The 144,179-nt window shown below is 41.7% G+C and overlaps 1 protein-coding gene, 1 long non-coding RNA gene and 2 pseudogenes across 2 annotated transcripts; 3 read left to right on the top strand and 1 right to left on the bottom strand.

Annotated features, from left to right (window-relative positions):
* Nucleotides 1-583: 583 nt before the first annotated feature.
* On the top strand, nucleotides 584-7,350 carry LOC115671374 (glutamate receptor 2.1-like). Its single transcript, XM_030592918.2, has 5 exons — nucleotides 584-946; nucleotides 4,095-5,431; nucleotides 5,541-5,853; nucleotides 5,948-6,351; nucleotides 6,471-7,350. The coding sequence occupies exons 1-5, from the start codon at nucleotides 634-636 to the stop codon at nucleotides 7,044-7,046; spliced, it is 2,943 nt and encodes a 980-aa protein (XP_030448778.1). The 5' UTR covers nucleotides 584-633; the 3' UTR covers nucleotides 7,047-7,350.
* Nucleotides 7,351-23,390: 16,040 nt separating this feature from the next.
* Nucleotides 23,391-28,219, top strand: LOC115671375 (glutamate receptor 2.1-like; annotated as a pseudogene).
* Nucleotides 28,220-42,453: 14,234 nt separating this feature from the next.
* Nucleotides 42,454-143,500, top strand: LOC115671564 (glutamate receptor 2.1-like; annotated as a pseudogene).
* Nucleotides 112,281-114,340, bottom strand: LOC130140177 (uncharacterized). Its single transcript, XR_008818195.1, has 2 exons — nucleotides 113,970-114,340; nucleotides 112,281-113,266 (listed from the first exon to the last, which is right to left on the bottom strand). It is a non-coding gene; the product is annotated as an uncharacterized LOC130140177 (long non-coding RNA).
* Nucleotides 143,501-144,179: the final 679 nt, after the last annotated feature.

The following is a 144,179-nucleotide window of genomic DNA, read 5'->3' as shown; positions in this document are numbered from 1 at the left end:
GCCAAAATTACATGCTCCCGTGGGCTCAATCCTATTTATCAATTAAGTTTAGAACCTTTCGGTTAAGTCCACCCACCACCGGTTTGAAAAATATGCAAATACTCCTAATATCTATATGCCATTTCAAATAATATTTTTGTTTATGGATAGGGATTGATCCCTAATTTTTTATGCAATACATGAATGATTGGGTCGCAGAAGGTTGTTGGACAATATTAAGAGAAGGGGAATGAGAAAATTAACAATATTGAGTAAACAACTTGTTCTAACTTTAGCATGACCGGAGCCAACTATGAATACCTTTCAAACATAGCTATTTTGATTCCTCTGCGTAGTCAATGAAGGAGATAGATGTTTGGGCTTACTGAAGAATAGACAAGGCTATATGAACTTTCTACGAAAGACAATAGGAGTATCGAAGAAATAAGAAAAAACCATGAACTATCGGTACCACTGGAAGTCATGCCCATGCCCAGCAATCCTTCAATATAAGCATTCCATGATTTGTCTTACTTTTTCAAAGCTCTTCTCCATTATAAATACATCGTCCTCATCATCAAATCCTCCAACTCTCTCTCTCTCTCTCTCTCTCTCTCTCTCTCTCTCACTAGCCTTTTTGCAAAACCCGTTTCAATGATTCCTCCAAGTATCTCGTTCCATGCTGAAAAGCTCCTCTTTTTGGCTCTCTTCTCTTTCGTGACCGTCGTGACCTCCAGTGACGGCACTCACCTAGCGGTGGCACAAAGCAGTAACAACAACAACGCCACAATGATTCCAGTGAACGTTGGGGTGGTTCTTGATCTGGAGACGTGGGTGGGTCAAATGGGATTGAGCTGCATTAACATGTCTCTCTCTGACTTATATAGTTCAAACCCTTCGTACAAGACCAGGCTCGTCCTCAACGTTAGAGACTCCAAAAGAGATGAGGTTACCGCTGCTGCTGCAGGTTCGCTCTCTCTCTCTCTCTCTCTCTCTCTCTCTCTCTCTAACATGCTGACTGGTCACGATGCTTGACCAGAAATGTATGATGACACCAGGCTTTGGGTTAACATTTTTGTACTTCTGTTGATCGTGTTGAAGATTATTTTGGTTAATCTTTTTTTTTTTTACTGAATTTTTTGGGAATAAATCTCTGCTTGAACTTTGAAGGGGTTTGGTTTTGGGTTAATACACATGTTGCGGAGTAGCATAAACTACTTTAAACTAGTTTATGCATCTGTTTGTGTGATGCAAAAAAAAAAAAAAAAAACTGTTGTTCGTAACGACGCAATTGGCAATCATATGAAAACTTCAGCTTCTATATATTTGATATGTGAAATGAATCCCCAGTTGAGTTTTCAACGACATAATGTGTGTTCCATTCAAAGCAATATGCATTCTCGCAGCAGAGATTGTCCAAGCACCATTTTCCAAAGCTCCATGAAGGAACGACCAAGGTTAAGTTTACCAAAAAAGAAAGAGATCATCCTCAAGAATTGTCTACTCAGTGTCTTAGCTGCCTTTAGAAAAATTGTCCAAAATGTCCTAAACTTATTGAACTTTTGTCAATTCAGTTCAAAACCTTTTAATTATGCCAATTGAGTCTTAAACCTTTACACGTTTTGCCAATTCAGTCCTCCGGCCAAAATCGCTGACGTGGACACCAACAGTCCTACTTGGCATGGCTGATGTTGACGTGAAAAATTATTAATAATATTTTAATAACTTTTTGGAATTTTTTTTTAAATTTTCTATTTTTCCCTTTTTTTTCTTTTTTCTCTTTTCCTTCTTTACTTTTTTCTCTCTTTTTTTCCCTTTATCTTCTTTTCTTCCTTTTCTTTTCTTTTTTCTTTTTTCCTTTTCTCACCCAAGGCCGGCAAGGGTTACTCTTGCCTAGGCTTGCGAGGGTAGCCCTTGCCGACCCCTGGCAAGGGCTGCCCTTACTAGATCCAGTGAGGGCGGCCCTCACCTAAGGCCGACGACCTCTGCCGGCCATCGATGAGGCCTGGCGATGGCTGGCGGAGGGAAAGAGAAAAAAAAAAAGAAGAGAAAAGGAAAAAAAATTTAAATTATCCACGTCAGCGCCGATCGTGCTATGTTGGATGACCGGCATCTATGTCAGCGATTTCTAGCCAATTTTGGCCAGATGGACTCAATTGGCAAAAGGTAAAAAGGTTTATGAATCAATTGGTACAATTAAAAAGTTTAGAATTGAATTGGTAAAAGTGCAATAAGTTTATGATATTTTGGACAATTTTCCCTAGCCACCTTCCTGTATATATACTTCATTTAAACAGGCGGAACTTTTTTTTCCCTTTTCAAAGTCATTGAGTGCACTACTTTCAAAGTGTCTTTTATCATTGCGACAATGATGTCCTTATCATCTTATAATAGAATCCAAGATAACATAAAGTTGATACTTAAAGATTCAACAGAGAAAAGTCCACCTTGTCTATCTTCTCATATTGCACCAAAATAAACATATGTACATAAATTTGTGGATGCAAAGTTTCATCTCGTAAAGACCTGTGAACGGGATTCTTGTTTATGATCTTGGATGTATAGGACCACTATTATTTGTTCTATTCTTGAAGAGTATAAAGCTCTCCTGTGACTTTTTCCCGCTGTAAATGTATTAAAAATTTATAAAATTATGTCTACATGTAGAGATCGTCTCGAAAAGGACACATGCTATATAGCTACAGTTTCGGAAAAAGTGCCTAATCTTATCGTGCTTTTCAGGTTAGAAAGATAGTCATGTCTGCGGAGATGGTTGATAAAGACAACTTCAAATTCTTCTATGGAAATATGTACATAAAACATATCTCTAACCCACCCATCGGTGGCCGCGTTAGTTTGCGCTCAGTTCCTTTCACGAAAGGTCCTGGGTTCAAAACTCGCCCATCGGTGATTTAAGTGGGGGGTCGTGGCGGTGGGATGCTGCGCTAGCCCCCCTCGAGGACTAGTCGGGCATCACCGCTGGTTTGAGCCCTAACTCGCCGGCCGCGCGGACACCTCGATTATAAAAAAAAAAAAAAACATATCTCTACATAATTATACTGATTTTTTTTTTCTAGTTGAGCCAAACTTCATGTATAACGATCTGTTGTCGAGTTGAGTAAGTGGTTAATTATTTCCAGGAAACTGTGTGCTATTAATGGTCAAATAAACAACTTAGGTTTGAAGTTCAACCAAATAATTGTCAATACATGAAAGGAGTTTAATATGGATGTTGAGAGGCTTGACATATAATATAACATCACAAATGTCTGACCTCATAAAATCCATAGAATTGGAATATGGGGCTTGGATTCTAGAGTGGAATATTCAAATGGCATGAGATAAAGAGGTCAACTTAACGATGAAGAAGAATCAACTTGATCGTGTCTCGGCCAATTTATCCTCTTTTGTTTTGTTCTTAATATTACTTTTGCCGAAAGAATTAGTTTCTGCTTGGTTTGCAATATCATATGCCAAACAACATCAAAGGCGACAACCAAATGCCTGCACTATGGTTACTAAAATTAAATCTTCGACATGGGTTGGTTTCAGTCGGTCAAAAATGGACGGGCATCGATTCCCTCCACATAGTACAAATAATTTCATGGATCTGCAGTTTACTTAATTAAAGTGCGCTTCCTCGACATTAATAAATATTTTATTCGAACACAATTGTGTATCGTGTCTGAAATTACGTTAAAATCCAAATGGGAGTGTTCGACTATGTTTCGTGAGTACAATTTCATATATACTTGAAAATAAGAGGTTTCACTTACCCATGTTGGAGTAATTTACATTTTATCATCGTAAGGACATATTGAATTAGGAGTCTAGTGATAACGAAAAAAACTTCAGTGGTACTTTCAAAACTTCATAAACGGAGAAAATGGAAAAGTTTTTATAATTAGTAGACACATATTGTTTAAATAATATCAAGTGCGAGTTCTTTCCCAACTTCAAACTCCTATGTTTCCTTTTTCTTAAACATTTCTATTTTTATAATATGCATCAAGTTTTAATTGACTTCTGATCAGTACTATGCCTTTTCCAATAAGAATTTATATTATTATATTGTTATTGTTTCACCGTCTTTTTTGGTTCACCCACCCGTGCAGCACTTGATCTGATAAAGAACAAACACGTCCAAGCCATAATAGGCCCTCAAAGTTCAGTGCAAACAGACTTCCTCATTCACCTTGGAAAGAAATCTCATGTGCCCATCATCTCTTTTTCTGCTACTAGTCCTTCCCTCAGTACTATTCGAAGACCATACTTCATTCGAGCTGTGCAAAATGACTCGTCCCAAGTGAAGGCCATAAGCGCAGTTGTGCAAGCTTTTTGCTGGAAAGAAGCAGTCCTCATATATGTGGACAACGAGTTCGGAGAAGGCGTCATACCTTTCCTTATCGATGCTTTGGAAGAGATCGACACGCGAGTGCCCTATAGGAGCCTTATTCCTCCTTCGGCCACGGACAATCAAATCCTACTGGAACTCTACAAGTTAATGACGATGCAAACTAGGGTCTTCATTGTGCATATGTCACCTACCCTTGGTTCTCGGCTATTTGCCAAAGCAAAAGAGGTAGGAATGATGAGCAAAGGTTATGTGTGGATCTTGACTAATGGAATAACCGACCAATTGAATTTGGTGGATTCATCTGTTGTCGCTAGTTCAATGCAAGGAGTACTGGGCATCAAGACTTATGTCCCAGACACGCAAAACTTGGACAACTTCACGGTCCGATGGAAGATAAAATTCCAACAAGACAACCCATCCGTCCTTAATCCTACGTTGAATATTTTTGGATATTGGGCTTATGACAATGCTTGGGCTCTGGCAATGGTTGTTGAGAAAATGGGTGCAGCAAATTTTACATTCCAGATGAATGCTTCAACAGATGCAACGGATCTCGACACTATTGGGATCTCTCAAAATGGTAAGGAACTTCTCCAAGAACTAGCCAATACGAATTTCACAGGCCTCGCTGGAAATTTTAGCCTCGTCGATGGGCAGTTAAAGTCATCAGCGTTCCAGATTGTTAATATCAATGGAAATGCAGCAAGAGGGATCGGGTTTTGGACTCTAGAAAATGGGCTGCTAAGAGATTTGAAGTCATTGCACGCAAGCAAATATTCCGCTTCTAACAGTAATCTCAAATCAGTATTGTGGCCAGGAGATTCGACCTCTGTTCCTAAGGGTTGGGAGATTCCCACGACTGGGAAGAGGTTGAAAATCTTAGTTCCCGTGAAGGACGGTTTCAATCAATTCGTGAAGGTGACTCGGGATCCAAGCACAAATACATCCCAAGTCACCGGATATTGTATCGACATCTTTCAAGCCGTGATAGAAAAATTGCCTTATGTTGTGGCTTACGACCTTATTCCATTTGCCTTGCCTAATGGAAGTAGCGCTGGCAGTTATAATGACATGATCGATCAAGTATTTTACCAGGTGAGATAACTCATTGCAAGTGTTTGATTTCGTTGGATTACATGTTGAAACTTGCTATGCTATTATGTGGTCGACAAAGAAAACATTTCCCTTCCTTTCTTTGGAACAGAATTATGATGCAGTGGTGGGTGATACAACGATCATTGCGAACAGATCATTGTATGTGGATTTCACCTTACCATACTCCGCAACGGGGGGTGTGATGGTCGTGCCATACAAGGACAACAAGAGCAAGAATGCTTGGGTTTTCTTGAAGCCACTCACTTGGGACCTTTGGTTAACAACAGGATGCTTCTTTGCGTTTATAGCATTGGTCGTGTGGATTCTTGAACATCAGATTAACGAAGATTTCAGGGGTCCGGCCGTGCATCAAGTTGGCACGAGCTTTTGGTTTTCCTTTTCAACCATGATCTTTGCACAAAGTACTTGCCCTTCACTTTAATAGATCAATTGAACATTACAACTTACATATCATTGTCCGAGAATTAATTTGCTTACTGTTAATTTGGATTGCAGGAGAGAGAGTACTTAGCAACCTAGCGAGATTTGTTGTGATCGTGTGGGTTTTCGTGGTACTTATACTTACACAAAGTTATACCGCAAGCTTGAGCTCTTTTTTGGTGGTGAAAAATCTTCAACCAACTGTGACTGATGTGGATCAGCTCCTAAAGAGTGGAGAAAAGGTGGGATACAAATATGGCTCTTTCGTTTATGGAATGCTAAAGCAAATGAAGTTCGATGATTCCAGACTTATATTGTATCACTCTCCTAGAGAATGCGATGCGCTTCTTTCCAATGGAAGCGCAAAGGGCGGGATCGCAGCGGCATTCGACCAAGTCCCCTACATGAAACTAGTTCTTTCTCAATATTGCAACAAATATACAATGATCCCGGCATTTAAAACTGCTGGATTTGGCTTCGTAAGTTCTCAATCCCTCCTTTCTAGCCAAAAGAGAAAACCCTCAAACTTTTCAATTACTAGGATTAGTAGTTATTTCTTTGATTAAAAATCAAATGTCATGCTTCTTTTTGTTTACAGGTTTTCCCCAAAGGGTCTCCACTAGTTACGGATATTTCGCGAGCAATCCTCAATGTAACTGAAGGGCCTACAATGACGGAAATTGAAAACGCGTGGTTTACACCAAAAACCAACTGCCTGAATTCTATTTCCTCGGTTTCTTCCAACAGCTTGGGTCTTGACAGTTTCTGGGCTTTATTCTTGATTGTTGGAGTTGTTGCAGTCTTAGCTCTCCTCATTTTCATGGTCACGTTCATCAAAAGAAATTGGCGTGAAGTAACAAGTTCTTCAGGTTCATTGTGGGGGAAAATTGTTTTATTGGGAAGAAGATTTTACCAAAGAGACCTCAATTCCCATACTTTAAGGAAAGGCAGATTTAAAGATAGAAGTATGGACGATGGTGGCAATGAGATTGTAGCAGTTGAAACTTTAGAAAACACTAACTTCCCCCCGAGCCCGTCAAGTGACTCCATCCAAATCAATGACGTTTTAACCAATGAGCAGGGCACACCATCTCAAGAACAAGGATTTCCTAATCGTGTGGACGAAGGGTGGCTTGAGATAGCGATAAACGTCGAGCCTTGCAATGTCAATTAAGAGAGGTACATGCCTCTAGAACCTTAGATTCTAAACTTTAATCCTTGAGTAGTTGAACTTTGTGTAGTAAGATGACAATATCTTCCCCCTCATTCCCTTCTCACGTAAGGTCTTCCATTGATACTGCCTATTGTCTAATCACACCCAGGGGAGATTATATGAAGGTATTAGCTTCACTTATCTATAATGTAATTGGCGATGAAAGTGCTTATTGTTATTTTGATTACGTTCCGCAAAGTATTCAAACTTAGAAACAGAACACGACTTCTTAAATTAATGTCTAATATCTTTATATTATGAGAAAGGCTGCAAGAATAGGTTTGAATGGTCATCCCGTGTCATAATCCTTTATGTTCTCAACTTTTACGTAAATGATCTATTGACTCATGTCACATGTAAAACGCTCGTAAGTATTTTGCTTTATCATCACAACTTTTTATTTAATAAATGGAAGCATGATGTAAAAGTAAAAGAGATTAATTAATTAATTATATTTAAAATTGCGAGAAATTAATTAATTTCCTAATAAGAAAAAGTCAAAAAAATTATTTCTTTCATTCCTTACTGAAGTTCTGTTCTAACAGATATGTAGAAATATGATTGATCCACATGACATCGGAAGATTTCACAATTAATAGTTAATTATATGGTGACTAACTAAAATTACAAACAATAGAGAAATTGCAAAGCCTAAAATATGAAAGATCATGTAACATGAATTCATGTTTCCAATATAACTGTTACCCTTAAAAAAAATTTTAAAAACAAAAATCAACATTCATCTAAACAAAACGGGAACGGTCGAATTTTAATGTGATGGTTTTATTGTAATAATAGCCATTTTTCCATTTTGTTAGTGCGCGAATAATAACCATTATGTTTCTCTGTTTTTCTATTTTTCTGTTCCTGTGAATAGGATTGGAACAGAAATCGGTTTGATAACGCAATTTTATTTTTCTATTTCTGGAACAAATTTCTACTTCAGAAATAGGTTTGGAACAGAAATCAGAAGTAAAAAAAATCTACTTTTCTATTGATGGAACAAAAATGAGAAATAAACTGTTATCATCGCTCGCCCTCACTACTAATCGGCCACCCACTCGTCGCTCGCTATTGCCGCCGGTCGCCTCCCGCCGTCAGCCACCTCTCGCCGTTAGCCACCGGTCGCCTCCTGCTGCCGTCCTTCGCCGACCACCTCCTCTCACTGCCATCCTCCGCCATTCGCCGTCGCCCAACGCCGGCTGCCACCCACCCGCTGTCGCCTCCCGCCTTCCTTCGTCACCATCTATTGGTTGCCGTCCACTGCCGGCCACCGTCCTCCGCTGCCCAACGGTGGTGGCAACCCAACGCCGCCGGCCACCCACCGCCAGCCACCGTCCTCTACCGCCACCGGCCGCCGTGCTCCACTGCTGGCCGCCTCTTGCCGCCGGATGCCGGGGGCCACTCTACGCCGGCGGCCACCCACAGCCGGCCATTGTGCCCATTGCCTGATGCCGGCCGCCGCCGTCCACCGTCAGGCCGGCCACCGCCGTCCACCGCCCAACGCTGGCCACCGACAACCGTCATCCACTGCCGTCCTCCGCCATCAGCTGCCGTGCTCCACCATCGGCCGCCTCTTACCGCCGGCCACTGTCCTCCACTGCTTGATGCCGATGGCCACCTGCCGCCGGCTGCCGTGCTCCACCGCCCGGCGCCGACCGTCGCCGTCCATTGTTGGCCATCGTCCTTCGCTGCCGTCCTCCACTAGCGGCGGCCGTGCTCCACCGCCGGCTACCTCTTATTGCCGACCACAGTCCTCTGCCGCTCGATGCTGCCGGCCACTTGCCGCCGGCCACCACTGGCCGCCTCTTGTCACCGACCACCGTCCTCCGCCACTCGCCGTCCTCCACCGGTCGCCCGGAAGGAAGAAATTTTGTGTCGTTGTCGAACGAATTTTTATTTCGAAAATAGAAATTTTATGTCGTTATCAAACACTCATTTTTGCTGAGAAACTCGTCCAGAGAATAGAAATAGAAAAATCTATTTCTAGCCAGAAATTGATTTATGGAATATAATGATTGTCAGTCGCACCCTTAGCAATTTTGATTTGGTAAAGAATTGGACCAATCTCATTCAATTGATGGAAAATACTCAACGTTTGGGACATAGGCTAAAAATTTTCATGGTCTGCTTAACATATATGTTTCATTTATGTTCTTTTTAGTGATAGTGAAAGTGCTACTTATCTTGCAAAGAATTAAGTATTTCACTCAATAACAAAGTACATTGAGTTGAAGTATCATCATATTTATTAGCTAATAGATGATGGAACATTGTCACTAACGAAGATTCTTGGTGTGAAGAATTCAGTAGATATGTTAACCATGGTTGTTACCACTAAGTAGACCTGTCCAAACTAGTGGGTTGGGTTGGGTCATAAATGGTCCGACCCAAATTGATCCACATAACCTGTTTATGACCTTTTAATTGCAATGCAAATTTCTTGACCCATATCCAACCCACACTTGACCCAACCCATATTGCCAAAATACTTTCATATTTAATCCAATTTTTAAAAAAAATTGTTTCTTATAAATTTTTTATTTTTTTGTGTTTCCCTTTTTTTTTCTAGAAATCCAGTGAGATTTCCTTCTTCCTTTGGTGACCGACTGACCTAAAACCAGCGGTGTCCAGCGATGATCGATGACCGATGACTGATAACTGGCAATCAAAGATTGATGACTGGCAGAGACCGGCGGTGGCTGGTGTCTGGTGACAACCGACGACTGGCAACTTGTGACCAACAACTGACCGACAACCCGCGATTAGCAACGACCAACGTTCGTCAATCGGGGCAACGATCGACAACCGCTGGTGACCGATATCTAGCCAATGACTGGCAACCGGCGACGACCGACAACCCGATGACTGGCACCTAGTGACTGACAACAACGGCAACTGGCTGACGACCGATGGCCCGGCAACTGGCTAGATCCCGAAGAGCTCGAGGCTTGCTTAAGGTCGGTGAGGCTTGGTCTCGCCTGTGGCTGTTGCCGACCGGTCTTGCCTGTGGCCGTTGCTGGAGGAATGAGGAAAAAGAAAAGAAACAAAAGAAAAAAAAGAAAAAATATTAAAAAATTTGTGGCCTTCGTCTTGTGGCCAGCAAGGGTTGTTGGCCTTTGCCTAGTGTTGGTGAGGGTGGGTCGCCGGCCCTAGCATAATTTCGTAGAAGAAAAAAGTAAATAAAAGAAAATAAAAAATCATATTTTTTTTAAATCAAAAAATTTGTATACGACTCACTTAAGATAGTTAGGTAACCTATTTGTGACCCATTTAAAATCCATTTAAGACCCATTATGTTGTTAAGCAACCCATTTAGGACCCACACTATTAAATATGGATTTATATATGGGTTTTAGACCCATTTTGCCACCTCTACCACTAAGAAATTGAGTCTATATATTGTCTCAGTTGGCGTCCATGGTTAGTGATGAGGATGGTCCATGCACTAGGACAATTAGGTTATTAAGACGAGTGAAGACTATAAGAAACTATTATCGTTTTGAAAATCAGCCTCTAGGTTGGAGATTGATGGAGTTGTGGAGGTTGATACAGAAAAATACTATTAATATAGAGAGGAAATACTGCTGCTAAGGGCATATATGTAATTTTCACCGTAACTTTATATGCCCTAGAGTCTTGCTATATATTGGGGCAATTTCTCTTGTAATTTATACTTGAAACTTGTACTAATATTGATAGTGAAGAGATTTCCTAGTGCAGCACCAAGGTTTTCCTATCCTGATTCTGAAAGGGTTTTCCACGTAAAAACTCTCTTGTCTTCTTTGATTTTTCTCTTCTACGTTTCGCCCTCCTAACAACATTCGCTTCATATGATCCATCAGGCATACTGCCTAGGAGTTAGGTAGGTACAAACCCATAATACTAATTGTAATAATTCGATAGAAATGGTTTGGTTCAATGTATCATTTACCAAAATCGTAGTGATATACATTTCTTTCTTTGTAAGCTTGGAATGCTTGCCGATTATTGGGACCTCAAAGTAGTTCAATGTCCCAGACTTGCAAGTTGGCGAGTCCACAAGCACAATTTTGACTTGGCTGAAATGTCTGATTGTCTCGTCAGTCTTTTTAATGTTGAAGAGTGTCGCGACCTCCCCGCGATACGGGCCGACAAGGGTGTTTAAGAGGCTAATAGATTGCTGAGTCTAAATTTAGGACTTGACTCGGGCTCTTTCAAGCCCATACCAACTTGCAACTTAAGGTTCAAATTATTAACATACAAATCAATTTTTATCTAGAAATAACCACTAATCAGTTTAAGGTGGGTCGATTAGAAACCCAAGTAAGGCGACGGGAGAATTGCCTTACTCCTATGAACTATTACGAATAAGGAATTCAAATGAGTTCGGAGACTTGATTACACTAGTTATCTAACTAGTGTCATTTCGGTACTTAACCTTGTTCAAACAACTTCTAAAAGTATTCGTGCGGTTTTCCTATTGATTGTGAATCCTAAGGTTCTAATCCTAACTAGGCTAGGGAAACGACAATCAATCTATTAGAAGTGCGCAAACAAAGGCCTAACTTGCCTTTAATCGGGCACATGCAAGGTTGAATTAAATACGCAATTCAAACATGCGAATCCACCAATCGTACAATCAAGCATGGCATTTGTCATATAAGAAAGTGAGAAAAGATAATTCCACAGCCCAACTTCAATTTTTTTTATTTTTATAATTTTTTTAAATATTATAATATTATAATAATATAAACAAACCCGGGTCGGATCTCTACATCCGACCCGACCCAGGCGCCCCTGCCCCGGTCCACAACTGTACTGGGCTCATTACTGGGCCCAGTCCGACTAACCCCAAAAAAGAACTAAAATGGAAGGCCCAGCCCACTTTTTATATATTTATTTTTAAAAGAACAAAACTGGCCCAAACCTATTTCTATTATCTAAGCCCAGCCCAAAAGGACAAAACTGGCTCCTCGCCCGACCCAGCTCCGACCTGACTGACCCAACATCTCCCTGTCGGCCCTAGCTCCTTGCGGCCGCGCTACCTCGCCGTGACATAGAAGCGTCTCGGCCTGGCTATGCCTCCTCCGGCGTCGCCTCAGCCTACCTGTGCCGAGGGCTCGCCTGTCACCTGACCGGCCACAGTCTGGCTAGCCACCGCCAACGCCACCGCCACCGCCATCGCCACCGTCGGCCGAGGGTGTCCTCCTCGGTTGAACCCCGAACAAAACAATGGTGGCGGGGACGCGTTGAAAAGGCCAAATGGCCGACACCCAAGAATGATAAACACTACCAGGACACCTCGACTGGACGAGATGGTGGCCGGACGACTCAACGCCGGCCAAAACAAACAAGCCGAAACCGGATCTCGTTCAGGTATTTTGTTGAACACATAATAGGCGCTGGCCGGGAGAGCAAAACAGGGCCGATTGGGGCTCGGGGCGGCACCAACGATTGACGAACATCAACATAAAGTAGTCACGGACGCATGAATGGGGGCCGGGGCTCGCACGAACCGGACGTCGACAAAGTCTGGTCCGGCGAGCCCAAAACAGGGCATGTAACAAGGGTTTACCGATTCAGAGCTCGAAGGCGTCGGCCGGGAGTGGCCGGACGGAGTTCGCGTCCAGCTGAGGCGCTAGTCGAGGCACGTTCTCTCTTCCTATTTTCTCTCTCACGCTCTCTGTCTCTCGGCCCGCTCTCCCTCTCGTTTTTTTCCAGTTTCTCACTAAACCGAACCCCCCCTCAAACTCTCTTTCGTCTGCTCCGCTTGACTTCTCCCTGGTCGTGCAAATCGCTTGGCTGAGGCGCGGCGGCCATCCCTTGGCTGTGGAGCGTCCAGCGCATAGGGAGGAAGGAGCAGGGAAAGAGAGGAGAGAGAGAGAGAAAGAGAGCGAGCTGGGCCGGGGGGAAAATAAAAAGAAAAGGGTCGGGCCCTGGGTAGGAAAGGAGAGGGCTGGGTCGCCCGGTCCGATCCGAAATTATTTTTTTTTGTAAAAAAAGGAAAATATATTCTAATAATGCAAAATGCACTTAATGTCTATATGCCATGCAATTAAATAGAAAATATTTTTTTTAGGAGTTAAAAAATTTAATTCCTAAATTTGTGTAAATAATTTAATTGGGCAATTAAAATTTAGGTGTCAACAAAGAAAAACAAAAAAAAATTATGTAACGTTATACTCTATATTGGACTTATGAATTCCACATACGCAGTAATGGGTCTAAATTACGTAATTCCAGTATGCGAAATTCACTTCGATAACTTAATGGTGTTAGATATAAGTGTTCATTTTATGGTAGTTGACCTTCATTGGTCCTAATTCTGTATGCGTTAAATGGGGAAATCTGGGTTTTGGAACTACAATTTTTAGTGTTGCTGGAGATAAAAAGACCAATAATTTAGATTATTAGTTTACAAAGTGATGTGTCGAATCATAAATTGGCATTTAAAAATGGATCATATTCAATACTTAACAAAATTGTTGCTATCATTTTTTTAAGTTAAAATTAAACTCTAGGATTAATACCTCTAGCATTATATATTGCAACAATTTATATGTGCATGGTATATACTTCTATTTTAGAACTTTCTCCTTAGAATGAGGAAATGTCCCTCAATTTGAATGTCACGCTAGATTTTTCTTGTGGGCCACGTCTAACCCATTTTTCCTATCTTGAGCAGACCTAGAGTCCTGGACTAGACATGTCATTTCCTTTATATTATGATCTTCTCATCTCTCTCTTGTTCTATAGTATGAATTATATCTTGTCCATACTCATAACTTCCTCGATTAACTCAATCAGATTACTACAGGGAAATCTAAACATAACCCCACAACTAGACATTTGTATTCCAATGGTTTTTACCAGAGTAATCATCTGTATATATCGTATTATAACTATATTTGCTTGACCAAATGATAACTCTTAAGTTATTATGGAATCTGCCTTTTAGGTGGCCTCGTAACATTTACACCAATTATATAGGCCTTCCATTTAAGTATAGATTGTACATAACGAAAATCCTAGAAGTTCAATTCACTTCACTATTTCTCTGACGAATTTCAGGCAATAGTAAATTTGAGCCCTCCTTTGATCAAACATTTCCCTGAGCAATCTCTGATGTCAAACTTCCGCTTCAGCTGCACCAATCGCAATCTCAAAACTCCTTCAATCGATGTGTTGGTAGCATGGTAAGTATCGCAAGCCCTATAGGAGAGAGAAAATAAGGAAAAAAGTTCACATAGGCCTAGTCCGCTACTGAATATTGCACATTGTTCACTAATTTTAGGACGGAAGTGTATGATCTAAAACTAAAGAGAGAGACCGTTTCTATATGTTGATTTCATAATTGTGTAAAAACTCGATATGCAATCAAACAAATTTTTTTTTTTTATATTTTCTTTGTGAAATTAAGCAAGCTGTTTCCTGGAATTTCCATACTTGAAGGAGTCAATGGAAGCAATGACCTCATTACACCAAACTGATACCTACGTGAAAGAGATGACAAGCCATCAAGACTTCTCTCAAGAAATTTATGCTTCCATGACGAGAAATTCAGATTCTGAACTGGACTTAGACAGTGATGAATTTAGTTAGCAATTCCGGTACATTTTCTTCTACAGATTATGGAACTTGCATGATGTCAAGTTTAGGAGGTTTTATAATTTCAGGAAGCCTCATTGAATGAAATCATCCGAGGGGGATGGAAGGTGGGTATGGAAGGGGGCAAAGATTTTTTTTTCGTAGTAGATTAGTTCAGAAGGAATCTAATAAAATTGACGCGGACGGTGGCTGCTAATGGCTAGCACTCGGACAAACATAAGTCCAATAGGTGGGTCCAGGACCACAATCTGCGTAGTGCACGAAAAAATGACAATAACTTTTGATATAGGAAGAGTTTTGTAGCCCATAATACTAATTAAGAAAGCTAATTCCGAACTAGTCCGGTAAAATGGATGCCAAAGTGCCATATCTTTGAAACGAATCCCATTTTGGTACCAGAACTTTCTACTCCATCACTTGAGCATTACAAATTATTAATAGATCACTTGAGTTTCACAATTTTTATAAAACATCAAGCAGTGCCATATTTTAATGCAATGTCAGGTTTTATGCCAAGGAATTCGTCAATGGCACTCAATAAATGTTTTTTAAAACTTATACCACTTAAGTGATTGATTGAAAAATTATAATACCAAAGTGAGCACTGTACAAAAATTATGACACTTTTGAATATCCTTTTTCCCAAATTTGCTATACCGTTTGCAAGTGTTTTGCAGCTCAAAATCTATTGTTTAGGCATCTTAAGGGCACGTTTCTTTTTTATGTATTTTCTCCGTGTTATTTTAGATTTTTCTTTATCTTTTTCTGAATAATTTGCTGTTTAAGTTTATTTTCGAATATGCTAGTGTCACCTAAGGTTAGCATGATATTTATTTGATATTTTTAATGTCTCATATTGCTTTCATCATATTTTCTAGAATACAAGAAAAGAAATTGCTCTTTATAGTTGGGCCCATGAGAGTGTGCACCTAAGTGTGTGTTTGTGGATCTCTTCGTGTTTTTCTATCACTTTATTATAGGGGAAAGTACCAAAAAAGTCATAAATCTATTGTATTTATATTATTTCAGTTTTAAATCTTTCAATTGGGCCAATTTAGTCCTAAACTTTTTGCATTTGTACCAATTAAGTCTATCGGACCAATTTTGTTGAAAATCACTAACATGAATACTGACCGTCCCACGTGGTACGACCGACACTGATATGAATAATTTTTAATAATTTTTAAAAAATTGAAATTTTAATTATTTTTACCTTTTTTTCTTTCTTTTTGTTCCTTTCATTTTGGCTAGCGAGGGCCTGCAAGCCCTCGTCGGCCACTTGCGAGGATCGTGGCCCTTGCCAGATTTGGGCGAGGGTGTCCTCACTAGTCTTGGGTGAGGGCGTGAAGGCCCTCCCCTAGGGCCTTCGTGACCTTGCAGGCCGCGATGACCTTGCTAACCACGAAGGCCCTGCTTAGATCTAGCAAGGGATTGAATGAGGGCTGCGACCCTCACCGGCCAAAATGAAAGGAAAAAAAGAAAGACAAAAACAAAAAAATATAAAAAATTCAAAAATTATGAAAATATTATTTAAAATGTCAACGTCAGCGTTGCCACGCCACGTAGGACAGGCAACATCTAGGTTAGTGATTTCTGATGAAAATAGTCCGGACATACTAAATTGACAGAAATACAACATGTTTAAGACTAAATTGGTCAAATCAAAATGTTTATGACTGAATTGATTTCAATGCAATATACTTAGAAATTTTTTGGTATTTTCCCCGATTATTGCATCTATTGGTCTAAGAGTTGGCAAGATCGCTGGAGAGCAGAGTAATGTCTGGTATTGATGACATTGGAAGCAACTATCCTACTGATGAAGATGGGACACAGGCATTATGCACGACCGCAGTGTTTGTGATCGCTATGGAGATTGTAAAAATTATGACAGACATAATGGTTGGTGTGGCAGAGATCATCATGAAAATTCAATTTATGACCGCTGCGTAAATGATTTGATGAAGCTAGTAAAGCCTTGTTGTGACCTCCCCATGACGCGGTCCCTCGATAGGTCGACAAGGATCTGACGAGAGGCTAATGGATTACTAAGTCTAAACTTGAGGACTTAACTCGAGCTCTCTCAAGCCCATACCAATTTGCGACTTAAGGTTTAAGTTATTAACATACAAATTGATTTTATTTAAGAGTCGCTACTAATTAGTTTAAGGTGATTCGATTAGAAACCCAAGTAAGGCAACGGGAGAATCACCTTACTCTTACAAACCAGAGATTCAATGAGTCTGGGGATTTGATTACACCAGTTAAACAACTAATGCCCTTTCGATACCTAATCATGTTCAAACATCATTTGAAGGTGTTTGTGCAGTCTTCATATCGATTGTGGATCCTACGGTTCTAATCTTAACCATGCTAAGGAAACAACAATTAATACAAAGGCCTAACATGCCTCTAATTGAGCATATGCAAAGTCGAATTAAATACGCAATTCAAACATGCGAATCAACCAACGTGCAATTAAGCGTGACATTAATCACACAAGAAAGCAAGAAAAGGCAATTTCAAAGCTCAATTTCCATTTTTTTTATTTTCGAAGTTGATCATTTTTTTAATATTTTTAATTTAAAAAAATTATTTTTTCATATTAAAATAAAAATAATATATTATATTATTATAATAATACAGACGGATCCCGGTCGGATCTCCGGATCTGGACCGGGTCAGGACTGACCCAGAGCACCGGCCCGGGTCCACGACTGGACTGGGCTCAGTAGCCAGTCCTAAAAAATAAAACAAGAAAGGTCCAGCCCGCTTTTCTTTTTTGTTTAAAAAAAAGCCCAGCCCAAACGTATTCTCTAATTATCTAGCCTAGCCCAGAGAAACAACTGGAAATTGGCCTGGTCCCTTCGCCCGATCCGGGCTCCAACCCTCCCACTCGACAGACCCGACTAGGTCAACCTCAACGCCATCGTGACGGTCTCCTGCGTAGCCATCACGGGATTGGCCAAGACGAGCGGCGTCGCTCGTCTCGGCCCGTTCACGCGCGAGCTCCGGCGACCGTGAGCTCCTCAAGACGGCTAACGACAAGCCCGACTTTTACTTCAAACCACGGCAAAATCGACCCTTCCTCTGGTGGAGCACTCCGCTGCAATGGCGTCGGCCAACGCGGCTGCGGACAAGTGGCAGAGTCACGTCCGGCCAAGCTGGCCTCGAGCCTTCACGAGCGTCGCCCCTCCACGAAGCCTGACGAGGTACGAGCAAAGAACAAGCAAAACAAACGAACAAAAATCCAGCAACAACCCAAACTCAGAGAACTTGCTTACGGATCTCACTCAGGCATTTCAACAAACGGGTGGAGGGCGCTTCAAGAACGGAGCATTCTCGGCTCCACGGGGGTGCGGCTCCCAACCGGGACTCTCGACACGCTACGTATGAGGTCATGGGGACTCGGTGTGGAAGCGGCGTGAGTTGGAGTTCGTGCGAATGGAACGGCTGCGAGCTCCGAACCCCCAAAAACAGAGCCCAAGGGACTCTCGGCCAAAATAGGGGCTTACCGGTTCATGCCTATCGATGTCAACCGGAGTTCGGATCAACGGATGGGGCTTGCGAGCGGCCGAGGCATCGACCGAGGCTCCCTCTCGCTCTCACTTTGCCTCTTTGCTTATGGACTCCTCTAGCTTCTCACTTGGGCAATTTTTCGAACACCTAAAGAGCGTGGCTTCGAAGGTGGAAAAAGGGCGTAGCGGCGGCTTGCCGGTCACGGTTCCGGCACGGTGGGCACTGGGGAGCTTCACACTAGGGTAGCGAATGATAACCATTCTGTTCCGGAATGAGTTCCTGAACCAGAAATAGATTTTTCTATTTCTGGTTCATGGTTGAGTTTCTGAGAAAAAAAACCCATTTGATAATGACAAAAAATTTCTATTTCTAGAACAGAAACCCGTTTGATAACAGCAAAAAATTTCTATTTCCTGAAATAAAAACCCGTTTGATAAACAACAGAAAATTCTATTTTCAGGAACCAAAATCCATTTTTTTAGAAATGGAATAAAAATAATGAAAAATCCGAAAAATTCATAAAAATCTTTAAAAAAATTCAGAAAATCCCAAAAAATTGAAAAATTCCAGAAAAAATCATCAAAATGTCGAGAAAATAAAAAAAATTTAGATTTCGGGAAAATAGGAAATTTGTTGAATTTTTTCAAAAAAAATCAAGAAATCAAAAATTTCAAAATTTCACAGAATTGCTTAGAATACCTGTGGCCACCCACTTTTAGTGAAATTTAAATTTTTTAGGAGCCCAAAAAAAATCAAAAAATCAAAAATTTCAAAACTTCACAGAATAGTTTAGAATACATGTGGCTACCCACTTTGAGTGAAATTTAAATTTTTTAAGGTGCTCAAAAAAATTCAAAAACTCAAAAATTTCAAAACTTTACAGAATGGCTTAGAATACCTGTGGCCACCCACTTTGAGTGAAATTTTAATTTTTGGAGGTGAAAAAAAAAGCAAAAAATCAAAAATTTCAAAACTTCACAGAATGACTTAGAATACATGTGGCCATCCACTTTGAGTGAAATTTAAATTTTTTTAGGTGAAAAAAAACATAAAAAATCAAAAATTTCAAAACTTCACAGAATGACTTACAATACCTCTAGCCACCCACTTTGAGTAAAATTTAATTTTTTTTAGATGCCCAAATGGTATTTTTTATTTTTTTTTTATTTTTTTTGGTTCCTAAAGAAAATTAAATTTCACTCAAAGTGGATGGCCACATGTATTCTAAGCTACTCTGTGAAGTTTTGAAAATTTTTCTCTTTTGCTTATTTTTATTTTTTTTTGACACCTAAAAAAAATTAAATTTCACTCAAAGTGGGTGGCCACAGGTATTCTAAGCAATTATGTGAAGTTTTTTATTTTTTATTTTTTTCGGCACCTAAAAAAATTTAAATTTCGCTTAAAGTGGATGGCCACAGGTATTCTAAGCCATTTTGTGATGTTTTGAAATTTTTTCTTTTTTTCTTTTTTTAATTTTTTTCGGCACCTAAAAAAATAAAATTTCACTTAAAGTGGGTGGCCACAGGTATTTTTATTTTTAAAATTTTTTTTTTTTTTTTTTTTTCGGCACCTAAAAAAATTTAAATTTTACTCAAAGTGGATGGCCACAAGTATTCTAAGCCATTCTGTGAAGTTTTGAAATTTTTGAGTTTTTGCTTTTTTTATTTTTTTTATTTTTTTCAGCACCTAAAAAAATAAAATTTCGCTCAAATTGGGTGGCCACATGTATTCTAAGATATTCTGTGAAGTTTTTAAATTTTAGAATTTTTTATTTTTTTTTGGCAACTAAAAAAATTAAATTTTGCTCAAAGTGGGTGGCCATAGGTTTTCTAAGCCATTTTGTGAAATTTTGAAATTTTTTATTTTTACTTATTTTTTTTTTATTTTTTTCGGTACTTAAAAAAATTTAAATTTCACTGAAAGTGGGTAGCCACAGATTCTAAACCATTCTGTTAAGTTTTGAAATTTTTGATTTTTTGCTTTTTTTTCTCACCTCAAAGATCGTGACTTCCATATGAATATGTGTGTCGAAGAAAATGAATTCCTCAGAAATGGTTCTCACTTTTGTTCCAGAAATGAAAAACCAACTTTTTTTTTTGTTCTCATTTCTGGTTTCAGAATCAGTTTTGGAAGCAAACTTGTCCTGGAAATAGAAAAATGAAATTGCGTTACCAAACGAGTTTCTGGTCCAAAACTGATTCTGGGAACAAAAAACCGGTTCTGGACAGAACCAGAATGGTTTTCATTCAGCACCTAGGCTGCACATGACAACTTGCCAAACAGTGTTTGATTCTGTTCTTTTGTTCCCAGAATCAGTTTGGGAACAGAAATGCGTTTGTTTAATTTTTTGATTAGGCACAATTTTGTCAAAAATTGTTCCCAGAATCGATTTGAAGAGAATCAGAATAAAAAAAGTAGCTTCTTGATTAGGGAACAATTTTGAGAATCAATTTTTTTTTCTTCTTCATTTTCTTGGTTTTTAATTTAGCTTCTAATGTCCGGCCCGAGGACCGCCCTCGCCGGATCAGATGAGAATAAAATATTTTAATAAAAAATATTATTAATAAAAAATATTTTACCGGCCATGGCCGGCGACCAGGCCATGACCATAAAAAAGAAAAAAATATATTTTTAATAAAAAAAATTATTAATAAAAAAATATTTTACCTGCCATGGCCGGTGACCAGGCCATGGCAAAAAAAGAAAAAAAATATATTTTTAATAAAAATATTTTAATAAAAAATATTATTAATAAAAAAAATATTTTACCGGCCTTGGCCAAAAAAAATAAAAATGTATACTTTTAATAAAAAAAATATTTTACAGGCCATGGCAAAAAAAAAGAAAAATATATATTTTTAATAAAAATATATATATTTTTATAAAAAATATATATTTTTAATAAAAATATATATATTTTTATAAAAAATATTATTAATAAAATAAATATTTTACCGGCCATGGCCGGCGACCAGGCCATAGCCCAAAAAAATAAAAATGTATATTTTTAATAAAAATATTATTAATAAAAAAAATATTTTACCGGCCATGGCCGGCAACCAGGCCATGGCCAAAAAAAATAAAAAATATATTTTTAATAAAAATATTTAAAAATATTTAATAATATTTTTATTAAAAGTATTTTTTTCTTTTTTTTGACCATGGCCTGGTCGCCGGCCATGGTCAAAAAAAAGAAAAAATACTTTTAATAAAAATATTATTAATAAAAAAATATTTTACCGGTCATGGCCGGCGAGCAGGCTATGGCCAAGAAGGAGGAAAAGAAAAAAAAAGAAAAAAAAGAAAAAAATATTAAAATATTTAAAAATATTATTAATAAAAAGAAATTTTGTGGCGTTATCAAACGTATTTCTGTTCTTTTTCTATTCCAGGGATGGAATTTTGGGCCGTTAACAAACGCCTTAAAATGCTCAGAATCAATTCCGGGCACAGAATAAAAAAGAATCATTTCTGAGCAGAATCTGTTCCCGGGCACAGAATCGTTGTCATGCGCAGCCCTAGACATCTCTCCCCTTGGCTCGCCCAAAAAATCTCTCTCCGGATCCCTCTCTTACTTTATGTCTTCTTTTTTTCCGAAAACCCCTCAAAATTCCCCCCTTTCTCTCTCTATCTCTCTCAGCTTTTATGGCGGCCGGCCACCTGCTCCGCCTGCTCTCCTTTTGCTCTACGTCTCTTCTGCTTGGCTGTGGAGGAAAGGGAAGGAAGAGAGAGGGAAGGAGGCCGGGCCAGGGAGAGAGAGAAAGCGGGTTGGGCCAGGCCCAGCGAGGGAGAGATGAAGGGGCAAGGGAGGCTGGGCCGGGCCTTCCTCAGCCCGATTTTTTATTTCTTCTTCTTTCTTTTTTTTTCTTTTTTTTTGAACAATTATTAGTTTTTTTGTCCTATTAATGTAAAATGCACCTAATGTCTCCATGCCATGTAATTATATGAAAACATTTTTTCTTTAGGCGTTAAAAATTTAACTCATAATTTTTGTGCAATTAATCTGATTGGACAATTAAAAATAGGTGTCAACAAGCCTAAATTGAAGGATAGAGCATTATCGTGGTAGGAAGAGTTGAGGGAGGATTGACGGAGGTTGAGAAGGCAAAGCACCGATGGAGACGTGGTCGGAAGTGCGATTATTAAAGCATAGAAACAAAATAGCGTGTGTGACAAGCCATCTCAAAATATTCTTCATGTCAATCTTCAATAAATTACAATATATATACAGGGAAAGAAAACATAACAATAAAATTTTTTTAGTATACCACTATCTCCTTGACTTATCTCACTAAAATGAAAACCAGAAAGACATTTAGTTTTATTGGTCCTATCTGATCAAATAATTTGCGAGTTTGAGTGAATTTTGCATTCATTGATTAATAATGTCATTTTCGGATCCGTCATTAACGATAGATATCCACTTTGTTCTATGATCGTGCTATTTCCGAGAAGTTGCATGAAAAAGATAGTGAACAAGCTCAATTCCTACTTGATATGACCGTCCAGTTACAATTACAAGCCCATGGCGTTTCGATGTATACTAAAGATAGTTCCTTGTCGATTAATAATATTTTCATTCCTTGTAATTAGCAGATTAAACAAATCTTGGAAATTTCACGATAATCTCTAGTAGACATGGACTGCCAATATGACATTGGAACGTATGCTTGCGTGACTCATATGCTTCTAAAATTGTTTATAACCGTGTTCATTTTGAAATTAGTTGAATTGCACAAAGTTTGTGCACGATCATGTTGCATCTTCCACGAGCTTTTGCATAATAGTTAACTCCATCCTAAGCAGTCACTAATCGAAGGCAGATTCTCCATATTGGAATTAGAAATTTGATAAATAATCAGTAGATGATGCATGCATAAACATTAGATCAGAGGACCCTAAGTTTCTTAGCTTAAATTCGAGCCATATCAGCTCTCGAACGAAGTTTTGTCGTCCGTTCTCTAAAAGAGAAGGCAATAGGAGGAAACAAAAATGGATGGAAAAAACAATTCTAGGGTTAAAGAACTTTTCGGTTATTCCAAAACAAGAAAAAACCATGAACTATCAGTACTACCGAAGGTCAATTTGTCTTACTATTGGAAGCCCCTATAAATACATTGTCGTCGGCATCATATCCTCCAAGTCTCTCTCTCTCGAGCGCACACATACACTTGCCATTTCCCAAAACTCTTTTCAATGATTCCTCCAAGAATTTCGTTAGATGTTGATTAGCTCCTCTTTGGGGCTCTCTCTCCATTTTCACGATAGTTGCAACCTTCATGGGTGACCCTCACGTCTCGATGGCCCTCACAACGATCCCAGTGAACATTGGGGTGGTTCTTGATCTGAAGACTTGGGGGGGTCAGATGGGATTGAGTTGCATTATCATGTCTCTCTCTGAATTTCATAGTTCAAACCCTTCCTAGAGGACCAAGCTCGTCCTCCACGTAAGAGACTCGGAACAAGACAAGGTTGCTGCTGCTGCTGCAGGTTCTCTCTCTCTCTCTAACGTACTGGCAAATCATGATGTTTGTCCAGAATTATGTGATGACACCTGTTTTTGGGTTAAACTTCGGTACGTCTGTTGATCGTGTTGAAGTTTGTCTTAGTTAATATCTGCTTGAACATGGATATGATTTGGTTTTGGGTTAATACACATATTGCCGAAGAGCATGAACTATTTTATGCAGCTGTTTGTGTCATGCAAGATGAAACCAATTATTTTTCAACAACACGATGGCATAACGTGTGTTCCATCCAAAGTAATATGCATTCTCGTCCCAGAACTGTCTTAGCTATCTTAGATGCCTGGCATATATACTTGATTTAGACAGACAAAAAAAATTTAAATTCTTTTCTTTGGAAAAACATGTGCACAGTACGTATCTCTATATAAAAATATTGATGTTTTTCTAATTGAGCCAAACATCATGGTTCACAAGCTGCCTCAAGTTGAATCGGTGATTAACTATTTCGTGGAAGTTGTATATTATTGACGGTTAATTTAAACAACTTAGGTTTCCAGTTCAACCAAATAATGGGCAATGCATGAAAGCAGTTTTATACGGATGCTGAGAGGCTCGGTAATATAATATAACATCATAAAGATCTGCCCTCACAAAATCCATAAAAGTGAAATATGGGGCTTGGATGGGAAAAATATCAAAAAGTCCTATACCTATTGCAAATGTGCCAACTCAGTCATAAACCTTTAATTATGCCAATTGAGTCCTAAACCTTTTTTACGTTTTGCTAGTTGAGTCTATCCGGCTAATCTAGGGCCGAAAATTGTTGACATGGGCGCCGGCGGTCCTACGTGTCACGGCCAGTATTGACGTGGAAAATTTTTTTTATAAATTTTTAACGATTTTTTGATTTTTTTAAATAATATTTTGGTTTTTTTTTTCTTTTTCTTTTTTTTTTTGGACTGAGGTCGGCAAGGGTTGTTGCTTGACTCTCGCCAGCCACAGGCGAGGATCGGGACGCCCTCACTAAAACTGGGCAAGGACGTCAAGGTCTCGCCCGGTCTAAGCAAGGGCCACATACACTCCCTAGATCTCAGCGAGGGTGGCAATGCCCTCGTTGTGGCCGATGAGGGTCGTTGACCCTCTATCAACCAAAAAAAAAAAGAGTAAAAAAAAAGGAAAAACCAAAAAAATTATTAAAAATTCAAAAAAATTATTAAAAAATGTTCATGACAGCGCCGACCGTGCCTTGGAGAACTAAAGATGTCCACGTCAATGCTTTCCGGCCTAAATTGGCCGAATGGACTCAATTGCCAAAATGTGAAAATGTTTAAGACTAAATTGTCGTAATTGAAAAGTTTAAGACGAAGTTGGTACAAGTGGTTTAGGAATTTTTTGGTTTCCATGATATATTGCATCAAGTTTGCTATCCCTTTTCCAATAAGAATTTCCACTATCTGCCGTATTGTTATTGTTTCACCGTCTTTACTGGCTCTCCCTTGCTGCACTTGATCTGATAAAGAATGAGCAAGTACAAGCCATAATTGGCCCTCAAGGGTCAGTGCAAGTAAACTTCATCATTCACCTTGGAAACAAATCTCATGTGCCCATCATCTCTTTTTCGGCTACTAGTTCCTCCCTCAGTTCAATTCGGAGTCCGTACTTCATTCGAGCAGTGCAAAATGACTTGTCCCAAGTGAATGCCATTAGCATAGTCATCCAAGAATTTCGGTGGAAAGCCGCAGTCCTCATATATGTGGACAACGAGTTACGAGAAGGCATCATAATTTCTCTTACCAATGCTTTGGAAGAAGTCGGCACGCGAGTGCCCTATAGGAGCCTCATTTCTCGATTGGCCACGGACGATCAAATCCTCCAGTAACTCTACAAGTTAATAACAATGCAAACAAGGGTCTTCATTGTGCACATGTTACAAAACCCTCGGTTTTCGGCTATTTGCCAAAGCAATTGAGGTGGGAATGATGAACGAAGGTTATGTGTGGATCTTGACTAATGGAATCGCTGACCTATTGAGTTATGTGGATTCATCTGTTGTTGCTAGTTCGATGCAAGGAGCACTGGGCATCAAGACTTCTATCCCGGACACATCAAACCTTGACAACTTCATGGTCCGATGGAAGATGAAATTCCAAAAAGATAATCCATTCGTCCTTAATCCTAGGTTGAACATTTTCGGACACTAGGCTTATGACGCTGCTCGGGCTTTGGCAATAGCTGTCAAGGGAATGGATCCAACAAATTTTACCTTCCAGATGTTGAATGCTTCGATAGATGCAACAAATCTCGATAATATTGGGGTCTCTCCAAATGGTCAGAAAGTTCTCCAAGAACTAGCCAATATGACATTCACGGACCTCACTGGAAATTTTAGATTTGTCGATGGGCAGCTAGGGTCATCAGTGTTCCATATCGTTAATATCAATGGAAATGCAACAAGTGCGATCGGGTTTTGGATGCCAGAAAATGGGCTACTAAGAGATTTGTATTCATTCAATACAAGCAAATATTCTGGTTCGAAGAGTAATCTTGTATCCATAATATGGCCAGGAGATTCGACCTCTGTTCCAAAGGGATGGGAGATTCCCACAAATGGGAAGAGGTTGAAAATTTTAGTCCCCGTGAAGGACAATTTCAATCAATTTGTGACAGTGACTCAAGATCCTAGCACAGATACATACCAAGTCACTGGATAATGTATCGTCATCTTTCAAGCCTACACAGAAAAATTGCTTTATGCTTTGGCTTATGACCTTATTCCGTTTCTTGTGCCTAATGGAAGTAGCGCTGGTAGTTACAATGACACGATCGATCAAGTATTTTACCAGGTGAGCACGTGCTTGATTTCGTTGGATCACATGTTGAAACTTACTATGCTATCATGTGGTTGACAAAGAAAACATTCCCCTTCTTTTTGTTGGAACAAAATTACTATGCAATGGTAGGTGATACAACGATCATTGCAAACAGATCATTATACGTGGACTTCACCTTACCATACACCGAATCGGGGGTTACAATGCTCATGCCATACAAGAATAGCAAGAGCAAGAATGCTTGGGTTTTCTTGAAGCCACTCACTTGGGACCTTTGGTTAACAACCGTATGCTTCTTTGTGTTTATAGCATCGGTCGTGTGGAATCTCGAAAACCGGGTTAATGAAGATTTCAGGGGTCCAGCTGCTCATCAAGTTGGCACGAGCTTCTGGTTCTCGTTTTCAACCATGGTCTTTGCACAAAGTAATCACCCTTCACTTTAATTAATCAATCGAACATTACAATTTATCTATCGCTCTTCGATAATTTAGGTGCTTTATCTTAATTTGGATTGCAATGGAGAGAGTATTTAGCAACCTAGCTAGATTTGTTGTGATTGTGTGGGTTTTCGTGGTACTCATACTAACGCAAAGTTATACTGCAAGCTTGAGCTCTCTTTTGGTGGTGCAAAATCTTCAACCAACTGTGACTAATGTGGATCAGCTCCTAAAGAGTGGAGAAAAAGTGGGATACAAACATGGCTCTTTTATTTATGCAATGCTAAAGCAAATGAAGTTCGATGATTCCAAAGTTATATCTTATCATTCTCCTGAAGAATGCGATGCGCTTCTTTCCAAGGGAAGTGCAAGAGGCGGGATTGTAGTAGCATTCGACGAAATCCCCTGCACTAAACTTATTCTTTCTCAATATTGCAACAAATATACCATGATCCTGACATTTAAAACTGCTGGATTTGGCTTCGTATGTCCTCAAATTCTCAAGTTTAGCACATAAAAGAAGACCCTCAAAATTTCCAATTACTAGGATTATTCGCTATTTCTTTGATTAAAAAATCTCATGTCCTGCTTTTGGTTTACAGGTTTTCCCCAAAGGGTCTCCGCTAGTACAAGATATTTCGCGAACAATCCTTAACGTAACTGAAGGGCCTAAAATGACAGAAATTGAAAATGCATTGCTTCCATCGAAATCCAACTGCCCAGATTTGACTAACTCGGTCTCTTCCAACGGCTTGGGTCTTGACAGTTTTAGGGGCCTATTCTTGATTGCTGGAGCTACTGCAGTTTTAGCTCTCTTCATTTTCATGGTCATGTTCGTCAAAAGAAATTGGCATGACATAACAAGTTCTTCAAATTCATTGCGGGAGAAAGTTGATGCATTGGGAAAACTGTTTTACCAAAGAGACCTTAATTCCCATACTTTTAGGAAGGGCAGATTTAGAGATAGAAATATGGGTGATGGTGCCAATGTGATTGCAGCTGTTGAAACTTTAGAAAATGCTAACTTTCCTTTGAGTCCGACGATAGACTTCAGCCAAAACAACAGATTTAGAGACAGAAATACGAATGATAGTGGCAATGAGATTGTAGCAATTGAAACTTCAGAAAACACAAACTCCCCTCCGAGTCTGTCAAGAGACTTCAGCCAAAACAATGACGATATAAACAATGAGCAAGGCACGCCATCTGCAGTTGAAGGACTTCCTAATCATGTAGATGAAGGGTGCCCTGACATAGCGACAAACATCGAGCTTACAAATGTAAATTAAGAGAGGTACATGCCTCAACACCTTTAGACACTAAACTTAAATTTTTGACTAGTTGAATTTTGTACTTTTAGATGACAATAATGTCCCCCTCATTCTCTTCTCATGTAAGGACTAATATTGATACTGCTTATTGTCTGATCACAGACAATTTACGAAAGATAGATGCTTCCAAAGCATTTTCCAGTGGACATTACATGCGCATATTAGCTTCTCTTATCCTATTATGTAGTGGCAATGAAAGTGTTTATTGTTATTTCAATAACTTGCCTTAAGTGTCTTAATTTTGTAACAAAAGTAGATGACTTCTTAAACTAATATCTAGTATTCCGACCAAAAAAAAAAACTAATATCTAGTATGTATAATGAGAAAGTCCAGTAGAATATGCTTCAATGGTTGAACCACCTGTCAAAATCCTATGTTCACATCTTTTATATAAACGGACATGATCAATTGACCCAGTGACATGAAGCTGCTCCTAAGCATTCGCTTTATTATCAAACCATTCTATTTAACTAATGGAATCCGTTAACACCAGAATTTTTGTCAACAAATAATAATAATAATAAAAGAAGAGAACAGAAGAGAAGGAAGAAAAAAAGGATATTAAAAAAATATAAATAACAAATAAAGCAACGAACACCATTAAACCACAAGTGCAGCCCATTAAAATCACCCTAAGCCCATCAGTCATTTTGTTGAATTAGAGCCAACTCAATTCGGCCCATCACTATCCAGCCTGCCCAGCAGCCCACGGCCCATGAATGGATGGGAAGGCTGAACACACGCGGGTGACGACGTTGCTAACGGAAATCCTCAATTTGGTATGACCAGTAGTCATTTATTTTAAAGTTCGTTACCGAAGATCTCGGTTTGGTATTTACTCCCAGCGTTTATATGTAACGGATATGATTTTGTGTGTTTCTGGATGTGACCGAGAACCACTTGTATGAAACTGAAATGATCCTAATGTGTTTTTGCCAAGTGCTAGTGAAACCGAGTTGATTTCGATGTTCGTATGAATATTTCTGAGTTGATCAAGTTTCGATGTATTTGGAATATGTTCATGATGTTCTGATTAGTTTCGCTTGATTCATGTTGAGTTCTCAATGCGAGAATACATGATGCCATTCACTGTGACCAAACGTGAGTGTGTGTTTTGGATTCACAATTATCATGCATCTCCTTAATTCACATTGAATGTCTGGAAAAATCGAATATTAGCCGGTACACAATTGGGCGAAAAGATCGCATCATCTTGTGAACTAGATAACCAAAATTGTGTGTTATCATGTATCTTGAAATATACTATGGATGATGTGTGATGTTATGTGTAATTGAATATGACAAGTGTGAATGACATGTGCAAATGACGAGTGGGACGATTGGGTATGGCATGTGCTATGATATGGAACCTTAATGGCATGACGAATAACGTAGTGGTTGGATAATAAATATATGAATGATATGTGAAATGTCGTGAGATTCAAATATGATATGAGTGAATGCCAATATGGCATGTGTAATGACATATAGTTTGCATAGCACACGAGCTAACTACATTTGTAAATGACTTAGAAATTGAAAACGGCATGGGCGAATGGCATGCATTATGACATGGAAATCCAATTATGACATGTGCGAACCACATGCATGGTCACGAGGAATTCAAATGCGACATGAGTGAATGATTTGTGTAATGACGTGGAATTCAAATAGGATATGTGCAAATTACATGCGTTATGAAATGGAAATTTGAATATGGCATGACGGAGTGACGTGTGATCACGGTGGAATCGAATTATGACATGTGCTAATGGCATACATCATAACATTAAAATTGAATAGTTACATGTGCGAATGACAAGCATAGTGGCATAAAATTCAAAAAAAATATGAGCGAATGACTTGCGTAATGATATGGGATTTGAATAGAACATGTGCGAATGACATACATTGTGAAATAGAAATTTGAATATGGCATGAGCAAATGATATTTTGAAAGTAGATTATGATGATTAACATGCACTGGGCCTCAGTTCATGGGTTTTAATCGTAATAGCTAGCGGTGCTTGACCTCCAATAGTGTCACCGTAGACTATTCTACTCCAATAGAGTCCCATCGTTGTCAAGACTTACTTAAAATTTGGTTCAAACCGGGGTCTATGAAGTGGGTGTCGGTTCGGCTCGTAGTGTTACAAAACATCATTCTTGCTTTCGGTATGACCAGTGGAACTCGGTTGATAATCATATGTCTTGGTAATTATGTCAATGAAGAAAACATCGTTACTAGAAAACACTTGGTGCTGAAGTTCTTATACAAAACTTATCTTAATTAACACTATATTTATATAAGTACTAGAGTATTTTTATATTTATTTGATAGATTAATCAATCTAGGTTAGTCAGTAATTCACGAGATTTTATATGAATAATCCACGCCAACTTTTCTTCTTATTAAAATTAGTAAAAGATAGTGCTAATCGAGAATTAATAAAATTACTTTTACAAAGGCAACAGTTCCTTCGAGGAAAAGATCGATTTAGATATAATGAATAATTCTAGTGACTTCTCTATAATTTTTTTTACGACAACTCAATAAAAAAAATATATGCTGTAAACTTTTTTGTCCTGAATGACTTTCAAATTTCCGATAAATATTGAACCCTACATAAAATTTCATAATGCGTTAGCATAGAAAGGTTAGCCAATCAATACATGGTTTCAAGTTTATATTATTTCGTACATATGGTTTCAAGTTTATATTATTTTGTACATAGAAGCCTTTGAGGTTTAGTCATAATTTTAACACTTATATATTGGAATTGGTACAAATTAGCATCAACAGAACAATATAGATACTCAACAAATATCAAGCATAAGATTTTATTCGTCGTTTTAATATCCATGACACATATAGTGTTCAATTATCCCTAATCTTAAGAGAAAGAGGGTTTATATAGGGTGAGGAACTAGGGCACACTTGCAAGAATAAGAAACATGTTAATTTCGTAATTTGGATTTAGAGAATATGTGATATGTCCAAAATAGGAAATTAAAGCATTTCTTATGTAATTAATGACTAAATGGGGTTGCCAAAATTTAGGTATCAATAAGATATAGATTTGTACTCTTAGACCCGCACACGAACATTTCACTAGTATATGCTATAATACTGAACTCGACAGACACATAATATAAGTGCTTATGAATTAGTTTAAACTTTGTTGTGAATCAGGCCCATATTTCAGAGAAATGCTATGTTTTCATTTGTTTATTTATTGAAAGATAGTCTCACTATATAAGTTCAGTGGGCTCCCTCTATTTGGTGTTCTACTACTCCATAGTGAAAAATCGTAATACTCAAGTAGATGGATAGTGAAATGAAAAATATTCCGTGTGGACTCGACTATTTCCTCGTCATGCTTGGTAAAAGATAAAATTTTTCTGAGAAATTGTTCCCATTTATCGTTAGTTTTGGCTGCTACATGACTCACATAATCGGCCCTATCAAGGACTTTTCACCCTAATTAGTTGGTAGTCGTTGGAATTCAATGGATGAGAATACTTTAGTTTTCCATTGCTCCTTCGGGAAAAATTGTACTCAAGTACATGGATGGTGAAATGAAAAGGACTCTAAGTGGACCGGAGTAACCGCGTGAACAAGTCTAGACTCAAATTTCGTCGATGAGCCGAGAAGTCGTTCGCAATTAATATTAGGTTTTGTTTGTGACGCGACTCGTATAATCGGTCCATTTGATGAATTTCGGCCCCAAGTGGTTGGTAACTCGGGTTAGAATTCCATGGACGAGCTTGGACGGTAGGATGAGAATCATTTAATGCCTCCACGCTGCATGGAGAGAGATTTTGAGTAGAGCGAATTGACGAGAGCGAATTGACCTTAAAGTCATTCTAGGTCACATAAAATCAACACTTAATAGAAACTTAACATTAAAATATACATAATATAACCCCTTGCAAGAAGCTATGATGTGATGCTTTTTGTACGCAGCGAATGAGTCACTAGATAGAGAGAATCCAAACTCCTCAATCACATCTAACGACGACCATGTCCCCCCTTATAAACATATTGAGAATCTTATTGTTAGGTTTCCTAGTTCCTATTTTAATTTCTCGGATGATCTCATCGAGGGTTGATATATTGACTTGTATCTAAATTCAAGAGTTCAGGTACTTAGTTTCTCCTAAATTAAGTTTTCCCTCTTTACTTATTTTTTTTATGATAACTTGTAAATGAATTGCCGGGTCAGTTTGGCAGAATGTGTGCAATTTGATTTCTTTGTTGGACAAGTGGTGCCTCTCAATGTGGCCTTGACCAGATGAGCCTCTTGGTTGGATTTTGTTTTATATTTCCCTTGGCAGTTTAGTTCTGCGTAGCACGTTGGTTCCCACCCCATTGGACCGTTTTGATGGATTTCCTCTTTGCAAGTTCTTCTGGCCATTAAATTTGAGAAAATCTGGCTTGGGTGCATTTAATTAAACTTAAGGGCCATATGATTTTATAGGTATGCTGGGAACTTTGATTCGATGTCAATTTGAGTTTGATTGAAAATTCTAATGCTCAACCATTACATTCTATATGAGACCCACTGCATGTAAGCGGGGGATTGGATCAAGACATTGTTACTCGTGCCATGTCTATGATAGAATCTCCATCATAGTATTTTCCAAGTTTCTTGCGTCACATTTTCATTCATACGTTCATCATATAGAGAAAGTAGGCCTTATTTTGCATGTCTAATTCCTCTTAGCATGTAATGTTACATTAAATAGTCGCCATGACTTAGGATAATCTTGACTTCTCTAGGTTAACCATGCATCACGCATTGCACGAGAAATCGGATCTTTGAGCTAGAAGGACGGGCCCTCGATCATATTATTCATACATTACACGTAGTATTTTCAAAAATAGATTCTAATAATTTTGGCTGCTCTTGATCATTCTTGGTACTTATCGTTACATGCCTTCAAGCATTCTTAGATATTCATGATAGTATTTTGCACGATAGAAATCATTTAAATAATTTCGATTGTGTCTAGGTTAGCAATAAAATGTACCCTGCATTTTGCTTGGGTATCTAATCAATCAGTAATCGACAAGTGGCGGCTTCAAGGTAAGTTTTTTTTTTTTGGTTGTGCTTCAAGGTAACTTTCATTGCATGTAGAAATTGAAATCCCAAGTTGCGATTGATATGAGTTTGGGAGAGTTCGCATTAGGTAATGACATCATCTCTTTAATGAGTAACCATTCGTGCCCGCCTAGTAATCCATTAGCTTCCCCTTATTGGTTCACTTCGAGAAAGGTTGTGACAGTGAGAGGGCGCATATGATAGGTAAGTTAAAGGGGACAATTACCAAAAAAGTCTTAAACCTACTATACTTTTGCCAATTCAGTCATAAATCTTTTAATTATTCCAATTGACTTCTAAGTCTTTTCAAGTTTTGCCAATTGAGTCTATCGGGCCAAATTTAGCTGGAAATTGCTAATGTGGATAATTTTTTAAAATTTTTTCAAAATGTTTTGAATTTTTTCTTTTCTTTTTCCTTTTTTTCTTTTCTTCTCCTTTCCTTCTTTTCTTTTTTCTTTTTACTTTGGCCAGCAAGGGCTTCGCCCATCGTCGAGTCTCTCCGTGAGAGGAAGGTCATTGGAGACACAGACGACCATTGTGAGCTTCACCATTTTTTTTTTGCGCCCTCAAAATCGATAACCAGTAAATGCCGGCAAAATGAAACAAAATACCCCCCGATCCAATCACGCATACCTCATGTCAAATCCCGATTTCGGTTGCGAGGTCTTGGATTCGTAATCTATCAATCGATCTGTGCAAGCTTTGCCCAAATCAATCAATAATCGCGACTCAAATCGGAGATGAGTGACTCTCATTGATGAATTCCTATTGTCTTTGTCTCTCTCTTCTCTTTCACTCTCTAGGTTTTGCAATGACCCAAATACGGGAGAGGTCAGACAAAAGCCGCGACCCTCATTTGCGGCTGGCTAGGGCATCATGGCCCTCACCGACGGCTAGCAAGGGCACAACAACCCTCGCTGGCCACAATATAAAAAAAGAAAAGAAGGAAAAGAGAAGAAAAAAAAAGGAAAAAGAAAATAAAAATAAAAAAATTAAATAATTAAAAAAGATATTTAAGAATTAAACCACGTCAACGCCTACTGTGCCATGTAGGACGGCTAGCTTTTATGTTAGCGATTTCTGGTCAAAATTGACCGGTGAACTCAATTGGCGAAAATCAATTGGCACAATTAAAATGTTTAAGACCGAATTGACAAAAGTGCAATAGTTTCAAGACTCTTTTGGTAATTTTCTCTAAGTTCAAGTAAGTACTCCAACAACTTTCTTTGGCTGACGGTGTGGGTGATTTTAACCGGGAAGACTCCCTTCCAGTCTTATTCCCAATTTCATGGAAAAACTATTTAAGCACTCTAAAAATATTCGTCAATCTTCTTTTATTTTTTTTTGGTATGTTCTATCTCTAGCTCTCTCTAATTTTTACTTTGCCTCTTGTAGAGCACGGGATCGAATCCCGTACCTGTGATACTAACGTCCCCACCCCCTCCCCCAATCCCTTTACCAGTAGGACCGCATGCCTATTGGCAATATTTGTCACTCTTCACATCTAAACTGCATCACCTTCCCAAATTGTGGTGATATTTTTTTTCTTCCTTTCTTTGTAAACTCGGAGCAGGTTGGCTGGTCCACAAGCAAAATGTTGACTTGACTGAAATTTCTGAATGTCTAGCGAGTCTTCTAAATGTCGAAGAAGAAAAAGAAGATAACGTACTAATACTTTTGTACTTTATGTTGGACTCGTGAGTTCTACGTACAAAGTAATGGATCTGAGTTATGTGATTTCAATAGGCAAACTTAACAAGAAGAAGGTCTACCACAAATTGTTTTACTTTTTTACTTTAAGATCTTCTTATCTCTCTTTCTTATCCCATAGTATGAATGATATCTTGTCCATACTCATAATTTACTAGATCAAATCAATCAAATTGCTGTAGGGAAATCTCTACATATCCCTACAACTAGACATTTTTTGATTTCAATTGTTTTTTACAGGCGTAATTATCTGCATATATCATGTTTACTTGACTGATTGATAAGTCCACGTTATTTCAAAATTTGCCTTACTTTAGGTAGAAGTGCGTAATATTTGGGAAAAAAATATGGTAGGCCTGAACTTATTCAACATTACATAGGTCTACCATTTAAGTATAGATTGTACCAAAAATCCTAAATACCCACATCACTTCACTATTTCACTGACGAATATTACAAACAATAGTAGGTATGAGCTCTCCTTCGATTAAATAATTCTCTGAACAATCTATGATGTCAGACAATCACTTCTATCGTGCCTTCTATAATCTCAAAACGCCTCCATTAAGATGTGTTGGTAACACTGCAAGTATAGCAAGCCACTTAGGAAAGAGAAAATAATAAAAGAAAGGGTTAATACCATAAAAAATCCCAAACTGGTACACTTATGACAATTTTACCCTAAATTAATATTTTGACCACAAAAAACCCCAAACTGGTTCTCCTGTGACAAATTTACTCTCAGTTTGTTTCCGTTAATTTTACTGTCAAATTTCTTTGTTAAATGACACACGACAGTTAACTGATGTGCCAGTTTTATGTTTTACCCTCCGTTTGTTACAGATGTAACAGTTTATGATTTTTTTTTTGTATTAATTCAATTTAACGGAAACTAACGAAGGGTAAATTTGTTACAAATGTATCAGTTTGGGATTTTTAGTGGTCAAAATATTAGTTTGGGGTAAATTTGTTACATGTGTGACATCCCGAATTTCGGCCCATTTTTGGGATTTATAAAACGTGTAATTCGTCAGTGCGCTTATAATAGAATCTCGCCCGGGAACTGATCACTCTCGGGTTCTTGTTTTTAAAATAGAGATTTTGCTAGAATCGCACTCGATCGAATTTGGCCGTTATTTAGACCCCGAACTTGGCAGTCGATTTTCGGGAGTTTCGGGAAGAAATAAATTGGACGGTGTCGATATTGTTGTGGCCAACGTCGAGATTATCAGAAATAGTGAGAAAGTGGATTTTTGACCGTGTGCGAATTTGGACTAGTAGACCTCCCTCGTAGTGTGTTTTGAGTTATTTTATTTGGCCATTTGTCCTATAATATTAATTTGGATTTTTGCGGATCGTTAGATCGTTTTTCGATTTTGAACCGTGTCCGTTGGATCGCGCTCGAGTGCGCATTGACTTTTTGGCTCTCTTCTCTCTCCTCTGCCGCGCACGTTTCTTTTTCCCCCAACGCGTCCGTCCTCTCCTTCTCTCTCCTCATTGCGTCTGCCCCTCCTTTCTCTCTCTCTCTCTCTCTCTCTCTCTCTCTCTCTCTCCCCTCCTGGCCGCGCACGTTTCTCTCCATGCAGACGTCCCTTCATGCACGTTTCTTCCCCTCCTTCTGTCAGACTCTCTCTCCTCTTTCCTTTCTTTTTTTTTCTTTTCTTCCTTCTCTTCCTCTTCTTCTTCCTTTCTTCTCTTTCCGCCCGACTGGTTCTGCTCTTGCTCGACCAGTCCTCAGCCCGGCCGTCCAGCCAGCCCGGCCGCCGCGCAGTGCCGTCCGTCCGCCGTCGTGCCACCCCGGCTCCGCCCTAGTCGAGCCGCGCCACCACCCGTCGCCGCTCGACCTCCATTTCCGGCTCACCCGAACTGCACGCGGGCGTCGCCTTCGCCCGAACCAGCGGACGCCGCCTTACGCCCAGCCGCTTCTTGCCGCCCGCCGCTGCGCATCGTCCACCCCGGCTCGCCCATCGCCGCCCCCGACCGCCGCCGGTTCGACCCCCCTCAGCCCCTAGCTCGCCCCCTCTCGCCACCTGCCCCTGCTTTCTTCCTCTCCCCTACAGTCTCCGTTGCCGCCGTCGTGTCGCCTCGCCGGCCAGCCAGCCAGCCAGCCGGCCGGTCAGCTCGCCGGCCAGCTAGCCAGCTCGCCGGCCAGCTAGCCAGCTGCCCGAGCTCGCCCAGCCCGCCGACCAGCTGCTGCCCGCCGCCGTAGCTCGCCTCCGTCGCCGTCCGACCGTCGTCCCGGCCAGCCCGGCTTGCCGGGCCAGCCACCCGGCCAGGCCCGGCTCGCCGGCCGAGCGTGCCCGGCCGTGCTCGAGCTCGCCGGTCGAGCGTCCCCGGGTCGTGGCCGAGCCGTTGCCCACGAGCACCAGCCGTGCGCCTGCTCGCCCAATCGTGGCCTATCGCCGTGCCCGTCGCCCGGGCGCGTCGCCCGTCCAGGCCCGGCTGTCGCCCGGGCGTGTTGCCCATTCCGCCCGACCGTGCGCCCGGCACGCCGTTCGGCCACCGCGCCCGCGCGCCAGGCACGCCGATCGGCCATTGTGCCCGCATTGGTCGGCCACCGCGCCCGCGCCTAGTCCGCACTGTTCACCCGGGCCATTTTGGGCCCGAGCCGACTTTTCCCGGGCCAAAACCTAGTAAGTGACTTCCTAAACCCTATCTAGTACTTTGGGTATTTTTAGACTTGTTTAGGGTGAAATTTAGTACTGGCTTAGGACTTTAATTAGGCGTGGGCTAATTAGACTGATTGTGCTTAATTGGTGAATTATTGTGGCGATAATTGTGCGGCTGATTTAGTGATTGACTGAGATAAATATGCCTGACTGAATTGTCGTGGCGCTTGTGTGTGAATTGGATTAATTGAATGTGCCGACTTGAATGTCGGGTTGGTGGGCCGATGTCGGGAGCATGAATTGAGTTTACTGATGTGGCGTGCTAGATTGACATTGGTGAATGGGTGGTGATTGAAATCGATTTATATGACTAAGAGCATGGTGAATTTTGTGTTGTGGTGCATGTGCATGAGAAAAGCCCGGATCGATCGGAGGGCTGAGCCTGAGGCGTGTTTACGCGGGCTATGAAAGGTGAGTTAGACCTGAGGCGTAGGTTACGCGGGTCATTGGAAAGGGAAAAATGTCCTGAGGCGTGGTTACGCGGGACGAAGCCCGGCTTGATCTAAGGGCTGACTTGAGGCGCAGTAGCGCGAGTCGTGGGAAAGTGTGAAATGTCCAGCGAGGGACGGAGCCCGGCTTGATCTGAGGGCTGACCTGAGGCGCAGTAGCACGGGTCGTGAGAAAGTGTGAAATGTCCAGTGAGGGACAGAGCCCGGCTTGATCTGAGGGCTGACCTGAGGCGCAGTAGCGCGGGTCGTGAGAATGGGCCTGAGGCGCAGTGGCGCGGGCAGTGTGAAAGGACCTGGGAGGTCGTGAGAAAGTTGGCTGGACCACGCATGTTGCATAGTGTTTGATTATGAGGTGAATACTGCTAGGCATGCTATGGGACGTGCCCAAGTGGTTTTACCTTATAATCGAGACAACGCGCGAGTGTTATTGTATGATGCATGGGAAATTTCCTTGTGTGATCTGAATATGAGCTCTGCTGGATGCACTAATGTGATTTGACTAATGTACAGTGTGGGCATGTGATTGGATGGCGAGGTAAGTCCATTGATGTGAATTATATATAAATTATCGGTTAGATTGCATGTTACAACTTGTCTGGGTACGCATTGGCCTATGTGGGGTATAGGGGGTTGCTTATTGAGACTCGTTCTCACGGTTATTATATAACCATTTGCAGATCTGCGACCGTGATTGATTGGAGACGCCACAAGGGTATCTCGGGGATGGAGGACGGGTCAAGTTACCCCATATTTTGTGTGCCCCTCTTTTGTATAGCGAAGTAGGATACCCCACCACTATTCCCTTTTGATGTTGTGTATTTGGAATTATTGTTTTGTGCTATCCCTTTGTCATATTTTATTGTCTGGGTTGTTTTAAATTCGCTTCCGCTTGCCTTTATCGTTGGGTGTTTCGTTTGGGTCGGCGACGCGTCCTGGGACGTCGCGTTCAATACGACCGTTGAAGGGGTGTTGCGAGCCCGTTGGGGTCCGGGGCGTGACAACATGTGTACCAATTTGGAGTTTTTTGTGATAAAAAAATTAGTTTGGGATAAAATTATCACAGGTGTACCAGTTTGGGGTTTTTTATGGTATTAACCCTAAAAGAAAATCCACATCAGCCTTTTCCGCACTGACGAATATTACTGCACAATGTTCACTAGTTTTAGGACGTAAATGTATGATCTAAAACTTTTATCACGCAACTATACTCAACATATAAATTTTAGGATTTCTTGTGCGATTATTCCTAGAGTTTAGATGAAATCAGTAGGCTACAAGGACAAGGTTGCTAATTTCGAAACCTCAAAATTCTCGATGAGGCGAGTGGAAGAAACTAAGCAAGGAGAATATATGTCCAAGAAATTTATACTTCTATTTTTCTTTGTTCACCAAGTCTAGAAATACACATCATCCCTTAAGCTCCTCCTTTTCTTCCACAATTTTCTTTATTCAAGTGAACTAAGCCCCACGCACACTGCATAACCTACAATGCGAGACCGTTTCAATACGTCGATTTCTTAATGCTATCAAAATCCAATATGCAATCAGACAAATTGTGTGATATTTTCTTTCTGAAATTAATCACGATGTTTCCTAGAATTTTCTTATTTGAAAGAGACAATGCAAGCAATGAACTCATCTTTTTACTTCTTCCCTAACTTTCCATATACTTCGAAAAGAAATTCAAAATCGAAACTGGATTTAGACCGATAAATTTAATTAGCAATGCCAGTGCATTTTCGTCTATGGATCATGGAACTTGCATGGTGTTAAGTTTAGGTGGTTTTATAATGGGCGACAAAACTTTGGGTTAGTTTTTCCCTTTTTCTTTTCTTTTTTTAAAATCTAATTTTTAATTTTTTTTAATTTTTATTTTCTTTATTTTTCTTTTTCCTTCTTTTTCAACCGGTCACTGGCCATAGGTGAGGGATGAACTCGCCTAAGGCCAGCAAGGTTTGAGCTCGAGCTTGTCGACCTCTAGGGAGGCTCAAGCCTCGCCGACCTGCCGAAGAAGAAGGAAAAAGAAAAAGAAAGAAAAGATAAAAATAAAAATTTTAAAAAATAAAAATTAATTTTAAAAAACGAAATGAAAAAATAAAAAAATTTATCAAAAGGAGTGCAAGGAGGAAAATCAAATCGGATTTTCTATACCAAATGGCGGAAAATATTTTCTAGTTTATTTTTAGATTTTAGTCAATCACCGGAAAATATTATCATTTCTCTGGAAAATGACTTCCTGCAAAATACATTTCAGAAATCTCACGTTTCCGTAAAACACACGATGACTTAATCAACAGTGTGATTTTCTAGTATTGTGACTAACAACACATATTGACTTTTGTCTTTGATCGTGCTCTTTCCTATAATTTGCATATGAAAAAGTCGGAGAACAAGCTCTTATACCTACTTGATGTGACCCTTACAAGCCCACGGCATTCGGATGTATAGTAAAAATAATTCCTACTGAACTAATAATGTTTTCATTGCTTGTAATTAGCATATTCAACTAATCTTGGAAATTTCCCGGTGATCTCTAGCAGACATGCCTTGACAATATGACATTGCATGACTCATATGCTTCTAGACTTGGAAAAATTCAACTCGACTTAGATATCAGGAGCTGATCAAGACCACGACCACCATTATGTAGAATTCCAATGCTCTTAATAGGACATTGCCTTTCAATTCCACCATTATGTAGAACTGAGAACATTCATCTTGTATATATTCCAAAGAACATAAGTCAAACCATAACAGCTTTCTTTAAGCCGGTATTTTGTCTTCTTGTCCTGGAAACATCTTTCCTAATTGTAATATTCATCATTTTGCCGAAAATATATCGAGGTCGATTCAAACTTCTTCTTTTTTTTTGGTCTAAGAGGTCGATTCAATTTACTAGCATGAAAAGCTAGGCAAAAGGTCGAGTGTAAATTGGTAAAACCATTCTTTCATAGAAAAAAACGATTTAGAGTTTCAAAAGCATCTAATTTGCCTATAAGCATATTCATTTTGATTTTAGGAGAATTTCACAAAGTTTGGAAGTCAAGTTGAGAGCATAATTTGTTGAAAGATGCATATTTTCCTTTATCCTTAATAAAAACTTTAGAGATGATCATAATATAATATTGACATAGAAGATACCTAGTATATAGTCCAAAGAAGTATATAAATCAACCCCTATTGTCTTTCTTTAATTCTCTTTTTTGTCTGTTTGTCCTGGAAACATCTCTCGTAATTGTAATGTACATCAATTTTAAAAATGCTACGCATGATGTGTGGTGTTTGAATGATACATATGCTCATCATATGTAGTAATTGAATATGACAAGTGTATGACATGCTTAAATGACATGTGGGACAATCGAATACAACATGTACTATGATGTGGAACCCAACTAGCATCTAGGGTAACATGGGGATCGAACGAAAAAGTTTGAATGGAAAATTTCAAAGAAGGGTCCGAAGTGCTCTCATTTTCTTAAATAAAACCCTAAAGTGGACTTTGTGTCAAATAAGTACATGAAGTACCCCCATTTTCTTAAATAAGAGCCTGAAGTGTACCTTATTTCAAATAAAGGTCTAAAGTGACCATGATAGTCTCAAAAAAAGGCCTGACCTCACCAGAGTCAAGGGCATTTTCATCTTTTAATTTTTTGGATTTTTTTCCTTTTTTATTTTGTTTTTCTTTCCATAAAAAAATTCAAAAATAAAAGCTAAATAATAAAAAAACGAAAAAACAAGCGGGAGGGTTGGGCCAGTCCTCCCCACTTGTGGCCGCCACCCCATCGCCGGTGGGGCAGCGGCGACGGCCAGCGGGGTCGCTGGCGAACCTCGGCCCAAATTTGGGAGAAGGAGATGAAAATATTAGTAATATTGTTGAAACAACTTATCCTAATTTTAGCATGACCGGAACCAACAATGAATACCTTTCGGACAGAGCTGTTTTGCCTCCTCTGCATGTTAGGTAATTGAGATAGATGCATACGTGTTTGGGCATATTGAAAAGTAGACGAGGCTATATATAGACTGTCTGTGAAAGACAATAGGAGTATCAAAGAAATAAGAAAAAAAATCATGTACTATCGGTACTACTGGAGATCACATTAGCTCTTTGCATGGTTTGTAAGTCCAATAGGTCACGCCATGTGCAGCAATCCTTGAATGGTAGCTTTCGATGCTTTGTCTTACTTTTCAAAGCTCTTCCACATTATAAATACATTGTAGTCATTATATCCTCCAAGTCTCTCTCTCTCTCTCACCCACACACTTGCCTTTTCGCAAAACCCTTTTCAATGGTTCGTCCAAGAATTTCGTATGCTGAAAAGCTCCTCTCTTTGGCTCTCTCCTTTTTCGTGATCCTTGCAACCTTCATCAACGGCCCTCACGTCGTGGTGGCGCAAATCAGTAACAACAGCAATCCGACAACGATCCCGGTGAACATTGGGGTGGTTCTTGATCTAGAGACGTGGGTGGGTCAGATGGGATTGAGCTGCATTAACATTTCTCTCTCTGACTTTTATAGTTCAAACCCTTGGTACAAGACCAGGCTCGTCCTCAACGTAAGAGACTCCAAACGAAATGAGGTTTCTGCTGCTGCTGCAGGTTCTCTCTCTCTCTCTCTAGTGTACTGACTAGTCATAGAGGGTAAAGTACATTATGCAGTTGTTTGTGTGATGTAAGATAAAAATAATGCTGGTTCCATCCAGAGCAATATGCATTCTCGTGGCAGAAATTATCAGGAAAAGGACACTACAAGTACCATAACTTTCATGTGGCACTCACTTGAGTGCCATAACTTTTTTTTCCGATCATTTGAGTACTATATAACTTTTCAATCGATCATTTAAGTACCATAACTTTTTTAAAATGTTCACCACAATTGTTATGTCACGTCGGATTTCCGGCACTAGTGTGAACATTTGAATTTTTTTTTGGCACTTTAGTGATCGATTAAAAGTGATGGCACTCAAGTGAACGTTTTTTTAGAAGATACAACACTTATGTGGTAAAAAAAAAAAGTTATGGCACTCAAGTGAGCACCGTGCAAAAGTTATAGCACTTGTGGTATCCTTATCCCGAAATTGTCTCTCCAAGAAGAAACAACAAAGGTTAATTTTGCACTAAACAGCTGTTAAGTGCATTATTTTCAAAGGGGGTTTTAATCATTGTGAACAAGAAGTTAATCATCTTCTAATAAAATCAAAGATAACAAAAATTTGGTACTTAAGATTCAATTTGATCTCTTTCACACTGGGAATGAGGATGGTCTCAACGTCGAAATACTTCAATATATCCCTTCAGTCTTGCGGTTGTATGAAACTGACAACTTGACGCGTAGCTTGAGAGGATTCATGGGGTTTGGTCAATCCGCGCCATGCGGTGCATCTTGACAGGATTTGTCTTTGGGCGTAACATTCGACCGTGGAATCGTCAAAGTTATTTATTCCTTCCAATTCTTGGAGTTTATTTTTCATAAAGCTATAATAAGAAATGATATTGCAAGATACAATCCAATTGTAATAGCTTGATGGAGATAGTTATTTCTTAGGGTCTTGTTTTATGGCACTCTAATGATCGATAAAAAAGTTATGACACTTCTGGTGGTCTTTTCTGCTTCATAGAATATAAACATGGGGCTTGGATTCTAGAGTAAAATTTCTTATGCCATGAGATAAAGAAGGTCAACTTGATCATTTTTGGGCCAATTTTTCCCCTTTTATTTTGTTCTTAATTTACTGTTATTGAAAGAATTAGTTTCTGCTTGGTTTGCAATATATATGGCAAACAATATCGAAGGCGACAAAAAATGCCCGCAATCAGTTGAATAAATTATATCTTTAGATAGTATCAGGTACAAGTTCTTTTCCAACTTCATACTCCTATTCTCCTTTTTCTTAAACATTTCTATTTCTATAATATGGCATCAAGTTTCGCTGCCTTCTGATCAATACTATGCCTTTTCCAATAAGAATTTCCATTATCTGACGTGTTGTTATTGTTTCACCGTCTTTTCTGGTTCATCCTTGTAGCACTTGATCTGATAAAGAATAAGCAAGTCCAAGCCATAATAGGCCCTCTAGGTTCAGTGCAAGCAGACTTTATCGTTCATCTTGGAATCAAATCCCATGTGCCCATCATCTCTTTTTCGGCTACTAGTCCTTCCCTCAGTTCGATTCGGAGTCCGTACTTCATTCGAGTTGTGCAAAATGACTCATCCCAAGTGAATGCTTTAAGCGCAGTGGTACAAGCTTTTGGCTGGAAAGAAGTAGTCCTCATATATGTGGACAATGAGTTCGGAGAAGGGGTCATACATTCTCTTACCGATGCTTTGGAAGAGGTCAACACACGAGTGCCCTATAGGAGCCTCATTCCTCCTTCAGCCACGGACAATCAAATCCTGCAGGAACTCTACAAGTTAATGATGATGCAAACGAGGGTCTTCATCGTGCATATGTTACCTACTCTTGGTTCTCAGCTATTTGCCAAAGCAAAAGAGGTGGGAATGATGAGGGAAGGTTATGTGTGGATCTTGACTAATGGAATCACTAATCTATTGAGTTCGGTGGATTCATCAATTATTGTTAGTTCGATGCAAGGAGTACTGGGCGTCAAGACTCATGTCCCAGACACGCGAAACCTGGCCAACTTCAAGATCCAATGGAAAATGAAATTCCAACAAGACAATCCATCCATCCTCAATCCTAAGCTGAACATTTTCGGATACTGGGCTTATGATGCTACTCAGGCTCTGGCAATGGCTGTTGAGGAAATGGGTACGACGAATTTTACCTTCCAAATGTTGAATGCTTCGACAGATGCAACAGATCTCGACACTATTGAGGTCTCTCAAAATGGTCAGAAACTTCTCCAAGAACTAGCCAATACGAAATTTACGGGCCTCACTGGAAATTTTAGCCTCATCGATGGGCAGCTAGAGTCGTCAGAGTTCCAGATTGTTAATATTGATGGAAATGCTGCAAGAGGGATCGGGTTTTGGACACTAGAAAATGGGCTGAAAAGAGATTTGAATTCATCCAACACAAGCAAATTAAAATTCCACTTCTAAGAGTAATCTCAAATCGATAATATGGCCAGGAGATTCGACCTTAGTTCCTAAGGGTTGGGAGATTCCCATGAGTGGGAAGAGGTTGCAAATCTTAGTTCCCGTGAAGGATGGTTTCAAACAATTCGTGAAGGTGACTCAAGATTCTAGCACGAACACATCCCAAGTCACCGGATACTGTATTGACATCTTCAAAGCCGTGATAGAAAGATTACCTTATGCTGTGGCTTACGACCTTATTCCGTTTGCCTTGCCTAATGGAAGTAAGGCTGGCAGTTACAATGACATGATTGATCAAGTATATTACCAGGTGAGATAACTCATTGCAAGTGCTTGATTTCGTTGGATTGCATGTTGAAAATTACTATGCTATCATGTGGTTGACAAAGAAAACATTTACATTCCTTTGGTTGGAACAATATTATGATGCAGTGGTGGGTGATACAACGATCATTGCAAATAGATCATTGTACGTGGATTTCACCTTACCATACACCGAAACAGGGGGTGCGATGGTCGTGCCCTACAAGGATAACAAGGGCAAGAATGCCTGGATTTTCTTGAAGCCACTCACTTGGGATCTTTGGCTAACCACTGGATGCTTCTTTGTGTTTATAGCATTGGTCGTGTGGATTCTTGAACATCGGATTAATGAAGATTTCATGGGTCCGGCCGCACATCAAGTTGGCACAAGCTTCTGGTTTTCCTTTTCAACCCTGGTCTTCGCACAAAGTAACGGCCCATCACTTTAATATATCAATCGACCATTACAATTTACATAACATTGTTGCAGAATTTATGTGGTTACCCTTAATTTGGATTGCAGGGGAGAGAGTATTTAGCAACCTAGCAAGATTTGTTGTGATCGTATGGGTTTTCGTGGTACTTATACTAATGCAAAGTTATACGGCAAGCTTGAGCTCTCTTCTGGTGGTGCAAAATCTTCAACCAACTGTGGCTAATGTGGATCAGCTCCTAAAGAGTGGAGAAAAAGTGGGTTATCAACATGGCTCTTTTGTTTATGGAATGGTAAGGCAAATGAAGTTCGACGATTCCAGACTTTTATCTTATCGGTCTCCTGAAGAATGTGATGCGCTCCTTTCCAGTGGAAGCGCAAAGGGCGGGATTGCAGCAGCATTCCATGAAGTCCCCTACATTAAACTTATTCTTTCTCAATATTGCAACAAATATACCATGATCAATGTAACTGAAGGGCCTAAGATGACAGATATCGAAAACATGTGGCTTAAATCGAAATCCAACTGTCTAGATTCGACCTCCTCAGTTTCTTCCAACAGCTTGGGTCTTGATAGTTTCTGGGGCCTATTCTTGATTGCTGGAGCTGCTGCTGTTTCAACTATCCTCATTTTCATGGTCATGTTTGTCAAAAGATATTGGCATGAAGTAACAACTTCTTCAGATTCATTGTGGGACAAAATTATTGCATTGGGAAGAAGATTTCAGCAAAAAGACCTCAATTCCCATACTTTTAAGAAAGGCAAATTTAGAGATAGTAGTATGGATGATGGTGGCAATGAGATTGTAGCTATTGAAACTTTAGAAAACACTAACTTTCCCCCGAGTCTGTCAAGCAACTCCAGCGAAATCGACAACGTTTTGACCAATGAGCAAGGCACACCATCTACTGAACAAGGACTTCTTAATCATGTAGACGAAGGGTGGCCCGGGATAGCAATAAACGTGGAGCTTACCAATGTAAATTAAGAGAGGGACATGCCTCAACGGTACTGAGAGAATCTCCAATGTGCGTTGGTAATCTCAAATGTCTCGATCCTCTGGAAGAGCATGTTTGTTGTCATAGTAGTTGTAATCTGAGATGAAGTGTAGCAATAGCTAGCAAGCATTATCGATGCAACACTGAGTATACTGTTAATGTTGAATAGGCGTATGGTTAATCATGATGCTGGATTGTACACGTTTCATTTGAACTTTGTAGATATAAATTGGGAAAGCCTGGCAGAATGGGCTTCGATGGTTGCACCACGTGTCTTTTACAATGTATTCACATATTTCATATAAATGGACATGATCAATTGACTCATGTAAAGCGCTCATAAGTGTTGGCCTTAATCTTAGAAGATGCCATGCCTACCATATTTACGCCAAACTTATCTTTTCTGAAGAATGTTTGTAGAACTTTCGACACGCGAAGCCACTGAACCCACTGTGCTTACGGGACCCCTCTTCACACCTCCCATGAACGTCACTACAGTGGTGAAGGTGGCTATTCAAGCCGCTACCGATCCCATCTTCTCTTTAGGCATTGTCGCGATCTTACCTAGGATGCACCACCTAAAGGTTCGGCTAATGGGTTACTATGACTAAACCTAGCTCAGGCTATCCCAAGTCCATACCAATTCGCGACTTAAGGTCAAGTTATCTAACAAGCAAAATCATTTTCATTTTGAAGTCGCCACTAATATATTTTTTGTGTTCGATTAGAAATCCAAGTAAAGTAGAGGGAGTTATACTTTACTACTACGAACTAGAGATTATGGATTCGGGGACTTGATTACACTAAATTACTCTAACACCCTTTCGGTACCTTTTCTCTTTTATGAAAAAACATTTATGCAAGTAGTTTGCATTAATTTTAATTTACTCCTAACATATGAAGTGATCAAGCGGGTGTGCAACCATTAATGAAATACCCAATAAAACAAAGCAATAAATAAATTGCAAGGAAATGAGATACACTTACCTTGAAGAAATGAAAGCATCTGCAATATTAGCTAGAAAATCACATCGTCATCCTAAATATGATTTCTAATTAACACGCAATTTCACTCAAATCTTTTTTAGGGTTTTCTCTTATTTAAATGAGAACTAACATATATCAAATGCATGTAATGCAATTACTCTAATGTGATGACGTACAAAGCATGTCTATTCTAACATGACACGTAGCAATTAAATGACCTAACATGCAATTTCTAATGACGGTTAAAATTGATATGCAACTATTTCAGATTGGCCAATTTTCCGTGCAATTGCGAATTACATCTCGAGCATGAGATCGGATTAATGATTTTCCGTGCGATCGCGAATTGTATCTCAGGCGAGAGATCGGATTGACGATCATAGCACGTTATGAAATTAGGAAATAATTCCTAATTTAAAAGCTATTCGGGAATTTCATGGATATGATGATATCAATCAAAGGTTCAAACAAGATTGCAATTTCACACATTAGGCTACAAAATATATAAAAACCGATTTAATGAAAATTCTTACCTAATTTGCGATATCGCTCAGATAGCGTTTCCGAACTCGAATGAACAGAAATCATGGGAATCATGGACTGATGACCAGCGAAGTCTCACATGACTCTTGACTCACGGCTGTTCCGTGGTGCACAGCTCGCGGATGGGTGGTCGATAAACAGAAGCAACATCGTTGTGGGGGCTCGGGTTACGACTGATTGGCTCGTGGTGTGGCCGAGCAGAGGCGTGGCTAGACTCCGCAGTTGCCGTTCATGGCCAGAGTGTAGGTTCTCAGAAATCCGGGATGTGCGGCTGGTGTCGAGTATTGATGAACAATGGTACGATGGTGGCACAGTGAACAAACCAGCGTCAACAAACAAGGTGAAGCGATGACAAAGAACTACAAGCAATAGCACTCAAATATGTGAGAAATAACTCAAAGAAAAAGTTCACTTTTTCTCTTTTCCTCTCCCTGCTTCGTGAAAGTGGTGTCCTTGCAGAGGAGATAGACCAATTTGCCCAAGTTTTCTTTGAATGCCAGAATTGCTGTAGTGGAGGCCTTCTCCGGGGGCACGTTTTCCTTGAAAAATGTTACGAGTCTTCCCATGAGGGCCTTCTTCGTGTAGTCTGTGTATTATGGCCGAATCCTACGATTTCTCCTCTCTCAATGTGGCCGCCCCACTCTCTCTATTCTCTCTCAGTGTCGTGTTTTCTATCAATTGCGAATGAAGCCCCCCGATTTCACTTGTGTGTGTCAGCTTTTATAGGCGAGAAGACTGGGTTGTCCAAAGATGTCTCAAATATTGCTTTCCTTCTGTGTCCGAAGAAGATATCCTCCTCAAGCGGTGCATAATTTGCTCCTCGGAATGTAATCCCACCGCTCAAATCTTTTCGCATGTTAACAACTCAGCCAAATATTTTTTTTCCTTTTTTGGCTTTATTCACCCCGCGTACCCATGAATCAAAGATACATATGAAGATGATATGTATCCTATGTACGATGCTTCCTTTCTATAGAGAATACAGCCAGATACAATTAATTTCCTTCCCTCTCGGCCCACTCCGGAAATGCAATATCCCCTGGATGACATGGGAACTTCGGCCATCAACTTGATTCGAGTCTATTTGCTTAAGTCTATCCGCCACTGGTCCAATATAAATGCAAACTATATGGATTTAATTTTCTATTAATGCAAATGCTCTTAAACTATATGCGATTTAATTAACTTATTTTTGTCAGGGGCCAGGGCCGGTCCCTAATTTTCTATGCAATAAATTATTAAATAATTAGCCAAAATTTTGATGTCAATAGGCATTATAGACGTCCAATGCTCTCATACAGCCAATCGAATTTGAAGTAGAAATGGTTCGACCCCTTTCCTCTTTATTGGTTCAATCATATAGAGTTGTTAATAGCATGACCATTCGGATGTCGTTTTCAAATCAAAAGCTTTTTTGTCTGTGCGGACCAAGAGATTAATTGTTAGTTCGAACCTTAAAGGTAATAAAGGCACTTGGAAGAGCTAAATCCTTTGTATATTGTAATTTTTCTTTCTTTTTTTTTGTGGTAGAAAATTTTTCTTCTTTGAGTCATTGGTAATTATATCTTATATTCAGTGAAATAATTTCTTCAAGGATAATTACATTGGGCAAAGAGTGAAATGGCTCTGTGTTGTTCTCATCCTCAAAGTGATAGACGGACTCCAGAATCATCTACTTTCGACGCACGACCAAAATGACATATTAAACCGAAAAGTTGAGGGGATTGCAAAGATCAATAGGGCATGCAAGACGTTTCAATTATATCATCAGTTAGTTAGGGGTATGGAGTTTCCAATCAGCCATAGTTTCTTCTTTTACCTTTTCAATTGATCAGGCATTGCAGTTGATTAGTGGGTCAATTTCTTCTTCCTCTCATTTTCCTCTATGAAAATGACACAAATGGTCTCTATATTTTGGTCCAATGTGTAATGTCATCCCTGAACTTTTAATTTATTCAATATGGTCCTTGAATTTTGGCCCAATGTGTAATGTCATTTTTGAACTTTTAATTTATTCAATGTAGGTTTTGAACTTTTGGTACATGTTCGATATAGTCCCGAGACTATATGAAAATGTTCAATATTGTGCTCCCATTAGTTTAACTTCAAGGACAACATTGAACATTTTTCATATAGTTTAGGGACTAGATTGAATATGTACCAAAAGATTAGGGAACACATTGAACAAACTAAAAGTTTAGGACTACATTGCACATTGGGCCAAAGTTTAGAAACCATTTATGTCATTATCCCTTTTCACTGGCTTGAACTTTAATATATGTTCATTGATATCAGCAACTACATATTTGATTCAGATAAAGCTAAATATCGTTCATAAATGAAATAAGAGAAATCAGAGACCCATTTCAGTATATCAGATCAAGGCAAAACTTACATTGGATTTAAGAAAAACACATTCTTCAAAGTACAGAATCCGCTACAAATGGACTACCAGGCAAACTGCCTAGTAATTAGGAAGGTACGAACGCAAGATACTAATTGCAATAAGTCGATGTGGTGGTATATTTCCTTGGGATGCTTGCCGATTTACATATAACTTAAGTATAGATTGTAAAATACCAAGAATTCTAAAAGTCCATTTTTTTTTGGTCGAAATAGAGATATCATTTCATTAAACCCGGGCTCACCTACAAGAGTAAGGGGCATCAAAACACAGGATTTCCCAAAGAGGGGAAGGGGGGTTACAAACCCAGTTTCGGGGGAGGGTCTTACACCTTGACGCCTTTACAACCCAGTCTGCTAATCTATTTGAGTCACGGGTGCAAAGGACCAATTCTAAACTCTCAAAAAAAGCCAAGAGGCCAATACAATCAGTGATAATTGGCTCAACATCCCAAGGACAGAGGGAAGAATCTCTCAAACAGCTTATCAACGTTGAACAGTCAGACTCTAGCATTAGTTTTAAATGAGGCCGATCAGCAAAGTGTTTGAGGGCATAGAGACAGGCAAGGGCTTCGGTTTGAAGGGCGGAAGATGCTCGAACTGGTCGCGCAAGGCCTTCCATCAATCTTCCTTCTGAATCGCGACATACTCATGCAATTGCCCTTTCCATGGTCCCTGAGAGGTGAGATCCATCGATGTTTATCTTCAGCAAACCAGGGTCTGGTGGTCTCCATCTCGGTTTTAAGTTCAGTGGTATTGCTTCACGCTTTAAGTTGCTTCTATTCCACTTCGCGTAATTACAATGCATGTCTAGAGCCGATTCAATTATGTTAATTGGGTCTGTCAGCTCATGATGGAATACTAGGGTATTACAGGCTAACCAGATTTTCCAGAGGGTGACTGTAATGATCTCGAAAGGTATGTTTTTCTGGGTCATATCATTGTAGTTTTGCAATCACTCCTCAAATCTAGTGACTTGTTGGTGAGAAAAGTGGATGTTGAAATAGGGATTTGACCAAACCTGCTTTGTCTTGTCGCAGAGAAGGAATAGATGCTCGACTGTCTCGGGCATTTTTCGACACAATGGGCAAAAAGGTTCAGCTAATACTTTTCTCTTGAACAAGTTTACCCTTGTAGGTAATGCATCTTGGCAGACGCTCCACATGAAAAGTCTGACTTTTGGGAGTGTTTTTAGCCTCCAAATTTTGCTCCATAGATCATTGGGTATTTGGTAGGAAGAAGAGGGCTGCCCAGAGCCATGTGTGTTCTCATTCTTTTGTAGCTCATTGTATCCGCTTTTGACAGAATAACAACCGGACCTATTTGATGACCACACTAGCAAGTCTTCTTTCGAGGTAGATAGTAGTGGAATAGCTAGGATTTCATTCACAACTTCTTCATCGAATAAGTTGTGTAAAAGTTTCTCATTCCATATATGTTCCGTTGGGGCGATCAAATCTGCTACTATGTTGGGTTCATGTTGGTTTTTTGGTCCTCCTAATTCGCCCCTTTCTAGCCATCTATCTTCCCTGATTCTAATATGTTGCCCGTTACCCACTTTTCATCTCACCTCCTTCGAAATGGCATCTCTTCCCATAAGATGGCTTTGCTAGCCCCACGATGGATGAGAACCCTTAACTGCATGCCAGAAATCGATGTTTGGAAAGTAACATCCTTTTAGAACTTTGCACCATAATGTATCTGAAGTTTGAGAGACTCTCCAAGCTTGTTTTCCTAGCATTGCTTTGTTAAACGTGATGAGGTCTTTGAAGTCCAAACCTCCTTTATCTTTCCTTTGCTTCAGTATCTCCCATCTTCTCCAATGAAGGCTGGCTTTTGATGCATGTGTTTTCCACCAGAATAAAGCTATCTTCCTCTCTATGGCCTTGCAAATGGACACTGGGATTTTGAAAATGGACATCGCATATTGTGGTAAAGCCTGTACGACCGCTTTTATCAAGATTTCTTTACCCGCTTTGGAGATAAAACTTTCTTTCCACCCTTCCAACTTCATGTTTACTCTCGCCAAAATCCATGCGAACATCTGTTTTTTTGTTTAACCCCAACCGGAGGGGATTCCTAGGTACTTCCCCATTTTGTCAATCTCCGGAACTCGCAATTCTTGGGCCATATTCCTTCTCAATTGATGTGGACATCCTGAACTGAAAAAAACTCCTGATTTGTTGAGGTTAATTGCCTGACCTGTTGCGAAGCAGTATTGATGTAGAATAGAGGATAAGTTCTGGCATTCACTAACCTTTCCATCCACAAAGAAAATAGAATCGTCTGCAAAAAGTAGATGGGAAAGTGTCGGACAAAACCTGTTGAGCCTAATTCCTCTGACACTCTCATCATCCACAGCTTTCTTCATGAGTGAGGAGAGTACATTTGCAACAATTATGAATAAGTAAGGGGATAGAGGGTCTCCTTGCCGAAGACCTCTCGATGGCGCAAAGAAAGGAAGTGGTTCTCCGTTAAACTTGACACTAAGGGAGGTTGTAGTGACACATTGCATAATCCATGAAACCCATCTCGCACTGAAACCCATCTTAATCATGCATGCCTCAAGGAAGTCCCACTCAACCCGATCATAGGCTTTTTTCATGTCCAACTTGAGGATGGCTTGAAATTTCCTTTTCCTCTTCCTGATTCTTAGTTGATGTAGGACTTTTTGAACAACTAGGATATTATCTTGTATTTGTCTGCCACTAACAAAAGCGCTTTGCTCCTCCGCTATCATATTAGGAAGCCAAGGTTTTAGGCGATTTGCCAAGACCTTGGATATAATTTTGTAGCCGAAATTGCATAAGCTAATGGGCCTGAACTGGTCTAGTGTTTCTGGGCTAGGCTTCTTAGGAATCAGAACAATATGGGTTCTGTTCAGGTTCGGGTCAAGATGGCCAGATTCAAAGAAAGTTCTCACCATAGTGAATACATCGTGTTGGATGATGTCCCAATGTTGTTGATAGAATAGCCCATTTAAACCATCTGGTCCCGGTGCTTTCTTTGCTCCCAACTGGAAAGTTGCTTCCTTTACCTCCTCCATTGATACACTTCTCAGTAGACTGCAATTCATTTGATCCTCCACTAAGCTAGGACACTGTTCTAGTACTGGGTGAAAGTTTCTTGGGCCTTCGATGGTGTATAAAGACTTAAAGAACTGCTCCGTCATATCCTATAGTTGCTTTGGATCTCAACACCATTCCTCATCCGTTAATTTTAGCATGGAGATCTTGTTTCTTTGTCTTCTTTGTACTGTGGTTGCGTGGAAAAACTTGGTGTTTTTGTCTCCCCATTGCAACCAACTTATCCTTGATCTCATTCCCCAAAATATTTCCTCTTGTTTCCCGAGTTCATCTATTTGCTGGTTCAAGAACTTCACCCTCTCTCTATTGTGGTGCACAATTGGAGCATTCGTGATCTCCTGTAGCTCCCTTTTCAGAGATTCAATTTGGCATTTCGCATTTGAGAACTTCTCTTTGCTCCATTTCGTTAAAGCTTCTGATACTCTTTGTAATTTCCTCAGGAGTTTCTCATTTTCCAATCCTGGTATGCTCCACATTGACTGAACAACTCTTCTACATTCTTCATCTTCTAGCCAATATGCTTCAAACTTGAATTCCCTCTTCCTTTTTATGGTTGTTGCTGATAATGAAAGCAATAGGGGACTATGATCCGAGCTGGGTACATTACTCTCCACTCCACATTGCATAAAACTCTATCAAGTCGCTCTTTGATGTGTGCCTCCCCATCCCTATTGTTTGCCCATGTAAATGCGCAACCCTTGCTCTCTACATCCATAAAGGAACATCCACTAAGAAAGTCTCAAAATGCAGCTAACCTGTAATAATCCGCCCTACATCCTCCAACCTTTTCCCACGGGTGCAAGATCTCATTGAAATCTCCCATACAAATCCACGGGAGATGGTTGGCTTGGCTGACTAGCTGTAATTTCCCCCAGAGTTGGAGCCTTTCTTGGTATACTATTGTAGCGTGAACAAAAGTGACTCTCATATGGTGTTGGCTTCCTATTTCCAAGCAAATTAGGTCAATCAGCTCCGACGAGGCACTTACCACCTTTAACGATACCAGATCAGTCCATAATACCGCTAACCCCCCTGCGATACCCGTTGGGTTTACCACTACACTAAACTGGAAACAAAGCTGTCTCTTCAGCCTCAAGATAATTTCTTCTTTGTTTTTTGTTTCCATCAAAAAAATGATGTTGGGCCTCTCACGTGCCACTAAGACATGCAGTTCCCGGTTTGTCAGGGGATTGCCCAACCCCTGACAATTCCAACTTAAGATATCCATGGGACACCCGGTGGCTTATTAGGGCTAGCCACCAAAGCCCATACTTGAGGATCAACCAGAACTTGGATAGGGTTATTTAAAAGTTGGGTTTCGTCCAAGACGGGAGCGATTACCTTCTGGGGAGAGTAAGGGCTATACCTTCTTTGGGTCTTGCTGCTTACTGATCTCTTTCCCTTACTCCTTGTCTTTTGATAACCAAGAGAGCTCCCTTCTGTCCCTAGGGTAGAGACTGGAGCTTTGATCAGCAATAACTGTTGCTGGAGACCTTCTCTGGAGCCGCTAACACTTGCTCTTCTTGATTCTGGATTAAAAATAGAGGACATCCCTGGCTTCTCTGTCAGCTTCTCACCACTTGGAATTAGTGATCTCTTGCCTCTCGATTCAAAAGCCACCATCTGAGGTGAAGGGGATGGAGTTTCAGGGACGATGTCATCATCCATATCTACATTCCTAGGCCTAGCCTGAAAAGATTTCCAAAGGGGGCTCCACTCTCTCGATTCAGCACGAAGCCAAAGTCCAAAGCATCCGGGTTCGTCAGTTTCAAGCCTGTTCTCGTCGTAATGCTTGACTTCACAGAACTTAGCATAGTGCCCTATACGACCACAAGCATAGCAGAAATGTGGTAACCTCTCGTATTGTAAGTCCACCCACAATTTCCTCCCTCCTTGGCTAGCTATCGTTCCGAGCTTCAAAGGGGCTGCTAAGTCGATTTTTACTTTGGCCTTACCATTTGAGAAGTTTGGTGAAGCCTTTGGGTCGGTCCTGACATCAGAAACACATCCAGTAACTGCTGTGATTCTCCTGATGGATTCCTCCGAGATCCAATTCAAAGGCAAACCGTGCACTTGGACCCAAAAATCACAGTGTGTGAATTCATAGTTTGGGAGTGGGACATCCGGTATATACGTTTTGAGCACCACTAGGTTGTTAGAGAAAGACCAGGGTCCAGCCTCTAAGACCCTTTTCAACTTAAGCTCCGTTTTGAAAGCGAAAGCAAAAGTCCTTTGGTCTTCCTGAGTAATATTCACCGAGTCAACTCTCCACGCTTTCTTCATAGTGCTTTGGAAAGCTTGGAAGTTAATGATCGGATTTGCGAACAGTTGCCCGAGCAAAGTCAACCGGCATTCTTGTAGTCTCTCATTTGAAACCGCTCCATCGATTACTGCTAAGTCGCTTTCTGACCATAAAGTACCCAGTTTACTACATAGTGCAGCTAAGCGAGCCTCTGAAACTTCATCCTCCTCCATTGTAGTTCCAAATAAAGGATAGCTCTGAGCCGCGCGGGCCAAAGGCAAAATAGAGCTCCTACACTGAAGCACACCCCGATGCCAAGTCAAGAGGGAGCTTCAGAAATATGTTACCAAGAAAAAAACTCACATACCCAATCAAGACTACTAGGCGTATTCGTAGCAGACATCTCCCCGTTTAGTAGTTAAAAACCATCGCAGAATAGGTGAAGTCATCCATAAGCTTTTTCTCTCATTCAGTAATTTTATCGAGCAGTTACTAGGCATACTTCCTCCTGGGTTATCTCTAGCACCTTAGACAACTACCAACTCCTTTTTTCAGTAAGAAAAAACAGCATTGAGACACCCAAAGTACTATCCCGTCTCAGAATCCAACATGCTAAACGACGACCTTTCCATCGTGAGAGCAGAGGAAAGCATACCCAGAGCGAGGAGGCAAAGTCCAAAGCATAGACCAATCCATTGCAGCCAAGAGGACAGGAGTGAGCAGCACTTGGGGGTGGATGGGAACCTCTTCAAGCGAGAGAAAAAGAGACCGGACAGAATAACATAGCCGGATTAACGGATCTTATGGTGCGATGAAGCCATGACCCACCAGGCGATCTTCCCAGATGACGGTCCAGATGAATCATAACTCAGCCATTGCCGAGGTTGGGGAGCTTTTGAGCTTCCTGATGAAAGCGAAATCTTTGGAGACAGATCAAAAATTCCAATCCATTGCAGCCAAGAGGAGAGGAATGATCAGCGAAGGTGGTGCGGTAACAGAAATTAGGGTTTGGTGATGGGTAAAGGGAAAGGTATAACTACCCCTTGGGGTAGAGGGGAGCTCTTCAAGTGAGAGAGAAAAAGAGGAGACTCAGAGAGCTCCTCAGCGATCGATTTATTCTAAAAGTCCATTTAACTTCACTATTTCTCTGACGAATTTCACGGCAAAAGTAAATTTGAGCTCTCTTTTTGCGATTAAACATTTTGCAAAACAATCTCTGATGTCAAACCACCTCTTCCGGGCATGAATGTATGATCTAGAATTTTTAGTACTCAATGACACTCGATACATAAGTTTTAAGTCTACGAGAACACTTATTCCTAGGACTTAGATAAAACAGTACAAGGCTGCTAAGAGAAATTATGTTCTCAACCTATTGTGTACAGGCCGATTTAGTTATAAACTTTTCACTTTTACCAATTTAGTCATAAATCTTTGTGCGAAATTTTAGTGTAATTCTTCCAACTAGTTTTCGCCAGAAATTGCTAACGTGGCGGTGTGTCATGAAAGATGGCCAGCGATGACTACATTGTCACAACGATGATTTCTAGCAAAAATTGATTGGAATGACTACATTAGAATTTCGCGCAAAGGTTTAAGACTAAACTGACAAAATTGAAGAGTTTAGGATTAAATTGACATCCGTACAATCAATTTAAGACTAATTAGGTAATCCTCTCAAGATAGTTAAGTTTGAAGCCTCGAATTCTTCCAATTAATGTAATTTGTTCTATTTCTCTTTCTTTACCAAGTATTGACATTGTCATTCTTGTATAATAGAGAAAATGACACTAAAAGTACCATAACTTTCATACGATGCTCACTTTAGTGTCAAAACTTTTCAACAAATCACTTTAGTACCACTTTGGTTAAAAAAAAATAATCACTTAAGTGCCAACTTCAATTTGGATGCCGAAAATCCAACATGGTAATATTTTAACATGTTTTTGATTGACGTAGCTTGTCGGAAATTCGACGTGACAAAGTTTAGTGAAAAGTGATCACTTGAGTGCCAATTTTTGTTAAAAGTGAAAGCTTATGATTTTTTACTTTTTAAAAAGTGATTTGTTGGTTTCACTTTCTTAAACATTATTGGACCACTTGTTTTGCAACAGACATTCTGTACAAACTTGGAAACACATACAAAAAAAGTTACTCCATCAACAATGGCTTAGATTCAAATCAAACGGCATTGCATTAAGAAGAATAAAGATGTTCTTACATCAACATAAAGTTCCCAAAGAGTCAAAAACCTCCCAGAGAAAAACCTCCCCTACTAAATGCAGCAACACCAGCTGTTGATACTTGCTTTTAGCCGACAAGTCATAAATTGTAAAAACCTGAGATTAGAGATCTCTAATTGCAACATGGCCCATCTCTCAGCCAAAAAGGGTCATTTCGATGTTTTCCAAAGTTTTTTAAGCTCCATTACATTCTGTGTAAACTTAGGCATTGATTTCCTCAATAATCCAAGGTTGACTTTAGAGTTGCTTTTTGGTCAACCCCTAAGTCAACACTCAGTCAACATTTTTTCGAAAATCTAAAAAATCATCAATTTAATTCCTTGCAAGCTGAATTAGACTTCCAATTCTTGATTTTTACAAAAAATGATCGAGAACCGACTTTTAAGTTAAATAGAGAATTTTGACCCTCAATTTGTAAATTTCAAAATTCATTGATTTCTAATCATTTTTCGGAATAATTTCCTTCTCGACATTTGATCTAAGGATCATATCGCATCAGAATTTTAAGTCAATTTTTGAGAGTTCAAGATTGAGACGGGTTGACCAATTCTTGGGCGCAAGTTTAAGGTCCAAATGGCATCTCACAAATGATGCCAATTAACCCAATTTGACCAATTCTTGGGCGCAAGTTTAAGGTCCAAATGGCATCTCACAAATGATGCCAATTAACCCAATTTGAACCCGATTAAGCCAAATTAACTCAATTTCAATATCAATTTTGGCAAAATCATGGTAATTTGGCATAATTTAGCTTTACGCGAAAAATTAGGACCAATCAGACCTAGGCCTGATTTAGCCAGTTGGACCGAGGAAGGTAAAATTGGCCAAGCCCATAGTGCAATTCAAAGAAAATCAAACCAATTGAGATGCCATGAGTCGATTAGATTGAACCGAGTCATCTCGGTTTGAACCGAGCCAACCAGGTTTGATCGAATTGAACCCGACTCATTGGGCCGAAGCCCAACACAATTCCACTTCACCCAATTAGCTAAACAAATCATCCCATAGAATGAAATAGACAAAATTTAAACAATTGAGCATCCCCGGGCTGACCCGATTGGGTTCGGTCTGAACCCACAGCCCACTTAGCCAAGGCTGGTCCCCTCCCTTACATCTCAAAAATTACCAAAATGATCAAAATTTCCGAATCATGGACATTGATTCCAATTCAATTTTAGCCATCATGATTGCCAAGTCATCTATTAATGTTACAAAAATTCAGCCAATAAGGAGCAACCATAACACTTAAGGACGCAATATCAATCATTGGATTAATCAAAGGCAAGAATTGAGAGGGGATTCAAATTTTCCCTCCAAAGAACAAAACTCATTCTCTCTCTCTTCCCTCTCACATTTGATCGAAGCTCTCTCTCTGACACTTTCTCAATAGAAATTCTCACAAAAACTCTCTCTCCCTCGCTTTCGGTGAGTCCCACGCCATCCATCTCATAGGTATCTTCTCGGCTTGTCTCGCTAGCCGACTCTTGCGATCACCATCCCCAAGGAGTCCTTGAGCCTATATTGGTGGTTGCTAGCTTAGATTGCCGCTAGGCCTCCTCCGTTCTGGCCAATTCCTTTAATTGCTCATTCGATGGCTTATTGAGGTAGGAGTTCCTAATTTTAATTGATCATTCCACATGATCATACAAGGATGCTCAATTTGCTCATGGTCTAAAATTCAGGTATAACTTCAATCTATGATTAATAGAAGCTGGTATGTGATTTAATCGAGTGAAATCGGAATGGGAATTAGGTTAGAATTTAGGATTGCTTGATGAAGTTTAGAAATAATTGCATGTTTAGATCAACTTTAGACTCCAAGAGGTGACCGAATCTATCTAGAAGGATATTAGATGTTACTTTTGATGTCATGTTGTTAATTAAGTCTAGTTTGCATGTTTAGGATAATTGATTCCTAGAACTAGATCAAGTGATAGTTGATTTGCATGTTCAATTTCCTTTAGAATCCAAGCCTAGCTGATTTCCTTAGGTAGAATTTTCATGTTCATTTGATGTTAACTATTCCTAGGATTGGTATAGGTTAGACGGATGATGCTTAGGAGTGATTGGATTGCATTTTGATGATGTTTCTTTGAGTTTTCCATAATAGATGAGTGAGATATGTGTTGTTTGATGTTGAATGTAGGAAGAAGTTGATGAATGTTCATAAAAAAGGCTTGAAGATGTTCATAAGTTCTGGAATATAGCTTGAATGTTCTTGAATAGGCTTGAATGATGTTAAATATGAGTTTGAAGTGTAATCCGACCTCTGTGTGCTCCCCGATTTTTTCAAAAATTTTAAAATGAATTTGAGAAAAATGTTTGAAATATGATTTGTCATGCTTCGAACCTACGAACGCGATAACATCCCACCTTGGTCATTATAATGCGACATCCCAGGACTCGTCGTCGACCCAATCGAACCGACTTACGATTAAACGCATGCGGAAGCAATCATAGACCACCCAATCACAATAACAGGGATAGTCAATAAAACACACCTTAATAAAAATAACTTTATAAACAAAACATCGGGTTAACATATTACAAGTCCGCCACGCGGATCTTCCTGATTACAACCACAAAGGTAGGGGGTTAACCTATCTCCTCTACGTACGAGGTGACCTCAAAAGAAGTTTAACCCCTCGAACGGGTACCTAGTCACCTCCTGGTCCCGATCAACAGGGACCCCAAAATCGCACGTGGTAATTTTCCATCACTCAGGGTCTGAAAATGGTTAAACAACAACAATGAGATAAACTCAGCGAGTTAACGACCAAAGCCTCGATTAGGAGGTCAACTCATCTCGAATGCACCTAAAACATGCAACTCAGCCCGACGTATACAAGATGCCATCACACAATTGTAGGTAACATTACCTTGCCCTAGCACATGCCCTGCACGTTATCAATCTCCATATATAATCATCATACAATAAGCATATAATGTAATCAGAATACGTAGCAACTTTCCCATACACAATGCATCCACACGTGTCCCGATTATAAGGTAAAACCGCTTCGGGCCGTCCCATACCGTGCCTCACAATTTCATCCTATAATCAAGCGCAATGCCACCACAATCTTTCATGCGTATTCCGATTACTACGGCCACACAGGGCATGGCACAACCCGCGTTGGCGGTCTTCCGGTATAACCGGGCATTGTCCCGCCCCGTCGGGCATGGCATCGTCTCACCCTACCTCAATGATGGCATCCCATAAATGGGTTCGTTCTGAATCCAATTCGCAAATGACTTCGTCTCCCCTGCCCCTGCGACGGCATCCAATTACCAAATTGGGAACACCTGTTAAGGCAACGGCCAAACCCTAGGTTGGTGATCATCCGGTATAACCGGGCACGAAAGGAACCTTTAGGTGATCATGCACACATAGCAATCACTCAAGTCCCATTGTTATCTTTCTCAATTAGCCAATGCAGACAGAATCCGTGCTAATACGTCAAAATATTGCAACTTTCACATGTAAAAATGCACTAGAATAATCACACGTGATAACGTACATATAATTAAATCATCAAACTTTGCATACTTCCCAATTCAAACATCCACGTCCTATTTAGCTCATAAAAATTGACATACAAACCCGACACCTCGAATTTACTGTTCATATGCCCACAATTCCATCCTTAAAAATACAAATACAATTCATTTATTTATACAAGCTAATTTATACGGCAATTTCCAACATAAGCATCACAATTTATTATTAAACTCTACACAAAAATATTAATAAAATAATAATATTTAAATTCCGAAAATTAATTTATTTAATAATAAAATATTAATTATAAAATAATCTGATAGCTTATCATCAAATCCTTGATAGCTTATCGTCAAATCCTTGATAGCTTATCACAATATCGGCGATAGCTTATCACTAAAAATTCGATAGCTTATCGCATTTTCTCGATAACTTATCAAGTCCACTTATTACTTATCGCGATAACTTATCGACTAATCCCTAATTAATTAGTGCTAAACATAATTAACCTAAACTAACTCATCCTAATCAAGTTTAACCTACTAATCAAGGGATTAGGGCGATAACTCACCTGTTAGCGATTCCGATTACACGGACGCGATGGCGGCGGCGAGGGCTACGCGTGGCATGGTCCGAAAATGACACGGAACGATGATGGTGGATGGGTCTCAGCTGGATAGCAGCTGTGGGCGGCTGGTTTGGTTCACGGTGAGGCGATCCGGCGGTGGAAACGACTAGGACGGGCGGCGTACAGCTCCGGGCGGTCACGACGAGCTGCTAGCTATTCTATGGTGGTGCATGGCAGCAAGAACAGCAGTCCAAAGGTGTTCTGCTGGCTTGGCCGTGAGGGAGGAAGAGGGAGAGAATGTGGCCGGTTGGTGAAGAGAGAGAGCGGAGAGAGAAAGACTGAGAGAAATGAGATATTTTCATGCAAGGCTTGTTCTTCAAGCCCAATTCAAGTCCAAGCTCATCATGAAAATTGTCCCCAAAGTCTTCACTCATTAAACCCTTTTGTTCCATGATCATAAATGCTAGAAGGGCATTTTGGTAATTTTACAAAGTATAAAATACTATACGCGTATATGAGCTAGAATTTTGTACGGGCTCGTATAAATCAAGTTTGGGCTCAAACGGATAAAGAATGGGCTTGAAAATGCCATCGGGGTCAACTTGGGCTTGAAAATAGAAAATGGGCTTATTGGCTTAGTGGGCCTCATTGGGCCCACTTGAAATAGCTTGGGCCCAAGTGACCGAAGCCCACCTTGGGCGTGAGGCCCAATGTGCCTTCGCTCGGCCCACTTCCTCGTGGGCTTCAAATCTTGGTCCGTTAACTCTTTTTCTGAGCATTTCGAGCAAATCGATAAATTGGTGGATTAACAAGGCGATGTCCAATAGCTTTGTCTTAAAATCCTTGAAAGATCGACACCTGAATTCGGATTCTAATTCATGGTCAAAATCGATCGATTACGACTTTAGTATATCTCAAACTAATGGGCGGCTTTTGAAAGTTACGCGTATTCGACCTGTGGTTGACTTGATATCAATCCATGTTTAAGTTGTCTCGAGCCACGGATGATCTCGGTTGTCATGTAATTGCGAGGGGTCAATCACTAGTTCCGAAGTACACAATCGTTAGGAATTGGTTTAGGGTCGTTCGCAATCCATACAATGGTCAGGCGGAATCACCCGCGATCCGATTGTATGCTATTGGCGAAACATTCTATAACCGTTCCTTGATCGTCTATAATGGCTCAAAATTGTCCCTCGTCAATCCTTATGGTCGAGCTCTCAGGTCGTGCGTACTTAATTCCTTAATAGCCTTTCCCTAATTATTAGTCTCTCATGAATGATCAATTCAGAGCGAGATTTACTAACAGTGCATCGATGAATAATCACTTCATTATATCCTGAATAGGGACGAAATTTAAGGATGTCACACGATTTGTAGTTAAGATCATAAGCTTTCCAGCGATATAAAGATGTCAAAATCGGAGTTCATTTGATCCAATAACTGTGCAAGCGAAGATAATTGAGTTTGATATGAAAAAAACTGTTTTCGTATTGATCATATTTGTTTTGCAAATTTCGTAGAGTTCAAGGACTTTTTTGCAAAATGTTATTCAACATGTCCTGAAATGTAAATCTGGAATTTTCAGTTGGGCGTTCGATTTCAATTAATTTGGACAAGGTCAGAAATAGCCTCCAAAATTGTTTCAATTTGAGTTTTTGGGTAAAATAGCCTCCAAGATAGATGGCTCTTTCCAAAAAGTTAAAGGACGAAAGTTGAAGAAAATTTTCAGGACTAGATATCTGTCAAATTTGGCAAATTTTTGAGCTAGTTTACTATTTTTTCTGCATTTTTCAAAAACTAGGTCGGATCTTGAGCGAATGGGTAAATTTGAGAATTCCAGGTGATTTGACTCATAATTGAGGAAAATAGTATGAATGAACATTAAAGTACACTTCTTAAGCTTTCATTTGACTCTATAATCATTTAATTCGACTTTATTAGGTTAGGAAATTGAATTAAAACATAATCAGCCAGAATTAGGACAAAAACTGATAAGTGCCCCGCTTTGGGTCACTAATTGTTTGACTGATTCCCAGGGCTAATTAGCCTAATTGCATGACTTAGTTAGCCTTACATGTGGATGATTAGATGTATGTTAGGCCTTTGATGCATGTCGTTCGATGGGAAAGGTGATTAGATTTTAAATAAGAGTTAATGATTTTAGCTACCGCTTTGTTAAGTACAAGTGGGGTTAATAATCAATAACTTTAATCAATTAATTCCTAGTTTGATTTGGAGGTGGTTGGGCAAATCGAATTGCATAAGCAAAATCAAATTACCTGAGCCGAATTTGAGAATTTCGATTAGTGATTAGTGAGCTGACTAATTGATTGCTTTGAATGAGTGCGTGATGTGAATGATGAATTGAATGATTGAATGGATGATGGAAGTTGACATTCACAAGGAGGCGGCTGTAGAGCCGAGGTGGTCCATGGGCGGTCCAATGTGTTTTAGTTTATATTAGCCTTGAATATGTTAGTTTAGTTAATAAATTTAGGCTTCAATAAACAAGTCAGTTTATGATCTAGTTAATAAAATCATATTAAACTTAGAATCACCCTTTAACAAATGGTTAGAATAGCTTAGAATAACATTACCATTATAATAAGTAGAACTTAGGCTCATCTTACATAGGATTGGTTTCTAATCTCAAGCTTATTGGGGCTCATGTCCCAAGGCTTTTAATGAGGCCATGCCTAATTTTTGCTCGACTTAGTATCTGGTTCTTATTTGGTGGAGTAATATTCTTTGCCCAACTTGTATCGGGTTCTTTTAGGCTTCAATACTTGATTGTTGACTTAAAAGCGCTTTCAATAGATTGTTTGTTGATTTCCTTTCAAGAACGGTTTGGATTAGATTAGGATCATAATAAACTCCCATCAAGAACATTTGCATGATCACTTAGTGATATCAATGTCTTTAAGTACATAAATGGTAAATAGATTGTGTGATTACTTAGATGGACAACTTTTTGAGTTGGTGGTACTGAAAGGGTGTCAATAGACTATTAGCGTAATTAAGTCCCCAAAGCTAGAATCTTCTAGTTCCGTAGGAAACAAGATGAAGCTCTCGCATCTCGTTTGGTTTCTAGCCGATCCCAAAATGGCTAGTGGCGACTTTAGAAATATTGTTAGGCTAAAAGAACTTAAAACGAAATCCAACATGGCGCGAGATATGAGCTTGCGCCTAATAGAAGGGCCATCGGCCCGCCTTTTGGCACTATCCCTAAACCTCTTTCTTTTCTCCCTGACGGAAAAGTTAAGGTCCTGACACCAGCAAAAAAAAAGTCAAAAACCTACCCCCTAACAATTTCCGCAACTATATGCTACTGTTTCGCCGGTTTTATCCCGTCGAAAATCTTTCATTGAATGCTGCGTTTCGGATTTTATTAGAGGAGACTAGGGTCTTGAATCAAGCTCGGAAAGAGAATATCAAATGCGTTTATTAAGCCCAACTTATATCTTACAACTTGACTCGATAATACACCAAACTCAACAATACTAACAATGGGATGACAACTTGCAAATTACGAGACCAAGCTATGTTGGAATCTAATCAACGACACAACTAATATGCGACATTACCATTCAATGTACACCAGAATCTAATCAATGACGTAACTTGAGAGAATATGGCTGGAATCTAATCAACAGCTATATTCCAAGCACAACGCCGGAATTTAATCGACGACACTGAACTGGTGGCACAACATTGGAATTTAATCAACAATGCTGAACCTGATAAAAACTCTCGCCGGAATTGAATCTACGACGTGGAATCTGAAAGTTGCAACTACGACTACTCCTAATGTGCTAAAAGTAAGGCTAGATAAAAGATGTGTTGTGTTGTTCGCGAAGGTCCCCTCTACGTTGGAAATCCTTGAGTATTTATAGAGCAGCTTGATAACTATTGACCGATCACTTCTCCTTGAAAGTCGTTTTCCACTTCCTTACGTTTCGTGCTTTAACCTCTTCCTGACTTATCGATGTTGCTTACGCTCCTTGGGCATCACGTAATAGCTGATTTTCTTCCATGTGTCTCTTTATTCTTTGCTATTTCCCAAGTGTCATTCTCTAACTTCCTTGATCTTCACGCCCACGGTCATGTCTTTACCTTTTGACACGTGGAAATGAATTTCTTTACCACGTGTTACCATGTATTTAATCCATGATTTCAAACTTATCGACATCATGTGCAAAGCTCGTGATGTTGGACTTGTTGACGTCACGTGCAAAGCTCGTGATCATGGATTTGTCGACGTCATGTGCAAAGCTCGTGATCTTGGACTTGTTGATATCACGTGCAAAGCTCGTGATCTTGGATTTGTCGACACTTCTATGACGTGTTCTGTCGATAACTACCTTAAGTCTTCCCAATGCCTCTGGGCCTGACTCACGGCCTTTTTCCGGATTCATGCCATGTGGGCCGTACTTTATGTTCTTTGTGACTTATAACCGGCCCACTCCCACCAGGGATAATTTTGAGTGTCAACATATGCCCCCTTTTAAAAGGAATAAATTTGAATTTATTTCTTTTAAAGATGTACCTTGTCTGTGTACGAATCCCTAGGCGATGATCATGCTTTTCTGCCCCTTGACGTCCTTTCGAGCAGTCCATACGAATTCTTCATCCAATATTCTTTGGACACATCACCTTGTATCTCCTTCGAACAGCCATGACTTTTCAAATCGTCTTCTTCATCTTGCATTCTTGTAAAAGCTTCGTTTCACCGCCGCGTCTTCTTCTTTAAACCCTAAAAATCCTTTCTTGAACCCTTTTCCGATCTTGATCCATCATTTCTTATGGCGTCCAAAAAGTCTGAATATTCTGCCATCGACTACATCGCGGTTTTTGACAAGTTTAAAGAAGATCCGCGCGCTAGTAATTGCTTTTTTCGTTTACTGAAAGCTGTCGAGAATGAATACAACTGTTTCTCTCTGGCCCCAGCTTCATGGACCATCTCAATATTCCTGTGAATCTCCAATTCCATTTCCTGTATAAGCACAGTGAGACTTTGGCACTGCAACATTCTTCTATTACGGATGTGTGGTCCACCGGGTTTTCTCGATTTCGAAGTTTCCCCTCTTACGAAGAGGATTTTCACAAATGGTTTATTCGCTTGAAGGCTGACCAAGAAACTCAACTTTTATGGACAGCTGCCGGGATCGACATCGCTCTCGAGGTCAGTATGTCATCTTATGACCTGAAACGTGGGCTATTGGGCTCCGTCATCACTTTCTGGTCCTCTTCCAGTAACTGTTTCTTTTTTCCTTGGGGACACATGTCCATCACTATGCTCGATGTATTTTGCCATAGCGGGTTTTGAATTGGTTGGTCATGCTGTCGAGGATTTGCTTGTGTTGTCCACTCCTTTTATCTCTAAAGATGCTCTGGCATACAGCAATTTTTTGTCTCGATTTCACCGAACTTCGGGTCCCGTTACCCAGGACGAGCGTCTCTTTTTCTTGCTCTTTTGGCTATCAAAATACGTGTTTTTTAGTCATGCCCTTAAAGTTTGCAAAGACTATCTGCAAATTGCCGCAGCCTTAGCCACGGGACAACGCCTCGCATTGGCCCCTCTTGTTCTTGCAGTTTTGTATAGAGGCTTTACTCACGCCTCTTGGGCAATGAAGTTCGGGGATTCTGGAACCATCTCGGGCGCTTTTTGGATACTTCAAGCATGGATGGCTTTGTATTTCCCTTCCCTTTTTAGTAAAGGTGATCGTCATCTTCCCCATCTGTCTCTGCAAGGGTATAGAAGACCTTTACCTTTACCTTTGGGCTGTCGATTGCTGAACCGTGCCCCTCAACATATTGCTTCTCAAGCGCCTCCTTTTAACTTCTATCTTCGAGCCTTTCTTAAACTGAATCATGATCAAGTCATTTTCTTTAAATATGGCTATGGAGCATTTGATTATTTATTCGATCTGGCTCGATTCAACCTCTATAGGCCTTTCTGAACTTGTGCTTTATCTGCATTAGATCTTCCCATATGGACTTCATTAAAAGGGTTGATTCTATCCTGGGTTTGAGGTATATTCTCCACAATATTATGTCAGGCAATTTGGACTCTGGCAAGCAATTCCCATGCCAATTCCTTATTCAATGGGCTTCTCGGAAGGAACTAAGAAGAAAGAATACTCCCTCAAGAATCGAAGCCCACTTCTCTGTTATATTGAAATTGCTAACACAATGCGCACCCATTACAGTGCAAACCTCCCTAATGGTTTCAAGCCCGTCCAGGACACCTTGCTGAATGGCAAACTTGGTGGTATTCCTTTGCATTTGAAAGTGTATACGAAGAGGCCCTCCAATTCGCGATTGATTGTGTGAAGCGGAATGGTTCTAAGAAACCGATTACCCAAGATATAGACACCACCACTCTACGTTCCTATTCTGTTTCAATCCGGTGCATCTCCTAACTTTCCATTTCTTAACTCAGAAATAGAAGAAGACTCTGACGCAGAGGGTGTCGATGCTGCCGAAAATCCTACTCATGGTAAATCTCTGTCTTTCTTCCTCTGTGTCAGCCCACTTTATTCTCTCCTTTATATTAGTTTGTTACTTATATGGTCTTTCTCCCCTTTGGATCGTCTCTGGACTAAACGAAGAAGAAATGTTGGAAGAAATTGTATCATTGCTGAAAAAGAAAAGGAAGAGATCTTCTCCTCCTTCTCCAAGAAAGAAGTCCAGCACTTTATCTGTCGAGCCATCTGCTGAGCCGGTTGCACGCAATGTGGCTTCTTCAAAACCCGTTACTTCTTTTGATAAGAGTCAAAGAGATAGTATCTCTGTTCCCACGATCCAGAATCCTGTTACCGCCTTGGCATCTACTGGTCTTCATTCTGTCAAGCGAGTCAGCAACATTTCAATTCCATCGACCAGCATTTCTAGCACAACACCGACCGCAACCGCCTTGGTGTCTTTCGGCCCTTCTATTACCAAATCAATGGCATCCCGAGCACAGCTCTTCATTCAGCCTAGTTCATCTACTATTGTGACCCCTGGTTAACTTTTGTTTTGGCTGGCGAATTCTGCTTGTCTAGTTTATTGGATTTATTTATTCTCCTTTTCTTTCCAGTTAAACCAGCAATCGTTCCTACTCCTCCACTTGTCCGAACTGCTCCAATTCTTGACTCCACTATAGGAACTACTGTCGCTCTTAATCTGGTTGGACGCGAGACAGCTATGCCTGAGACAGGTACGTGTCTTTCAAACATTACATTGTCTTCAATTCTTATCTAACCCTGATACCGAGATATCATTCCGGTATTATAGCATGTGGTCCATCGACAAGTGTCATGGTTCAACGGACCACTATTGAGCCATTGTGGTCAATCCTTCCATTGTCTCACCGTCGACGTCCACTCCAATGCTCGTAGCCTCGGCTCCCACGACTAATTCTGCTGAAGCCTTATTGTCGACACCTGTCTCATCAACTCCTTTGCCTGACCATCAGTCGGCTGCCGCATATATGGGCAAGGCAATGCACGCTATAAACGAAGCTGAATTTATTTTGGCATTTAATCCATATGACTTGTCGCCTCATTCTGGTCAATCAAAACTGGCCATTATCAAGAAGAAGATGGAATTGACGCGCTTTTTAGACTTCTCTATAGGAGGATTTGCGAGGATGTCATATGATGCTATAGCCTTAGAGCAATTCAAACTCCTCATTGAACGTCTTGGGAATGACAATGCTGAAGTTGGATCTATACTTCCTTCGGCACTCAGGGAACGACTCAAGGTTTTCTCTCAAGAATTTCAGACTATGTTCAATAAGTACCAACAACTCCTGGGCCACGTACAAGAGGTGGCCATTCCTGCAAAATACATGAAGAGCCAGCTGACATTGTGAAGGAGGCTAGTGAGACAGTAAACACTCGTCGCGAGTCTCTTCGGGTTATTACGGACGAAATAGGTGTTCTTGTCGAGAAGGAAAGGCGTCTTATGGCGGTCCTCGAAGAGACTCGTCGACGGCGAGAGATGAAGCTTCGTCAACAGGCAGAAGTCGAGCAAGAACTGCATCATCATGTCGGCGTTCTGAAGGGCTTGAAACAACAGGAGTACATGCGAGTATTGAACTCCGCAATGGAACAACGTCATAATAGAAACGCATGTATTTCAGAGATGAGTAGACTAGAATCTCAATTGTCTTTGCTCCAACGAGGGGTTCACGACTTTTTGTCGGACATACCTTCTTCTCCTCAACAAAATACTCTTATTTTCATTGAGTGTCCACGTGTGCCACGATTATTCATAACCAATTTTGATAATGGATCCCGAGCCTTGCGCCTTCGTTCATGTGCACATTACCAGTTAGTGGGCCTAACTCATCAGCCAAATAGACTAGTATAAATACCTAATAGCCGTAGCCAAGCTTCATCACTCGGCCCATCATAATGGCTAGCTTTTTTTTTTCCCCAACCAATGCTCAAGCTGTCCTTTGCCTGAATTGTTTTGAGAACCTTCGGAGTTTTGAACGACAAGGGCGCCTCTCCCTATCCTTTATGGATTACGATGCGAAAGCTCGTCATGTGACCCTAGGCCCGTATCTCAAATCAACACCTCCACCATCCATCTTCACCGAGCATTTTCCACGTCATTATAAGGAGGTTCTTCCTATAAGTTAAATCCGACTTAGCATCTCCACTTGGGCATCACCAAATTCTCGTTTCAACTCGTATCCGTACTATGACGAACAATTCTCTCGGTGGTACTAGAGGATGAAACCAGAGATGTCTAGCATCTGGAAAGCGGCAAAGATAGAAGAGGCTTTGTCACTAAGCTGTCTTTCCATAGATCCCGTGGAATATGGGCTTATCGGAGCTCTTTGCTGTCTCTGGTCGCCATCGACTAATTGCTTTTTCTTGCCCCTTGGTCCGGTAACCATCACTTTGCTCGATATATGGTCACTGATTGGCCTATCACTTTTTGTGAAATTTTATAATCAGAAGTCGTGGTCATGTCCAGATTTTTATGGTATCTCTTTCATTGATCTCTCATTTCATGACTTCATCAAGGAGTTTAGCAAGCCAGACGGACCAATAACTCCTCAAGAACATGTTGCATTCCTGCTTTGTTGGCTCTGTCGATATATCTTTTGTACTACTTCCATATCATATGGGTTTGTGGACATCGCATACGCCCTTACTCAGGGTGTTGATGTGGGGTTAGGTCGAATGGCTTTGTCTGCTTTGTATAAAGGCCTGACCGATGCACAATCTTCATTGTTTTGTGCGATCCTGACCCTTTTATCGGTTCGCTGTGGATATTGCATGGTTGGGTTCGATCATATTTCCCTCATCTGTTCACGTCTTACGGTTCTACACCCGTCGACTGGTATGATGCACATAAGCAACCTATAGAAACTGCTTTTGGCCCTTGGAAGTTTTGTAGCATTTTCCTCCAGCCAATTGAAGGGCTTCCGGTCTTAGAGTATTTCCTGGGTGTTCTGCTTACTCTAAAGGACTTCATTTTTCATAGGTTTGGCGTAAACTTCGTGTGTGACCCATCGACTGTTCATCATGATACCTTAATATTTTGGGTAAGCATCCTTATTCCCACCGATCTTCCACTGTAATTTACTTTTGGAGGAAGGTTTTCTATTGGCTTCGAGGCATACAACCCTCATTACTGTGCCCGTCAATTTGGATTGGTGCAAGGTATTCCCATGCCAATTATTTACTCGGTGAACTTCCCTTATCCTTTGTCTCCAAGAAATGATGCTCTGTCATGCTACAATGAAATTGCCAAATATATCCTAGGACGGTTCAAGCTTGTCGATAATTTCAGCACTCCATATGGTTCAATGTCATTTAATCAATGGTGGGATGAATATAAGGTCTTAATTTTTCCTGAAGACTTGGATTCAGCCTTGTCGAGGATAACCCTGCTTCCCATGGGATTGTTACATCCTTTCAGAAGGTTTCCTATGTCCGATATGCCCTTATCCCCAAGCACACCATCATTGTCTTTCTCCGATATGGATGAATTTTTAAACGAATCAATGGACGAAGTGAGTTCTACCATGGATCATCCTTCCCTTAAAACTCCTCAGGTTGACAACATTCGAGTCATTGGGGGTAAATGTCCTTCGGTAGGCAACTTTTTCCCTTTTGCTAATCATGATGAAATTCGCTCGAAGGGAGCTCAACTTTGTGAGCTCTTAAAGGAAGGGTATGACGTTATTTATGATGTCCCAGAGTTCGAAAGCAAAGTCAGGTCCTTGCTTGACTATCTGACCAATTTACCTTACCCTTTACCTTGTCAAGCTCTAGACTTTGCTCTTTATGAATTCTCTGATTCATTCGATGTAACTATGAAGGCTTTCAAGGCAGGGCTTGAATATGTTAATGACGTCGAGGACAAAGAGAAGACCTTGAGCCTCAAAGAAGAAGAGCTGGATGGGGCCCGTAAGGTCTTTGAGGCATTCCGCATCAATGAAAGCATTTCTCTGTCGACGCTCTTTGATCAAAGTAAGGTCATATTAGACCTCGAAGCAATCGTGAAACAACTGAGCACTGAAGTGGAGGACAACTAAGCCAAAAAGGACGAAATTTTGGAATTAAACTGTGATCGAGAAGTCCAACTTCATAGCTTCATCCTGGGCCTTGAACAACATTTCATTTAATTTACAGCTAGCACAATCTTTTCCTTTCTTTTCCATGTCATTAATGCTGATAATAACACTGCTGTAAATATCTTTATTGCTCGGCTTTTCCTTTTCTTTGAATATTATCTGAATAATCATAGTCTGCGCCTGCTTTGATGACCTGTATGGTATTATTGACCAAACTACCCTTTCTTTATGCTCTCGAAAAGACGTCTATGTACAACCTTTTGCACTTGTATTTAATGAATCAGTACGATACGTAATCAATTTATATCGGTGTAATTCACTTCTGCCGTTGTATGGACATACACCTGATTAGTAGTTAAATCCCATCGGTACACGTGTAAACCATCGAACGGCTAGGAGTAATCATCGGCACGTTTTTCCCCGAATCTTGCTTCGTGACCTTCAAGGAATAAATACCCATTACTTGCAACGTTCCAATCCCTGAATCTTGGGCTGATCAAACGGATGCGAACGTGCCAATCGAGATATTCATCACGTCATTTGATCTTCTCGTACCAATTCGTGAAGATTTGAGACTCCAGTCGCGTGCTATAAATAGTGGGCCTATTGCGATCAAGACTTCACCACTCGACTTTGAATTTTAACTCCTCCTTTTCTAAAGAAATTTCCTTTCTTTTACCCTGCTCATCGACGATGGAATCCAGTGCCTCGTCACTAACCTTGAGTGCTCGCCAGTTCAAGGCCTTGTGGAAAGAGATTATCTCCTACCTGAGCCTGACCTACGCCGTCCTAGTCATCAAGCCCCAGGCAGTGGCCAAGATCGAGAAGCTGATTCGCAAAGGGAGGCCTGAGGACCTGCCTTCCGATCACCCTTTCCTTGCTGATTATGAGGAATTTATGACCGTTTTCGAGCACGGGGTGTCCCAGTTCCAAGCCAATGGGAGGACCATCACTGCCTACTTCATTACGGAACGCTTGTCCGAGAGCCTCAAAGAGGAGATTGAGCATGCTGATGTAGTATACAACACCCTCTGTGATGTGCAGGGCCAACTCCATTCTTCCCAAGAGCATCTTAACAAGTATCGGGAGCCGATTGTTGAGTGAATCCGGGAGGCGGAGAAAAGACTGAGGCGAGGAGTTCCTTGCCCCGAAAAGGATGAAATCGAGATTGAACTCTCGATGGATTCCCGTTGTGAAATTTTTGTCAACTCCGCTTCCATATCCTTGAGCACAATGGCCAAGAAGTCGGATGAACTGGTGGAGTCCCACCTTGAGCTTATCCGAGGGCTTAATAAACTGCTGTCGAACCTGGAGGAGATGCTCCTCAAACTCGAGGAGGCCAAGGAGCTGGCTGAAGTGGCGAATCAGCGCCTAGAGGACCGGATGCAGCACTTCGTGGCCCGTTTTAGAGAACACGTCGGTCTCGGCCTGGGGGAGTGAAAGCGGCTGGTGGGTCTGGATTCAGAAGGAAGGAAGGAAGGAGAAGAAGAAGAAGAAAGAAGGAGAAGAAGAAAGGAAGGGAGAGAAAGAAGGAAGGAAAAAGAGAACGAAAAAATGTTTCTTTCTTTTTTTTAGTTAATCTGTCTTTTGTTTGTGAATGAAGCTGAACTTATTCGGAATCTTCAGTCTCTTTTTCTTCCATGTCTCGCATCTCCCATATAGTAAGATAATACTTCTTCAAATATTTGCCATTGATAGCACGGAGAAATTCCTTTCCGTCAATATCCATTAATCGATAAGCATTTCCGACAAATGCCTTGGTTACCATGAATGATCCTTCCCAAGTTGGTGACCATTTACCAAAATTTTCACTGTCCAGACTCATTGGCAAAATGGTCTTCCAGACTAGGTCGCCAATTTCAAACTGTTTATGCTTTACATGTTTATTATATGCTTTGGCAACTCTATCTTTCTGGAGGATCAACTTTTCTAAGGCAATTGCCCTGTTTTCTCCCAGTTCGTCAACATTGACATACATTAACTCGTCATATTCCTCCTTGGCCAAGTTGTTTTGGAGTCTGACTCGTAGGGATTGAACCGTAACTTCAATAGGGAGAACTGCCTCTTGTCCGTAAGTGAGCATATATGGGCTAGTCCCTATAGCAGTCTTCTTAGATGTTCTATAAGCCCATAATAAAGTCGACAACAACACATTCCACTCTCTGGAATTATCCTCCAGGTGTCGTTTGATTAGTTCGATGATGGCTTTATTGGAGGTTTCAGCCTGACCATTGGCTTGGGCATAATAAGGAGTTGAATGAATGATCTTGATGCCTCTAGCCTTGGTGAAACTAATCACCTCTTATCCAGTAAAAACCGTATCTTGGTTCGTAGTTATAGATTCTGGAATGCCAAATCGATGGATAATACGCTCCTTGATGAACTCTTTCACTGTCTTTTGTGTTATACTCTTATACGAGGCCGCTTCAACCCACTTGGTAAAATAGTCGGTGGCAACCAAAATGAAGCTATGTTTCCTTGACGAAGGGGGGTGAATTTTTCCTATTATATCCATCGCCCAGTCTCTAAATGGCCAAGGTTTGATGATAGGTTTTATTACGGCCGCAGGAACATGCTGAATGGGACCGTGCCTTTGACAAGCTTCGCATCCCTTAGCATAACTTATGCAGTCTTGAGTAATAGTTGGCCAAAAGTAACCATGTCGACATAGCAACCACTTCATTTTTATCCCTGATTGATGGGCTCCGCGTATGCCTTCATGAACCTCGGTCATTACTATCACAGATTCTTGCTGTTCCAAACATTTGAGCAATAACCCATCCATAGTCTTACGATATAACTCGTCACCAATCATCAAATAGTTAAAGGCTTTTCTTTTGAAATTTTTATCACTAGAGACTGGGTTGTTGAGATACTCTATAAATGGAGTCCTCCAATCTTGGGTTGCTACTTCGTCAACAGTCGTGTTGTTGACAAAATTTTATGTTGATTGTGTAAACATAATTCTATTGTTCATCGACGGTAAAACCTTGGTCTGGGTAATAATATGGTCAGCAAGTTCTTTTGATATTTTGTAATCGGAAGCTATTGTGCTAAGTCATTGGCCTCCGCGTTATGCTTTCTTTTAATATGGACCAACTCAAAGTCGTCAAAGTAATCTAGGAGCTCTTTGGCCAGTGAATAATAAGATATAATATTCTCATTAAGACACTGATACTCCCCAGATAATTGCTTTATCACCAATTGAGAGTCCCCTATAACTCTGACGAAACGTATTTTCATGTTGGCCATGATGTTCAAACCAACAATTAAGGCTTCATATTTGGCTTGATTATTGGAACATTCGAAATTCATTTTAAACATAAGTTTCGTTTTCTGTCCATGAGGAGATATTATCATGATCCCAGCTCCAGCGGACCCAGGGGTACTGGATCCATCGAAGTAAAGCTGCCATGGGACTACGTGAACGTATCCCTCATTACTTTCATCTCGTGCTCCAGGATATTTCGTAATGAAATCTGCTATAGCTTGTCCTTTTATTGCTTTGACTGGAACATAGACCAAATTTATTTCTGTCAAAGCAAATGCCCACTTGGCAATTCGGCCTTTAACAATAGAGCGAGTCAACATGTACTTAATCACGTCTGTTTTACATATCACATGTACCGTAGTCGGTAGCATATAATGACGTAATTTTGTGCATGCATAAAATAATGACAAACATAGCTTCTCAATTGCAGTGTATCTTGTTTCAGGGTCATTCAACATCCGACTCAAATAATACACTGCTTGTTCTTTGCCTTCATTATTCTCCTGCGTCAGCATACATCCGATGGTAGTATCGGTAGCGGCCAGGTACAATTTCAATGGTTGACCCGCTCTCGGCGGCATCAATACTGGTGGATTAACCAGGTACCGCTTGACTTGATCAAAAGCATGTTGTGTTTGTCTTCCCATACGAACTCTTCTTGACTCTTCAACTTCAACAATGGGGAAAACACCTCAATTTTTCCTGACAGGTTAGTGATGAATCGACGAAAAAAATTTATCTTTCCTAAAATCATCTGAAGTTGCTTTTTGGTTGTGGGGGATGGCAATTCTAAAATGGCCTTAGCTTTATTCTTATCAATTTCAATTCCTCTTTGATTAACCATGAATCATAAGAAGTTACCAGCCCTTACTCCAAAAGCACATTTCAATGGATTCATTTTCAGGTCAAATTTCTACATCCTAATAAAAGCTTGTTCTAAATAATTTAAATGACATACCTGGTTTGATTTGACAATAATGTCATCGATGTAGACTTCCATAAAGTCCCCAATCATGTCATGAAAGACGAAGTTCATGGCTCTTTGATAAGTTGCCCCTGCATTTTTTAATCCAAATGGCATGACGAGCCATTCAAATGTGCCAATAGCCCCGGGGCACCTGAATGTAGTTTTATGGACATCCTCTTTAGCGATAAATATTTGATTGTAGCTTGAATGACCATCCATTAATGACATAATTTCATTTCCAGAAGCCGAATCCACTAACATATCCGCCATTGGCATTTGGTACTCCATCCTTGGATGTGGCTGCATTTAAGTCTCAGAAATCGATGCAGACACGTAACCTCCCGTTCTTTTTCTTTACCGGGACTATGTTAGATAACCACTCGACATACCACCCTGTCCTAATAAATCCAGCTGCTAGTAATCGCTCTACTTCTTCTTTTACTTTAAGGATAACCTCTGGGACAAACCATCTGGGTAGCTGTTTATGAGGCCTGAACCCCTTTTTTATGGGCAGTCGATGTTTGACGACGTCTCTGCTTAGTCCTGGCATTTCTCTATAGTCCCAGGCAAAATAATCCCTGTACTTCTTCAAGAGTCTCACTAACTGGGCTTTGAAGTTATCATCGATCAACGAACTTACGTAAATAGGTCGATGTTCATTGCCTAGCCCAAGGTTGACCTCTTGTAACGGGTCTTGAGCTTCAATTGACTTTTTAATTTCTTTTATGGGTGACTCTTCGAATTCAAGGATTCCATCGACAGCTTCTGTGGATTGTTCTGCGAGCTCGGCCGATAGGCGGAATACCTCTCAATGAGGTCTTTTGACAATATAAGGTTTTCCATGGACAACCTTATTTAATTGTGCTGCCAGTTGACTCTTCGGGACCCACTCAACGATCCCTTTGTCGAAACGGCAAAATGCAATACTATTGGAGTCAACGAGAGGTGGCTTACTGATGGATATACTGTCTTCCAGTGCCAATTGGCGAGTTGGAGATGTATGTGCGTAGGTTGTCTGTGACTTGGTGTTTGCTTTGACGTATTCTACCTTATCCCTATTCCAAAATGCTAGCATCTGATGGAGAGTTGATGGTACGTATTGATTACCATGGATCCAATCTCGGCCCAATAGTAAATTGTAAGACCCATTTGCATCGACCATACAAAAGGACGTCCTTGAAGTTTTGGTGCCAACGGTTAAGTCAGCAATGAAAATTCCTTTAACTTCGGAGACTTCTCCAGTAAAGTCGGACAATTGAATGTTCGATGGAATAATCTCCTCGTTGCGCCTTCCCAGTTTCTTGTAGAAACGATATGGGATGAGATTCAATGTAGATCCCCCGTCCACTAACACTCGAGACACAGGTCGGCCATTAACTTTTGCGTTGATATTCAGAGCCCTTAAATGTTTTGAACCCTTAGGTGGAGGTTTCTCGAATTCAACCACTTCCTCTATATCAAAGTGAAATTCTGCTTTTTCTTTCTCTTCCATTGTAACTTCTGCCGGATGATCTGGCTCCACCGTCATAACCCGAAGGTTCAATGGAAGGCATACTCAAACCATGCAAGAACTCAACGACGAGATTGATCTTGACAATTGTTGTGGTTCATATCGCGCAGGCTCAATGTCTTGCTTTGGTGAAGATTGCTGAGGTCGACCAAGATGTCGACGCTTGAATTCCTGGTTTTCTTTTCCAGACTAAGTTCCCACGCTTAGGGTACTTTGGCTTGACCTCTTGTTCTGCGATCAAGGTTGGTTTAACCTGCTTGATGTGAACTTGACTTACTTGTTGTTGGAGCTGATACTCTTTTCTTTTCCTCTGCATTCTCCTTTTTTGAGTCTGCGTTAGGTTTGAGCTGCGATTTTGAGTTCTGCGGGCCTCATACCATTGACCTACAAGTAGGTCTCTTGGCACTTTTAGAGTTTGTCGACGTGGTGGATGAGGGTCTATGTAAAGATCCTCTCGATCAGAGAAGTTAGAACCCCATCCACTTGGCTCAATCTTTCCATTGTATGAAGGTGGTGGAGCATAACTAACATAATAATCAAATTTACCACTAGGCTCTCCCAAAGTACCAATAGTCGGATCACCTTCTTCGTACCTTTGTTTGAATGATTTAATAGCCTTATTACGGCTTCGACAGCCTCTATGACGATTAACACCCCTAGAAGGAGTTTGTTCATCATATGAATCAGTGAGGACCAAGTCGCGGAATTCGTCAACAACTTCACTGGGCCGACGTCTTCAACTGTTGGAGTAATGTTTCTCTTGTTCCAACAATCGTTTACACTTTTCGCAAAAACGATACGGCTGATGCCCCCCGGTCTTTGTCCTTAATGACACCATCCCTGTCATTACAGGAAAAGGATCGACATCAACTTCCATCGGGGACTTACCTTTGTCCTCAGAGAATTTTATCTTTCCTTGCTTAATAGCTTCCTGGATGTTTCTTTTAAATACAAGGCAGTCATTGGTGGCATGGCTCTATGAATGATGCCATTTACAATACTTCTTTCCCGCTAATTCTTCTTTGGTGGGTAAAACTTGACCCTCTGTCAGTCTGATTTGTCCATCCGCTAATAATAAGTTAAATATTTCCTCTGTCTTATTGATATCGAAAGAATAAAAAATGGGTTCCTTAGCCTTGGACATGAGGTTGTATTTTTCTTTAACTCTTGCTGGCTTTAGAGCTTGGCAGACGTATGGCTTATCAATCACCATTTTAGCGAGAGCCACATCTACTATATCTGCTGATTCAGTTTCATCCTCGCTCTCGACAGCATCAGCCCAACGAACTTCACCCCGTCGACCATACCTTTGTCTTTTTCCTGAAGGAGACTTTCATGCTTAGTAGCTATGGTTGACAACTGGAACAGATCTAAATATGGTTGTCCAACCATTCTTTCTCGGATTTCAAACTTCAGTCCATTAAAAGTGAGGTTCGCAAAAGTCTTTTCAGGTAAATGGACTAAACACTTATTCCTTGCCCTTTTAAACTTGGAAACGAACTGATCGACAGATTCATTAGCTAACTGTCTCATGGTCGAGAGATCAGCTACCGACAAATCAGGCACAGCCCTTTGAAATTGGCAATGAAATAACCTTTCCATCTGTTCCCATGATGTAACCGAATTTGCAGGTAAAGCGGTATACCAGGTAAACGCGATTTTTGACAAGGATAAGGTAAATAACCTCAACTTCCAATAATCGGCATGAGCTGCATCGCCACATTGAGCCAGAAAACGATTAACATGTTCAATAGTGGACTGATCTTCCTCTCCAGTGAACAATGTAAATTCTGGCATTTTAAAACCCCTTGGATATGGTATAGTATCCATCCAATCAGGATATGATTTTCTATAAACGTTTGGGAGGTATCCCATATCATGGCCATATCCCCTCATCACAGGGTCCACTATCAACTGATTTCGTACTTGACCCACTACGGGCGCAGGAGCTACAACATAATTAGGTGGCAATGGCTAGTTCAGATTTTGATGAGGTAATTGGTAGAATGGCTGCTGTGGTAATTGTGGTTGTTGTTGAGGTTATGGCTGCATTAGCTGTGGTACGTTGTGAGCAATCATATGTGGGTTGACTGGTGGGTTTAACTGTGCTGGCAATGGTTGCTGGACTTGAATATTTGGACCCATAGGGAGTGAAAAATGCTGATTTACGTTAGGCACTGCAGGCTGGGGTGCCTGACATTGTGGTTGAATGTTTATCTGTTGGATCTGTTCTTGCCCCCTAGGCAAGGGTGTTGCAAGATTCTGAACATCTAGGACTATAGGTGGAGGATTTACCTGGATCACAGGGGGGCCTTGCACCTGAGTAACCCGATGTCCTCTTTGGAGGTTTTCATCGATCATCAACTGTTGAGCAATTCCTCCATTTGGGTCCGCGTTAGCGTGAGGAAATCCCTCGCTGGGTGCTATTGGCAAGATTTCTCCCCTTGGTAATATTCGAATGGGTAGGATCGTAGACGTGCTTTGCATCATTGTTTCAAACTGTATTGCAGGACCCCCCAATGCTGACGGAGATCCTGTTCTCAGTTGGGTCGGTGCGATGGACCCTCCATGTTGACCTTGCGTGCATTCATGATAAGTGTTAATGATCAAAGGCCTAACCACTTTAGTCATACGCCTTACCACATAATCAGCGAACTCATTCTGAGTTTCCTCAATAGTCCGTCTCATGGTAGAAAGTGCAACTGGTGTGAGCTCAGTTTGCCTTCTATCTTTAACACGCTGCCTCGACATATCTGTGACCTCCTCTCAAGATTGGTTAGTAACCTCGGTATGAAGAAGTTGAGCGGATGATGTCTCAGCACGGGTATTATCTTCCACAATCGATGCAGCTTGCTCGTCAGTAGTATTATCCGAGTTGGTTCTACTCCGGGTGCGTGGCATAGCACTCTCTCTACTTAACTCAATAAGAGTCCCACCGGGCATGCCAAAAAGATGTTTCGTCGGTTTTATCCCGTCGAAAATCTTTCACCGAACGCTGCGTTTCCGATTTTATTAGAGGAGACTAGGGTCTTGAATCAAGCTCGGACAGAGAATGTCAAATGCGTTTATTAAGCCAAACTTATATCTTACAACTTGACTCGATAATACACTAAACTCGACAATACTAACAATGGGATGACAACTTGCAAATACTGAGACCAAGCTATATCGGAATCTAATCAACGACATAACTAATATGGGACATTACCATTCAAGGTACGCCAGAATCTAATCAATGACGTAACTTGAGAGAATATGGCTGGAATCTAATCAACAGCTGTAACGTCCTGAATTCAATCCACTTCCGTGATCAATAAAATGGATATGTATTTCTCATTTCGTTTTAGTAAGTCTCGCCCGAAACAGATCATTCACGGGATATTGACCAATAGGGAATGGCTAACTAGGAAAACGGTACGTGGACCCAAGAACTCGACCGTGAATTGAGTCTGATTCCAAGAAACGACGAGGGAATATTTTGTGCCAATGTGGGCCGGTCCAAGGAGAGTGACGGATTTGGTTTGGCCAGCGACGTACGATCGGATTGTGGGTGATTCCGCACGACCAAGAGTACGCGTGGCGGACAATCCCGAACTTATTCCGAACGATCGCGACCCCCGGAACTAGTGATAAATCCTCGTTTTCTCTGGGAGATCGAGATCGTCATGACTCGAGTAATCCTAAGTCGATACGGGTAACCCCTAAACAGCCGCCTGTCAGTGAGAGACGCTAAAATCACATTTGAGCGAAACCGATCGTGGAATTGAGTCCGGATTTCAGTGTTGAATTTCGTGGACGTATGCGACTATTTTTACAAGGACGACGTCATATAAGTGTGGCCAGTTATATTTGGGATCAGTAGAGTCGAAAATTGGAAATTTGACCCGGGACCGAAAAATTACCGTTTTGCCCCTATGCCCTATGCTTGTATTCCGAATTTTGGGGATTAATTTGAGGATATTATGGTCTTGTCCAGCCCTATTATTTCAGAAAATTTAGGACTAAATTTTCCCTAGATATTTTAGTTAGATTTGATCCTAGCCCTAGAAATGAGGACAAGATGGTCATTTTTAGAAGTTGTTCAACCACCATCTTCTAGCCTATACACTCTCATCTCACTCTCTCTCTCCCTCATTTCTCACCATCACCTTCGGCCATTCTCCCCTCTCCTCCCCCTCTAGCCGATTCTCTCTCTCCCTTCGCCGCAGCGTGTGAGCCGCCGGTCAGCCACGCCGCCGCCGCAGAGCGCCTAGCACCGCCGGCCGCCACCTTGTTCGACCACCCCATTCCCTCTCTCGTCGCGTCGCGCCATCACCACCGACCAGCACCCTCTCCCCTTCACCGTCGCCCTTGCCGTCGTGAATCACCGCCGATCGCCGCCGCCGTTTGCGCCACCGCGGGAGTCACCGTCTGCCGCCACGAGAACAGATCGAGCCGCCCGTTTCCCCCACCTGTTTAGCTTTGTTTGGAGTTTAGGAGCCTGAGTATTAACCCTAAACCCTAATTAGGCTAATTAGCATTTCTATATAGGTTTAGGTTAATTTAGGGGTTAATTAGGGGAAATTAGGGATGATTAGTGGGCTGATTAATTAGTGGTGGATTATGTGATGATTTGGGAGTCTAATATGTTGATTTCAATGTGGATTAGTGCCCTAGAGTGGGCTGTTTAATGGCTGGAATTATTGGGTTTAATTGGCCTAAGTTCGGTTAATCTAGAGTTTAATTGTGGAATCCCTAGCATGCCTCGTATTGTCCGATTAGTGGCTAATTTGTTCTTGATCGGTGATTATTATTGTGATGCCATGATGCATGCCTAGTGTAGCCGAGAATGAGGAGGCATGGCGGTCCGTGCGAATGCGTATTTGAATTGTTCTAATCGCATGGAAATTGTGTGCCAATTGGGAGCCGTGTTCGACTCGGACTTATTGGATTAATTGGGCATGTCAATGTGATGTTCTGAGCATGTTAAATTGTGAGTTGACCATATCGTGGCTGAATTGTGTTATTGGATTAATTGGGCAAGCTAATTTGTAGTATTGAGCATGTTGAGATGTGCATTGAGTTGGCATTAATTGATTGTGTGCCTATGTGAAATCGAGTACTCATTGTGCATGGCCACGCATTTCGTATGCTGAGCGTTGGCATGATATGAGAATTGTGCGAGTATGCGTGCCTGACACGAGCATGTGATCACCTAATCGCCCTGATGCGTTTTACGCAGGGTTCAGAAACAAATTGGTGTGTGTACGTGTGATCACATAAAACCCTGATGCGTGTTACGCGGGGTATTGAACTCGTCCTGATGCGTTTCATGCGGGACGATGCCCGGATTGCCGGAAGACGGTCAACCTGATGCGTTTTACGCGGGTTCGGTTCGTATATGGAGATCGGTGTTGCGCCTGATGCGTTTTACGCGGGCTAGAGACACTGGGCCTGATGAGTTTTACGCGGGCCAGGAAGTGTTGGATATGAATAGACCTGATGCGTTTTACGTGGGTCAGACCTGATGCGTTTTACGCGGGTTGAGTAATAAATGTGAATTGGCAGCGTGTAAGTGTGCATAATTGAGCCGGATCATGAGCATGGACATATTGATGGCATATGTGTGTAATAGTTCATTGGCAGGTGTGCAAGCATGTGCATGGCGTACGTGTGGCCGCGTTTGTTCGCGTATGTGCCATTATCACGATTATTATATGCCTAACCTGCAGGGTCATTTGTGTGCTTGATCTGGGCCCGAGGGCCTAGGTCAAGTGAATGTTGAATTGGTGTTGTGTGATTGTTTGCCTGTCAGGAGGTGCATGTTAGCCTAGCTTAGGTTTAGGAGGTTTACTCGCTGAGATTTATTCTCACGGTTGTTAAAACCCATATTTTCAGACCCCCGGCCTTGAGGATGTCCGAAGTGCCCATCCGTTTTGGGATCCCGTCCCGGATAGACCGGGATGTGATCGAGTACCCCATAGGGAACTGGGATACATATATTAGACATTTTACTACAGTATGGGTTGATGTGGACGAGCTGCACTTCCAGGCCCACGAGTATATAGCGTGGTGTTTCAGGGACTACTCCGGGACTTTTGGGCCCCTTAGGACCTTTGACGTCCCGTTCAACGGGCTAGGTGAGGTAGATCCCCAGTGTATGGATGGAGACCTGGCGAGCCCTGAGTACACATCCGAGAGGAGTTCTAGTTCTGGCCGCCGGCCTGTTATCTAGGAGGTTGACGAGCCAGACCCGATGAACGAGGAGCCAGTGGATAGGGATTCCGACCCGGAACCTATAGAGTCGGACGACGAGCCCGAGCCGATGGATCAAGACCCCGAGCAAGAGGGCGAGCCTGAGGAGGTTGAGTCAGAGGAGGAGCTGGCAGAGGCCGAGTCTGAGCTGGATTCGATGGACTCCGAGGATGAGCAGTCTGACAGCTCTTCTGAGTCCTCGGGATCCGACTCGGACTAGGTACCTTAGGGTTTAGCTATATCCCTAGTTAGGTTGGGCCAGTACTTTTTTTGACCGGAGCCCTTCCTTAGGTTAGTGTTTAGACTGACCGCCAGGGCCACTTACCCATTTTTGTCAGTAGTGGCTGTAGACCCGCTTTCGGTTTTTATGCTGATGCTGTAAATAGATATTGTATATGCTTCCCTGATGCTAATGCAAGTGTATATTCATAATGTTGTTTATTGTTTGTGCTATCCTTGGTCGCGTGTTTTAATAGTGCGGGTGTTGATGTTGCTTCCGCGTGTACATGATTCTCTGTGTTGGGTGTTGGGTCGGCGACGCGTCCTGGGACGTCGCACAAGTTCGACCTCGGTTGGGATGCTCGCGCGCCATAGGGATCGGGGCGTGACATCCCCCGTTGATTTGGTATCAGAGCAAGGTCAGCTCGATCCAATTCGGTCGAAGTCTGGGGTGATAAGGAGCGATGACCTTGGGTAACTAGTAGGGAGACCTTGTGTGCTACGTGTACCTCCTGACTGTTTGTGTCTTGATTGACTGGTTGTTTGAATTGACCCGTAAAGTGCAGGTGCGGCCGGACCCGAGGTAAATACGTGTATCTCCTTGGTTGAGGTCTCATGCTGCTTGTGTTTGGCCGCATGCTGAGTGATTGACTGCCGTTGTGTTAGTTCCTTGCCTAGGACCTTAGACCGGTTTAGCTTGGTTTAGGTCTCTAATTCCTAAATGGAATTATAGCGGGTAGGTGAGCGTGCGAGTTATGAAGATGAGTAGCCAAGGAAGAGGTAGAGGTCGAGGTCGTGGTAGAGGTCGAAGTCGTGAGCAAGACCGCGTAGAACCGCAAGTGAGGGTTGCAGAGGATCCAAGGGTAGACGGGATTTTGAGGGCACTCGAGGAAGCAGGAATACTGGGGGGTAGGCAGACCTAGGAGAGAAATGCCACTGTTGCCACTGCTATTGAGGCCGCCGTTGCTGCTGCCAATGGGGCCAACGGGGATAACCGGAATCAGGGGAATAATGGGAATCCAATTCTGGGGCCGGCAAATGTGATCAGGCCAATGTCTAAGTTGGTCAAACAGTTCATGAAGTTAAAACCACAATAGTTCAATGGAAAGGGTGATCCCGAGGCTGCACCGCGTTGGGTAGAAGAATTAGAGAAAGCCTTCGATGTTCTGGGGTACACCGAGACTAAAAGGGTGACTTTGGTAGTATATCAGCTGTAGGATAATGCAAATGATTGGTGGAAGACCACCAAGGGCAGAGTATTTCCAGAAGGTACCGCCCAGACTTGGGCTGTGTTTACCGAGGATTTTTATGGAAAATATTTCTCAGAGAGCGCCCAGGAAAGGAAACTGGCAGAATTTATGAGGCTCCGCCAAGGACAGATGACTGCAGACCAGTATGAAGCGGAGTTCGCTAGATTGTCGAAGTTTGCACCTAGGATGGTGGAGAACCCGTAGGATAAGGTTCGGAGATTCCGAGATGGACTAAAGCCGGACCTTAGGAGTCAAATGGTATCGCTCAATATTCGAGACTACGGGGAGATGTATGAACGGGCTCAAGCCATATAGTGAGATCAGTCGGAAAGGGCAACCGCTTCTGGATCGCAGTTTGCCCTGGCTAGGGACAGCCGCCGTCTCGGGAAGAAACCGATAGCGGGAAATAGGCGATTTGTCCCTCCCGTCAGAAAGAATATCGGGAAACCAAACCACCAGCAGAATCGGTTTGGGGCGTGTTTTAAGTGCGGAAGTATAGACCACCAGATAAGGAATTGCCCCTAGCAACGCTCAGAAGGTCCACTGATGCAACCCCAGCAGCCCCGAGTTGGAATTCAAGCTAGGAATCCTCCGTCGGCTATTCAGGGCAGGCCGCCGGCACAAGGACGTGTATACGCCATGGCGCGAAGGGAAGTTGAGAATGCGCCAGGCGTGGTCACAGGTATGGTTTCTCTGTGCAATCATGTCGCGTATGCTTTGTTTGATCCGGGGGCGTCGCACTCATTTGTGTCTGCTCAGTTTGTTGAATTGGCTGGATTAAAACCTGTTTTGCTAGAAGTGCGGTTATGTGTGACTACGCCATTAATGGATAAGATATGCATATCGTTAGGATGCCCGGACTGTGAGATAGTAATTGGTGGCGTAGAAAGCAAGATAGATTTAGCTGTTTTGCCAATGTATGATTTTGATGTGATTGTGGGCATGGATTGGTTAGTCAAACAGAATGCTGTGATGGATTGCAGTAGCAGGGTGATTCAGTTTAGTCCGGCTGGACACCCTAGATTTGAGTTTGCAGGGAGTCGAGGAGGAACCTTAATCCCTTGGGTTTCATCAGTAGAAGCAACCAAATTGTTGGATGAGGGATGTCAAGGTTATTTGGCAAGTGTGGTTGATTCGACGACAGAAGAAGTGCGGCTAGAGGATATCGCAGTGGTGTGTAACTTTCCCGATGTGTTTCCCCAGGAATTGCCGAGGTTGCCATCAAAAAGAGAAGTGGAGTTTGTTATCGAGTTGGCCTCTGAGACTGAGTCAATCTCGAAGCCGCCTTACAGGATGTCGTTGTCAGAGTTGAAAGAATTAAAGATTCAGATGCAAGAACTGCTGGACAAAGGTTTTATCCGACCGAGTGCGTCTCCATGGGGAGCGCCAGTATTGTTCGTAAGGAAGAAGGATGGGTCGTTGAGGCTATGTATTGATTACCGCCAGCTGAATCAAGTGACAATCAAGAATAAATATCCCCTCCCAAGGATTGACGACCTGTTCGATCAGTTACAAGGAGCCTCGGTATTTTCTAAGATTGATCTAAGGACGAGGTATCATCAGTTAAGGATCCAAAAGGAGGATATCCCAAAGACGGCATTCAGGACGAGGTATGGGCACTATGAATTCACGGTAATGCCGTTTGGACTAACTAATGCTACTGTTGCTTTCATGGACTTAATGAATCGGGTATTCAAGGAGTTTTTGGATCAATTCATCATTGTCTTCATAGATGATATTTTGGTGTATTTAAAGAGTCCCGAGGAATATGAGGTACACTTGGAAAAGGTTCTACGAACGTTAAGAGAGCATGTACTGTATGCTAAGTTTAGCAAGTGCGAGTTTTGGCTGAATCGAGTGGCGTTTCTTGGACATATAATTTCCGGAGAAGGAATCTCCGTGGATCCGGCTAAGATTGAAGCAGTGATGGATTGGCCGAGACCGACGACAGTTACTGAAGTTCGAAGCTTCTTAGGACTGGCAGTTTACTATAGGCGATTCGTGGAAAGATTCTCAGCAATAGCCACTCCCTTGACAAGGTTGCTTAAGAAGGAGACTAAGTTTGAATGGACGGAAAAGTGTGAAGAAAGTTTTCAGGAGTTGAAGCAGAGATTGACGATTGCGCCAGTGCTAACGATCCCTTTAGGACCGGGAGGATATGAGATTTATAGCGATGCTTCGCTAAAAGGATTGGGATGCGTGCTAATGCAACATGGAAGGGTGGTTGCTTATGCATCGCGTCAGTTAAGGCCTCATGAGATGAACTACCCAACTCACGACTTGGAACTGGCAGCCATCATTTTCGCACTTAAGATTTGGAGACACTATTTATGTGGAGAAAGGTTCCAGATTTACACGGACCACCAGAGTCTCAAGTACCTGTTTTTTCAAAAGGAGCTAAATATGAGACAGCGTCGTTGGATGGAGTTGTTGAAGGACTATGACTGTGACATTTTGTATCATCCCGGAAAAGCCAACCGGGTAGCGGATGCCTTAAGTCAGAAATCGAGCATCGCGCAATTAATAGTCAAAGAGTGGATTTTATTAGAAGGAGCGCGAGACTCAGAGTTTAAGTTCGAGGTAGGATACCTCTCCAGTTTGATGGCGACGTTAATGATTGAACCAGAAGTGCAACTCAAAATTAAGGCGTTGCAGTCTACGGACCCTGAGATTCAGAAGATTTTGGAGATGGATGGCACCAAGAGGAAACCGGACTTCCAAGTGTTCGAAGACGGGATTCTAAAGTTTTGAGGAAGTTTGTGCGTGCCCGATGATTTGGAGCTTAAGAAAGGGATTTTATCAGAAGCTCATAGGAGCAATTATAGCATTCACCCGGGCAGCACGAAGATGTACCAGAACCTTCGACAGCATTATTGGTGGAACAGAATGAAGGTGAATGTGGTCAAGCATGTGGCCAAGTGTTTGACGTGCCAACAAGTGAAGGCACAGCATTGTAAACCTGGTGGACTGTTGCAGCCGTTGGAAATCCCAGAATGAAAATGGGAGCATATTACGATGGATTTTGTAACGGGATTGCCAAGAAGCCAGAGGGGACAGACTCTATTTGGGTAATAGTGGACAGACTGACTAAGTCAGCGCACTTCCTGACAATGCGAAAGGATTTCAAGTTGGAAAGATATGCAGAGTTGTATGTGCGGCAGATAATCCGTCTTCATGGAGTACCGGTATCAATCACTTCGGACCGTGATCCCCGGTTTACTGCTAATTTTTAGAAAAGTCTACAATCGGCCATGGGAACAAAGTTGCAGTTCCGTACGGCCTATCATCCGCAGACGGATGGCCAGTCTGAGAGGACTATTCAGACTTTAGAGGATATGCTGAGAGCGTGTGTATTAGATTTTCAGGGCAAGTGGGAAGAGCAGTTGCATTTGGTTGAATTTGCCTACAATAACAGCTTTCAGCAGAGTATTGGGATGGCACCGTTTGAAGCACTTTATGTCAGAGCGTGTAGAACGCCATTGTATTGGGATGAAGTGGGAGAAAGAAGTGTAACGGGTCCAGAGTTGGTTCAGCAGTCGATGGAAACGGTAAAAATTATCCGGGAAAGGCTAAGGACAGCTCAGAACCGTCAGAAGAGTTATGCGGACTGAAGGCGTAGAACGTTGGAGTTTCAGGTTGGTGACCATGTATTCCTTAAGGTCTCACCGATGAGAAGACTGTCTCGGTTTGGCAAGAAAGGAAAACTGAGTCCAAGGTATATAGGCCCGTTCGAGATTTTGGAGAGGATTTGAACGTTGGCCTATCGCCTCGCCTTGCCGCCGAATTTGTCGCAAGTTCATAACGTCTTCCACGTGTCAATGTTAAGGAAGTACGAACCGGATCCGACCCACGTGCTGAATCATGAAGTAATAGACGTGGACGACAGGGTGTCGTACGTGGAGAGACCGGTGGGAATCGAGGACAGGAAGGAGCAGGTTTTGAGGAATAAGACGATCCCGTTGGCCAAAGTTGTTTGGGAACATCACGGGACAGAAGGCGCCACCTGGGAAAGCAAGGAAGTAATGCGATGTTAGCACCCCTATTTATTTGAGTAGTCGGGTTTGGATTGTAAATTTCGAGGACGAAATTTTTGTAAGAGGGGAAGAGTTGTAACGTCCTGAATTTGACCTACTTCCGTAATCAATAAAATGGATATGTATTTCTCATTTCGTTTTAGTAAGTCTCGCCCAGAAGTGATCATTCTCGGGATATTGACCAATAGGGAATGGCTAACTAGGAAAACGGTACGTGGACCCAAGAACTCGACCGTGAATTGAGTCCGATTCCGAGAAACGACGAGGGAATATTTTGTGCCAATATGGGCCGGTCTAAGGAGAGTGACGGATTTGGTTTGGCCAGCGACGTACGATCGGATCGCGGGTGATTCCGTACGACCGAGAGTACGCGTGGCGGACGATCCCGAACTTATTCCGAATGATCGCGACCCCCGGAACTAGTGATAAATCCTCGTGTTCTCTGGGAGATCAAGATCGTCAAGACTCGAGTAATCCTAAATCGATACGCGTAACCCCTAAACAGCCGCCCGTCAGTGAGAGACGCTAAAATCGCATTTGAGCGAAACCGATCATGGAATTGAGTCCGGACTTCGGTGTCGAATTTCGTGGACGTATGCGACTATTTTTGCAAGGACGACGTCATATAAGTGTGGTCAGTTATATTTGGGATCAGTAGAGTCGAAAATTGAAAATTTGACCCGGGACCGGAAAATTACCGTTTCGCCCTTATGCCCTATGCTTGTATTCCGAATTTTGGGGATTAATTGGAGGATATTATGGTCTTGTCCAGCCCTATTATTTCAGAAAATTTAGGACTAAATTGCCCCTAGATATTTTAGTTAGATTTGATCCTAGCCCTAGAAATGAGGACAAGATGGTCATTTTTAGAAGTTGTTCAACCACCATCTTCTAGCCTATACACTCTCATCTCACTCTCTCTCTCCCTCAATTCTCACCATCATCTCCGGCCACTCTCCCCTCTCCTCCCCCTCTAGCCGATTCTCTCTCTCCCTTCCCCGCCGCGTGTGAACCGCCGTCAGCCACGTCGCCGCCGCCGAGCGCCGAGCACCGCCGGCCACCACCTCATTCGACCACCCCATTCCCTCTCTCGTCCCGTCGCGCCATCACCACCGACCAGCACCCTCTCCCCTTCACCGTCGCCCTTGCCACCGTGAACCGCCGCTGATCGCCGTCGCCGTTTGCGCCACCGCGGGAGTCACCGTCTGCCGTCGCGAGAATAGCTCGAGTCGCCCGTTTCCCCCACCTGTTCAGCTTTGTTTGGAGTTGAGGAGCCTAAGTGAGTATTAACTCTAAACCCTAATTAGGCTAATTAGCATTTCTAGATAAGTTTAGGTTAATTTAGGGGTTAATTAGAGGAAATTAGGGATGATTAGTGGGCTGATTAATTAGTGGTGGATTATGTGATGATTTGGGAGTCTAATATGTTGATTTCAATGTGGATTAGTGCCCTAGAGTGGGCTGTTTAATGGCTGGAATTATTGGGTTTAATTGGCCTAAGTTCGGTTAATCTAGAGTTTAATTGTGGAATCCCTAGCATGCCTCGTATTGTCCGATTAGTGGCTAATTTGTGCTTGATCGGTGATTATTATTGTGATGCCATGATGCATGCCTAGTGTAGCCGAGAATGAGGAGGCATGGCGGTCCGTGCGAATGCGTATTTGAATTGATCTAATCGCATGGAAATTGTGTGCCAATTGGGAGCCGTGTTTGACTCGGACTTATTGGATTAATTGGGAATGTCAATGTGATGTTCTGAGCATGCTAAATTGTGAGTTGACCATACCGTGGCTGAATTGAGTTATTGGATTAATTGGGCAAGCTAATTTGTAGTATTGAGCATGTTGAGATGTGCATTGAGTTGGCATTAATTGATTGTGTGCCTATGTGAAATCGAGTACTCATTGTGCATGGCCACGCATTTCGTATGCTGAGCGTTGGCATGATATGAGAATTGTGCGAGTATGCGTGCCTGACACGAGCATGTGATTACCTAATCGCCCTGATGCGTTTTACGCGGGGTTCAGAGAAAAATTGGTGTGTGTACGTGTGATCACATAAAGCCCTGATGCGTGTTACGCGGGGTATTGAACCCGTCCTGATGCGTTTCACGCGGGACGATGCCCGGATTGCTGGAAGACGGCCAACCTGATGCGTTTTACGCGGTTTCGGTTCATATATGGAGATCAGTGTTGCGCCTGATGCGTTTTACGCAGGCAAGTGACACTGGGCCTGATGCGTTTTACGCAGGCCAGGAAGTGTTGGATATGAATAGACGTGATGCGTTTTACGCGGGTCAGACCTGATGTGTTTTACGCGGGTCGAGTAATAAATGTGAATTGGCAGTGTGCAAGTGTGCATAATTGAGCCGGATCATGAGCATGGACATATTGATGGCATATGTGTGCAATAGTGCATTGGCAGGTGTGCAAGCATGTGCATGGCGTACGTGTGGCCGCGTTTGTTCGTGTATGTGCCATTATCACGATTATTATATGCCTAACCTGCAGGGTCATTTGTGTGCTCGATCTGGGCCCGAGGGCCTAGGTCAAGTGATTGTTGAATTGGTGTTGTGTGATTGTTTGCCTGTCAGGAGGTGCATGTTAGCCTAGCTTAGGTTTAGGGGGTTTACTCGCTGAGATTTATTCTCACGGTTGTTAAAACCCTCATTTTCAGACCCCCGGCCTTGAGGATGTCCGAAGTGCCCATCCGTTTTGGGATCCCGTCCCGGATAGACCGAGATGTGATCGAGTACCCCGTTGGGAACGGGGATACATATATTAGACATTTTACTACAGTATGGGTTGATGTGGACGAGCAGCACTTCCAGGCCCACGAGTATATAGCGTGGTGTTTCAGGGACTACTCCGGGACTTTTGGGCCCCTTAGGACCTTTGACGTCCCGTTCAACGGGCTAGGTGAGATAGATCCCCAGTGTATGATGGAGACCTGGCGAGTACACGTCCGAGGGGAGTTCTAGTTCTGGCCGCCGGCCTGTTATCTGGGAGGTTGACGAGCCAGACCCGATGGACGAGGAGCCAGTGGACTGGGATTCCGACCCGGAGCCTATAGAGTCGGACGACGAGCCCGAGCCGATGGATCAGGACCCCGAGCAGGAGGGCGACCCTGAGGAGGTTGACTCAGAGGAGGAGCCGGCAGAGGCCGAGTCCGAGCTGGATTCCATGGACTCCGAGGATGAGCAGTCTGACAGCTCTTCTGAGTCCTCGGGATCCGACCCAGACTAGGTACCTTAGGGTTTAGCCGTATCCCTAGTTAGGTCGGGCCAGTATTTTTTTGACCGGAGCCCTTCCTTAGGTTAGTGTTTAGACTGAATGCCCGAGCCATTTACCCCTTTTTGTCAGTAGTGGCCATTGACCCGCTTTTAGTTTTTGTGCTGATGCTGTAAATGGATATTGTATATGCTTCCCTGATGCTAATGCAAGTGTATATTCATAATGTTGTTTATTGTTTGTGCTATCCTTGGTCGCGTGTTTTAATTGTACGGGTGTTGATGTTGCTTCCGCGTGTGCATGATTCTCTGTGTTGGGTGTTGGGTCGGCGACGCGTCCTGGGACGTCGCACAAGTTCGACCTCGGTTGGGATGCTCGCGCGCTGTAGGGATCGGGGCGTGACAACGGCTATATTCCAAGCACAATGCCGAAATTTAATTAATGATGCTGAACTGGTGGCACAACATTAGAATTTAATCAACAATGCTAAACCTGATAAAGACTCTCACCGGAATTGAATCTACGACGTGGAATCTGAAAGTTGCAACTACGACTACTCCTAATGTGCTAAAAGTAAGGCTAGATAAAACATGTGTTGTGTTGTTCGCAAAGGTCCCCTCTACGTTGGAAATCCTTGAGTATTTATAGAGCAGCTTGATAATTGTTGACCGACCACTTCTCCTTGAAAGTCATTTTCCACTTCCTTACGTTTCGCGCTTTAACCGCTTCCTGACTTATCGATGTTGCTTACGCTTCTTGGGCATCACGTAATAGCTGATTTTCTTCCACGTGTCTCTTTATTCTTTGCTATTTCCCAAGTGTCATTCTCTAACTTCCTTGATCTTCACGCCCACGGTCATGTCTTTACCTTTTGACACGTGGAAATGAATTTCTTTACCACGTGTCACCATGTATTTAATCCATGATTTCAGACTTATCGACATCACGTGCAAAGCTCGTGATCTTGGATTTGTCGACGTCACGTGCAAAGCTCGTGATCTTGGATTTGTCGACGTCACGTGCGAAGCTCGTGATCTTGGATTTGTCGATGTCACGTGCAAAGCTTGTGATCTTGGATTTGTCGACACTTCTATGACGTGTTCTGTCGATAACTACCTCAAGTCTTCCCAATACCTCTGGGCCTGACTCACGGCCTTTTTCCGAATTCATGCCATGTGGGCCGTACTTTATGTCCTTTGTGACTTATAACTGGCCCACTCCCACTAGGGGTAATTTTGAGTGTCAACAGCTACAACAAAAAACAAATCAAAAACCTCCCCAACATCGACCTCCCCGACTATATGCAGCAGCACCAGCAGAAAGTAAGTCAAGAACCTCCCCAACAACAACCTTTCTAACTATATGCAGCGACACAAGCATAAAACAAGCAAACAACCGAGCCCCAATTTTTTTACTCCAAGCACCAGCCCTAATTTTTTCCTGTGCCGATTGAGTGAGTGAGTGAGTGAGTGAGAGAGTATGACGGCGATTGAGTGACTGAGTGAGCAAGACAAGGAGCGAACAAGTGAGCAAGTGCGAACAGCGAACAAAAGAGAGAGTCCAAGTCAACACAAACGACGGCATGAGAAAGATTCGTCTATTTTGAGAGAGAGATTAAATTTGAAAGATACGCCATTGTTTTGTCATGAACGACCACTTCATAGTCCGTGGACTTGTTTCTTACATAAAAAAGCTACGCACGAATGAAATTCTTTTAAAATGTGATGTAGGACTTTTTGCCGGAATTTGTCATTGGAGGTACTCAAGTGATTGATTTTTCTCCGATGTGATACTTAAGTGAATCGGCCAAAAAGTTTTGACACTAAAGTGTGTGCTGTATGAAATTTATGACACTTCTAGTATCCTTTTCCTGCATAATTAGACACATCGTCCTTTAGTTCCTCCCTTTCTTCACAGTTTCCTTTCTTCAAGTGAGCTAAGCCACACGCACTATGCATTTTCTACACAGAGAGGCCGTTTCAATATGTCGATTTCTTAATTGTGTCGAAATCCAATATGCAATCACACAAATTTCCTGATATTTTCTTTCATGAATTGATAGCTACTTGACAGAGACTGACGTACCATGAAGACCTCTCTTAAAAAATTTATGCTTCCATGACTAAGTTTCCATGTACTTCGGCAAAAAAGTCAAAATCTAAACTGGACGTAGACAGTAATGAATTTAATTAGCAATTCCGGTGCATTTTCTTCTATATATCATGGAAATTGCATGGTGTTAAGTTAGGTGATTTTATAATTTGCGAAACTTTGCGTTATACTTTCATTTTATGGACAATATTTAATTATACTTTTCAGGAAGTCTCATGGAATGGAATCGTCCAAGGGGGATGGAAGGTGGGTAAGGAAGGGAAAAAGATATTTTTGCCCTGTACATTAGTTTACAAGAAACTAACAAAATTGATGCGGACACGACTGCTGATGGCTTTCTGGAGTGTTTGAACAAACATAAGTCCAACAAGCGGATCTAGGACAACAATCTGAGTCGTGCGCGAAAAAACGCGTATAACTTTTGATCGAGGAAGAGTTACAAGGCTCATAATACCAATCCAGAAAGCTAATTATGAGCACCATGCATTTATCAAAGTGGGGGGAAAGGACACTGAAAGTGTTATATCTTTCAAACGGTGTTCATTTTGGTGTCATAACTTTTCAATTGATTACTTGAGTACTATAAATTTTTAATTGTTCACTTGAATGCTACAAAGTTATGACACCAAAATAAGCGTTGTACGTAAGTTATCACTTGTAGTATCCTTCTTTCTAAATTTGGTAAACCGTTTGCAGCTGTTTTGGACCTCAACACCCATGGTTTAGGCATGTTTTAGAGCTCGTTTCTATTTTTATGTGAATTCTCCACGTTATTTTAGGCTTTTGTTTATATTTTCCAAACTCTTTACTACTTAAGTTTATTTTCGGATTTTCCAGTGTCACCTTAATTAGTAAGGTATTTATGTGATCTTTTCGATGTAACATACAGCTTCCATCATATTTTCCTTAACACTAAAAATAGGTTTCTCTCTATATTTTTGACCCGTGAGCGTGTGCACCGGAGTCCATGGTTGCGGATCTACCCATGTTTATCTGTGGCTTTATTGAATCCATTGGTATCAGAGTCAGCCAGATCGTTGAAAGCAGAGCCATGCTGGTGTCGACGACATTGTAAGCAACTATCCTTCTGACGAAGATCAGAGGACGTAGGCAGTGTTGCACGCCCACGATGTTTATGATTGCCATGGAGGTTGTGAAAATTATGACAAAAATGATGGTTGGCGTGCCGAATATCATCATGAAAATCAAATTTACAGGAAGAGATAGATCGTGTTTTCTATTATATAGACATCATTTAGCATAGAAAAGTGAAGCTAGTGAACCGTAAATTGAAAGATAGAGCATTATGGTGGTGGGAAAGATTTGAAGGATTTTGTACACAACGACAAAAGAGCTTGTATGACATACGCTAAACCTACGAACTTAGTGGAAGGTTTGCGGGAAGCTTCGCAGTTATAAAGATGAAGGTCAAGCCGTCTCGGAAGATTCCTCAAGTCAATCGTCAACAATATACGACAAGTATATGAGGAAAGAAAAATATGACAATGAGAAGTTTTCAGCATACCACTGTTGTCACGCCCGGAACCCCACGGGCTCACGACACCCCTTCGATGGTCATATTGAACGCGACGTCCCAGGACGCGTCGCCGACCCAAACGAAACAAGTGAAGACAAACGCAAGCGGAAGTGGAAATCAAACAACCCAGACAATAAACAATGACAAAAGGATAGTAATTGCACAAATCAATAAACTCATATCATTAGCTTGAGACCATAAATTCATACAATAGGCTCCTAGGGTAGCATCCACCTTTGTCATAAAAAAGGGACAGGTGGTAGGGTAGACTACGGAATACACGAAAAGGGCACTACCAAAAAGATTCTACGCCCAGCACCCAACACTCCTACGGTATCCAATCCGAATCAGACCATGTAGACTCCGACTCCGTATCAGCTTCGATCTCGAACAGCTCTTCCTCGAGCTCTGACTCCATAGGCTCCCCTTCGGGCTCGGACTCAGAGGGTTCAACTACAGGTTCTGGCTCCGGGTCAGACTCCATCGGCTCCGGGACAGGGTTTTCAGGGACGAACTCCGGATCGATCACTTCACTGTCGAGAGGGACAACTTCCATTGGGTCCCAGTCCCCAAGTCCTGCCATTAAGCCTCCCTGGGGAACATCAAATCCTTGTATCAGCCCCACCAAATCTCTGCCATTCTCTCGATACAGCCAAGCCCAAAACACCATGGGTTTCCAGTTCACTGAGCCCTCGTCTACATACACCACACTAGCATGCCTATAGTACACCATGTTCTCCCCCACTGGATACTCCGTCACCATGTGATCGATATGCAAAGGTATCCCAAAAAGCCGAGACGGCATGATCAAGGTCTGGGTGGGGGGTCTGAAATGGTTTATAAATCAACTATGAGAATAAATCTCAATAAGCAGACCCTAAACCCCACATAAGACAATGCGTACCCATACAAGTCTCCACATGCAATCTAACATTCGACGTACTAGAATTCACACAAACATACTTACCTCGCCTCAATTCACACGTCAACTCTGCACATTAGTCAACTCACATTAATGCAATAATAGCCCAAGCACATATCACAATCACCCGAGCGCCATACACACATGCATTCATCCAATTCAACCAAATACATTACACATGCAAGTCCATCCAACTTTATCACGACTCGGGTCAACACCCCACAGGTCCTTTCTCGCCACCCGCGTCAACACGCTCCAGGCTGGCAGCTCTCCGATTAATCCGGGCTTGTCCCGCGTCAACACGCCCCAGGACCTTTTTCACGACCCGGGTCAATACCCCACAAGTCCTTTCTTACAACCCGGGTCAACACCCCACAGGTTGGCAGCCCTCCGATCGATCCGGGCTTGGTCAAGCAAACACACACACCACTTAATTTAATCAATTTAATGCCACTAACATATTCAAACATCACCCAAGGATATCCGATCAACCTCAATACCATTCGCCACTCATGCGCACCAAGACAACCACAATTCCATCATTAATTCACCACATATGAACACAATTCAAGCATTAGACCACACGGGATAATCACACACTATATCAACATTCAAGCATCAACGGCCCCTCATACAATCATACTAAGCCAATGCTCACATAATGCGCGCTATCGCCATCACGAATCATCAACATGAATTATCATCAAACGAACATTAAATCACACACGAACAACCACTATCCGCGACACAACTTCCAGCATTAATCAACTCCAAAACCAGCCACAAAACCGATCATAAATCACCTCGTTTTAGCCCACATTCCGACCCATCCACTCACCCCGAACCAGCCAACAATTCCGTCACCAAACCGTGCTAAACGGCCACCAAAACAACCCAGAACAGCCCCTAATCAGCCACATTTCCACTCCAAACGACCCCTAAACAAGTATATTAATACCCAAAGTCCAAGACAAGATTTAGGGTGTCGCTAACCTCAACCCAAAGCAAGAAAACGGGGCAAGGGCAGCAGCTAGGGAGCCGAAACAGAGCCGCAACAGTAGCAGCGGCACCGGCGGTCGTACGGTAGTTCATGGTGACGATGGCAAGGCGGCTGCTCGAGTGGGCAGCAGGGCGAACTGGTGATGGCGAGCAGGTGACCGGAGTAGGGGCAAGGGTGGCGGGGAACCGTCGGAACAGGGGCAGCGAGAGGGAGAAATAGGGGAAGGGAGTTGTTGGGCCGGAACAGGGCAGCAGCGATGGCGGCTGAGGGGGGAGCTGGGTGGCGGTGGCGAGCCAGCGAGGACGGCGGTGGCTAGCAGCGACGGCGGCGACCGATCGAGTGGTGACAGGCTAGAGAGAGAGAAACAGAGGAGAGGGGCGAATGGTTGTTGGAACAGGGAAGCGGGGTGGCAAGGGAGTCTTACCGGAATAGTAGCGGTGACAGCGGAGTTGCTGGGAGTTCAGCAGGCTCACGGCGGCCATGAACAGATGGCGGGCCTAATCAGAAGAGGTGGCGGACGGCTGAAACAAGGGTGGCAAGCAAGAAACAGGGGAAGAAAGTTAGTGGTGGCGCGGCCAGTGGCAGAGGTGGCGGCGAACGGCGGTGGCTGGCGGTTGGGCGGTGGCCGGAGAGCGTGCGTGGAGAGGGGGGAAGAGCTTGGCAAAAAGATAGAAGGGAGATGGGGGGAGGACGATCGTGACAGGGGGAAAAATGAGCGGGAGAGAGAGAGAGAGAAAGAGAGAGAGAGAGGTACAAGCTATACACCTACCCCACTCAAGTGTGATCTAAAGGCCACAAATCTGTCTTGGAGATCAAGACAAGATCCAAGGGTCACAACAATTTGAACTTTCAAATTTAAATAAAAGGCTAAAATGCATAAAATGATTTAACTAAAGAGGGAGGTATACTGGTCTAAATCCGCACCCGGTCCAAATTTCACGTTCCACTAATTCCAGGCAATATCGACGCTGGCCACAATAATATCGACACCGTCCAATTAAATTCGTCACGAAACTCCGAGAAATTCGATACCAAAGTTCGGGCTCTAAATAACGACCAAATTCGATCGAGTGCATTTCTAGCGAAATCTCTAATTTAAAAATAACCCAAGAGTTATCAGTTCCAGGCGAGATTTAACTATAAGTGCACTGACAAAATACATGTTTTATATATCCCAAAAATGGGTCGAAATTCGAAATGTTACAATTGTTCCCCTTTACAAAAATTTCGTCCTCGAAATTTACAACTCGACCCAAATTATTCGAACAAATGGGGGTATTGATGCCGCATCAGCTCTTCACTCTCCCATGTCACACCTTCAGTTCCACGATGCTCCCAAATTACCTTGATCATCAGAATTGTCTTGTTCCGCAACAGTCGTTCCATTCTGTCCTCAATCCTTATTGGTCTTTCCACGTATGACACTCTATCGTCCACGTCTATTTCTTTATAATTTAGCATGTGGGTCGGATCCGGTTCGTATTTCCTTAACATAGACACGTGGAACACATTGTGAACTTGGCACAAATTCGACGGTAGTGCGAGACGATAGGCTAAGGTACCAATTCTCTCTAAGACCTCGAATGGACTCACGTACCTCGGGCTCAACTTCCCTTTCTTGCCAAACCGTGACAATCCTCTCATCGGTAATACCTTGAAAAAAACGTGGTCCCCCACTTGAAATTCCAAAGGCTTACGTCTCCGATCTGCATAATTCTTTTGGCTGCTTTGGGTGGTCTTAAGCCTGTCCCGAATCACCTTGACTGTTTCGACTGACTGCTGAACTAACTCAAGACCTGTGATGCTCCTCTCACCAACTTCATCCCAACCAATCGGCATTCTGCAAGTTCTGCCATACAGCGCTTCGAATGGTGCCATTCTGATACTCTGCTGATAGCTATTGTTGTAGGCAAACTCAACCAGATGCAACTGTTCCTCCCAACTACCCTTAAAATCCAATACACATGCTCGCAGCATATCTTCCAAAGTCTGAATCGTCCTTTCAGACTGGCCATCCGTTTGGGGATGATAGGCCATGTTAAACTGTAACTTCGTTCCTAATGCCGTAAGAAGACTTTTTCAAAAAGCGGCAGTAAACTTAGGATTACGGTCTGAAGTAATCGTAATCTGAAGTAATCGTCACTAGCACTCCATGAAGACAGACTATTTGCCATACGTATATCTCGGCATACCTTTCCAAGGCGAAGTCTTTTCGCACCGGCATAAAATGTGCTGACTTTGTCAATCGGTCGATTACCACCCAAATTGAATCATGACACCTCTGACTCCTCGGTAATCCCATTACAAAGTCCATTGTGATATGTTCCCACTTCCACTCGGGGATTTCCAATGGCTGCAACATTCCATCAGGCTTGCAATGTTGTGCCTTCACTTGTTGACATGTTAAACACTTAGCCAGGTGCTTGGCTACATCCACTTTCATGATGTTCCACCAATAATGTTGTCGCAAGTTATGATACATCTTTGTATTACCCGGGTGAATACTATAATTACTACGGTGTGCTTCAGACAAAATCTCCTCCTTAAGTTCTGCATCATTGGGCACACATAACCGTCCACGGAATTTCAGATTCCCATCTTCGGATGCCTAAAACTCTGATTTCCTTTTTGTAACATCCATACCCAGAATCTTCTGAATCTCCGGGTCCGTCGATTGTAAAGCCTTAATCTTAGTCTGAATTTCTGGTTCAATCCTTAATTCTGCAAGCAGACTTGAGACATGACTCACTTCAAACTTAAACTCCGAATCTCGAACTCCCTCCAATAGAGTCTATTCCTTGACCATCATATGCGTGATGCTCGATTTCCGGCTCAGTACATCCGCTACTTCATTAGCGAAGATAATCGCGGCTAATTCCAAGTCGTGCGTCGGATAATTCAGCTCATGCGGTCTCAATTGTTGCAATGCGTATGCCACTACTCTTCCGTGCTGCATTACTACGCATCCCAATCCCTTTAGCGACGCGTCACTGTAGATCTCATATCCTCCCGGACCTGACGGGATTGTCAACACTGGTGCAGTCGTCAATCTCTACTTTAACTCCTGGAAACTCCTTTCGCACTTATCCGTCCATTCGAACCTCGTTTCTTTCTTTAGTAACCGTGTCAACGGTGTCGCTAATGCTAAAAACCTTTCCACGAAGTGTCTGTAATAACCCGCTAGACCCAAGAAGCTCCGAACCTCGGTTACTGTTGTCGGTCTCAGCCAATTCGTGACGGCTTCAATCTTCGTCGGATCCACTGCAATTCCTTCCCTAGATATCACATGTCCTAAGAACGCTACTCGATGAAGCCAGAATTCGCATTTACTGAACTTAGCGTAGAGTGCATGTTCCCTTAAAGTCCGTAGAACTTTTTCCAAGTGTAACTCGTGCTCGGTGGAACTCTTCGAATATACCAGGATATCGTCTATGAACATGATTACAAACTGATCCAGAAATTCTTTGAATACCCTATTCATCAAATCCATGAAGGCTGTAGGGGCGTTAGTCAATCCGAATGGCATTACTGTAAACTCATAGTGCCCATATCTCGTCCTAAATGTCGCTTTTGGTATATCCTCTTTCTTAATCCTCAGTTGGTGGTAACCCATCCTCAAGTCGATCTTAGAAAATATCGATGCTCGTTGTAACTGATGAAACAAGTCATCTATCCTTGGTAATGGGTATTTATTCTTAATGGTCACTTGATTTAACTATCTGTAGTTAATGCACAACCTCAAAGACCCATCATTCTTTCTCACAAATAACACTGGCTCTCCCCATGGAGACGCACTCGGGCGAATAAAGCCCTTATCCAGTAACTCTTGCATTTGAACTTTCAATTCCTTCAATTCTGACAGCAACATCCTATAGGGCACTTTCGAGATCGATTTCGTATCGGGGGCCAACTCAACCACAAACTCTACTTCTCTATCAAGTGGCAGTCCCAGCAATTCCTGAGGAAAGACATCGGGGAAGTTGCATACCACGGTTATGTCTTTAAGCCTCGGCTCTCCAGCCGTCGAATCAACTACATTTGCCAGAAACCCTTAGCACCCTTCGCCTAACAGCTTCGTCACCTCAAGTGACGAGATCCAAAGGATCGGGGTTCCTCCTCGGTTTCCCACAAACTTGAATCTAGGATATCCAATCGGATTAAATTGGATCACCCTGTTACTACAGTCCATTACCGCTTTCTGTTTAACTAACCAGTCCATACCAATAATCACATCAAAGTCATACATAGCTAAAAATGCCAAATCTATCATTTCTTCCCTATCTCCAATCACTATCTTACAATCAGGGCATCCAAACGCAATCAGCACTTTATCGTTCAATGGAGTAGTCACACACAGCATAACTTCAAGCAGTTTCGGCTAAATTCTAAACATTCTAACGAACTGCTCAGATATAAACGAATGCGACGCCCCCGGATCAAATAAAGCATATGCAGCATGATCACAGAGAGAAACCCTACCTGTGACCATGCCAGGCGCGTCCTTAGCTTCCCTCATCGCCATTGCATATACTCATCCTTGGGCCGGCGGCCTATTCTGATTGGCCGGCTGGATAGCTCCGAACTGATTTCCGTTCTGGGGTGGCGGTGGCAGTAGCGCAGGCGACCTAGCCTGTCTGATATTGGGGCATTTCCTGAACTGATGGCCCATTCCGCCACATATAAAACACGCTCCGACCCTATTTGGGCAAGGTCCATTCCTATGTCTCCCTCCACATAACCTACACGACGCGTTCTAAAAGCGATTCGGCTTCTCGATATTTCTCTGAATGGGGAGAACAAAATGATTATTTCCCGTCATAGGTCACTTTCCAAAACGACAGTTGTCCCAAGCCGGGGCCTGTCGCGATCCAGAGGCGGCAGCCCGATCCATCAAATCACGCTCAATTGCCTGAGCCCGGTCATAAATCTCATGATATCCTCTTAAGTTTAGTGAGATCATCTGACTGCGAAGGTCCGGTTTCAGTCCATCTCGGAATCTCCTGGCTTTGTCCACTGGGTCCTCTACCATTCTAGGGACAAACTTGGACAGCCTTGCGAACTCGGCCTCATACTGATCCACCGACATCTGACCCTGGCGAAGTCTCATGAATTCAACCAACTTCTGCTCTCGGGCACTTTCCGAGAAATACTTGCCATTAAAGGTCTCGATAAAAATAGTCTAAGTCGAGGCAGTACCAGTGGGAAACACTTGACCTTTGGTGGCTCTCCATCAATCGCTTACATTTTCCTGAAAGCTGGTAGACTGCCAGGGTTACTTTCTCCTTTTCAGTGCACCCTAGCACCTTGAAAGTTTTCTTTAACTCTTCCACCCATCGAGGTGCAGCCTCAGTATTACCTCTACCATCAAATCTCGGAGGTTTCAGCTTCAAAAACTGCTCAATCAGCTTAGACATCGGCCTATTTGCCTGTACTTGGCCCTAAGCGGGGTGCCCACCATTCCCGTGGTTCCCATTATTCCCATTGTTTCCATTGACCTCATTAGCAGCGGCTACAACGGCCTCAGCAGCAGCAGTGACAATAGCATTCCGCTCTTCGATCTGTCTACCCATTAAAATCCCGACTTCTTATAGTACCCTCAGAATTCCATCCACCTGGGGATCCTCTGTAACTCTAGCTTGCGGGGCCACACGACCTCGACCTCGACCTCTTCCTCAACTGCTCATTCTCACTGGGTACTCACACTCGCCTACCTGCTATAATTCCACTCAAGAGTTAGAGACCTAGGCCAACTATACCAGTCTAAAGCCCTAGGCAATGAATCGCAACAACAATTCACTAAGCAGGCAGCCAATCACAACCAATAGAGTTCGTGCACTTATCTCAAGCCCTGACGCACCTGCACCTCACATATTAATGCATAAATTCACTCATCAACTACAATCACACCGTCTGGGGTACGCATGACATACGAGTCTCCCTAACTAGCTACCCCAAAGTCGTCGCTCCTTATCACTCCAGGCTTCGACCAACTTGGATCGAGCTGACCTTGCTCTGATACCAAATCAACTGGGATGTCATGCCCCGAATCCCACGGGCTCACGACACCCCTTCGATGGTCGTATTGAATTCGACGTCCCAGGACGCGTCGCCGACCCAAACGAAACACGCGAAGACAAATGCAGGCGGAACCGGAAATCAAACAGCCCAGACAATAAACAATGACAAAAGGGTAGTACTTGCACAAATCAATAAACTCATATCATTAGCTTGAGACCATATATTCATACAATAGGCTCCTAGGGTTAGCATCCACCTTCATCATTAAAAAGGGACAGGTGGTAGGCCAGACTACGGAATACACAAAAAGGGCTCTACTAAAAAGCTTCTACGCCCAGCACCCAACACTCTGACGGTGCCCAATCCGAATCAAATCCTATAGACTCCGACTTCGTATCAACTTCGATCTCGAACAGCTCTTCCTCGGGCTCCGACTCCATAGGCTTCCCTTCGGGCTCGAACTCAGAGGTTTCAACTACAGGTTCTGGCTCCGGGTTAGACTCCATCGGCTCTGGCTCCGGGACAGGGTTTTCAGGGACGAACTCGGGATCGATGACTTCACCATCGGGAGGGACAACTTCCATTGGGTCCCAGTCCCCAAGTCCTGCCACTAAGCCTCCCTGGGGAACATCAAACCCTTGTATCGGCCCCACCAAATCTCCGCTATTCTCTCGATACAGCCAAGCCAAAAACACCATGGGTTTCCAGTTTACTGAGCCTTCATCTACATACACCACACTAGCACGCCTATAGTACACCATGTTCTCCCCCACTGGATACTCCGTCACCATGTGATCGATATGCAAAGGTATCCCAAAAAGCCGAGACGGCATGATCAAGGTCTGGGTCAGGGGTTTGAAATGGTTTATAAATCAACTATGAGAATAAATCTCAATAAGCAGACCCCTAAACCCCACATAGGACAATGCTTACCCAGACAAGTCTCCACATGCAATCTAACATTCGACGTACTAGAATTCACACAAACATACTTACCTCGCCTCAATTCACACGTCAACTATGCACATTAGTCAATTCACATTAATGCAATAATAGCCCAAGCACATATCACAATCACCCGAGCGCCATACACACGTGCATTCATCCAATTCAACCAAATATATTACACATGCGCGTCCATCCAACTTTCTCACGACCCGGGTCAACACCCCATAGGTACTTTCTTGCCACCCGCGTCAACATGCTCCAAGCTGGAAGCCCTCCGATCAATCTGGGCTTTGTCCCGCTTCAACACGCCCCAAGACCTTTCTCACGACCCGGGTCAACACCCCACAGGTCCTTTCTCCCAACCCGAGCTAATACCCCAAAGGTTGGCAGCCCTCCGATCGATCCGGGCTTGGTCAAGCAAACACACACACCACTTAATTTAATCAATTTAATGCCACTAACATATTCAAACATCACCCAAGGATATCCGATCAACCTCAATACCATTCGCCACTCATGCGCACTAAGACAACCACAATTCCACCATTAATTCACCACATATGAACACAATTCAAGCATTAGACCACACGGGATAATCACACACTATATCAACATTCAAGCATCAACGGCCCCTCATACAATCAGACTAAGCCAACGCTCACATAATGCGCGCTATCCCCATCACGAATCATCAACATGAACTACCATAAAACGAACATTGAATCACACACGAACAACCACTATCCGCGACACAACTTCCAACATTAATCAACTCCAAAACCAGCCACAAAACCGATCATAAATCACCTCGTTTCAGCCCACATTTCAACCCATCCACTCACCCTGAACCAGCCAACAATTCCGTCACCAAACCGCGCTAAACGGCCACCAAAACAACCTAGAACAGCCCCTAATCAGCCACATTTCCACTCCAAACGACCCCTAAACAAGTCTATTAATACCCAAAGTCCTAGACAAGGTTTAGGGTGTCGCTTACCTCAACCTGAAGCAAGAAAACGGGGCAAGGGCAGCAGCTAGGGGGCCGGAACAGAGCCGCAATAGTAGCAGCGGCACCAGCGGTCGTGCGGCAGTTCGTGGCGATGATGGCAAAGCGCTGCTCGAACGGGCAGCAGGGCGGACTGGTGATGGCGAGCAGGTGGCCGGAGTAGGGGCAGGGGCGGCGGGGAACCGCCAGAACAGGGGCAGCGAGAGGGAGAAATAGGGGAAGGGAGCTGTTGGGCCAGAACAGAGCAGCAGTGGCGGCGGCTAAGGGGGGAAGCTGGGTGGCGGTGGCGAGCCGGCAAGGGCTGCGGTGGCCAGCAGCAACGGCGGTGACCGGTCAGGCGGTGACAGGCTGGAGAGAGACAAAAACAGAGGAGAGGGGGGAATGGTCGCCGGAACAGGGGAGCGGGGTGGCAGGGGAGTCTCGCCGGAATAGCAACGGTGACGGCGGAGCTGGTGGGAGTTCAGCAGGCTCACGGCGGCCACGGACGAACGGCAAGCCGACTCGGAAGAGGTGGCGGACGGCTGAAACAAGGGCGGCGAGCAAGAAACAAGGGAAGAAAGTTGGTGGTGGCGCGGCCAGTGGCAGAGGTGGCGGCGAACGGCGGTGGCTGGGGTTGGGACGAGCTGCCGGACGGTGGCTCAGGCGGATGACATGCGGCGGTTTGGCAGTGGCCAGAGAGCGTGCGCAGAGAGAGGGGGAGAGCTCGGCAGAAAGATAGAAGGGAGAGAGGGGGGGGAGGACGATCGTGACAGGGGGGAAAAATGAGCGGGAGAGAGAGAGAGAGAGAGAGAGAGAGAGAGAGAGAGAGAGAGAGGTACAAGCTATACACCTACCCCCTCAAGTGTGATCTAAAGGCCACAAATCCGTCTTGGAGATCAAGACAAGATCCAAGGGCCACAACAATTCGAACTTTCAAATTTAAATAAAAGGCTAAAATGCATAAAATGATTTAAATAAAGAGGGAGGTGTACTAGTCTAAATCCGCACCCGGTCCAAATTTCACTTTCCACTAATTCCAGGCAATATCGACGTTGGCCACAATAATATCGACACCGTCCAATTAAATTCGTCACGAAACTCCGAGAAATTCGACACCAAAGTTCGGGCTCTAAATAACGGCCAAATCTCTAATTTAAAAATAACCCAAGAGTGATCAGTTTCGGGCGAGATTTAACTATAAGCGCACTGACGAAATGCACGTTTTATAAATCCCAAAAATGGGTCGAAATTCGGAATGTCACAACTGTCTTCTTGACTTATCTCACTAAAAAGAACACCAGAAAGACATCATTCATCCTACGTGATCCAGTAATTTGCAAGTTCGACAGAATTTTGTATTTATTGATCAATGGTGTCATTTCGGATCCGTAATTAACGACATAAATTGACTTTTTTCTATGATCCGGCTCTTTCCTTGATTTGCAGACGAAAGAGACGGAAAACAAGCTCTGATACGGTGATACCTACTTGATATGACCGTTCAGTTACGGTCCAAACATTACAAGCCTAGAGCGTTTGGATATATATTAAAAGTAATTCCTAGTGAATTAATAATATTTTTATTGCCTGTAATTAGAATATTACACTAATTTTGGAAATTTCACAGTAATCTCCAGCGGACATGGATTGCCAATATGACATTGGAACATATGCTTGCCAGTCATATGCTTCTGAACTTGTCACGTACGTTTCAAATTTCTAATAAAAGAAATTCAAGTTTCAAGCTAGAGACTTGGAAAGATACAACTCGATGAAGACATTTTCAATTATAAGGAATATATTAAATAGTTCTATCAACCAAATATATTACTTTGGAAAGATTCAACTGACTTAGTCATTCTAGGTAGAGATATAAGGGGAATCCAAACATTCATCGTATTAATTACAAGGAATATTCCATTGAGCATATTATATATTATATATTTAGAATATTATCTATGTCTTTTATGTTTCATGTTACGCTCCAACTCTTATTGAACTCTTATTAACTCTCCTCGTCGTACTTTTAATTTTAAAATAGTTTAAACTCTAATTGGGTCAAATGCTTGATTTTGCGAGACTTAAAGCTTCGAAATGAACACTAGAAAGACATTATTCATCCTATGTGATCAAATAATTTGCGAGTTTGAGAAAATTCGTATTTATTGATCAATAGTTTCATTTCTAACGTGGCTAGCGAGGATCACCTAGAGGGGGGTGAATATGTGATTTTATCAATTCTTGACAAATATAAAGTGGAATTAAAAGGTCAAGAACTGAGTCTGAACTTAAAGTGCAAAGTTCAGAATCTGAAAAAACTTTAGAAGTAGTTTTACTAGTGTGTAATAAATTATAGCAGCAAGAGTTTAGGGATAAGAGAATGTGCATATAAAGTTTCTAGTGGTTCGGCTTAGATCAAGCTTACGTCCACTCTCTTATAATGACAGCATATTAGCTAGATTCCACTAGATGATCAACAAGAGATTACAATAATGAGTGATAACACTCAGTGTATGATAGGTTTTACTATCTCACTCAATCACTCTTTCAGTACTTCTCTTAAAATCACAAAATGTAGCCCATGAAAGACAAGTATATAGGATCAAAGTTTGTTCAGAATTTGAGATTCTAGATTCTGGACTTTGTCTCTCGCTTCTACTTATCGACACCTTGGTCTCCCTTTCTATTCCTCCACTTCCGATCTATTGGACAGTCTTTAGAGGTTCGTCTTCCAATCTACTCGTTAGACAGATCTGTATGAAGATGATTGAGTAGCCATTGAATGACAAATTCTGAATCTCCATTGATTATGGTCACCCATAAAACCAAAAACTTAGGTAGCGCATGATAACCATTCTGGTCCGGAATGAGTTCCTGAACCAGAAATAGATTTTTCTATTTCTGGTTCCTGGATGAGTTTCTGGGAAAAAAAACCTGTTTGATAACGACAAAAAATTTCTGTTTCTAGAACAGAAACCCGTTTGATAACAGCACGAAATTTCTATTTCCTGAAACAAAAACCCATTTGATAAACAACATAAAATTCTATTTCCAGGAACAGAAATCCATTTTTTTAGAAATGAAATAAAAATAATAAAAAAATCTGAAAAATTAATAAAAATCTTTAAAAAAATTCCGAAAATCCCAAAAATTTGAAAAATTCTAGAAAAAATCATCAAAATGTTGAGAAAATAAAAAAAAAATTCAGATTTCGGGAAAATAGGAAATTTGTTGAAATTTTTCAAAAAAAAAATAAAGAAATAAAAAATTTCAAAACTTTACAGAATTGCTTAGAATACCTGTGGCCATCGACTTTTAGTGAAATTTAAAATTTTTTAGGTTCCCAAAAAAAATAAAAAATTTCAAAACTTCACAGAATAGTTTAGAATACATGTGACCACCCACTTTGAGTGAAATTTAAATTTTTTGAGGTACCCAAAAAAATAAAAAATAAAAAATAAAAAAAATTTCAAAAATTCACAAAATTGCTTAGAATAGCTGTGGCCACTCACTTTTTGAGTAAATTTTAATTTTTTTTAGATGCCCTAAAAAAATTTATAAAAATTAAAAATTTCAAAATTTCACAGAATGACTTAGAATACATGTGGCTAACCATTTCAAGAGAAATTTAATTTTTTTGAGATTTCCAAAAAAAATTAAAAATTTTAGAAATTTCAAAACTTCATAGAATGGCTTATAGAGTACCTGTGACCATCCACTTTGAGCGAAATTTAAATTTTTTTAGGTGCCGAAAAAAAATCAAGAAGTGAAAAAATAAAAAATTTCAAAACTTCACAGAATGACTTAGAATACCTGTAGCCACCCACTTTGAGCGAAATTTAAATTTTTTTAGGTACAAAAAAATATTAAAAATCAAAAATTTGAAAACTTCACATAATGGCTTAGAATACTTCTAGCCACTCACTTTGAGTAAAATATAAAATTTTTGAGGTGCCCAAATGATATTTTTTATTTTTTGCTTTTTTATTTCCATCACCTAAAAAAATATTAAATTTTACTCAAAGTTGGTAGCCACAGATATTATAAGCCATTCCGAGAAATTTTCAAATTTTTTATTTTTTTTATTTTTTTTCGAAATGGGTGATCACAGATATTCTAAGCCATTCTATGAAGTTTTGATGTTTTTAATTTTTTAATTTTTTTCGACACCTAAAAAAAATAAAATTTTGCTCAAAACGGGTGGCCACAAATTGTGAAGTTTTGAAATTAAATTTTACGTTGGATTCGTAACGTTACGTACGCCCGCACACAAATTCCAGTCAAATTAATGCAAATGGCCAAGCACTGGAACGGGTCTTCAGCATTCAACCACCATCGTTCTCGATATTTGCTCTCAATATTTGTGAGTATGCATCGTTCCGCATAATATCGCAAAAGCTTATGGAGAAAAGTAAACCAAGCACATCACATTACATTACAAGAGCCAATATAGGAGATCCCAAAATGCCACGTCACATTACAAGAGCCAACATAAAAAATCCTCAAATACAAAATAATGGAAATACATTAGAAAAGTCAGAAACACATTTTCATGGAATCTCCGCCATATTATTATCAATTGCCAATTGATTGGCAATTCTTTTCCTAAGCATGTTGATCTCGATATCCTCCTCTGTTGATGTATCGTCAATAACCTCATCTTGTGCACTGGAGAAGAGGAAAGAGAAATTGCGGAAAGATTCCACAAGGAATTATCAAATAAGGGAAAAGATTGATCTACCAAAATCTATCCCCATGACAGCTGTTAGGCCCTGTCTCGACTTTAAGGGCATGTTCTTGGTTACTAGCTACTAGTTTTGCAAATAATGCACCATCATAAATGATTTACCTACGGTGGTGGCACTGCACATTCTTTGAATTGGACAACTACTTGCAAAAAGATGCATTTAAGCAATGATGCCGAAGGAAAAGAGATCCCCCCCAGCTAAGAGAAAGGGAAGATATCATCCAATAAATTCAGAAAAAAAAGGATCATCCGATCTAACATTATGCCAGACAGCTTCTAATCAGACAAATCCTGCCAAAACGCAAACAACCAACAAATGCCGATTGACCAGGCCAAGAATTTGCCAAACGATCCAAACTTTCCAGGGTTAGCTCAAACCACCCATCAACTATTTAAGAAAAATCACCAACAACCGAGTCACTGACAAGACCGGCAGAGTTGATCATCCAATAAGAATAATCACTGGAATTTGGAGTCCTATCCAACTTATGTAATTTTGATGCGAACGCCCAACAGATCATGTTACACTCTCAAATCCCAGGACAGCAATTCAATCAATTGACAAAATAGGGGACGCATACAAAGCAATCACGACAGCATCAGCCCCCGAATCAAACACTAAAAACAACCAAATTTTTCCCAAACTGACCGAGGGAAAGCAACGAACGCCAAACTCCCACGAATGGTCATGCGCAAAAGGCAAAGTCACAGGGATGGAAAACTGAAGTTAAATTTACTACAATATTATTGCATTTTTTGCTAGCTATCATTCCAAAAGGGGAATGATGCTTATGAAGTCTGTTAGCAATTCTTGTTCCCCATCCAGTTGGGGAAACCTACGTTAATGTTGAACGAGGTTTCAAAAAATTGCACCGAAATCATTCTATAGAAATCTTCCTCCATTCACAGAATTCATAATATTCGGACAACTCCCAAGCAGTGGAAGACTTCGGAGATGCACATCAATTTTTAAAAAACACAAATCATCAGAGTTAAATCAACAAGATTCGCAAATTTTAGAACAGTTGAAGAACTCCCAGTCGAAGATTTCAAAGAAGAAATTGCATACCTGAGTTGAACCTCGAAGAATTTTGACACGAACACTTCGAAGAAGTGGAAATCGAACCCGACTGCAAAATTCCCCAGATCAAATCAGTGAAAAAATCGGGCGAAACACTGGCTTTCAAAAATAGAAACCCATTTACTTCATCAATTTGGAGTTCGCTACCAATTATGGAGCAACTGTTCAGTGGTCAGAATGTTCCCAAGCATCGCGACTTCTACATCTTTCAGCTTATTAAGAGGTCCCCATTCAATATCCCGAGCACGTTAATGCGAACCGACTAATCTCATCCAACCCAAACCCTAGCAATCTTCGAGTCCACACACCACAAATTCTTGAGAAACAAACACCCCAAAAACTGAAGGAATCCTATGCGACGGAACCGACTTACCATAAATCCTAAACAACCAAAATTTTCCCAGATCTGGGCGACGACGAGCTCGACCGCCGCCCACGGCGAGGCCGCTCGGCCTCGCCCAGATCTGGGCGACGCCGAGCTCGACCGCCGCCCATGGCGAGGCCGCTCGGCCTCGCCCAGATCTGGGCGACGGCAAGCTCGACCGCCGGCCCTGGGCGAGGCCGCTCAGTCTGGGGGAGGCCGAGCGGCCTTGCCCAGGGCCGGCGGTCGAGCTCGCGGTCGCCCAGATCTGGGCGACGGCGAGCTCGACCGTCGCCCACGGCGAGGCCGAAGCTGACCCCCTCGATCACGGCGACTTCCAAATCCAGAAAAGAGAGAGATGAGAGGAGATTTGCGCACGATCGGAGCTTACGTGGAGCAGGAGCGAGCGGCCCTGGCTTCCTCTCGGTCGGAGCAAGCGAACGAGTGGCTTGGCTTCCTCTGTCGACGGCAACAGAAGAGAGTAGAGAGAGAGTCGGGCAGAAGAGAGAGCTCGAAGGAGACGAGAGAGAGATGTGTTGAAGAAAATCGATTTCTTCGGGAATGAGTTCTCACTTTTGGTCCAGAAACGAAAAACCTAGTTTTTTCTGTTTCTCATTTTTGGTCCAAAATGAGTTCCGGGACAAAAACTTGTCCCGGAAATAGAAAAATTAAATTGCGTTAACAAACGGGTTTCTGGTCCAAAACTGATTTCGGGAGCAAAAAACCAGTTCTGGACAGAACCAGAATGGTTATCATGCAGTACCTTAGCTTCCATATGTAGAGCTTTTTCGTTAGAAAGAATCTTGTCTCAAGATTGATTTGCCAATCAATTTTAGATGTTTTGCATTTCAAAGTTAGTTTGCAAAATAATTTTTAAGATTGAGTCAATCAAATCTTTCTACGTGTGAAATCTAAACCAGAGCACTAGCTGTTATGTACGTTTTGAACTTGTGTCACGATCTGAACTTGTGTTACGTTCTGAATTTGTGTCACGTTCTGAATTAGAGTCAAGATAGGAACATAAGTAGTTCTCTGAGTCTAAAGTTCTTCATTTCCAGTATAAGGTTTGAACTTCTTTTTCTTGAAGTAAATTCCACAATCTGAATTTGAATAAGATTAAGATTGCCATATGCTTCTTTTCCAAGAATATTTTCCGAAATCAAAATACTTGAAGACATTTATCAGATTTACAAGATACACACGGATAGTTTTGTTAACTTCAAAATTTATTAATTAGTTTTCTCAACAATTTTCAGATCCGTGATTAACGACATATATCAGACTTTTTTCTATGATGAGGCTCTTTCCTAGATTTGCATATGAAAGAGATAGAAAACAAGCTCTAACACCTACTTGATTTCACCCTTCAGTTACAATGCAAACATTACAAGGCCAAAGCGTTTGGATATATAGTAAAAATAATTCCTAGTGAATTAATAATATTTTCATCGATTGTAATTAGCAGATTAAACTAATCTTGGAAATTTCACGGTAATCTCGAGCTGACATGCACTACCAATATGGCATGGGACCATATGCTTGCCAGTCATATGCTTCTGAACTTGTCACTTGAGTTTTGAATTTCTAATGAAAGAAAGTAAAATTTCAAGCTAGAGACTTGGAAAGATTCAACTCGACGAGGACATTTGCAAAGTAATATATTATAGAGTTCTATCGATCAAATATATTACTTTGGAAATATTCAACTTGACTTAGCTATTCCAACTAGAGATATAAGGGGAATCCAAACATTAATAGTATTACTTTGGAAAGCTTCAACTCGACTTACCATGATTTTAAAAATACTTTTTTGTGTAGTATTACTTGATCGAGCTCGAGATTGCACATATCATAGAAGTAGGAAAAACATCGTCCAGACTTTCTATGATATGTGCAATCTCGAGCTCGATCAAGTGACATTAATATCATAGTCGAGTATAATTTTTTATGTTCTATTTAATATTTCATTTTTCTTGTGATTCTTCTTTGTCCTATTATCCTTTTAAATTCCCGGTCCTACTCTTCGTGTTCGGTTTGCACATGAGAACTAAGGATCTTATATTAATATAGTCTCCCTCCACGTAATATCCTTTAGGGCTTAACAAATCCATTAAAAAGTAACCTATAATTACATTAGAAATCATAAAGTAAGATAATAAATTTCTAAAAAGTTGTAATGTAGGATTTTGCATATTTGGAGAATAAATAAAATAATTCTTTGTAATTAAATGTATGATGTGACATTCCGAATTTCGACCCATTTTTGGGATTTATAAAGCGTGTATTTCATCAGTGTGCTTATAGTAAAATCTCGCCCAGAACTGATTACTCTTAGATTATTTTTAAATTAGAAATTTCGCTAGAATCGCACTCGATCGAATTTAGCCGTTATTTAGAGCCCGAACTTTGGTGTCGAATTTATCGGAGTTTCGTGACGAATTTAATTGGATAGTGTCGATATTATTGTGGCCAACGTCGATATTGCCCGGAATTGGTGGAAAGGGAAATTTTGACCGGGTGCGGATTTGGACCAGTAGACCTCCCTCGTAATGTGTTTTATTTAGTGTCTTTTGGCCAAATCCTAATTTATAATTAGGATTTTTCGTGAACCGTTGGATCAATTTCGAGTTCGAATGTGGGCTGTCGGATCACACTCATTGCATTGACTTTTCCCTCTCTTTCTCTCTCTCTCTCTCCCCCCCACCCCCACCCCCCGGTCACGTCCCCTCCCCCACTGCGCGCACGTCCCCTCTCCCCAACCTCCCCATGCAGACCCTTCTCTCTCTCCTCCTTTTCTTCTTTTCTTTTTTCTTCTTCTTCTTCTTCTTCTTCTCTTCTTTTCCTTCCTCTTCGCCGCTGCTCCAGCTTCCTCCTTGCTGCTCACCGTCGACCACCGCTCTATGTCCGCCTTGCATCGCCGCTTTCCCGGCCGTCGCGACCGTCCGCCCCAGCCGCGCCATCCGACTCCTCCACCGTCTCACCTCTTCCCTCGCCGAGCTCCCCTTCTCCCTCTCGAGCACGCGCCCCTGCCCGTCGACCAGATTCGCCGCTCGTCGCCCATCTGGCCACCGCGCGCCATCTGCCGCAGCTGCTGTCTGGCCACTCGTCCCAGCCCAGGGCTGCTGTGACCGTCTCCTTTCCTTCCCCTGCTGATTCGGTCCATCGTCCTCCTCCTCCGCTTCGTGCGCATACAACCAGGAACAGCCGGCCGCCGCCTATCGCCGCCGTCCATTGCCATCTAGCCACCACCTGTCGCTCGCCCAGCGACCACCACTGCTTCTGCTCACAACTCCCCCTCCTAGCTGTCTCTCTCTCCCCTTTCCCCCTCTATTTCACGCGACCAGAGAGCCACGCTGGAAGAGAAGTCACGCCGGCGCCGCCCCAGCTCAAGAACGCCGACGGTGCAGCTGCTGCTCGCAGGTCGTCCGCCCAGTTGCCGGAGCCCAGCCGCTGCCCTGCTGTCGCTATCGCCGCCGCTGCCCTGTTCCGGCCCAACAGCTTCCTTCCCCTATTTCTCCCTCTCGCTGCCTCTGTTCCGACGGTTCCCTACTGCCCTTGCCCCTACTCCGACCACCTGCGTCATCACCAGTCCGCCCTGCTGCCCGCTCGAGCAGCCGCCTTGCCATCGTCGCCACGAACTGCCGCACGATCACCGGTGCCGCTGCTACTGTTGCTGCTCTGTTTCGGCCCCCTAGCTGTTGCCCTTGCCCCATTTTCTTGCTTCGGGTTGAGGTAAACAACACCCTAAACCTTATCTAGGACTTTGGGTGTTAATAGACTTGTTTAGGGGTCGTTTAGAGTGGAAATGTGGCTGATTAGGGGCTGTTAGGGGTTGATTTGGTGGTCGTTTAGCGCGGTTTGGTGACGGAATTGTTGGCTGGTTCGGGGTGAGTGAATGGGTCGGAATGTGGGCTGAAACGAGGTGATTTATGATAGATTTTGTGGCTGGTTTTGGAGTTGATTAATGCTGGAAGTTGTGTCGTAGATAATAGTTGTTCGTGTGTGATTTAATGTTCCTTTTATGGTAGTTCATGTTGATGATTCGTGATGGGGATAACGCGCATATTTTGAGTTGTGGCTTAGTGTGATTGTATGAGGGGCCGTTGATGCTAGAATATCAATTTAGTGTGTGATTGTCCCGTGTGGTCCAATGCTTGAATTGTGGTCATATGTGGTGAATTAATGGTTGGTTGTGATCGCTCAATGGTGATCGTAGGTGCTTGTTGAAATGCAACATGAATTGGTGGAACCGTGGCCTTTTTGGCGTAAGTATGGCGAATTGTGTTGTGGTCATTTGGAAATGGTTGCGTGATATTTGATTATGTGAAAGACGTGGAAATTGATTGAATTATGTGGCGTGTGTGTTTGCTTGAAAAGCCCGGATCGATCGGAGGGCTGCCAACCTGTGGGGTGTTGACTCGGGTCGTGAAAAGGTCTTGGAGCATGTTGATGCGGGACAAAGCCCGGATTGATCGGAGGGCTGACCTGAGGCGTGTTTACACAGGTCGTGACAAAATGAGAAAGGACATGTGGGGTGTTGACCCGGGTCGTGAGAAAGGTCCTGGAGCGTGTTGACGCAGGACAAAGCCCGAATTAATCGGAGGGCAACCAGCCTGGAGTAGTGTGTTGACGTGGATGGCGAGAAAGGACCTGTGGGGTGTTGACCCGGGTCGCGAGAAAGTTGGATGGACACGCATGTGTAATGTATTTAGTTGAATTGGATGAATGCACGTGTGTATGGCACTCAGCTGATTGTGATATGTGCTTGGGCTATTATTGCATTATAGTGTTTGACTAATATGCAAAGTTGGCGTGTGATTAGAGGCAAGGTAAGTACTTTTATGTGAATTCTAGTATGTCACTTGTTAGATTGCATGTTGATACTTGTCTAGGTATGCATTGGCTTATGTAGTAGACATGGCCACGGGCCGGTTTTGGCCCGGAACCGGCCCGTTGACCGGGCCTGCGGTCCCGGTTCCGGTTCAAATAATTTTGGAACCGGCGGTTTCGGGCCCGGTTCCACACAAAAAAAAAAAACTAGTGCTGCAGCGATTCTTCCTCTCCAGAATCTTCCCCTCCTCCTCCGCCGCCATAACCCATGGCCCACGCACTTCCCCTGCAGACCAGCAACATCGCCAACATCGCCGCCGCCGGTGCGGCGGCGCACAAAGGCAGGACCGTGGAGGAGACCTACCAGAAGAGGTCCCAACTCGAGCACATCCTCCTCCGCCCCGACACCTACATCGGCTCTGTCGAGAAGCACACCTAGACCCAGTCACTGTGGGTCTATGAGGGCGACGAGGTGGTCCATCGCCTCGTCGCCTACGTCCCCGACCTCTACAAGATCTTCGACGAGATCCTCGTCAACGCCGTCGACAACAAGCAGCGGGAGCCTGCAGCCCCATGTTCCAACCCCACCCACGCCCACCTCCTCCAGTCCTCCTCCAAATCCCTCGTTCCCCCCTCTCCCCTGCGCCTCCTCCAGTCCTCCCCTTTTCTCCTCTGACTGCCCCCCGTCTTCCCAAATCTGACCCCCGTCGCCGTCGCCGCCGTCGCCCCCGCCCATGGCCGCAGCCGCCGACGCCGACGCCCCCTCCTCCTCCCCCCTCGCTACCCTGTGCCTCCTCCCCTTTTCTCATCCTCCCCCCTCGAACCAAAACCGGCCGAAACCGGAACCGGCCCGGAACCGCCGGTTCCGATTCATACATGACCACGAACCGAAACCGATAGTTCCTGAACCGTGGCCATTCCTACTATGTAGGGTTTAGTTTGTCTGCTTATTGAGATTTATTCTCATTGCTGTAGTGCAAACAATTTCAGATCCACAATCGTGATTGATTTGGAGACGCCGCCAGAGTACCTCGGGGATCGAGGATGGGTCAAGTTACCTGTCTTTTGAGTGCCCCTTTTGTAGAGGAGTTAAGGTCACCAACCACCGGCCCCTTTTGATGAATGTGGTTTGAAGTGAGTGGCCTAGGTTGATATTGTGTATTTATGAATGCTGTAAGTTATGCCATGCAATGGAAATGCATTTATTCGTTAGTGTAAGTACTACCCCTTCTTCATCGTTTACTGTCTAGGTTTGTTGATTTCCGCTTCCGCTTGCGTTTGTCTTTGCGTGTTTCGTTTGGGTCGGCGACGCGTCCTGGGACATCGCGTTCAATACGACCTTCGAGGAGTGTCGCGAGCCCGTTGGGGTTCGTGGCGTGACACATGACGTTACATAATTCCTATCACTAATAATGAGGCGCATCCTAATACTTTTGATTTTTGAAATCTTTAAACATAGTTCAATGAATTATTAAAGGTTTACACATGGTATAATACTAATAACCTTCTGGTTGACGAGAAGAAGATCCTCAATCTAGTATTATTACACCATAATGCCTACTACCCGGAAATTATGCTTAACTTCATTCACCAAACACTGCTCTGATACCAATTTGTTAGGAATGCAACAGAAGAAGCCCAATACCTTTCACCTGGGGGGTTCACCTTAAGGGTGCCTAAGTCCGAGCCTATTAAGGGAAAACCTTTTGCATTTGTGCCAATTTAGTCCTACACTTCTTTTGGGTTCCAATTGAGTCCTAAACCTTTCGTGTTTGTGCCAATTCAGTCCTTCCGGCTAATTTTCACTGGATTTTGGTGACGTGGACACTAGCCGGCCTACGTGGCAACGCCGGCATTGACGTGGATAATTTTTAATAATATTTTATAATTTTTCTTTTTTCCTTCTTCGCCCAGGCAAGGCCCGGCAAGGGTGGGCCTCGCCCAAGCTAGATTTGGCTAGGCCGACCCTCGCCCAGGCCACGTCGGCCTCGCCGGGTGTTGCCTTCAGCCAGGCGATGTGCGGTGAGGCCAACGTGGCCTGGACGAGGGCCGGCCTCGCTAGATCTAGCCCAGGTGAGGCTGAGCCTCGCCAGATCTGATAGGGCCGACCCTTGCCCAGGCCACCGCGGCCTCGCCCGGCGTAGCCTTGGCGCAAGCGACGCCCGGCGAGGCCGCCCTGGCCTGGGCGAGGGCCAGCCCCACCAGATCTGTGATATCCTGAAAATTCGACCTAATTTGATGATTTATGAAATGTTGTTTTTATCAATGCTTTATTAGTTAATTCTTGCCTTGATCTGATCACTCAGGGAATACTAACTAAAGGGGAAAGGCTATCAAAGAATTTATTTATAACAGCCGCCCGTTAGTTTGAGATAAACTATAATTGCGATTAATCGATTTCAGTCACGAATTGTGTTCTGATTTTGAGTGTCAAATGCTCAAGGATTTCACATTCAAACCATAGGACATCGCCTCGTAATTTTTTTACGAATTGGCCATCGAAAATTCCAATTTCGGAAAAGGATTGAGGAATCGGAAATTCAACGCGAGAAACGGAAGTGAACCAAGCAAAGCCCGTTGGGCCTCGCGTTCGAGGGGGCCGACCACCAAGGCCCGATAAAGATTAGTCAGCACACAATCGGTACCCTAGCCAAAGACAAAGTGGGAATTTAGGGGACAAAAATTGAGACAATTACAAAAGAAAATAGAAAATTTTGGGAAAATTCTTGTGGGGATAATCATTTTCCCCCTCCCTTCTCTCTCTCTTCTCTCTCTCTTCCTCCTTCTTCCCCGTTGACCCCCCATGCCGGCTAACTTCCCCCGCTGACTCCCCCTCCAACTCCACCCACTCCCCCCCATGATTGACTTTTCCTTCGCTGCTGCTTCTTCCGCTTTTACTTCTTTTCTTCGGCTTCTGCTTCTGCTTGCTTCTGCTGCTTCTCGCTTCTTCATTTCCGGCTCATCGACCAGCCATTTCCGTCGAAAACAGCCATGCCGTGCACCGCTCCTCCCCGCCGCTGAACCACCGCCACCTCAGCTCCCCTCTGGCTGAGCAGCACCGCCCAGCCATGCCCTACAACCCCTCCCCCCATCCCCCCGGTCGCTGGTTGTTTTCCAGCCGGGTGTCCTCATTGCCTCTCCCCGGGCACGCCCGCTGGTTGAGTTACTCGTCTGCCGCTGTCCCAACTACCACGACGCCACCACGAGCTGCCATTTCATCCCCGGTTGAGCCCCTAAGCCGCACCGAACAGCCGCCTGTCAGCCGCCCATAGCCGCCGTTCACCGCTTGCCATGCTCGTCCGCTGCTGCAGCTGCTGTCTACCGCTGTTCAGCCGCCAAGCCACCACCACCAGTAGCCATTTCATGCCAAGAACAGGCCCGAGCAGCCCTCGAATAACCCTACAGCAGCTGCTCCCTTCGCCGCCGTCCGACGTCCACTGAGCCCAAATTGGAAACCACTGCGGACAGCCATGTCGTTGCCGTCGTTCTCGCGTAATCGCCATAGTTAGACGAGTAAGTTAACCCATAATCCCTCATTTAGGGTGTTAAACTTGCTTATTGTAGTTTTAGATTATGTTGATTGTGATTAGTGGATTGATTAAGTGCGATTATGGAAAAGTATAAGTGATAAGGTTATCGGCGGAATGATAAGTTATCGATGATTTCGGTGATAAGTTATCCATAGAAATGGTGATAGGTTATCGGTGTTTAGTTGATATGTTATTGGTGATAGATTATCGGTAATTAATCGATAAGTGATCGATATTGAGTGATAAGCTATCGGTGTATGGGCAATAAGTTATCGCAAATTTGATGATAAGTTATCAATTATTTTATTATTATTATTTATTTTATTAAATAAATTAATTTTTGGAATTAAATAATAATATTTTGTTCTTAAAATATATATATTCATTAATAAAATATTTAAATTCCGAAAATTAAATATTAATATTTTCATATGTTTTTTAATACCAAATTGCGATTGTTTTATGTTTGAATTGTGATGCCAATGTTGGATTTCGCCATATAAATTAGCATACATGGCCAAATGATCTGAATGTTTATTTTCAAGAAAAGATTTTGAATCTTTAAAAATGAATCATTTTATAATTATGTTTGAGAAATGAATTGATGCCGTGAAAAAGTAAAGTATATTTCGAAATGATGTTTTTACAAAGTCGAGCGATTGTTTGCATATGTGATCACAAAGAAATGGTTATGTGGCATTAATTCGAGCACAGTTCGTGTTTGCATTGGCTAATTGAAAAGATAAGAATTGGCCTGAATGCTTGTGTGTTTGTGTGGTCACATGTCGAAGCCGTCTTGCCATAGATCGCTGGACGATGCTTGATTTATCAAGGTCTGCTGCAGATCACGGTCGATTTTATCATATGCCTGGAGATTATTTGGATTGCCGATACTCCAGATGCCGAATCGCAGCCTGATGGCGGATTCGATGCTCCCTGTGGGATACCATCTTATTGTAGATCATTTGATGTTGCCGTATTGGAATGCCGTCATCCTATAGATCGTTTGACGTTGCCGTGTCCGACGGGGCGGGATGATACTTGGTCTTGCCGGAAGACTACCATCTCACTGCGTATCGCTTGATGTGTAGTGGCCCAGAGAGACCGTGATAAATGGAACACGCATGTTGCATAGTGCTTGATTATGGGGTGAAAACTGCTAAGCATGGTATGGGACATGCCCAAGTGGGTTTTACCTTATCATAGAGACACGCGCGAGTATGGATGCATGATGCATGGGAAATCTCTTTATGTGTTCCGAGTACGTGTTATGCTTGATGCATTATTGTGATGTTTGATTACTAATGTTATGTATGATCTGTGTGCCAAGGTGAGGTAAGGATGCCTGTGGTTACTTATCGGTCTGTTAGAGATCAGTTATATGGTGTGACCGTGTGACTAGGAACCCTGAGGTGAGTTGGCCTCCTAAACGGGGCTTAGGCCGTTAACTTATTGAGATTTTATCTCATTTGTTATTGTTAAACCTCTTTCAGGACCTTAGCATGTCGATGCACCCGGTACGGTTCGGGGTACCTCAGGACATGGAGACTGTTGTTTCCATGCACGTATTCCTCGACCAGCTATACGTTTTTTAGCGCCATTAGACGATAGTTTGGGTGGATGGGGGACTAACTCATTGGGTTCCCCACCGGTTCCAGGCTTGGTTTGTTAGGGATAGTGAGGATCTGTTTGGGCCTATCAAGGGGTTCGACGGTCCTTCGGAAGAGTGTCTGGGTACAAGATATGGGATCCTATGGAGATCAACCCACCTGACGGGTCAGTAGAGGATCCTGAGCTCGATCCCGACCCTATTCCCGAGGACCTGTCGAATTTTGAACTGTCGAAGCACGACCCTGACTCCCCCAATTTTGACTCACCGACCCTCTATATGGATAGCCCACGAGAGATATGTCTGGAAGCTGACTTTTTGACTGATCCACTGATGGCGAAGTAGATTGACCCCAAGCCTAGTATCTTTTTGTAGGCTTTTTATGGAAGTGCCCGAAGTGGGCTTGTAAAGAAACGTTTCCCAAGGGTTAATCAAGTAAATATTAAAATGGTGTTGTTATTTATTTGATGTGAATCGTTTTCCCTACCTATCCCTATTTATTGTTGTTGTCTGGGTATTGGTTATTGTCACTTCCGCATGCATAATAAAAAGAAAGATAAAAATGAAAGGGTTAGCGACAAGTCCTGGGACGTCGCATCATAATGACCATAGTGGGATGTTGCATGCTCGTAGGGTTCGGGGCGTGACAAGATCTAGCGTGGGGAGCCCTCGCCGGGGCTCACCCAAGCCGCGTGGTGCGTCGCCTAGCCGGGCGAGGGCAACCCGCCCAGCCATGGCCGGTGGCCGGCCATCACTGGTGGCCGGTCATCAGCAATGGGAGGAAGAAAGCCAAAAAAAGAAAAGAAAAAAGGAAAAATAATCAGAAAAATAATAAAAAAATCGAAAAATTATTAAAAATTATCCACGTTATCACCGGCAGGCCTACGTGGCACTGCCGGCGTCCACATCACCAAAATCCGGCCAAAATTAACCGGAAAGACTAATTGGCGCAAAGATAAAAGGTTTAGGATTCAATTGGCACCAAAAAGAGGTTTAGAACTAAATTGGCACCAAGCAAAAGGTTTAGGATTTTTTTTACACTTTTCCCATTAAATATTTATTTGATTGATTAATCAATCTAGGTTTGTCAGTAATTCACGGATTTTTTTTAAGTTCATATGAAACTTCTACAAAATTTTTTGACAATAATCGACACCAATCTTTCTTCTTAATGATAGTGCTAATTGAGAATCAATAAAATTACTTTTACTAAGGAAACAGTTCGTTCGAGAAAAAGATCAATTTAGATATAATGAACAATTCTAGTTACTTCTGTAGAATTTATCTTATGATAGATATTTTAATAAAAACATATATGCTGTAAACTTTTGTGAAGAACGACTTCCAAATTTTGGGAAAATTTTCCAAAAGGTCCAAAACTTAATGCAGTTTTGCCAATTCAGTCTTAAAGTTTTCAATTTTGCTAATTGAATCCTAAACCTTTTGAAAATTTGCCGATTGAGTTCATTCGGCCAATTTTGGCTGGAATTCGCTGACATAGACGTCGGCCATGCCACGTAAGATGACCAGCGCTGACGTGGATAATTTTTAATAATATTTTAATGTATTTTTCTAATTGTTTATTTATTTTTTATTTGTCTTTTGTTTTCCTTTTTTTCTCTTTTCCTTCTTTTTTTCTTATTGTGGCTAGGGAGGGCCCGGTGGCCCTCGCCCACTACAGTTGAGGGTTGCACGCTACATTCGCCCGCGGCTAGCAAGGTCGCCACCATCAAGAACGGAGGCCACACGTCATCCGTTTTGGCTTCATGTTGGACCCTTCTGCTTCTACTTCTCCCGTTGTCGAGATGGCCTTTCATTGAGAAGGTGGCCGCGATTCTTGCCTAAAAGGCCATCACAGTTGCAGGCAAAGGCCGCCTCGCTAGCAGAGCCGTCCACGTAGAGCGTCCATGTCAGCGAATTCCTGCCAAAATTGACCAAATGAACTCAATTGACCAAATGTACTCAATTGACAAATTATCAAAAAGTTTATGACTCAATTGACAAAATTAAAGGTTTAGGACTGAATTGGTAAAACTGTAATAGGTTTAAGACTTTTTGGAACTTTCAAATTTCCCATAAATATCTTTCCCTACATAAAATTTGATAATGCGTTAGAAAAGAAAGGTTAGCCTTTTTTTTTTTTGATCGATTGGTTAGCCATTCAATATACGGTTCTAACTTTATATTATTTTGTACATAGATGCTTTTGAAGTTTAGTCGAAATTTTATCACTTATATATTGATATTGGTATCACATTTGCATCAATAGAACAATATAGATACTCAACAAATATCAAGCATAAGATTTTAGCCGTCATTTTAATATGCATGACATTTATTGTGTTTAATTATCCTTAATCTTAAGAGAAAGAGGGTTTATATAGGGTGAGGAATTAGGGCACTTGTGGAATAAGAAACATGTTAATTTCCTAATTTGGATTAAGAGAATATGTGATATGTCCAAAATAATAAATTAAAGTATTTCTCTTCATTATTACCATAATTTTTAAAGATATTAACTTTATCCTCCCCCAAGTTAACTAGATATAGCAATCTTTTCTAATTTGGCACCTCCCATGTGTGAATCACATGTAAATTTCGGCCACCATAGGTCTTGAATGGGCTTGGCCATATTCCATGCTCTCGTGGGCTTGGTTTAGATAATTTAATTGAGCTCAGAACTTCCTAGCTTTTAACCCATTTTGCGCCAGTTTTATAAGAATGCAATTTATGTGGGCCTAATTTTATTAAATGAAAAATGCTCCTAATATGCAGATGCAGATTAACAATATTTTTGTTTAGGGATGGGGTAGAACCCTAATTTGCTTATGTAATTAATGATTAAATGGGGTCGCAAAAATTTAAGGATTAACAAGATATAGATTTATACTCTTGGACCTATACACAAACATTTCACTAATATATGTTATAATATTGAACTGGACAGACACATAAAATAAACGCTTATGAATTAGTTTAAACTTTGTTGTGAATTAGGCCCATATTACAGGGAAACGCTATGTTTTCATTTGTTTATTATTGGGAGATAATCTCACTATATACGTTCAGTAGGCTCTCTCTATTTGGTGCTCTACTACTCCATAGTGAAAAATCGTACTACTCAAGTAAATGGACAGTTCCACCAAATAAATAAATAAATAAATGGACAGTGAAATGAAAAATGTTCTGTGTGGACTCGACTATTTCCTCGTTAAGCTTACTAAAAGAAACAATTTTTTTGAGAAATTGTTCACATTTATTGTTACTTTTGGCTGCTACGTGACTCGTACAATCGGCACATTCGAGGAATTTTCGCCCCAGTTTTTCGATAGTCGATGGGATGGAATTCAATGGACGAGCTCAATTTAATTTTCCATTGCTCCATAATGAAAAATCGTACTACTCAGGCACATGGACAGTGAAATGAAAAGGACTCTATGTGGACTTGACTAACCGCGTGAACAAGTCTGGACTCAATTTTGTCAATAGCATCGTGAAAGATACAAATTTCCCGAGAAGTCGTTCGCAATTATTATTAGTTTTTGTCTGTTGCATAACTAGTATAATCCGCCCATTGGACGAACTTTCGCACCAATTGGTCGGTAACTCGTGTAAGAATTCCATGGACGAGCTTGGAAGGTACGTTGAGAATCATTTAATGCCTCCACGTTGCGCGGAGAAAGATCGGTGGTCATGCGCTCAAGAAGCAAAAATCATTTTGAGTAGAGCGAATTGACTTGAAAGTCATTCTAGGTCACATAATATCAACACTTACAGAAACTTAACTTACATATATATAATATATGATAAATAACCCCTCGAAAGAAGTTAGGTAGATATGGAACAATGCAATGATCACTAGAGGCCATTTGAATATTGGGGAAAATCCAAGTTAAAAAGGTTTGACTTCAAGGCATTCGCAGCTTCTCGGAAACTCACAAAAATTAGCCACAAACATCTCAAGTCCATTTAATGGTACGTGTGTGCCTCTTGAAGTCCAGAGGAAGCAGTCATTGAATTGAACCGAATCTGAATAGATGATGATGATGATGATGATGATGATGAGGGATAATGACATAAATGGTATGTAGGATAATGTGAATATTGAATAATACCAAAAAAATCCTAAACTTATTGCGCTTGTGCCAATTCAGGCCTTAACCTTTCAATTGTGCCAATTTCTTCCTAAATATTTTGACGATTTGCCAATTCAGTCCTAAACCTTTCAATTGTGCCAATTTAATCTTAAAACTTTGGACGATTTGCTAATTTAATCCTAATCCTTTTGACGATTTGCCAATTTAATTATTTTGGTCAATTTTGGTCGAAAATTGCTGATGCAGTGGTCTAGCAAGCACTGGCCATCCTATGTGGCATGGCCATGATGACGTTGACAATTTTTGAAATTTTTTTCTTAATTTTTGAATTTTTTTCTTCCTTTCTTTTTTTCTTTTTTTCTTTTTTTTCCTAACCCTAGTCTGGCGAGGGCTAATGACCCTCGCCTGGTCGAGACGAGGGTGTCGCAGTCCTCACCTGTGGCCAGTGCCCTAGCCGGTCCAAAGTTAGAAAAAAAAAGGAAAGAAAAAGGAAAAAATACTATTAATAAAATTTAGAAAAATTAAAAATAAAATAAAAAATTGTCTACTTCAGCATGGGCTGTCCCACGTAGGATGGCCGATGCTAACTAGACCACCAGCTCAGAGATTTCAGGCCAAAATTGGCTAGAAGGATAATATTAGCAAATCGTCAAAAGGTTTAGGACTAAATCGACACAATTGAAAGGTTTAAGACTGAATTGGCAAATCGTCAAAAGGTTTAAGACTGAATTGATCAAATTGAAAGGTTTATGATTGAATTGACAGAAGTGTAATAGGTTTAGGATGTTTTTGGTAATTTTCCCGACATAAATGGTATGTAGGATAATGTGGATATTGAGTAATAAATATATGAACGACATGCCAAATGTCATGAGATTCGAATATGATATGAGCGAATGGCATGTGTAATGACTTAGGCTACGTTTGGTAGTTAGGATAAAATTCAGAATAGGATAAATCTTTTCCTATCCCGTGTTTGGTGTATGCTTAAGATAGGATAAATTTCCGATAAATATCAATCCCTACATAAAATTTCATAATGCGTTAGCATATAAAGGTTAGCCAATCAATACATGGATTCAAGTTTATATTATTTTGTACATAGAAGCCTTTGAAGTTTAGTCATAATTTTAACACTTATAGTGTTAAATTATCCCTAATCTTAAGAGAAAGAGGGTTTATATAGGGTGAGGAACTAGGGCACACTTGCAAGAATAAGAAACATGTTAATTTCCTAATTTGGATTTAGAGAATATGTGATATGTCCAAAATAGGAAATTAAAGCATTTCTTATGTAATTAATGACTAAATGGGGTTGCCAAAATTTAGGCATCAATAAGATATAGATTTGTACTCTTAGACCCGTACACGGACATTTCACTAGTATATGCTATAATACTGAACTCGACAGACACATAACATAAGCGCTTATGAATTAGTTTAAACTTTGTTGTGAATTAGGCCCATATTTCAGAGAAATGCTATGTTTTCATTTGTTTATTTATTGGAAGATAGTCTCACTATATAAGTTCAGTGGGCTCTCTCTATTTGGTGTTCTACTACTCCATAGTGAAAAATTGTAATACTCAAGTAGATGGACAGTGAAATGAAAAATATTCCGTGTGGACTCGACCATTTCGTCGTCATGCTTGGTAAAAGATAAAAATTTTCTGAGAAATTGTTCCCATTTATCGTTACTTTTGTCTGCTACATGACTCACATAATCGGCCCGTTCAAGGAATTTTCACCCTAATTAGTCGGTAGTCGTTGGAATTCAATGGACGAGAGTACTTTAATTTTCCGTTGCTCCTTAGGGAAAAATTGTACTCAAGTACATGGATGGTGAAATGAAAAGGACTCTAAGTGGACTGGAGTAACCACGTGAACAAGTTTGGACTCAAATTTTGTCGATGAGCCGAGAAGTCGTTCGCAATTAATATTAGTTTTTGTTTGCGACGTGACTCGTATAATCAGTCCATTTGATGAATTTCGGTCCCAAGTAGTTGGTAACTCGGGTTAGAATTCCATGGACGAGCTTGGATGGTAAGATGAGAATCATCTAATGCCTCCACGCTGTGTGGAGAGAGATTTTGAGTAGAGCGAATTGACGAGAGCGAATTGACCTTAAAGTCACTCTAGGTCACATAAAATCAACACTTAATAGGAACTTAACATTAAAATATACATAATATAACCCCTAGCAAGAAGCTATGATGTGAAGCTTTTTGTACACATCGAATGAGTCACCAGATAGAGAGAATCCAAACTCCTCAGTCACATCTAACGATGACCATGTCCCCCCTTATAAACATATTGAGAATCTTATTGTTAGGGTTCCTAGTTCCTATTTTAATTTCTCGGATGACCTCATCGAGGGTTGATATATTCACTTGTATCTAAATTCAAGAGTTCAGGTACTTAGTTTCTCCTAAATTAAGTTTTCCCTCTTTACTAATTTTTTTTATGATAACTTGTAAATTAATTGCCGGGTCAGTTTGATATAGAGAGATATACTTTATGCACACATATCCTCAGTTTGGCAGAATATGTGCAATTTGATTTCTTTGTTGGACAAGTGACGGTGCCTCTCAATGTGGCCTTGACTGGATGAGCCTCTTGGTTTGATTTTGTTTTATATTTCCCTCGGCAGTTTAGTACTGCGCAGCACATTGGTTCCCACCCCATTGGACCGTTTTGATGGATTTCCTCTTTGCAAGTTCTTCTGGCCATTAAATTTGAGAAAATCTGGCTTGGGTGCATTTAATTAAACTTAAGGGCCATATGATTTTATAGGCATGCTGGGAACTTTGATTCGACTGTCAATTAGAGTTTGATTGAAAATTCTAATGCTCAACCATTACATTCTACATGAGACGCACTGCATATGAGCGGGGGATTGGATCAAGACATTGTTACTCGTGCCATGTCTATGCTAGAATCTCCATCATAGTATTTTCCATGTTCCTTGCGTCACATTGTCATGCATACGTTTATCATATAGAGAAAATAGGCCTTAATTTGGGCAAAAGAACACCAAAAGTGCCATAAGTTGTGTATGGAGGTCAATTTGGTGCCATAACTTTTTTTTGGATCACTTTGGTGCCAAGTCGGAGAAAAATAAATCACTTTAGTTACTTCGGCAAAAAATTCCGGCCAAAAATTGACCTGGCATTTACATTTAAAAAAAATGGTGACCTGGCATTTATATTTTAAAAAAAATGGTCTGCTTTGTACATATGGAAATTAGGTGGCTTTTTTAAAAAAAATTAAATTTAAATTATATTCAAATAAGGAAAAAAAAAGAAAAAAAAAAGGGAAGCAGTAGCAGGCGAGGGCTTGCTGCCGCCCCACCACCGTCGGCCGGGCGAGGGCTTCCGTCACCCGACTTAGGCGAGGGTTGCCCTCGCCGGATCTAGCAAGGGCGACCCTCGCCGGCGTCGGGCATGGGCGACCCTCGCCCGCCCAGGCGAGGGCTTCCCTCGCTAGACGCCGGCGAGGGCCGGCCTCGCCGGCGTCGGGCGAGGGAAGCCCTCGCCTGGGTGGGCAAGGATCGCCCTCGCCTGAGTCGGGCGTGGGTGACCCTCGCCCGCCCAGGCAAGGGCTTCCTTCGCTCGACGTCGGCGAGGGTCGCCCTCGCTAGATCCGGCGAGGGCTTCCCTCGCCCGACGCCGGTGAGGGTCGCCCTTGCCTGGGCCGGCAAGGGCAGTCTCGCCCGACGCCGGCAAGGATTGCCTTCGCCATAAAAGAAAGAAAGAAAAAACAGAAAAGGAAAAAGACGAAAATACCCTTGGGTTAAAGTGTTGTAAGGTAAATGTATCATAATGAGTATAATTTGGGGTTTTTAGTATCACAAAAAAAAGTTCAGAGTAAACTTGTCACAAATGGAATAGTTTAGGGTTTTTCATGTAAAAAAAAAAGGTTCAGGGTAAATTGTCACAAGTGTCATAGTTTGAGATTTTTGGTGGTATTTTCCTTTTTTTTGGTTTTTTTAATTATTTTAATATAATTTAAATTTTATTTTTCTAACAAATTACACGTCAGCGGACTAAATGGCGTCGTTTTTTGTTTTTAATGTTGACTGGAACTCTTCGGCGAGCCATGTCAGCGCCACGTCAGATTTCCGGCAAGCAAATCGGAGTTGGCACTAAATTGATCGTTTTTCAAAAAAATTGGCACCAAAGTGATCCAAAAAAAATTATGGCACCAAAGTGACCTCCGTACACAACTTATGGCACTTCTGGTGTTCTTTTGCCCCTTAATTTGCATGTCATGTTACATTACATAGTCGCCATGACTTAGGATAATCTTGACTCCTTTAGGTTAACCATGCATCATGCATTGCACGAGAAATCGGATCTTTGAGCCAAAAGGACGGGCCCCTCGATCATATTATTCGTGCATTACATGTAGTATTTTCAAAAATAGATTCTAATAATTTTGGCTGCTCTTGATCATTCTTGGTACTCATCGTTACATGCCTTCAAGCATTCTTAGATATTCATGATAGTATTTTGCATGATAGGAATCATTTAAATAATTCTTATCGCGTCTAGGTTAGCAATAAAATGTACCCCGCATTTTACTTGGTGTCTAATTGACCAGTAATCGACAAGTGGCGGCTTCCAAGTAAGTTTTTTTTTTTTTGTTGTGCTTCAAGGTAAGTTTCATTGCATGTGTAAATTGAAATTCCAATTTGCGATTGGTATGAGTTTGGGAGAGTTCGCATTAGGTAATGACGTCATCTCTTTAATGAGTAACCATTCGTGCTTGCCTAGTAATCCATTAGCTTCCCCTTATTGGTTCACTTCGAGAAAGGTTGTGATAGTGAGAGGGCGCATATGATTGGTAAGTTCAAGGGGACAATTACCAAAAAAGTCATAAACTTATTGTACTTTTGCCAATTCAGTTATAAATATTTTAATTATGCCAATTGAGTTATAAGCCTTTTCAAATTTTGCCAATTGAGTCTATTCGGCAAAATTTAACTGGAAATAGCATAAGTGGATAATTTTTTAAAATTTTTTCAAAATGTTTTTAATTTTTTCTTTTCCATTTCCTTTTTTTCTTTTCTTCTCCTTTCCTTCTTTTCTTTTTGTCTTTTTACTGTGGCTAGCAAGGGCTTCGGCAATCGTTTAGTCTCTCTGCAAGAGGAAGGTCATCGATGACATAGGCGACCATCGTGAGCTTCGCCATTTTTTTTCTGCACCCTCAAAATCGATAACCAGTAAATGCCGGCAAAACGAAACAAAACAGCCCCGGATCCAATCACACAGACCTCGTGCCAAATCCCGATTTCTGTTACGAGGTCCTGGATTCGTAATCTATCAATCGATCTTTGCAAGCTTTGACCAAATTGATCAATAATCGCGACTCAGATCGGAGATGAATGGCTCTCATTGATGAATTCCTATTGTCTCTATCTCTCTCTTCTCTTTCGCTCTCTAGGTTTTTTAACAACCCAAATATGGGCGAGGTCAGACGAGGACTGCGACCCTCGTTTGCAGTCGGCTAGGGCATCACGGCCCTCACCAGCGGCCGGCAAGGGTCCGACAACCCTCGCTGGCCATAATATAAAAAGAAAAAGAAAAGAAGGAAAAGAGAAGAAAGAAAAAAAAGGAAAAAGAAAAGAAAAATAAATAAATAAATAAATCATTTGAAAAGATATTTAAGAATTAAAAAATTATCCACATCAACGTTTGCTGTGCCATGTAGGATGGCCAGCTTTCATGGTAGCGATTTCTGATCAAAATTGGCCGGATGGACTCAATTGATGAAACGTGAAAATGTTTAAAACTCAATTAGTACAATTAAAATGTTTAAAACCAAATTGGCAAAAGTGCAATAGTTTCAGGACTCTTTTTGTAATTTTCCCTAAGTTCAAGTAAGTACTCCAACAACTTTCTTTGGCTGATGGTGTGGGTAATTTTAACCGGGAAAACTCCCTTCCAATCTTATTCCCAATTTCATGGAAAACTATTTAAGTGCTCTAAGAATATTTGTCACTCTTATTTATTTATTTTTGGTCTATCATATCTCTAACTCTCCTCGCTCTCTAATTTTACTTTACCTCTTGTAGAGCGCGGGAGTCGAACCCCGCACCCGTGATACTAGCGTTCCCACCCCCCAATCCCTTTACCAGCAGGGTCGCATGCCTATTGGCAATATTTGTCACCCTTCACATCTTAACTGTATAATCTTCCCAAATTGTGGTGATATTTTTTTTCTTCCTTTCTTTGTAAACTCGGAGCAGGTTGGCTGGTCCACACGCAAAATGTTGACTTGACTGAAATTTCTGAATGTCTAGCGAGTTTTCTAAATGTCGAAGAACAAAAAGAAGATAACGTACTAATACTTTTGTACTTTATGTTGGACTTGTGAGTTCTACGTACAAAGTGGTGGATTTGAGTTATGTAATTTCAATAGGCAAACTTAACAAGAAGAAGGTCTCCACAAATTACTTTTTTACTTTGTGATCTTCTTATCTCTCTTTCTTATCCTATAGTATGAATTATATATTGTCCATACTCATAATTTCCTAGATCAAATCAATCAAATTGCAATAGGGAAATCTCTACATAACCTACAACTAGACATTTTTTAATTTCAATTGTTTTTACAAGCGTAATTATCTGTATATATCATGTTATAATTACATTTCCTTGACTGATTGATAAGTCCACGTTATTACAAAATTTGCCTTACTTTAGGTAGAACCGCGTAATATTTGGGGAAAAAATATGGCAGCCCTGAACTTATTCAACATTACATAGGTCTTCCATTTAAGTATAGATTGTACCAAAAACCCTAAATACCCGCATCACTTCACTATTTCACTGATGAATATGACAAGCAATAGTAGGTATGAGCTTTCCTTCGATTAAACAATTCTCCGAACAATCTATGATGTCAGGCAATCGCTTCTATCGTGCCTTCTATAATCTCAAAACGCCTTCATTATGATGTGTTGGTAACACTGTAAGGATCGCAAGCCACTTAGGAAAGAGAAAATAATAAAAGAAAATCCACATCAGCCTTTTCCTCACTGACCAATGTTACTGCACAATGTTTACTAGTTTTAGGACGTAAATGTATGATCTAAAACTTTTAGCACGCAACTATACTCGACATATAAATTTTAGGATTTCTTGTGCATTTATTCCTGGAGTTTAGATGAAATCAGTCGGCCACAAGTACAAGGTTGCTAATTTCAAAACCTCAAAATTCTCGATGAGGCGAGTGGAAGAAAATAAGCATGGAGAATATATGAACGAGAAATTTATACTTCTATTTTTCTTTCTTCACCAAGTCTAGAAATAGACACATAATCCCCTAAGCTCCTTCTTTTCTTCCACAGTTTTCTTTATTCGAGTGAACTAAGCCCCACGCACACTGCATAACCTACACAGCAAGACCGTTTCAATATGTCGATTTCTTAATGGTGTCAAAATCCAATATGCAATCAGACAAATTGTCTAATATTTTCTTTCTGAAATTAAGCACGCTGTTTCCTAGAATTTTCTTATTTGAAAGAGACGATGCAAGCAATGAACTCATCTTTTTACTTCTTGCCTGACTTTCCATATACTTCGACAAGAAATTCAAAATCCAAACTGGACTTAGACTGATGAATTTAATTAGCAATTCTGGTACATTTTCGTCTATGTATCATGGAACTTGCATGGTGTTAAGTTTAGGTGGTTTTATAATTGGCGACAAAACTTTGGGTTAATTTTTTCCCTTTTTCTTTTCTTTTTTTTAAATCTAATTTTTAATTATTTTTTATTTTTCTTAATTTTGCTTTTTCCTTCTTCTTTAGCCAGTCACCGGCCATAGGTGAGGGATGAGCTCGCCTAAGGCAAGCGAGGTTCGAGCTCGAGCTTGCCGATCTCTAGGGAGGCTCAAGCCTCGCCGATTGGCCGAAGAAGAAGGAAAAAGAAAAACAAAGAAAAGATAAAAATTAAAAATTAATTTTTAAAAAAAGAAATGAAAAAATAAAAAATAAAAAAATCATCTAAAGGAGTGCAAGGAGGAAAATCAAATCGGATTTTTCTATACCAAATGGCGGAAAATATTTTCTAGTTCATTTCTAGGTTTCAACTAATCACCGGAAAATATTATCATTTTTTTTCTAGAAAATAATTTCCTACAAAAATGTTTTTCATAAATCTAACATTTTCCGCAAAACACACGGTGACTTAATCAACAGTGTGATTTTTCTAATATTGTGACTAACAACACATATTACCACCGCCCTCAGCGGCTGCGCTGGCTTCGGGCTCCCCTTCCCCCACGAAGGGTAGGAGTTCGAATCCCAGCGCTGGCGTTAGGGATTCTTAAGCGTGACGTCGTGGTGGTGGCTCCTGCGCTAGCGTCACCCCGGGTTTACCTCCTCGGCTGTCGGCCGTGTGGGGGGTTCCCGGGTTACCCTAAAAAAAAAAAAAACACATATTGACTTTTGTCTTTGATCGTGCTCTTTCCTATAATTTGCATATGAAAGAGTAGGAGAACAAGCTCGTATACCTACTTGATGTGACCCTTACAAGCCCACGGCACTTGGATGTACAGTAAAAATAATTCCTACTGAACTAATAATGTTTTCATTGCTTGTAATTAGCATATTCAACTAATCTTGGAAATTTCCCGGTGATCTCTAGCAGACATGCCTTGACAATATGACATTGCATGACTCATATGCTTCTAGACTTGGAAAAATTCAACTCGACTTAGATATCAGGAGCTGATCAAGACCACGACCACCATTATGTAGAATTCCAATGCTCTTAATAGGACATTGCCTTTCAATTCCACCATTATGTAGAACTGAGAACATTCATCTTGTATTTATTCCAAAGAAGATAAGTCAAACCATAACAGCTTTCTTTAAGCCGGTATTTTGTCTTCTTGTCCTGGAAACATCTTTCCTAATTGTAATATTCATCATTTTGCCGAAAATATATCGAAGTCGATTCAAACTTCTTTTTTTTTTTTTTTTGGTCTAAGAGGTCGATTCAATTTACTAGCATGAAAAGCTGTGCAGAAGGTTGAGTGTAAATTGGTAAAACCATTCTTTCACAGAAAAAAACGATTTAGAGTTTTGAAAGCATCTAATTTGCCTATAAGCATATTCATTTTGATTTTAGGAGAATTTCACAAAGTTTGGAAGTCAAGTTGAGAGCATAATTTGTTGAAAGATGCATATTTTCCTTTATCCTTAATAAAAACTTTAGAGATGATCATAATATAATATTGACATAGAAGATACCTAGTATATAGTCCAAAGAAGTATATAAATCAACCCCTATTGTCTTTCTTTAATTCTCTTTTTTGTCTGTTTGTCCTGGAAACATCTCTCGTAATTGTAATGTACATCAATTTTAAAAATGCTACGCATGATGTGTGGTGTTTGAATGATACATATGCTCATCATATGTAGTAATTGAATATGACAAGTGTATGACATGCTTAAATGACATGTGGGACAATCGAATACAACATGTACTATGATGTGGAACCCAACTAGCATCTAGGGTAACATGGGGATCGAACGAAAAAGTTTGAATGGAAAATTTCAAAGAAGGGTCCGAAGTGCTCTCATTTTCTTAAATAAAACCCTAAAGTGGACTTTGTGTCAAATAAGTGCATGAAGTACCCCCATTTTCTTAAATAAGAGCCTGAAGTGTACCTTATTTCAAATAAAGGTCTAAAGTGACCATGATAGTCTCAAAAAAAGGCCTGACCTCACCAGAGTCAAGGGCATTTTCATCTTTTAATTTTTTGGATTTTTTTCCTTTTTTATTTTGTTTTTCTTTCCATAAAAAAATTCAAAAAAAAAAGATAAAATTTAAAAAAAAATGAAAAAACAAGCGAGAGGGCTGGGCCAGCCCTCCCCACCTGTGGCCGCCACCCCATCGCCGGTGGGGCAGTAACGATGGCCGGTGAGGTCACCGGTGACCCTCGGCTAGATCGAGTCGAGGGCCGTGACCCTCGCCCAAATCTAGGTGAAGGAGGTGAAAATATTAGTTATATTGTCGAAACAACTTATCCTAATTTTAGCATGACCGGAACCAACAATGAATACCTTTCGGACAGAGCTGTTTTGCCTCCTCTGCATGTTAGGTAATTGAGATAGATGCATACGTGTTTGGGCATATTGAAAAGTAGACGAGGCTATATAGACTTTCTGTGAAAGACAATAGGAGTATCAAAGAAATAAGAAAAAAAATCATGAACTATCGGTACTACTGGAGATCACATTATCTCTTTACATGGTATGTAAGTCCAATAGGTCACGCCATGTGCAGCAATCCTCGAATGGTAGCTTTCGATGCTTTGTCTTACTTTTCAAAGTTCTTCCACATTATAAATACATTGTAGTCATTATATCCTCCAAGTCTCTCTCTCTCTCTCTCTCACCCTCACACTTGCCTTTTCGCAAAACCCTTTTCAATGGTTCGTCCAAGAATTTCGTATGCTGAAAAGCTCCTCTCTTTGGCTCTCTCCTTTTTTGTGATCCGTGCAACCTTCATCAACGGCCCTCACGTCGTGGTGGCGCAAATCAGTAACAACAGCAATCCGACGACGATCCCGGTGAACATTGGGGTGGTTCTTGATCTAGAGACGTGGGAGGGTCAGATGGGATTGAGCTGCATTAACATGTCTCTTTCTGACTTTTATAGTTCAAACCCCTGGTACAAGACCAGGCTCGTCCTCAACGTAAGAGACTCCAAACGAGATGAGGTTTCTGCTGCTGCTGCAGGTTCTCTCTCTCTCTCTCTTTCTCTCTCTCTCTAGCATACTGACTAGTCATAGAGGATAAAGTACATTATGCAGCTGTTTGTGTGACGTAAGATAAAAATAATGTTGGTTCCATCCAGAGCAATATGCACTCTCGTGGCAGAAATTATCGGGAAAATGACACCATAAATGCCATAACTTTCATGCGGCGCATACTTGAGTACCATAACTTTTTTTTCCGATCATTTGAGTACTATATAACTTTTCAATCAATCACTTAAGTGCCATAACTTTTTAAAAATGTTCACCACAAATATCATGTCACGTCGGATTTCCAGCACTTGTGTGAACATTTGAAATATTTTTTGGCACTTTAGTGATGGATTAAAAGTTATGGCACTCAAGTGAACGTTTTTTTAGAAGATAAAGCACTTATGTGGTAAAAAAAAAAAGTTATGGAACTCAAGTGAACGCCGTGCAAAAGTTATGGCACTTGTAGTATTCTTATCCCGAAATTGTCTCTCCAAGAAGAAACAACAAAGGTTAATTTTGCACTAAACAACTGTCAAGTGCATTATTTTCAAAGGGGGTTTTAATCATTGTGAACAAGAAGTTAATCATCTTCTAATAAAATCAAAGATAACAAAAATTCGGTACTTAAGATTCAATTTGATCTCTTTCACACTGGGAATGAGGATGGTCTCACCGTGAGAAATACTTCAATAAATCCCTTCAGTCTTGCGGTCATATGAGACTGACAACTTGACGCATAGCTTGAGGGGATTCATGGGGTTTGGTCAATCCGCGCCACGCGGTGCATCTTGACAGGATTGGTCTTTGGGCGTAACATTTGACCGTGGAATCGTCAAAGTTATTTATTCCTTCCAATTCTTGGAGTTTATTTTTCATAAAGCTATAATAAGAAATGATATTGCAAGATACAATCCAATTGTAATAGCTTGATGGAGATAGTTATTTCTTAGGGTCTTGTTTTATGGCACTCTAATGATCGATAAAAAAGTTATGTCATTCAAGTGAGTAACATATAAAGTTATGGCATTTCTGGTGTTCTTTTCGGCTTCATAGAATATAAACACGGGGCTTGGATTCTAGAGTAGAATTTTCTTATGCCATGAGATAATGAGGTCAAGTTAACGATGAAGAAGATCAACTTGATCATTTTTGGGCCAATTTATCCCCTTTTATTTTGTTCTTAATTTACTGTTATTGAAAGAATTAGTTTCTGCTTGGCTTGCAATATATATATGGCAAATAATATCGAAGGCGACAACAAATGCCTGCATTCAGTTGAATAAATTATATCTTTAGATAAGGCAAAAGGATACTATACGTGCCATAAGTTGTGTACGGAGATCACTTTGATGCCATAACTTTTTTTCGGGTCACTTTGGTGTCAACTTTTTTTAAAAACGATCACTTTAGTGCCAATGCTGACATGGTCGCCGGAAATCTGACGTGGCTCTTTTTTTTATTAATTTCCGATGCTGACATGGCTTGCCGGAAATTTGATGTGGCTCGTTGGAAATCTGACGTGGCTATTTTTTTGGCCGGAATTTTGGCCGGAGTCACTAGAGTGATCTCTTTTTCTCCGACTTGGCACCAAAGTGATCCGAAAAAAAGTTATGGCACCAAAGTGATCTCCGTACACAACTTATGGCACTTATAATGTCCTTTTGCCCTTTAGATAATATCAGGTACAAGTTCTTTTCCAACTTCATACTCCTATTCTCCTTTTTCTTAAACATTTCTATTTCTATAATATGGCATCAAGTTTCGCTGCCTTCTTATCAATACTATGCCTTTTCCAATAAGAATTTCCATTATATGACGTGTTGTTACTGTTTCACCGTCTTTTCTGGTTCATCCTTGTAGCACTTGATCTGATAAAGAATAAGCAAGTCCAAGCCATAATAGGCCCACCAAGTTCGGTGCAAGCAGACTTTATCGTTCATCTTGGAAACAAATCCCATGTGCCTATCATCTCTTTTTCGGCTACTAGTCCTTCCCTCAGTTCGATTCGTAGTCCGTACTTCATTCGAGTTGCGCAAAATGACTCGTCCCAAGTGAGTGCTTTAAGCGCAGTGGTACAAGCTTTTGGCTGGAAAGAAGTAGTCCTCATATATGTGGACAATGCGTTCGGAGAAGGGGTCATACCTTCTCTTACCGATGCTTTGGAAGAGGTCGACACACGAGTTGCCTATAGGAGCCTCATTCCTCCTTCAGCCACGGACGATCAAATCCTGCAGGAACTCTACAAGTTAATGACGATGCAAACGAGGGTCTTCATCGTGCATATGTTACCTACTCTTGGTTCTCAGCTATATGCCAAAGCAAAAGAGGTGAGAATGATGAGGGAAGGTTATGTGTGGATCTTGACTAATGGAATCACTAATCTATTGAGTTCAGTGGATTCATCTGTTGTTGTTAGTTCGATGCAAGGAGTACTGGGCGTGAAGACTCATGTCCCAGACACGCGAAACCTGGGCAACTTCAAGATCCAATGGAAAATGAAATTCCAACAAGACAATCCATCCATCCTCAATCCTAAACTGAACATTTTCGGATACTGGGCTTATGATGCTACTCAGGCTCTAGCAATGGCCGTTGAGGAAATGGGTACGACGAATTTTACCTTCCAAATGTTGAATGCTTCGAAAGATGCAACAGATCTCGACACTATTGAGGTGTCTCAAAATGGTCATAAACTTCTCCAAGAACTAGCCAATATGAAATTTACAGGCCTTACCGGAAATTTTAGCCTCATTGATGGGCAGCTAGAGTCGTCAGAGTTCCAAATTGTTAATATTAATGGAAATGCAGCAAGAGGGATCGGGTTTTGGACACTAGAAAATGGGCTGAAAAGAGATTTGAATTCATCCAACACAAGCAAATATTCCACTTCTAAGAGTAATCTCAAACCGATAATATGGCCAGGAGATTCGTACTCAGTTCCTAAGGGTTGGGAGATTCCCACGAGTGGGAAGAGGTTGAAAATCTTAGTTCCCGTGAAGGATGGTTTCAAACAATTTGTGAAGGTGACTCGAGATCCTAGCACGAACACATCCCAAGTCACCGGATACTGTATTGACATCTTTCAAGCCGTGATAGAAAGATTGCCTTATGTTGTGGCTTATGACCTTATTCCATTTGCCTTGCCTAATGGAAGTAAGGCTGGCAGTGTCAATGACATGATCGATCAAGTATATTACCAGGTGAGATAACTCATTGCAAGTGCTTGATTTCATTGTATTACATGTTGAAAATTACTATGCTATCATGAGGTTGACAAAGAAAACATTTACATTCCTTTGGTTGGAACAGAATTACGATGCAGTGGTGGGTGATACAACGATCATTGCAAACAGATCATTATACGTGGATTTCACCTTACCATACACGGAATCGGGGGTTGCGATGGTCGTGCCCTACAAGGATAACAAGAGCAAGAATGCCTGGGTTTTCTTGAAGCCACTCACTTGGGACCTTTGGCTAACCACTGGATGCTTCTTTGTGCTTATAGCATTGGTTGTGTGGATTCTCGAACATCGGATTAATGAAGATTTCAGGGGTCCGGCCGCTCATCAAGTCGGCACGAGCTTTTGGTTTTCCTTTTCAACCGTGGTCTTCGCACAAAGTAACGGCCCATCACTTTAATAAATCAATCGAACATTATAATTTACATAGCATTTTTGCAGAATTTATATGGTTACCCTTAATTTGGATTGCAGGGGAGAGACTATTTAGCAACCTAGCAAGATTTGTTGTGATTGTGTGGGTTTTTGTGGTACTTATACTAACGCAAAGTTATACGGCAAGCTTGAGCTCTCTTCTGGTGGTGCAAAATCTTCAACCAACTGTGGCTAATGTGGATCAGCTCCTAAAGAGTGGAGAAAAAGTGGGTTATGAACCCGGCTCTTTCGTTTATGGAATGCTAAGGCAAATGAAGTTCGACGATTCCAGACTTATATCTTATCGATCTCCTGAAGAATGTGATGCGCTCCTTTCCAGTGGAAGCGCAAAGGGCGGGATTGCAGCAGCATTCCATGAAGTCCCCTACATTAAACTTATTCTTTCTCAATATTGCAACAAATATACCACGATCCCAGCTTTTAAAACTGCTGGATTGGGCTTCGTAAAGTCCTCAGTCCCTCAATTCTAGCTAAAAGAGAAGACCCTCAAAATTTTCCATTATTAGGTTTGGTTGTTATTTCTTTGATTGAAAAATCTCATGTCCTCCTTCATTTGATTACAGGTTTTCCCCAAAGGGTCTCCGCTAGTACCGGATATTTCGCGAGCAATCCTCAATGTAACTGAAGGGCCTAAGATGACAGATATCGAAAACAAGTGGCTTACTTCGAAATCCAACTGTCTAGATTCGACCTCCTCAGTTTCTTCCAACAGCTTGGGTCTTGATAGTTTCTGGGGCCTATTCTTGATTGCTGGAGCTGCTGCTGTTTCAGCTGTCCTCATTTTCATGGTCATGTTTGTTAAAAGATATTGGCATGAAGTAACAACTTCTTCAGGTTCATTGTGGGACAAAATTGTTGCATTGGGAAGAAGATTTCAGCAAAAAGACCTCAATTCCCATACTTTTAAGAAAGGCAAATTTAGAGATAGTAGTATGGATGATGGTGGCAATGAGATTGTAGCTATTGAAACTTTAGAAAACACTAACTTTCCCCCGAGTCCGTCAAGCAACTCCAGTGAAATCGACAACGTTTTGACCAATGAGCAAGGCACACCGTCTGCTGAACAAGGACTTCTTAATCATGTAGATGAAGGGTGGCCCGGGATAGCAACAAACGTGGAGCTTACCAATGTAAATTAAGAGAGGGACATGCCTCAACGGTACTGAGAGAATCTCCAATGTGCGTTGGTAATCTCAAATGTCTCGATCCTCTGGAAGAGCATGTTTGTTGTCATAGTAGTTGTAATCTGAGATGAAGTGTAGCAATAGCTAGCAAGCATTGTCGATGCAACACTGAGTATACTATTAATGTTGAATAGGCGTATGGTTAATCATGATGCTCGATTGTACACGTTTCATTTGAACTTTGTATATATAAATTGAGAAAGCCTGGTAGAATGGGCTTCAATGGTTGCAGCACGTGTCTTTTACAATGTATGCACATATTTCATATAAATGGACATGATCAATTGACTCATGTAAAGCGCTCATAAGTGTTGGCCTTAATCTTAGAAGATTCCATGCCTACCATATTTATGCCAAACTTATCTTTTCTGAAGAATGTCTGTAGATCTTTCGACACGCGAAGCCACTCAACCCACTGTGCTTACGGGACCCCTCTTCACACCTTCCGTGAATGTCACTACGGCGGTGAAGGTGGCTATTCAAGCTACTACCGATCCCATCTTCTCTTTAGGCATTGTCGCTATTTTACCTCAGGGGGCACCACCTAGAGGTTCAGCTAATGGATTAGTATGACTAAATCTAGCTCAGACTATCCCAAGCCCATACCAATTCGCGACTTAAGGTCAAGTTATCTAACATGCAAAATCATTTTCATTTTGAAGTCACCACTAATATATTTTTGGTGGTCGATTAGAAATCTAAGTAAAGTATCTGGAGTTATACTTTACTCCTACGAACTAGAGATTGTGGATTCGAGGACATGATTACGCTAGATACTCTAACACCCTTTCGATACCTTTTCTCTTTTATGAAAAAAACATTTATGCAAAAGGCTTGCATTAATTTTAATTTACTCCTAATATGTGAGGTGATCAAGTGGGTGTACAACCATTAATGAAATACCCAA

Source organism: Syzygium oleosum, unplaced genomic scaffold, assembly GCF_021117445.2.
Source record: "Syzygium oleosum isolate NSW1041296 unplaced genomic scaffold, Sole_v2.1 Sole_v2.16, whole genome shotgun sequence".
NCBI classification, from domain to species: Eukaryota; Viridiplantae; Streptophyta; class Magnoliopsida; order Myrtales; family Myrtaceae; genus Syzygium; species Syzygium oleosum.
The sequence above is the reverse complement of the archived record's forward strand: the minus strand, read 5'-3'. Positions and strand labels throughout refer to the sequence as shown.

Bases quoted from the DNA above. Each gene is read 5' to 3' on its own strand.
- LOC115671374 (XM_030592918.2), top strand. From the start codon at position 634: ATGATTCCTCCAAGTATCTCGTTCCATGCTGAAAAGCTCCTCTTTTTG. The intron at 5,854-5,947 runs GTACTTGCCCTT...TTTGGATTGCAG, and splicing joins AACCATGATCTTTGCACAAA to GAGAGAGAGTACTTAGCAAC. The intron at 6,352-6,470 runs GTAAGTTCTCAA...TTTTGTTTACAG, and splicing joins AAACTGCTGGATTTGGCTTC to GTTTTCCCCAAAGGGTCTCC.